Genomic DNA, 144179 nt, shown 5'->3' with positions numbered 1-144179 from the left:
TTGTTACAATAGCAATGAAACATCATAAGATTTGTTACAATAATAACGTTATTAAAAGGTATAGCGTAATAACGTAATTTAAAGAAATAGCTTTAAAAAAAAATTATTACGATAGCAATGAAACATAAGATTTGTTACAATAATAACGTAATTAAAAGGTATTTAAAGATTGTGATTAATTTAACAAGTTATAACAACAAACTATTGATTTCATTGGGCTTACATGAATTAATATAGAGTTATATCAAATACCTTGCTGAAATAATACAGAAATCTTGGATACTAATACTGAAATAGCATAAATTTAGTACTGGATTAGCATAAATACAGTACTGAAATGACATCAAAAGTGAAAATTACTAGGATAGCATCTAATCAGTCAATTTTAAAATATAATTAAAAAGGTAGTCTACACATCAAATATAAAAATAACATGATTTTAATATTGTTCTAATTCTTATTAATTTGATTCAGGCCCAGCAGTGAAATTTCCAACATTTAAACAATATTTTCAATTAAATTGTTAATGTTAATTATTACAATACTTGTTGTCACATATTTTTAATGTTATTTTATTGAATTATTTTAAAGCAAAAAGTTTATTTCAATAATGATAATATTGAAATATTTATTATAGTGTGGTATTTTTTAGTTTGTAAAAACTTTTTCATTCCAATCTAAATATTTTGTTATTTTTTAGCTAAAATTTTAGCAAAAGCCAAAGGTTTTTTAAATAAAACCTTACAAAATTATCTTAGATAAGTATTTTATATAAAACATTGAAAGATAAAAAGATTTTTAATATCTTAAGCTTTTGTAATAAAAATTTTTTACTTTTATGATTCCACATTTAACTTTTATGTAATTTGGGCAGTTTTCCAAAGTGCCATTTTTCCTATTTAAATTGATATTATGAGAAAGGTTAAAGTAAATATTTACTACCAAATGCCCTTCCTGACCTTGTAGATCAGTATTTTTATTTTGATACTATCACTAGAAAGATTATTTTCAACGATTATCATCAATTGATGCATTATCTAACATTAAAGCATTTTTGTTTCCTAAAAGCAAATTTTGATTAATGCTTTTTTCTCTGCTAACCCTAAAGAAAAAAAGAGATTAATAACATACTGTTTGGTGGTGCAGTTTTATATATATATATATATATATATATATATATATATATATATATATATATATATACATATATATATATATATATATATACACAAAGCTTTATTGTCCACCCCAATCCATGATTTGTTGCTACAGTCTTGTATGATAATGTAATTTGAAAACATGGATTGGGAAGGCATAAAACATAAATGAGATTCTGTGGTGAAAAATTTTAACATAAAAGTTGTGCTAGAAATGCAACCAGACAAGCTTAAGGTGTCTCATTCCCGCAAAATTTAAGAATAATGACGCCAACTTTAAAATTGAGCTTTAGACTAAGAAAAAAAAAATATGTAACAAGTATATTTTAATAATATAAAAATTCTAGGGTCGACCACCACCATCACCACCACTTAAAAAAAAAAGTTTAAAAAAAGTTTTATTAATATATTCTGTAAATATATTCAGTAACAACTTCAACTTTTCACACAGTATTATTTACTATCTTATTTATATTGTATAAAAAATTCGACTTAATTTAACAAAAAATTAATGGGGATCATTGAATTAGTTTATTAAAAAATTATTTTAATGGTCAACCTAAATTAAATAGTCAAGTGGTTTTGTAATTTGGCAACAAGAGTAAAGTGCCAGGTTTCGTTAAAATTTATCACTAGCTATTATTAACTGTAACTACTTAAATTTGGGACAATATAAAAATGTATTCATAAAAGATTTCAAGGTTTTTGTAATTACTAAGCTTAAAAAAGTTTTTTCTTTCAACAGCAGTGAAGTAATTTGTGTCAGAATTCATTAAACTGTATCTCAATTATATAGTAACTCAGTCATGTGATTCTGCAGCTGCGTGTACTTTGTTTTTTCTGTGGTCAACACAAAAATGGATCTACATTAGGGTGTTTCATATTTTATCAATTTTTGAAATTGAACTCGCGAATCGATTTATAAATTGACCATTTATATGAAAATAAGTTTGAGCAAAAAAAATATATAATTTTTAGGGTCCCCGCCAGTTCAATTTTGGGCAAAAAAATGTTGGGTATTTTAAACGCCTGGCAAGGACCTTAAGATTTATCCTATAAAATTTTTATTTTAAATAATATATGATGAGTTGAATATTAATTGCATAAAAGAAGCATGTTGAAAAAATTAAGAAATTATTCTACAGAATCTTCTGAAATTTCTTTAAAAAATTTTTTTTTCTTTACAATGATCTACTTTTTAACTTGGTGACGTATTTTATAACTTGAAGGCGTATCTTAATTTTTTTCCGGAACAGTTTTATTTATGGCTACGACTAAATGAAGGTCTTTGACATGATGGCAGGAGGTTAACAAGAATCGGCCATGAAGCAAAAGTTGTCAAAGTTGGTTGTGTGTCGTTACATCATTTTCCAAACTCACGATCATCAGTTCACCGTAGCCATAAGTAAAACAAAACAAAAACGAGGTGCTCAACGAAAGGAAAAATTTCAGGAGAAGCATCCATTTCATCCATCTGGTGACTGGGATTTGAAACTTGTTTTGTCACTTACTGGTAAATGAATGATCAATTTATTACTAGCTCACTGTTTTAATTGTTTGAAAATGCAAGTATCAAAAATACTAAAATATTTAGAAATAAACATTTTTTGTATGTAAGAAAGAAAGTAAAGCATGTTGCTATTCTGGCAAGTGGTTGGGATAGGTCATCAAATGATGCAAACAAAAAAGTTCTAGGTATCCCTGTAATTATCAACTCTACTGGTCATGTCTAGAAAGATGCCTTCATCTTTCTAGACATGTGTTCTTTTAAGCGGAAACTATTAGACACTTTGATTGCCCTCATTTTTGACACCACTTCTTGTAACACAAGGCAGAAAACTGTATGTGCAGCACCTGTTGAAATAGGAGTCGGTCATTAGCTGTTGTGGACTTTTTGTAGCCATTATGTTTACAAACTGCGTCTGGGATGCAGTTAGTGCAAATTATAACAAAACTGTCGAGCTTATTTAAAAAAAGGCTACTCAACACTTTGGATTGTATTTCTCACGAGCCTACAGACATAATAAAATTTGGGTAGCTGGAAGAGAATCATCCTATTTTTTGCCAGGCAACACTTGTCTTAAACTAGGCTGGTAGGTACCTTGAGGAGAATATCTTTCTAAGGGCCAATTATTGAGAATTGATTGAACTGACAGTTAATTATCTTGGAGGTGATTTGCCAAATAGTAAGATATGCAAGATTTATGCACGATGAGCTTTACATCTTGAAACTTGTTGTGTTGTATCAACGGATTGCATTCCTCAACCCGGATCAGCGTCATAAATTGAAAAGAATGACGGATTTTATTGTGCTGTTCCATGCAAAGGCTTTTTTACAGTTTCACATCTCAGTTATCGCACAAAAAGTTGATAGTTAGTACATCTCTAATATGCAGTGATATCATGATACAAACAAAAGTGCTTCTGATGCAGCCATTCAGTCTTGCAACAGACGCCTTTGGTATTTTACTGAAAAGTTAACTGTTTTTGCAATGTTGTTCTGAATGGTATTGAAGGTGTATGACATCCAAAGAAGAGAAGAAATGAAGCTTAGTAAACCATCTTTCTCAAAAGTCGGTTTATTGCTTCAATGTGTAAATATTGAATACTGCATATCTTTGGGTTAGGCATCCAACTTAAGTCCCAATGAATAGTGTTTTCATTAAACAAATATCATTAAACTTCAGTTACAAAGTCTAACAAATATTCTCTATTCAAATTTCTTTAACTTTGATTGGCAAAGTTAAATAAACTTAGCGGGTGCTTAACTGAAGGGCACAATTATTACCAATTGTTGACATTTACGCCATTGTTTTCATGAGAACTATGGTATGAGTTCTAATTATTTCAAAAGGAAAAAAAGTAATAATTTTTTTAAGTTAATGGTTTGAAGGTACAAGTCTTTCTTAACACCTAGTCTTTCTTTAATTTACATGAACTCCCTGGTTAAAAGGTTTGTTTTTTGATTTTTTAATATATATTTGAAATATATGGTTTATAGGAATTTAGTAGAAACTTAGTAGTGTTTCTATAGAAACACCTCCAAGTTTCATAGAAATAGCATTTTTAAGTCCCTTTAAGAATCCAAGAAATAAACAAAATGTTCCTTTTCTATTCAAAGTATAAAATTTTTATAGAAAGTTTTTTGTTTTTTTTAATGTTTTTTTAATTTTACAACTCATTTTCTGTAAATGCAGACTTGCAGCTGGTAATCCGCCACTAACTCCAATATATCTCTCTTGGACTGATTGCTGGATTGATTTGGGTAAAAAGGTTAGTCCTATTAATTCATTACTGTTTATATATATACACATACACACACAGATATATATATATATATATATATATATATATATATATATATATATATATATATATATATATATATATATATATATATATATATACACACACACACAAATAAATAAATATATATACAAATATATATACAAATAAATAAATATATATATACACATAAACACACACACTACTGTGAGTTAATTTTAATTGCAAAATAATTAAAAGGTTTTATTTTTATGAATCTTATATGTACCACAAATGCTTATTATATATATAATAGTTATTATTTATATGCATATATTTATTACTTCTTGCCTTAAATCTTTAAAGTAAAATTTCTTTTTGGCTGGTCACATATATAGTTATTTTTACTTTAGGTTTTTTAAAATTCCTTTTTCCAGTAGGTTGACATAAAAAAGAAGCCTTTAAAAATGAATTAAACCTGAATCTTTTTTATTTTTTGACCCTTTGCATTCAAAAAATGAGGGGGTTCTAAACTTTATAAGGTCATATCTTTTGAACTCCAAAGTACATTTTAATGAAATCTGAAATCTATTTATGAATGATCTTATGGTGAAGAAATTTTTTTTTCCTCAAGAGGATTATTAGGGAGGTTTTTATGAGTATTAACACGAAAAATAATCCAATTTTTGTCATGCTTGACAGAATGTTTCGGCTCCTATGATACATTGTGTGTGACACACACAAAACATGCATAAGTTTCAATTTATAATTCCCTGCAAATGAAACGCCACAAAAATTTTTAATTGTTATTTTTTATAAAAAATGTCTCCCTCATATATCTATAATATCTGATACCAAACAATATAAAACAAATTGTACTCCAATTTTGAATCTTTGTCCACATCGTGAACCACTATTCAAAACAATATCTAAAATTTCATTGTTTTTTTTTTTATAATTTTTTTTTTTTCTCTTGTAACCACTAGCACTAAACATTTTTTGAAACTTTCTAAAATGCTAAAGACATACAGGGTTTTTTTCTGAATGGACAAGAACTGTGCTTTATAGGCCAAGTGCAAAGTATTGAATTACTTAAGTGTACTACAGTGCTAGTCACCAGAAAATGTTTAAAATTTTTATGTACCATAGTGCGTTTCATTGAGACTGAAAAGGTTAAACCTTTTTTGTTCTCAATAACTATGGTTTTTAATTTTTTTTTACCATGATTAAAAGTTTTTTTAAACGCAAACCTTTTTGTGTGCTTTGATTAAGTTTTTATTTCCAGGTTGAGGTTTTGTTCCAAGCAGAATCTTTATATTGAGGTACTGTTTGAGATTGATTATTTACAATTTTCATTTAAATCTTTTTTGCACATCATTGTCATATGGTTTCGGATTTATCTGCTAGTGATTCAAAAGCTCTTGGACCAAATTTGCAGTCACAATAGCAACAGCAGTATTTAAAAAAAAGTCACAATAGCAGCAACAATATTTTAAACAAAGCCTTTAAGTTATTGCTCATTTAAAATTTACTTTGCATCTTTATCACAGTGTTTATATTTTTCTGGATTTTTTCGGAATTCCAAATGTTTTTTAAAACTTTTTTTTTTTATCCAGATATCCAAATAGTTTTCTGGAAATACAAGTTTAAAATATTTTTTTTTGTAATCAAATAATTAAAACAGTAAAGGTATCATTCATCGATTACTCTACGCTATATTTAGTTAAATTAGACATGATTTGTACATGTGTACAACAAATTTTTCCTTATTTGTATGCATATATTTATTATTTATATGCATATATTTATTATTAATTACTTTGACTGTTTAACCTAAAAATCTAGTTTAATTTAATTTATCTTTTTATATAAGTTATATTAATTTATAAACTCTATTCAAATAAGTATTGAAATTATAGAAGAGAATGCCTGCTAAAACCTGAACTCTCAGTCAATGTATGCACATTCCACTGCGCCTATCCTTATTTAAGTCAATCAATGTATGTACATTCAGCTGTGACTTCAACTATAACAGTCAATTTATTTATGTACTGATGCACATATTCTTTGAAAAAAGTGATAAACAATAATTAAAAAACATAAAACTACTTAAAGAAATTTTCAATTAATTTATAATAACACATTAAATAATAACATTAAATAATTTTTATAACAATTTGTGCATACAACTAAAATATAGCAATTTGTGCATACAAATAATGAATTTTATTTTCTATATTCTTAATTATACAAAATGCATTTTTTTTTTTTCCCCTGATTTTTCTGTATACAGTGGTGTGACCTAACAAAGTCCTATGCTGTAAGAAAGTCCTAATGTAGCAAATGATTAATTTTGTATATTATAAAATAAATATTTTAAGAATATACTTTTTGTTATTTTAACTAAATGCTTTTGAAGAAACTTTCGGCCAATCAGAGTATTTGTTTTACTGAGATGTAAATAGTCAATATAAGCTGGTGCCATATTGAACATTGCATCAAAGATTGTATGTTGAAGAATTAGTTCTTTTATGGTAAAAATCTTGTTGTTAAAAAACTATTTTGATCAATAATGGCACATGAACGTGGTAAGTTTAGAATTTGCATGTTAAAATAATCGATTTACACGTAAAAACTAATATTTTTGTGAAAAATTTGACGTGACTTTCTTTTTTTCTCTTTTTTACCGTATACAAAAGAAAGTCCTAGCCTTACAAAAATAATTTAATTTTTTGTTTTAGGCCCAAAAAGATCTTACAAGCCATATTCACAACAGGACATGGATGAAGAATTGGATAAAATAAAAAAGAAGACTATGACAATATATGCAGCATCAAAACTTTATAAAATAACTTTATAAAAGACAACCCTTGCTCAACAAACACAAGGTCGAGCAAAATGTCAAATAGGGCGTCCAACAATTTTTGATAAAACCGTAGAGGTTAAAATTAAAAATTGGCTAATTGATATGGTGAATGTTGGTATGCCAGTCACAAAGAAACTTCTTCTTAAGGGTGCATCTATTTTAGCACATAAAATGAATCTTGCAATTTTTTTAAGAAACATTTAACACTTTCGATTCGAAAGGCTCAGACACTTCCAAAACATAGAAAACTTGTTTCCAAACAAGATGTTAAAATGTGGTTCCAAAAAATAACAGAATATATGGATAAAAATGATTTATTGTCTGTGTTGGAGGATCCTAATCGAGTTTGGAACCTTGATGAGTCATCTTTTGATCTGTATCCATCTATTAAAAATGCAATTAGATAAAAAAACGATTGTATAACATCACTGCAAATAGTGATAATGAAAGTTTCTCAGTTATGATAACAGTAAATGCAAGTAATTTATTTGCACCACTTTTGGTTTTGTATCCATATGAATGGCGAATTCCACCAGAAATTGCAACTGACTTTCCTAAAGATTGGGTTATGAGTAAATTAGCCAAAGGTTACCATATGTCCCAAACATTTTACGATTTTTTAGATGGCCACAAATCATTTGACCTTAGATTTGGGACAATTTTGCAGAGAAAATGGTATTGTCATCATTTGTTTGCCACCTAATTGCACCCATTTTGCACAACGATTGGACCGAGTTTACTTTCATGGTGCAAAAGATATTTGGACCGACATAGTTATAGAATGGAGAATGCAAAACCTTGGAGTTGCTCTAACAAAAAGGACATTTGCGCCCCTGCTCCAGACTGCAATTGCTAAAACACAGGAAAATCCAACTTTAATACCAAATGGATTTAAATGCTGCGGTTTGTGTCCTTTTTTACAGGAAAATTTGGATCTTACAAAAGTCCTGTTAAGTGTACAAGAAAACAAAATTCAAAGGGATCTCATAGAATCCACTGAAACTCCAGTTATAGCGGAACTGTTAAGTCCAATCGATAAAGCTAAAAATGATTTAGAAACTGATATGACACATGGCCAATTAAAATCTTTTAGAGCCCATCATAATCTTATGTATTGGACAGGTGCAATAGAATAAGAAGCCTTATTTTATTACTGACAGAAGAAAATGGACAAAATAGAGGGTGTTGATCCCACAACTCGAGAAAAGAACATGGTTCTAGAAATGCCATTAGAGGAAATCCTAGTAAGTAATGAGAACTTAACACAACTAGAATCACCAATTGAATATAATGAGACAGCTTTAGCACCAGTTCAAGGACCTTTTCAAGTAAATGACAATGTTTTCGAGTCAATATTTGTTAGTCCAGAAGAATTTCAGAGTAAAAAAGTACCAAATCAAGCAAAAAAAGTTTCATCAGTCATTACATCTGACGAATATATTGTTTAGAGGAGAAAAAGAGGAGCTAAAGAAGTAAAAAAAACAGAGAATTGATAAAAAGCAAGAAAGAAAGAGAAAAAAAGCTGAAAAAGAGTCTGAGAAACAGAAAGAAAGCGAATTCGGCTAGAAAATTTGAAAGAAAAACAAGAAAAAGCAGCTAAAAAGTCTAAAACTAAGTAAATTATACATAGAATAATGGAAAGGAATTTTAAATGTTATATTACGTGTAGAATTAATAAATCTCTGTCAGAAAAATGTCTTTAGTGTATTAGTTATTTTAATATTCAAGAAATATATAATACTAAATATTAGGACTTTCTTTTTTACTTATTAGGACTTTCTTTTATTCCAATCAAAATTATAGTACTTTCTTTTTGTCATCACCTACATTACAGCATAAGTTAAGACTTTTTTGAATGTATTTTCGCCTAAAATAGGTTAAAACTGAAAATTTATTTATTGTTCTACAATATTATCAAAAAGCAAGAAATCAAATTTATTATTTATTAGTATTAATTTGCTCTTATAAATTGAGATTACGGTATTTCTTTCAAATATTTTTCGGATATTTTTAGGAAAAACTTTTCCGGATTTAAAAATATGACCAGAATAATTACTATTATCAAGCCTTTAAATCAAAGCCAAGATATAGAAATTAGGTGCTTCATAGATAGATACATTCAGATAATTCATAGATGATAATGATGAGTTTGATATCAAACAATAGCCTTTGAAGGTAAACTTTAATTAAATGAGTTAAAGGAGTTGGAAAAGTCTTTTTAAATTATGACAATTCTCCTCTTCAATGATTTGTATTGTTGTATTGTTTATGCCGATATACTTCTGGTTCTTTGGTTGAAAATTTGATGTTGATGATTTTGCACAATCTGGTAAATAATAAAGCAATATATTTTTTAGTATATTTATTTTAGATTATTTGAATTTTATAAATTAATATTCTAATAAATTATCTTGGTTTCAACAAATTAACAGACAATTGTCTTGATGAAAAAGTATGCTCAACCATAAATAGGGTAATAGTTTATTAATAGATTTCAAATATTATCAAAATATATTTTGGAGTTAGAAAAATACTAAGTTTAGAACCCCCTTTTTTTTTGAACATTTCTGCAGTTTTAAAAAAAGGTTATGAAATTAAAAAAAAAATGGATTATAAAATAAAAAAAGGTTTTGATTTTTAATTTGTTTCTGTCTTATGTCAACCTACTGAAAAAAATAATAATAACTTTTGGTAATTTTTTAAAATAAGAAGTTAGTTGACTAATTCAGTTAAACTAAAAGTTTAACTGATATTACCTAATATTAGCTAACTAGAAAGTCAGCCCATTGGTTTTGTTTTAAAGTTAATCAACTAATATAAACAAACTAGAAAGTTAACCAATTAGTTTTGCTTTAAAGTTAATCAACTAATATAAACAAACTAGAAAGTTAACCAATTAGTTTTGCTTTAAAGTTAATCAACTAATATTAGCAAACAAAAGTTAATTTCTGTTAATGATTTTTTAGTTGTTTAGTTACAGATTTTCTTTTTAGTCACAACACTAATAAATTTTAAGATGACCATTTCTTTATATAAAAAAAAACTTATCAAATTAATTACTTTATTTGAAAAAGTTTTAATGGTCATTTTCTTAATAAGGACTTTATTTATATAGAGGGTGTATCCTTAAATTTGTCAGGGGTTGTTTTTTTAGACCTTTAATAATAAAAGGAGGAAAGAGGTATTTGTTTTAGGTTTATCAGCAGAATAAGGAGTTTTTGTTAAATGGAACAAGAGATGACAAGTTGACATCTTGTTACATCAATCAAAATCTGATCTCTTGTGACATGCCATTTGACAAACTTGCATCCTTTTACTGTATCTGTCTCTTCATGCTCTAAAAACTTTTACTTTTCTAGTGTTTTTTTTATTAATGCGTTTCCTGACTCTCAAAGTTTTTCAGTTTTTTTAAGTTTTCTGTCAACTATTTTCTTGCTCTTTAACAGTGTTCTTTGTTTTCTAATAACTCCTAACTAAAACAGTGGTTGCTTGCTGCTTTGTTTAGAGTAAATTAAAATGAAATTAAAAATAATAATACTATGATGGTTTAAAAAAAAATTTATAGAGTCTAAAAGTTTATGTAGAAAATGAAGTTTAAGTGTTCTAATTTGTGCTAAGTTTTAGCACCTTCTGCTTTGTTCTTTTATATCAATCAGAAAGTGCTAAAACTTTGCACAAATTAAAATTAAAAAAAGCAGAAGAAAATCTTTAAAAAGAGTATTTGTTAATGAACAAACTGTTAATGACTTTTCCATGACTAGTGATTAATATTCTGACATCATTAGGTTACCATAGTATCATATGGCAGTTGTAATTTCATAATTAGACGAAAATAATGAAGTGATAAATGGCTTATTTGTAAACTATGTCACCTGGAATTGTTAAAAACTCATTTGTATCTTTTAAGATAACAAATTTTTCACATTACGAAGTGCCATCTGGATTTATCATCTTAATTAACTATGTACCCAGCAATCAATAAGGCATTTTAAAGCCAACAATCAATAAATTTTCTTGAGTTCTTTTTTGGTAAATTAATAAAAAAATGTCCTATTCTTTCTTTGTTTATCTATAAAATAATGTTTGTGTTTATAAAATTGTTATATAGCTTTTGTTTGTTGTGAAATATTTTGTTTACTCTGTTACCAACTCTTAAACTTTTTTAAAAGATACATCTGTAGGAACCACTTACTAATTTTCTTAGTAAGCAATTTCTAAACAAGTTGAAGTCTGAATTTTTGAAGTAATATTTACAAGAGATTTTTTTTTTTATAAGATAAACCAGGGCATGTTGATCAACTTGTTTATAAAAATCTTCACTTAGTGGTTTTTAGCTTTTCATGTTTTATTTTTTCATGGGAAAAGGTTAATGAGACACTAGATCCTAAAAAATGAAGATTAAAAAAATATCAAATTTGTAATTAGTTTTAACTGTTTTTGTTATAAAAATGTTAAAAGTTGTATGCAAAAATTCAGATATAAGTTATAGGTGGACTAACATGCCCCAATAATGGGGTACATGTAATATTTTCTTATTATCTATGTACCCTCATAAAACTAACAAAGCAAATACCAAAATGTTTATGAGGCTTAATTGTGCGCTATTATGTTTTATAGCTTTTAATATTTTTATAACAAAAACAGTTTTCTGTCGCTAATGGCTGCATTATGACGGCCAAATGACATGCATGGATTATCTTCCGGATATTTTTCTTAACTTTTAGTTTTTCCGGATATCTAAAACATTTTTCATACATACAAGTTTATGTACATATTGTTGTAATATACTTGTTTTTTGCGCTTGCTCACTCATTACTCATACAAAAATTAAAAAAAGTTAAAAAAAAATTGAAAACGACTCCAGGTAAAAGCAAAATTAAGAGGATAATAAGGGAAAAATATATTTCGGATTTTTTCCGGATATTTTACCAAAAAAATTTCAGGATTTTTAAAATATGATCTGGATAATCTATGGACTGGAAAAAACGTGTTTTTTTTTTCTTGTTGGTTGGTTGGTTTTTTCGAGTTGGAGATTGTAGCAGTCAAGGTTCTCTAGAAGTTTGGAGTAAAAAATTATACATACATACATACATACATACAAACATACATACATACAAACATACATACATACAAATATACATGACAAAATTTCTGTTTTGATCTTTTACTAACTTTTACTATTGAACTCAAATAATCGATGTTTTGGATGGTCTTTAACTGAAACTAATTTTGAACTTTCAAAAATCGTAAATTATGATGATTTGGTTTTCAATTGATAACCTTTGCAGTTTCATTTACATTGAATTATAACACGAACTACTGATTTTTCGACGTACTGGGAATTTGATCGACTGAATTTTCAACCCACAACAAATTTTCTGTACTTTTTATCGAGTGATTTTTTGATAGACTTAATGACTAAGTTTATTCCAGTATATATTTTGTATTTTTTTTTTGTGATTCAAATTTCATTTTTTTGAAAAGGTTTTCTCATAATTTAAAGAGTGCCGGTGCACCTATGGAGCGAAGTATTTAAAAAAAAATAATTAAAATACAGACTAATCAGTTGAAAATCATCTATAACTGATTGAAAATTAAATTATCTGTTATCAGTTGAAAAAAAAATCTCTTAAAATCGATTCAAAAAAAATTGGTTGGAAATGAAAACTTTATAAATTGGTCAAAATTGAAAAAGACGGTTAAAAACATTTTTGGCCTCAGTAGAACATCTATGCTATAAAAGGTTCAGATTTTTATAGATCCAACTACGTCACACGATGTTTTAGTGTTGTTTAACATCTAATTCTTATATTTTTCCCTGGTTTACTTTTATTTTTTCTGATTAAGAGTAATACACTCGTAAGGTAAAAACAATTAATTTAAAGGAAAAGCTGTATTTAATTTTTTTAAAGTTTAAAATTGAAAGCATGTTTTTAGATTCATGGCTGGCGTCAGTAACTCCTTTTGTTCTAAGCGCCAACCGTTGACTTTTTTGATAAATACAAAATTTTAACAAGATTGTTCCATTCTTAAACTTCTTTTAATCGATTGATACATTTTTATCATTTAAATATATATTCAGCATAAATTTTTTAATGTTTTCATTTATTGTGCATTTAATTTTTGTGTGTATTTTTTTGTGTTCTGCTATTTTAACTCTGACATCCGGTTATAGACTCAAATAAAATCTCTGCGGCTAGGTTGAGTGTGTGGTTAAAAAAAAGGCATCTAGTATATTGATGGACTCTTTTTTGACAAGTAATTAAATCGTTACTACATCTAGAAAATTGTTAAGCCAAGCTACTTCAGTTTCGGTGCAAAAATTTAAATCTTTTTTTTTTTTAAGTTTGCCGCTTCGATTGTTCTCATTTACCATAACAAAAGAATGTTTTAATTTTATACCACGGAATATTTGTCAAGTTCTGCTTTGAAGTTTTGGTTTAGTGGATCAAGTTATTGACAACTATATACTTAGATCAAATCAGACAAATAAAATATTATAAGTATTAAATTCTGGCTAAGAATAAATGCACGAATAGATGATTCTATTACGCTATGAATAAAATACACAAATAAATGAATCAAATACGCTATAAATAAATACACAAATGATTCTTTTGTTTTAATAGAATTTGCTATTATTATGAGAACGATAGTTTTATGCGCTTATTTCTTTGATCTTTTTGTTTTATTACATGAAATAATTTTTCTTTGAAATAAGTTTTAAGTGAGATATACGAAAAGTTAAATACGAATGTATTTAACTTTTCGTATATCTCACAAAAACTTATTTCAAAGGGATCCGTTTAACCTATGTTTGTTATTTGCTTGTTTTTTTACATTTTTTGATGTACTTCCCAACTGCTTGAAAAATTTTATCTGAGCTTTTTTTTTCTTTTTTTTATTTAGCTGAATAACGCAATAATTCGCTTTTTCTTTTATTTAAGGGCTTACGCAGTCGTGGTTCGACGTTGTTCAGAAGAAATGTCTCTATCTAGGAATGTGCATGACGATTTTTCATAATTATATTTTATGCAAAACTGGGTGATTTAAATTCAAAATTATTATCCCGCTTATTTTATCCAAAACTATTTATGAGTTTGAGATTTTTACGTATTCAGTATAAATATTCTAATCCTATTTTTTTTAATTACTTTTATTTTCAAGGACGTAGTATTTCTTAAGTTGTCTTGTTTTGAGATCAAAAATCCCGGTTTTTATTGCGTTTATTTTATTGCATTTTATATGTTTTTTGAACAAAAACCTTGTAATTTATAATTTAATTACGGATTATTTTTATGTTCTTTTGATTTTTGTTTTTAAGCGGTTTGAATTAAAATGACTTTAAATTAGCCATACCTTAACCACGTGTTACCAGGTTTGCCACGTTACTTGTGGGATTTTAATATAATTTTATTACAAAATATATCAACATTTTGAATTGGCTGTTCCATTTTATTTTGTTTTTGATATTTCACTTATTCTTATTGTAGGTATAAATATAAGTTTTACACAATTAAAGATGAATTTTCTTGCTTGTATCTAAAATAAGCGCATATACATAAAATACGTTTAACCTTTGTCTATCGCTGATTTTAGTCCCGTGTCAATCTTGTGACGTTTGTACCTGTACAGAGATCGTGTTGTATGTTTAAAGTGTGTTCTTTAAGATTTTCAATTATCGTTACTATCCCCCGCTATTTATAATGTAGGACTTCACATGATATTACTTAGGAGGTTGTCCTATGTACAGATTTTAAAAAATTTCTTTGCAAGTAATAATGGTGTTGCGACAGTTAGTAGTAAATTAAAGTATTAGCACTCCAGGGTTCAGGCGGGTTTAATTTTTTTAATAAGAAAGCTAAAGTCCTATATATAAATAGAAAATAAAGTTATAAAAACGTCAACAAAATAAAGTTTCGTATTTATATACAATTTCAGATGTTTTTCACATTCGATTTTGTTTTAAAAATGTGAGTGTTTGTCGTTGGCGCTAATGAAGAAATAAATTTTTCTTTATTTAATAGGATATAAAATAAAAAAGATTTGACTTTTTTTCAAATTTATTAATTGATATGTAATTGCTTATGAAAAACAATTTTAACATAAAATTTAAGTTTAACATAGCTTTGTAAACGCGCAAATATGTGAACTTAGTCTAAACAATATTCCTATCGTAAATAAATTTTTTTATTAGATTTAAAGGATTTATTGTATTCATAGTTTTGAATTTAATTTTGTCTTAAATTATTGTCACAAATGATTACTTCTAATGTTTCAGCATGTTGGTGAAAAAAACTTTAGAATATAAAATAACCGGTATTGACGTGAGCAGGAATGCCTAAGCATTTTTTTTAATGAAATGTCTAACTTTCCGTACTTATGAAATGGTTTTTTGTAAGTTCCTCGATGGGAAGCAAATTACAATAGAAAAAGTACACATTTACATTTGTGAAAAGCACACATTTACATTTGAGGAGTCGTTTAACTTTTATAAGTTTTACTTTTTGTAAATATTTTGAGTTGCGTTGGCTTTTCCAATAAAAAATAAATAATTTTTAGAGATAAACGCGAATAACGTTTTAATGAAGTCAACACTCTGAAACGCGCATCGTGATTCTAACCTTAAAAAAAGGTAGTATTTATTTTCTTAAGTCTAAACTATAGATATAATTTATTTTCTGAAACAAATAGAGTTCTCTCCCATATTCTGATATGTTTAAACTGTTATACAGGTAAAAATAAATGAGGTTTTTCAATTTTTTTTTTTTTTTTTAAATAGTTTTTATAGCCAATTACTTAGCCAAATTTAAAAAAGACTAAATTTTTTTTCTTATTATTATATACAATTAAATTTTTTTTTTCTTCAAATGGCAGTAAAAATTATTCTACTAGTATCGTAACAATAGGTCAAGTAGTCCATTTATTTAGTAATCCTATTAAAGTATTGCATTCGTCATAACCTTAATATCAGCATTGTGAGTATAAATGATCCAGGATAAAAATATTAAAGTGCCAAATTATTTTTAAACGTTAGAACAAAAGGTAATAAGAAAAAATTGCTACATCATAGAGATGTTGCTCTCAGAAGCTTAACGTATCACTTTAATTAGCTCTATTAGAAAAATAATTTGTTACATACTTTTAACTAATGCTACATTCAAAAAAGCAATTTTTTTTTTTTTTTTTAAATGTAGCATTTGTTTGACCGCGTTTACTTTTTAAAATGTCACACCACTTTCAATTGGGTATTTCCGTCAAATAGAAGTGCTTTAGTCTATAAATTAAAATTGTTAGTAACTAAGATTTATAAATAAGCTCTTTAAATACCGTCGTTTTGTTCTTCAATTGTTAGATCCACTTTTACAAATAAAGATAGATGGAACTATTTGATAAAAAATAACAGAAAAATTGAAATTTGATACAGTTTAAATTTAAAATAAAAGTTCTAAACTTAAAAAAGTTGGAAAAATGTTGTTGTCACATTAAGATAACTTTTTAATGTTTGTTTATTTTAACTGCGACATTTTTTAGCATTATTTCGAATATGACAGCATTGATGGACTAATAGATTTATTATATTTGAGTTATGCGTTACATTATTTAAAATAAAGATATTTGCCCATCTGTATATTATTTTATTAGGATGAAAAATAGAACAAATGATCGTTATCACTATTAAGTTTTAATTTCGATGCACAACTAGCTCCAAAGCAAATTTGTTATTATGTCCAGTCTGGTCATCAAGTTGGCGATTGTTGGAGGCAAGAACTCTGGGAAGTCAGGTTTAAAGTTTTAAAATTTAGAGTTACACATATATTATAATCAATTCATATATATATATATATATATATATATATATATATATATATATATATATATATATATATATATATATATATATATATATATATATATATATATATATATATATATATATATATATATATTATATATATATATATTATATATTAGCACTTGCTGTTCGATTTCTTACTCGAAGGTTTATCGGGGAATATGATTCTAATTCAGGTAATACATTATCTATTTATTATAAATAAAACTCTCCATCAAAATAACTTAAAGTACAAAATTTTTTAATTTAAAGATAAAACTCTATGTAAGACATTTTTTCTAGACGTTTGCATCAAACGCAATATACAATTGGCTGGCAAATCTGTAGAGTTGCATATCAAAGACACAGCGGGTTCTGTAAGTAATTTTGGAACTTCTTTAAATTTTTTAAAAAGTGTTGATTTATTTATCTATTTTTTATAAACACTTTAAAAATAATTGATTTAGTTATTAGGACAAATAATTTATGTATTAGCACATTTAAGTATTAAAAAAAAAACCACTGCCAAAACAATACGCGTTTTTAACTTTAGGTAACGCCAATAAGCAAGTTTTTGGTTGCTATATTTCATTTTTAAAAAGATGCGTTACCTAAATAAAATCGAAAGAAGTTAAGTATATTGTGTAAAACTACGTAACAAGAATTCCTATCAAGTGAACTTGATATTGAACATAATTTGCACATTCTAACATCAAGTACGATATCTGTCCGCTGTCTCTATGCCATCTTTCTAACTCAACTTCTTTTGACTTTCTCTTTAATATCCTTCGTTCTTCTAAAAATCACTTACTCTTGGACTGCAAAGCGAGTTATGATGCTTTTTAGTGAGCTTAACCTGTCTTTGTAGGCCTTGGTATGTGGTCTCTATATAACAATTAGCCGGAGGAGGATAAATCACAATACCAAATAAAAATAAGCTGCGTTACCTAGTTACGGCTTTAGTGAATAATTAACTTTGAAATTGTGATAAAAATTTATATTATATTTATTCTTTGAAATTTTTTTAAGTATTTTTTACAATATAAGTATTATAAATTCCCAGTGTTCCATAAAAACTTTCCATAAACAATGTTACGTTCCTAGTGTAGTATGAGGGTGTAGACATTTATATCTATCTGTGACCTGCCTGTAGGCTAAGAACTAAGGAACAACAGCTTTTAATACTTAAACTGGTGAGAATACTGGATACTATGCATGGATTAGCAGTTCATTGGAGCACAAAACAATAACTATGCTAAACATAACAATGGATTTTTTTTCTACTGCGATAATAATGCAAAAAACAAAGTTCATAATCATTGCTAGTCAAGTATAGATTCAGGCTACGTGACTATGATTAGGCTGTAGTCGCAAGACACAAAATAATTCAGTAGGTGTGTGCTAGAACCCCAAAAAAAACCTAATGATCTTGGAAATCGAGAAGCGGTTTCTTTGGACCAACATTTATAGCAATTAAATTAGGAAAAAATACGTCGTTGATAGCATTCAATAATAGGCTTAATTTCTAGAAATGCTTTACATTCAAGGAGTTTTATATCATTACTTAAAATAATAAATCGATTTTTTTAAACCAATAATAGCGTATTAATTTTTTGTAAAATAAAGTTCATTATTTTTTCTGGTATTAACCTCCAAAATCTTTTTTTTTCAAAAAACTTTTATCTCTAAGAAGTACAATATATAACTTTTAGCTTACAGATACTTTTATTATTGCAACTTTTACAGATTTTAGCTTACAGATAATTTTATTATTTAACTTCAATATATTGTCCTTTTAGATCAGAACTAGTTTATACGTTAAAGCATTCGTGGCGCAGTGCTTAGAGTTCTGGCTCAGAACCAAAAGCTTTGAGGTTTAAAGCTGGCTCTTGCTCAATAAGAGACATTGATAAGGAAGGAGGCGTGAACTTCTTGGTTAAATGCTCTTCCGCGGTGCTCTGTGCTGCAAACCTTAATAACTATAAAAAAAAATAGTTATTATATATAATCATTATTTATTGTGTAATAACAATAACTATTACAATGTAATGACAACAACTGCTGTTCAAAAAACAAGAAGTTCCTATTTCAGTGTGATATTAGACAGATTTTCTTTATTCTCCGCTGCTAGCTGTTCAAATAAATAACGGTCTTAAAATTCCAGAACGGATAACAAACCTAGAATTTTATCAATTCTTAACTTAAAAGGTTATTATATCGGTTAAATCTATTTGCCTTGCGCTAGAATGACTTATATAGATATATCATGCTGCGAATGCACTTTACAACATAGAATCAACCATTCAACTCGTACGATACAAGTCCGGTTTTTTTTTTGTTTTTTGGTTTTTTGTTTACATTTGTTGTAAACAATGATATATATATATATATATATATATATATATATATATATATATATATATATATATATATATATATATATATATACACACACACATATATATGTGTATATATATATATATATATATATATATATATATATATATATATATATATATATATATATATATATATATATATATATATATATATATATATATATATAAATAATATATATAAATAATACTATAAAACTGGAAATGCAAATCTAATAAAAAACCATAATAATAAATATCAGATAGAAAGACGTGATAAAAACTTAAAGAAAGACGCAATAAAATCAATTTCATAAATTTTATAAATCAAAGAAAAAAAATCTGTTTTAAATCAAAGTTTATTTTATATTAATAGTAACTTATGGACTTATCAAAAGTATTATAGACGTTGTAGTTTACCTTTTTTCCGTATTACCCCAGGCATAAGCAGAATTCACTTAATTTTATAAACGAGTAATAGCGAGTTATCGAGTTACGAGTTAGCGAGTTAGCGAGTTACGAGTAACGAGTTAGCGAGTTAAAAACGAGTTATTTTTTTGTTTAAATAAGCTTTATATTAAATGCCAATATTTTTTGAGACTTAGGTGCTTACATGATCAATATGGTTTTTCCAAGTAATGTTCTCATCAAGATAAACACCTAGGAATATTTTAACAGAATCTCTTTTCATCACAGTTTTAGACATTTGAGGCATGATATTTTGTAAAAAACGTTTTTCAAAGAGGGAATGGAAAAGTTAGCATTTAATGTTAATTTATTACATATGAGTCATTTAGTGTTAGTTCATTTTTTGTTGTTGAAAAAAGTTTGTAAATATCAGTATGAGATTAGAACAGTTTGGTGTCATTATACTATTATTATGCAAACATTATACTCATCAGGTTGGAGGCTTCATTTAAATTGTATCCAAGAAAAGAAATTGAATACCATAAGTTGAATATCATAGGTTATATTTAAAGATTCATTTTGATGACCATCATTACTATACACTATTTGTTTACGATTTCTTAAATAGCTTTTAAACACTATGTAATGACTTTATTGTTGAAACCGTAAAGTTAATTTTTTTGCATAAAATTGTTATGGTCAACCATATCAAAAGATTTATTCCATGAAAGAACATTTTTATTTGGCACGGAAAAACAAAGAACAGTTATTTTTGAAGTTTTTTTAATTTTATTAACATTTTAAGTTTCATTTGATTTTTAAGACTATATTAAAAAAAAAGCAAAGCTGAGTAGTTACAGAGAAAACATTTGAATCACATCTGAATTAAAATGAGCTTAAACAGATTATGCGAGTATTACGATTAAAAAATATGGTATTAATATATATATATATATATATATATATATATATATATATATATATATATATATATATATATATATATATATATATATATATATATATATATATATATATATATATATATATATATATATATATATATATATATATATATATATATATATATATATATATACAGTGGCGTAGAAAGGTTTTTAAATGTTTGAAATAACCAACTTTTAAACAAAAAGAATATTCCAAATTTTTTTACGTTCAAGTGTATGACGAAAAGATTCTTCACAAAAGCAAATTATTGTGATAGGAGAATGGGAACAAAAAACCCTAAAATTTTAGCCCCTTCCCTACTCTAAACGCGAAGGCAATTATTTATTTTTTCATAAATATAAACTAATTATGTATTCATCAACAGATTACAATTTTATGTTTAAGTTATTCAGTGTTCAGTTTTTATGACCATGTAAAGAATACCCCCCCCCCCCTCAATTTAAAGGGGATGGGGGCCACAAACTTTGAAATTTTGAAAGATTTTATTCTCTCAGCAACCGGAGTCAATGATGGTGCATGCGTTAAAGTTCTTTTGTAAATTTCTTATGATTTAACACGAAATGATGTCATAACTACCATTGTATATAGCTTCCAACAAACCTCGTATATAGCTACCATCTTCATACAATCTAATACGACTTTTTTTTAAATGGTACGCTTGTTGGTTTTATCCAGTCATAAATCGATAATCAAAAGAAATTTCTACAAAAAAAATTCACAACTTATCATCTGCCAGAGTTGTATCTTGCGCGCAAAAAATAATTGATAATCATTTTAAAATTCTCACTATACAATATCAACTTCCTGGTAGTCATATCTGTAATTACGATAAGACTGTTTTCTGTGGTGATCAAGGTAAAGAAACTGTTAATAGTGTAAATAGTGTTTCAAAAAGGTGCAAGAAGTGTTTTAAAGCTAATATATAATAATAAAACAATTCATTATACAATGAAAAATTGCTGCAATGCTGATTGGTATTTCACACCTCATCTTCAGGTAAAAAAGCCAAACAAAACTTTATCGCTGAGCAAGCTTTAGGTGGTCCAACTAGCATCAATTTGACAGAAAAAGAAGTATATCAGGAAGAAGAACCGATTGTATTACCTTCAACTAAAAGAAGAAAAGTTAATAAGTGCAGAAATTATAGAAAAGAGTTATATTCAGTCATGTTATGCGAAAACCCATGTTTAATCTGATTTTATATTTTCTATCATATGTAAACAAAAATAATACAAATTTCTAGAAATAATAATATATATGAAATAATAATGATATATATATATATATATATATAAATATATATATAAATATATATATATAAATATATATATATACATATATATATATATATATATATATATATATATATATATATATATATATATATATATTATATATATATATATATATATATATATATATATATATATATATATATATATATATATATATATATATATATATATATATAGATAGATAGATAGATAGATAGATAGATAGATTATAATTTATTTTATATTCTGCAGAAAATAAAAATCGATTTCAGACTATATCTTAAAAACATTTATAAATTATTTTTTTCTTAAAAACACAAAAACTGTAAAACAAAAAGAAGTAGGTTTTTTATGCCATTTTTAACAACTGTGTGTATTTGTGTATTATTGGTATTTTTATTTTTTAAACGGTCATTGCAAAATTACTGTCTTAATAATGCAATATGTTGCTTTGAAAATTCAAAACAATGTATCCTCTTTATTATTTTTTTTTTACCATTTTTACTTTTTTTTAGATTTGGCTCAAAGGCCCTGCTGCTTTGGTTGGATGGTCTTCAGCCATAGTTATTGTTTACTCAGTTACTGATCCCCGTAGTTTTAGTTTGGCAAAATACATTCTTGAAGAAATGAATATTTGCAAAAAAGTTGATCAGTCATTTATTTTGTTGCTAGGTAATAAAAAAGATTTAAATCACTTAAGAGAAGTAACTCACAGCCAAGGGAAAAAATTAGCAAAAAAACATGGAATTCATTTTGAAGAAACTTCCGCAGCAAACGATTTTGAAAGTGTAGACAATGCTTTTAAAAAGCTTTTGTTTGTAAAAATACTTGCTTTTTCAAAAATACCCATTTCAATAGAACCTAACCAAACAAAAGCGTTTACACGCAAGCTTTCGTTAAATAATCATGAACTATCTCAACGAAAAATAAATCGTATTCGAAGAACTTCGACAGGTTCTTTTGATTCGGCACAAGAATCAATTTCATCTGTATCAGATGATGAAGGTACAGAGATTTATAATAGACTCATTGAGGCTCCAAAAAAGTACGAGGATGTCACTTGCAAATTGCAAGTTGGTCCAAATATAAAAAATAGAAAAATATCTTTACCTCATTTGTTCGGCAGAACGCAAAAGTTACTAAAGGCTAAATAAACATTTTGCACAAACAAGTTTTGTGAGCTTGTATATATTATTAATGTATGTATGTATGTTTGTATGTATGTATGTATGTATATATGTATGTATGTATGTATGTATGTATGTATGTATGTATGTATGTATGTATGTATGTATGTATGTATGTATGTATGTATGTATGTATGTATGTATGTATGTATGTATGTATGTATGTATGTATGTATGTATGTATGTATGTATGTATGTATGTATGTATGTATGTATAAAGAAACTTAGAACACGTCTGCAATCATCATTTTTTGTTTCTATTTATTTAGCTATAAGTTATTATAAATATTATTAGTAATATTGTTTATCTATAAATTCACGTTTATTTATTTCATTTATGTTTTATATATTCTAATTCAAATTTTATTTTGGTTTGCAATATATTTTATACCCATTTAAGTCTGATCGACTGTCTGGAACTTATATCAGGACTTTTATTATAATATTTCATCTAGTTTCGGAATTAAGTCCCGTTTACGCACGTGATTATCACGATCCAAGCGTAAACCAAAAACACTTTAATTTAATGGAGTTTAATACTTGTTTTATAAAGTTTTAAAGTGAACTTTAAAATTTTGCGTGCTTTTATTTCTGCATTCTGATTCGTTACGCAAACTTAGTATAATATTATACTGCGTTTCCGTAACGAATGAAACTAATAATAAAAGCTTATTATTCTAATTGATGATTTGGTAAGTAGTAGCTAATTTCATGGAGTTAAAACCCTATTCTGGATGCGTACTATTCTTTTTATTTTCGGGAGTTTTGAACACGCGATAGAGAGTGCCGGATAAGAAACTTTAAGGGTAAAAAAAGTCTCTTTAAATGTTTTTATTTTTAACATTTAAGCGACATCAACAATTAAGCGACATTTTAATGTTGTTTTAAAATTAAAATAATGCGGAAGTACATTAACTCTTTGAGTGCGGCGAGCGAAGATCGTAGCTTTTCCGTTAATGTGCGGCGTGGCTTTTATAGTGATCTTCAAAGCTTTTGCGCTAAAATATTGGTTTTAGTAATTTATAAACAATACTAGTGAATAGTGCATACTTTTTCTTTCTTATAGTTTATATATTTTTTACTTTCGATTTAAAACTACATTTTTTGAAAAAAACTTTTAGACTAGCATACAGGACTTTATATAGTTAGTTAGTGGTAAACTGTGTGAATCCACAAACTGAGACGTAGCAACGTCCAAGCCCAGTAATTATAGCAGCCCGGTAATTATTTTTTTTTAAACCAAATTTTTTAAATTTTTTATCAACCATTTGTCCAGACTCGCTTTGAACTTGTTCAAATGCTTAGAGTTCACAGCAATACCAGGAAGTATGTTCCAAATTTGAGACACTCTGTTCGAGAAGAAACGGATCCTTTAACCGATGCACAAAAGTCATTTGTTTTGCGAGGGGTGAAATACTTCCTCCTGATTTTATGTTTGTGACCTCTAGTTGAAGAGTATGGGCCATCTAATTCAACACTTGACTTAAAGACTGGTTTGACATTAAGATTGAGGAACTCTAAATGGTTCAATACCTTGTATAAATGAATCAAGTCTCCTTGTTTTCTTCTTAGATTTAAAGTTGTTAAACCCATTTTAACTAGCCGCTTTTCATAACGAAGCAGTTGATTTGAGTATTGTATTTTTGTGGTCTTGTGTTGAACTCTATTATTATTATTATTATTATTATTATTATTATTATTGTTATTATTATTATTATTATTATTATTACTATTATTAGTTAGTTTTATATTATTCTATTAACTGTTATTATAGTTTTACAAATAATCCCTTTACCATTTTTATAACTTTACAAATAATCCACCCTTTACCATTTTTTTAACGCAAATAACTAAATTTTAATTGAAAGCAAATAAAACCAAAAAAATAATTTAAACAGTTTTAGAAAAAAATTGTGCAAAATTAAAATCGTTTTTAAAAGGATCTTGATAAAATCATATTATCGTTATCTTCATCATCAATATCAAATTCATCTGTACCTTTATTGCCTTCTGTGATCAGACTCATTTTGATTTGATGCACGTTTTCCACCATCCAATCAATATGGTGCAAACTTCAAACAGTCTAAAGTATATCTTTGTGCATTGTGTTTTTTAATTTTTGAACATTGGGAACTGCATCTAAATAAAAACATCTTTAAAGTAAGGTATTCGTACATTTTGCAAGTATTAATATACTTCACATTGTTCACAAGCGAATGTGAACATTACGTGATCAATAGTGGGAAAAAAAACAACTTATTACTGATCCATGCCTAATTTTCTCCATTATTGACCAAGATATCAACCCTTTTGGATAAAGAAACATCACACATATATACACCTAACACAAATTATATATATATATATATATATATATATATATATATATATATATATATATATATATATATATATATATATATATATATATATATATATATGTAAAATAGTAAAAACAATTATCTAGATATTTCTTCAACAAATTATTTCTCCATCAGTAGGTTCATCAGGCTTTCTGATGAATCTACTGATGGAGAAACAACTTGGAGAGACAACATGGCCCACCATTGGAATATGAACAGCACCACTCAAAAGTTTTTCTAATACTTTCTTATTTGCAAATATTTAATTTAAGTAAATTTGTTTAAGTATTAGTTATTTAAATTAATTTTTTATATATTTTCAGAAAAATGCTACGCAATTACATTTAAAAAACAACGGGATGCATGTTATCAGTTGAGTATATACTATTTCCTCTAGTAACAACACATAAGTATGTGTTGAATTAAATTGCTACACATACGTATGTGTTGCAATTAATAAGGTAATAAAAAATAATGTTAACGTATACATTATTATTGAATATCAATATATACATATACATAAGAAATTATAAGGAATCTATTAGAGATAGTGTTAAAATCAAAAACCTTATGACCTTATATGACAGACATAAAAGGTATAAAGATTTCCCTAAATTAGAAGAGGTAAAGAAGAACGAGTACCCATTTAGTTCTAAATATACAAACCGACAAATATTTACAATTCATCAAGAAATACTTTTTGTTAAATATTTAATTAAAAGTAGGAAGATCTATTATGGTCGTACTTATAAACAAGTGCGAAAATTATCCTACGAACATAGATTGAATCTTGGCATTACAACTGATAAACCTTTGTCAGATAATCAACATGTTTGAGTAGACTGGATGAACGAATTTATGAGAAGGCATCTTTTACTTAGTTTACGCAAACCTAAAAGTACCAGCCTTTCACGAGCAACTAGCTTCAATCAAATCAATATATCCAAATTTTTTATAAATTATGAAAAAGCGTTGCGTAAATATGAAATTCCACCCAACCGTATTTAAATCTAAATGAAACAGGAGTATCAACTGTAATGCAAACTCCTCGTACAGTTGCTCCTACGGGAATAAAGCAAGTAGGAAAAGCTGTATCTGCAGAACGAGGACAAATGTTCCATAGTTGGAGCAACACAATCCCACCAGTTTTTATTTTTCCTGGAGTTCGCTTTAAAAGATTTTTTTTTAATGATGCACCAGAAGTTAGATTAGTATTAGCAAACCCTTCTGGTTGGATGAATAGAGCTTGTTTCATTGATTTTATGCAATTATGTTTTGCAGAGAAAATGGAATTGTATTTGTAACATACCCACCGCATTGTACACATTGACAACATCCTCATGATGTAGGACTAAATGGGCCATTTAAAGGTTAATTAAAATTTGTTTTTAATGATCGGATGCTAAGTAATCCTGGTAAAAACATAACCAATTACAACTTGCCTGCTTTAATCAACGTATCATATTTAGTTACATTTTGATTGAAAAATGTCATATCAGCATTTGTCAACACTAGTACCTGTCTTTTTTGTAGATCAATTTTTTTCTAAAAATATCTTTGAGTCTGCATGTGTAACAGATTGTCCTGATTCAAAAATAATAATTAGAGAAAAATCTTTTGTTAATGCTGCTACAATCGATAAAGTAGAATAATTTCAACCAAGTGTACACAACATTCTAGAAACATCTAAAAAATCATAAACTCCGGAAATGATTCGCCCGTAACCTAAATCTCCAGTTGGAGTAACAGGGTACGGACGGATCATTTCTGTAGAAAAAGAAAAATGTATTAAAATCATAAAAAAAAAGTTCGCATAATTTTTCTGTCGTAGGTTGTTTGTTCTATTGAAACAATACAACATTGATTATTTAATGTATAATTTAAAATAAATACTTGCATGTTTTACTCAGTTGCCACTGACAACCGGTATATTGCCAGGCTAACTAAAACAATCCGAAAGCCAGAAGAAAAAGACAGGTGTGTTGTTATGACAGCAAAAGACATAACAAAATCACGGAACGATGACACCGTAACAAAAGATGCCAAGCCCCGTCCAGGCTCTCTACTCAACCACAGCAGGCATAATTAATATTATTAAAAAGAGAGCAATCAATAAAATTTTTAGGTGTGGTTCTGGATGAAAATTTAACCTGGAGGGACCACATAGGTCTAATTGAAAATAAAATATCAAAAAATATAGGTGTTTTGTATAAAGCCAAGCAGTTTTTAAATCTATCTTGTTTAAAAAACTTATATTTTTCTTTAATTCATTGCTACTTAAATTATGCAAACGTTGCTTGGTGCAGCACAAACGCAACAAAAGTAAAAAAACTGTTTAGTAAACAAAAACAGGCTATAAGGATAATTACAAACGTAGACCGTTTCTCTCACACTCAAACATTATTTAATAAACTTAATATTCTAAATGTATATAAACTAAACCTTTACCATATTCTTATCTTCATGTTTAAACTTGATAAAAAAATATCACCAATGTTATTTAATTCACTTTTTGAAAAAATAAACCACATATACCCTACCAGATTTTCAAAAAACAATTACATTCAATCCAAAACACATTATTCAGCAACCAAATTCTCAATTGCTAACCGAGGTCCTAAGCTGTGGAATACAATATTAAATAATGAGCTGAAATCTAATTATTCTTTAAACCAGTTTAAAACAAAACTTAAGCAATTACTGATGATACATGAAAATGAATTAAAGTTCTTCTAAAAAGCTTTTTAAACTAGCAAACAAAAACAAAAATTAACCTACTAATTACTCTTTAATATTATATTTAATATTCTAAACAATAGTCTGCTATTGTAAATGTATTTCTTATCTTATAAGTTTTGAATTTACAAACGATTTTTTTAAGTTTTATTATTTGAAATACTAATTACTAAAAATATTGTAAAATTTTATAATTTTCAATTTTTATTAAAAAAAGTTATTGTAAATTCTTTTTGTAATATTAATACTTATATATCATCTTATTTTACTAATCAGTTCTTAAATATAAATACTCTTTGAATTACTAAATATTTTAAACGTTATATATTTTATTTTTTGCATTTTGTTAAAACATTTTATTTGATGAATATGCATTTTTTTTTGGGGGGGGGGGGGGCTTAATGATAAGATGAATTTTGTCTTCTTAAAGCCCCAGTCATGTAAATAATTGTTTTTATAAATTACGAGTGTAAATTATTTTCAATCGGCAAATACAATACTAAAAAAAAAAAAAAAAAAAAAAAAAAAAAAGGCCGAAAAAAGCCATTCTGAAACAAGCCGTTCGATGCTTACATCCCTGATCTATATGGTATTAGCGATAACCAAATAGATCAGGCGTTACATAACTAGGAACCCAATCTAAAAAGGCCATCTCAAGAGACAAACCTTACACATAATCTTAGCCATTAGGCTGAGAAGCAATACAGGAAAAAATACATGGGGGCAATATATTTAATAGAAATCCACCAGGAAATCTAAAGAGTTTCAAAATCTGTTTTTTTCGTAGTCGTATTAACACAAAGAGAACTAAAAGTTTTTTGTGTTTTTTTTCCGTTACATTTAAATACATTTAAATTACATTTAAATATATGCAAAGAAGGCAACTTTTAAGAATATGAAACGGTATCACACTAATATAATTTAGGAATTTCATTGTAAAAAAAATTTATTTTTAAATCTAAAAAATAATTTTATGAACAGTTTTGCAAGTGGCTTTATAAAAACTCAAAAAACGATAATTTTTTTATTGTTAAAAATATTTTCTTTATCACTACAGGGGATTAGTCATTTATTTATTACAAAAGATGAATATTTTATATTTAATTAAAACAGCACAATAAAATCTACTTACGTAAAATTTAATATTACTCATTTGTATCATTATAATATTATGGAAATATGACGATTTTAGCTGTAATAATTGTTTTAAAACGTTTTTCCATTTAAATTTTTTAATTTAAATGCTTGTGCTGTAAGTTACAAAACACTTTTCCTGTATTTTAGGATGTTAAAATAGTCATAAGGCGAAAAATAAATGTAAACAACTTTGTAATTTTAAACTAAGGGCAAGTCTATTTAATTTATTGCGCAAGCTCTTATTTTATTATGGTGTTTAATAAAATTATATATTTATTAACTTGACTAGTTAATAAATACACACATAATTTTTATTATGTTTAAAAATACTAAACTCATTTTGCTGTATTAACGTTAAAGTAAAATACAGTACGCATATACGATATACCACTAGAAATATAATCTGATGATTTATAAAACATCAGATTCCAGTTCACGTCTATAAAACAATAAACAACTATATTGTTATAAGTATATTTAACATATTTTAAAAGTCTAAAAATTTGCTTAATTCGAGAATTTTTTAAAGACGTAAAATAATAGATGCATTTTATAAAGACACATTTTAAAAGACAATTTAAAATATGTCTTCATTTAAGACGTATGTATTTTCTTGTATAGAAGACGTCTAAAGGCATCTAGAATGAGTCTTGTTTTTACTGAGATATATGGTGTGAGAATGTTATTGTATAAGCTATAGAGCAGCTAGTACAATTAGTGGCAAATTTAAAAATTGGCAAACCTTTACATAACCAAATTATAGGGATTGTAGAACTCAAATCAAGACACAAATCTAGTTGATCGCTTAAGAAAGAAACCCACAATAAAACCGTTCGTGTTTAAATAGATAATAAGATTTGATTTCTAACATATTAAAAATGCTTTTCATTTTAATGGGGGAGGATTTTGTAAACTAAGAATAATTGCGTGAAAGAACGTAGTAGAACCTAATTACGATAAACATACCGTAAACAAAAATTTTACCATGATTTTAACGGTTATCAACCTTAAGAAAAATTTATAACTAGTGTGAGAAAAAAAAAGCTTGTTACGGTATACTTGTTACGGTTTAAGAATTTTTAGAGAAAACATTAAACAAAATTTTGAAAAAAATCTGGAGTTAAGGATAAATACTTCGTGAATCTTAGAATGCAGTTCGAGAAGGCAACTTGAGTAAAGTTCTACTTGAACTTTTAATTGACAAAGTCAATTTAAAAGTTTAAGTCAACATGAAAAAAGCGTTCATTATTTTTTGGAAAACTTTCTCAGCCACCCTAAGCTAATTAAGACCCCTCCCCCCTCCCCCGTTTAATAAATTTTATTTTTAAGAATTGTCTGACTTTGTCAAGTTAGACTTTAAAATAAAGCTTTAGCAAATGCATAAACGAAACTTTAAAATTTCAAGATCGTGCTTGAGAAAGTCAAACTTGAAAAACTTAAAAGTCGTTGATTTGAAGGCGGAATCGGAAAAAATAACTTTTCAACCCAGAGCTACAGAGTATTTGTGAAGGGATAACCTATTATTATTACCAGGGGTGTGGAGTCGTAAAAAAAAAGTACCAACTCCGACTCCATTCGTTGAAATTTTCAGAGTACGACTCCGACTCCGACTTCAACTCCGACCCCAAAGCAAAATTTTTGAAAAATTCCTTGAATTTTTTAAAAACGTTAATTAAACGTGTTAGCTTCTATTTAGGTTAAGGCTCTAACTACGACGAAACAGCTACTAAACATTTAAATGGCATATAGGTAGAGACGTACCAAGGGCGGGGCCGGCCGGGCCGCGGCCTGAGACGCCAAAATTGGGAGGGCGCAAACTTTAATAAATTAAAAAAACAATAATCAGTTTATGAAACTAATTTTTACGGCGTCGCTGTTGTTGATAAAAAAATTAATTAAAATTCCGCCTCTTGACACAAACTCTTAAATATTAAAGCTTATATACTGAATAAAAAAGCGCCCTATAACACTAATATACCTTTGATAACTTTTAAGCATTATAATTCTATTATGAGTTGAACCTAAAAGTTATCTGGTGCTGAATTTAAGAAGAAAAGAAAACAGCGCCAAGAAAGTGACGAGAAACTGCAAAACTGTTTCAAAAAGTGGTTGGTAACAAACTCAGTGGAGAAACAAATTATTTCAGAGGATATTTGTATTGAAATTAATGACAATTCAACAGATCCTATAATTGACTTTAATTGAGTTCAGATCATCATTTCGAATTAATTGAAGAGAAGATTTTCATCTGCCAAAGTCAAGAAGAATTTTGCACAACTGATTCAGAACCAACCAGGGAAGATGAAAATGTCTAGGCCCAGCTGAAATGGACGAGGATGAACTTCATTCAGAAATCTCAGAAATTCCAGTGGCCTCGGAAGAAAATTTTCAACATAGGGATTCAGCAACATGGCCTAAAATAACGGACAAAACAAGATGCTTTTTGATTGAGCATAGGCCAGAGCAAGACAGAAGAGAACTTTTCCCAAACACGCTGTGTAATTTTGACAACAGAAAGCGACACTTCAGCTCAAAATGGTATGAAAAAATTCATCCCAATGGTAAAAAATTTGTTCGCACTTGGCTGCAGTACAGCAATAAAAAAGATTCTTTATTTTGTTTTTGCTGTTTGTTATTTTTAACAACAAAAGCCAACAATTTCTCAGAAATTTCTAAAGGGTTTTGTGACTGGAAAAAACTAAACCCAAGAATTCCTGAGCATGAAAACAACAATGAACACCAAAGATGCTATTCTGATCGGAAAACTCTTGAAAAAAACCTCAAGGAAGGAAAGACCCTGAATTCTGATCTGTAGAGAGTTATTAGTGGAGAGATGAAAAAGCGGAGAGATATCTTAAAAGTGATTGTTGATGAAATTTTGTTCTGTGCCAAGAACAATCTTGCCCTTCGGGGAACAACAGAAGACATCGGTCAACAAAACAGTGGTATTTTTCTGAGCTTAATTGAGTTGATTAGCCATTATTATCCTTTAGTGGCTGAACACATTGCGTCCGTTAAAGCAAAAAAAACCACAACATCCTACTTTTCTCCTTGAATTCAAAATGATTGAGTTACTTGGGTAGAAAGTCAGGAAAGAAATTTTGTCAAACATCAAAGAAGCTAAATACTACTCTGTTCTGTTTGACTGCACTCCAGATACCTCCCACAAAAAGCAGATGACTCAGATCATCAGGTATGTCCACATCAGTGATGAAACCTGCACAATTAAGGAAAGCTTTGTGGACTTCATTGAATCTCACCAAAAAACCGGAAAAGGTCTTGCAACAGAAATAAGTGAAAAATTGGAGAAGGATGGTCTAAGCATTTCCAATTGCCGGGGCCAAGGCTATGACAATGGAGCCAATATGTCTGGAAAATACAATGGCGTCAAAGCTCACATCCATTCTCTTAATGAGTCAGCAAGATTTGTTCCATGCGCAGCTCACACTTTAAATCTTGTTGGTGTTCATGCTGCTGAGGTTTCCCCACTCATGATTACGTTTTTTGGAAAGGTTCAAGCCATCTTTAACTTTTTTTCAAGCTTCACGCCAAGATGGGAAAAACTGATGAAAACGTTGACCATCTCATTAAAGGGAAATAGTGACACAAGATGGTCTACCAAAAAAGAAGCACCATTGCACAGACAAATCAAAGATGTTCTTCAAGTTTTGGAATCCATTATCCACAATCCCATGACATATACTGTCACAGTTAGCAGTGCAAAAGAACTTCTCATTCATATTGATTTCAGTTTTTTGTGTTTGTTGGATTTCTGGTGTCAAATTCTTTCTCTAATTGACCGGGAAAACAAACTGCTTCAGTCAAAAACCATTTCAATTGACATTGCCGTAAAAAAAATGAAATGGTTGAAGGCTTTCATTCAGAATTTTTGAGATGTTGGGGTGGACAATATTATCCACAGAAAAAGCTAACCAGAGCGGAATTGATGGTGGCTTTCCAATTAAGAGGAAGTGCAAAGTGAAGCGAATAGCACTTTATGAAGCTGAAGATGACTCTCACCTTCTCACAGCAGAAACAGAATTCGGATCTCAGTGCAACCTTGTGTTTGACAGCATTGTTACACAAATAGAGTGGCGGTTTGAGGCTGATGTCTGCTGTATCCTCTGATTTTGGCTACCTCAGTGGGCATTCACTCTCTAAAAGTTCAGTGGATGAACTCAAGAAAAAAGCTGCAAATTTATCTCAAATTGACAAGGCAGATTTAGATTCTTCCGATTTCCAGTCAGAAATGGCAAGCTTTAAATATCAAGCTGCCGCAATGATGGACAACTTTTAAAAAATCTAGCCCGATCGACATTTTGCAGCTCATTCATAAATATTCTTTGACCGATGCTTATCCCAACACAACAATTGCTATTCGCTTCTTCCTCACCATACCAGTCACAGTTGCTAAGAGAAGTTTCAGTAAACTTAAGCTCATAAAACACTATATGAGGTCAACAATTGGCCAAGAAAGTTTGTCTAGCTTGGCTATAATTTCAATTGAAAATGAAGTGGCAAACAACATTGATTTTGATGATGTCATTAGTGAATTTGCCTCAAGAAAAGCCAGAAAAGTGGCATTGAACTAAAGTTTGTGCAACCTTAATGACAAATTTTACTTATAACTTGATGTGATAAATTTTGTGATCAATAAATCATTTTTTTCGTTTAATTTTCTTCTTTTTTTTTTTTTTAAGGTGGGGGTGGGGGAAGGGAGGGGAAGAGGGGGCGCAATTTTCTTTTCTTGCCCGAAGCGCAAAATTGGCTCGGTACGGCCCTGCATATAGGCTATGTTTAACGCAAGGATGTAATATGTTTTTCTTTTTAATATTTATATTTAAAAAAATTTAACTCCAACCAGGCTGCAAGCAAACACAAATTACGTTATATATATATATACATATATATATATATTTCGAACATCGCATTAGCAATAAATTTGTAAAAATTTTAATGAAAGTCACAATATTTTTTATTCTTGACATGTTTCGTAGTCATACTACATTTTCAAAAGATTTAATTTACAATTAAAACTCTGGTAAATAAATTTAAAAACTGAAGACAATACAGAGAAAAATTAACGGACAAACAAACTTGTTACAAACCAATTAAAAATTATATTACAAATTATGACAAAATAAACTTCATAATATTAAAATATTAATAATAATAATAATAATATAGTAAGTTAGATAGATAAATTTATAATATAATGAGATGTTTGTTTATCTAAAGAAGGATTTTCCCATTTAATATGAAGTGCTTCTTTTATTTTTAATTTGTTAATAGTAGAGGCAGTATCTAAAATCTGAAAGCAATCATAATTAGTTAGTATTTTACAATTAATAGATGAATTTAAATGTTTAAAAATATGCAATTGCTTGTCACTCGTAAGGTGCTCATTTATCCGTGTTGTCAAATGTCTGGAGGTATTTTTTTCTCCGTATTGTCTTCAGTTTTTAAATCTATTTACCAGAGTTTTAATTGTAAGTTAAATCTTTTGAAAATGTAGTAAGACTACGAAACATGTCAAGAATAAAAAATATTGTGATTTTTATTAAAATTTTTACAAATATATATATATATATATATATATATATATATATATATATATATATATATATATACTTACTTGGTACTTGGTCAGCTATTGTTTATTATATACATCAATGATTTGGTTGTAAATTTATAAAATCAATGTAAATTTTATGCTGACGATACAAAAATAATTTCAATATTGCAAAGTGAGTCTGAGCAGAGTAATTTACGAAGTGATTTAGATAAACTGTTGGATTGGTCAAGCAAATGGTTAATCAAACTTAATGTAGATAAATGCAAAGTTATGCATATTGGACCAAATAATCCTCAATGTATCTATAAAATGGTTGACGGCAGTAATAATGATGAGACAAACTTAACAACAACCACTCTAGAAAGAGATTTAGGCATTTATATCTCAAATGATTTGAAATGGGAAGAACATATCAATATTGCAGTTGGTAAAGCAAACAAGAAGTTAGGATTGATAAAGAGGTGTTTCAGTTATTTGGATGAAGAAAGCACAAAACTATTATTTACATCGTTAGTTCGTCCTCATTTAGAATATGGTGCTTCAATATGGAATCCTTATCTTAAAAAAGACATTGAGAAAATAGAAAAAATACAACAAAGAGCAACAATTCATCAATTAAAAGGTTTAAGTTATCATGAAAGATTGGATAAATTAAAATGACAATGTTAAGAGAAAGAAGAATCAAAGGTGACATGATTCAAATGTTTAAAATTATTATTGGTTATGACAATGTAATTTGGCATCATCCACCATATTTTCTAACAAACTCAATCACTCGTGGTCACAACATACGTATTAGAAGACAGTTAATCAAACAATTAACAGTAAGACCTGAATTTTTTACAAATAGGATTTCAGAAAATGGTACAAATTAAATGAAGAAACTATAGATGCAAAATCGATTAACATTTTCAAAAACTCTTATGACAGATTAAAAACAAATTAACTATATTTTAACCTTAAGTAAAAGCTGTTATAGTCTAACAACTACTGTTGTTAAACTCCATACTCAACTCGCTGCGTTAAGTATTACAGCAAACATTTATTATTATAATATATACATATATATATATATATATATATATATATATATATATATATATATATATATATATATATATATATATATATATATATATATATATATATATATATATATATTATTGGTAAAATAATTTTATGTTTTCGCTTATTGCGCTTAAAATGATAATATGTTTGTTTACAACAAGCTTAAAATGATAATATGTTTTGTTTACAACAGCAAATTGACAAACATATTTCCAAAATTATTTTGAAAATAGATAATTCTATATAACTTTTCTCGACAAACTTGACATATTAACGAAAGTATAATGGCAATTTGTTTTTTTATTTTTTGAAGTTTGCTTTCTGCATCAAACTTCAAAAAACGACTTGAAATCCAATTTTTTAATAACGAGTTCATTTCAAGTTCGTTTCTTGCATTACATATTCTTCAGACTTCAGAATTAAAGTATAACTTGAAATTTAAAGTTCGCTTCTTGCATTTTTTTTTTGGTTTCTTGAGTAGGCTTTTCAAGTCTAACTTGAAGTCTAACTTCGCTCATTCCATTTGCTAAAGGTAAATTTCAGATTTGAAGTATGACTTCATATTTCAAGTTCGCTTTTTGCATTTCGCCCGGAGTCTCTTCTTTTGTTAGCCGTCGTCAAATCTCAACTCGTCCCAAATCGATATTAAGTATCTTTTTTAATGCAGTTAAGTTGTTTTGAAAATCTAAAGGAGAAATAAAGAAGATAAATCTGGTAATTTTTGTAGGAGCCTCTATTTGATGAAAGAATACCTATTTATACATTTACAAAACATTCAAAGTTTGATAAGTATAACTTGAACCAAAATATTGATATATTAAAAAAAAAAGGTTTCACATAAATTGAATCCTATTTCAATATATATGCTTTTATTATAGCTTTGTTGTAACACTTGTTTGTTAGTTTTGTAACCTAGCCTTGATAGTTATAAACCTAGAATAGTTTAACATATTGTGGTCTGCGCTATTAATATAAATTTTATTTTCTTTGTACTGTAAAGATTTTTAAATGGTTTAAGTATTGCTAATCCAAAGTTTGTAGCCATTTGCTGGTATAAGCTGGCAATTTAACTATTTTAATTTGATTCGTTTATCTGTGTTTATCAATTTTAAAATGATGTGAGAGCCACAGTTATTCAAAATAACTTTGAGACCACAAGTATTATTTTATTTAGTTTAAAAAATTTCAAAGCAAAGTTTACAAAAATAGCTGCTAGAAAGGTAAAAAAACAATTGAGAGCTGAGAGAATTGAGAAGATTCTTAAAAGTGGCGAACTTTAAAATGTTCAAAACAAACCAGTCTTTATTGAATTTAATTTTAACTGCTGCAGACGACTTCTCAACTACCTCTAAAGTTAGTCTATTGATATCCTCATAAAGAATAGACAATTTTGGAACAAGCATTAGTAACTCATCTTTAGAGGCTAAAGTAAGATTCTTGAATTGAATCAAACATGTTTGTTTCTTAACTGATGAATTTAAATATGTTAAGAATTAAGGTGGTCGATACACTCGTGCTTAACTCTATTTTCCTTGCAAAGTAAGTTTAGCCTCTTTTGCTTGGTCTGCTGCCATCCTTATTTTGAACCTGTTTTTTTTTGGCTAATAAAGTTCCATGCTAGTTTAATTTCTTTGCAAATTAATACTTAAATTTACAAAAACCTTTTCAGTTGCACGTTCTACTGTGGAAAAGTCTTACCATTTCTAGTTTTAATCTGCAAAATTGTCAAGGGTTAAATATTTATTATGCAAGTACTTATATGTAAATTAACCTTTTTAACAATACCAAAAGTAATGGTTGCCTGAACTATCCCATTCGTGAGAATGAAAACGTTCGTCCAAGAGTTCAAAGACACCTTGAGTGCAATACATCATGTTAAGCCCATTACTTCTCAGATTTTTAAATGTTAGACTCAAAACCTTTTTTCCAGTTTAAAGATAAATATACAAAAAAAATTTCTTACTCTTCACTTTTCCCAGAGTGGATTTTCTGATGCAAACAGTGGCAGTAAAAGTTGTATATTTCTTGCTGACAAGGCAGTAAACCATCCACGACAACAGCATTTTATTTCCATTAAGCACTGTGTTACAAAACCAATTTTTTTGATATCATTGCCGGAGGAAAGTTGGTGGCCGATGCTAGAGTCGACTTCAATTTTAATATAGAACCAATTCATTAGGATTCTGATTTCAACCGATTATTTCGTGTGAATAATTTAGAGCCAACTTCTGTAGCATTGACTGTTAGTTAAGACAAAAGATAGGACCAACTCTTGCACAACCGAATATTTTAAAAGACTTCATTTACAGCTAATCAATCAATTGTACACCTAAATTAAATACTTAATTAATATTTTTTTGCAACCTATTAACTTTTTTTGTCCGCGGGACAATAAGTCATTTTTAAACGATTCAAACCAGAGATACAATGACTTTGAATGACAAAGAAGTTCGAATATCTTCTTTGCATTTGACTATTTTTGTTGTTGTTATGCAAGATACTATTATTCTTTATAAAAAAAAAAAAAAATCAAACAACAAAAATCGAACACATTACAACGTACTTTTAAATTACACGTGCAATAGCAATGGCGTTTTAAAAGTATTCTTTTAAAAATAAATTTATAAAACAAAAATCATAACAAAAATTTTTTTCTTTGAAACATTTCCCAGCAAAAAAAGAATGGAGTTTGAAAAAGTTGAAGGTGATCGTCAAAACACTATTGTGTACTGATCAGGTGATTAAGCCTGTATCAAGAACAAAGCAAAAACCAATGGAAAAGTTTACTTGAAATGAAAGTATCATAATGTCTGTAAAGGTAGTGCAAAAATAGATCAGCAACCTGTATCATCACAACTCATTCATATTATATATATATATATATATATATATATATATATATATATATATATATATATATTTATATATTATATTAGGAATGTGACATTTTGGTATCTTCAGTTTCCAATATAAAAAACAGATGAACTTTGGTTTGAAAGTAACTGAAAAGTCATTGGTTTTATTTAATTTTTGAAAGAGGTCACCCACAATGACCCTTGATTACACACTGGCTCCCATATATTAGCGAATTTCTTTTTCTTCAAAAGTTTATCAACCTGGGTCTCAAAAGAACCAGAATTTTATAGTAATTTCAAAACTCATAATCTTTTCTACTGAAAATTTTTTTAAAAAATGTCATAAAAAACGACCTTTTCAATTTGTAGTTAAAAATTCTTGTTTTTTGTATGTAAAATTTAAGCAATTCATTTTTATTTAAAACCATTATTTCTGAAATCTCTATGAAATTCAGGTTCTTTTGAGACCTAAGTTGATATACTTTTGAAAAAAAAAAAATTCACTGATATATGGAAGCCAGTGTGTAATCAAGGATCATAGTGTGTGACCTTTTTCAAAAATTAAATAAAGCCAATAACTTTTCAATTATTTTCAAATCAAAGTTTATCTGTTTTTTATATTGGAAAATGGAGGTACCAAAAAGTCACATCCCTAATATATATATATATATATATATATATATATATATATATATATATATATATATATATATATATATATATATATATATATATATATATATATATATATATATATATTTTATATATATATATATATATATATATATATATATATATATATATATATATATATGTATATATATATATATATAAATACTAGGGTTACCAGGCGTCCTCTTTTTACAAAGGAGCGCGCGCTGAAATATGTTTTTTCTCCTATTTGTCAATTACATTTAGTTCTTAATTTTTACGTTTACCACCGTGATTAAATTCTAGTATGATTGACTGTCATGGAGTTAAGCAAATTCTCCTATTGAAAAAGAGGACGTATGGTAACCCATATATATATATATATATATACATATATATATATAATTACATTTAGTTCTTAATTTTTACGTTTACCACCGTGATTAAATTCTAGTATGATTGACTGTCATGGAGTTGAGCAAATTCTCCTATGGAAAAAGAGGACGTATGGTAACCCATATATATATATATATATATATATATATATATATATATATATATATATATATATATATATATATATATATATATATATATATATATATATATATATATATATATATATATATATATATATATATATATATATATATATATATATATATATATATATATATATAAATATATATATATATATATATATATATATATATATATATATATATATATATATATATATATATATATATATAAATAAAGTAGCACAACGGTAATATCTACCCATTTTATGTCAATAACTTTGAGCGAAAGTGTGGATTTATAGAGATAGAAAGAGTTTTTTAAATTTTTCCCTTAGATGCTTCAAGGAGCACGACAAAGTCAATTGATCCAGAGGAAAAAATCCTGAAGTTATCAGCAGTCAATCCATTTCAAGACTACTTCAGAGAATTCATTCAGTTTGAGGACCATATCGGCCTTCTTTTTGCATCGTCTTCACTCTTGACTTTTTTTCAATGTAAGAAAGTTCAATCAACGAATTATTTTAAAAACTTTTTTCGACTCATTACATTATTCCTATGGCAAGACAAATATTGTTTGAAAAATTGAATTTTTAAAATTAAATACACATTTTAACATATTTAATATAATTTCAGGGGGTAAATTTGTCAATTTGTAATATTCTCATGTCTTGCAAAAAGCATGGATTTGTATATTGCTTCACTTAAAAAGTTAATAGAACTTGTACCCGATTTTGTACCTAAAATTAAAATGTCTGATTTTGAACAAGCAATTAGAAAAGCATTATCATTTAGTTTTCCTGAAATCAGGTTAACTGGCTGCCGATTTCATCTTGGACAAGCTTTCCAAGATGAAATCGGCAGTTGTCCAAGATGAAATTTTTTTTTTTCAACTGTCCAGTTGAAAAAAATAAATTAAGGCTGTAGGTTCGCAGACAGAGTTCATTCATGATGTGGTTGTAAAAAAACGAGGAAAGAAATTTCTTGCTCTTTGCATATTACCCTCAAATCTTGTTCAAAGTGAGTTAAAAACACCTAAACTGGAAGCTAAAAGGTTCCCCTGGTTAGAGACAAAAACAAAAATGCAGCAATTTGTGAACTATTTTGAAAGATATTAGATTCAATTAAAGAGTTCTGACTTGTTTTCAGTTTTTGGTCTTTCTAGCACAGAACCAACAACACCCCGGAATCACTTCACTCAAAAATGAGCAAAAATATGACAGCTCATGCAGGTTTTTGGAGTTTTCTTGATGAGCTTATCCAGGAAATAGTTTTGTCAACTGAGCTTAAAGTTAGACAACTCCAAAATGGTGAAAACCCTCGTAGAGCAGAAAGAAGGGATAGGCAAAAACTTGCAGAGAAGCAGGCCCTCTATGAAAGTAGATTAAGCTCTGGGGAATATAATCCAGCAAAGTTTCTGGATACATCAGCATATTTGTTTTCCAATTCAAAGATACCCACAGTTAAGGAAGTCAATGAATTTGTTCAGAATGAGCTTACTACCCTTGAGCCCATAGCACAAAATCCAACTCAAGAACTACTAATTGAACTTTGTTGAGTTTGTTGTGTCCAAACACTTGAAGTTTTAATTTTACCATGCAGACATATTGTATTGTACTCACAATGCAAAGAGATTCTTTCTATGGGTACAGAAAAAAGGTGTCCAATTTGTAGAACTGAAATGATTGACTTTATTAGTGTTTTTTAGTAAGAATTTTTCCCTAATCGAAAAATGCTCATCACAAAATCCTTATTTCTTTTAAACATTGTAACATACTTCTTCTACTTGTCCGTAGTAACTCATTATTACTGAAAATAAATAATTTATTTCCAATTCTGTTGTTTTTTTTCATACAAAAAATAATACTCTAGTTTATATATATTTTTGCCTGTTGGTTCTTAATTAATTAATTAAATAATTTTTTAATAGTCGGTTGTAAATTGGTTTTTTACTAGTCGGTTCCTAATGGATATTTATTTAGTCGATTGTATCTAAAATTTTAATTAATCTATCCTGAACAAAGTTAGTTCTATTTAGGTCGGTGTATCATTTATTCTGTCATAACACGGCAAAGTTTAAAGCAAAGAGAGTTTGAAAATCTTTGCTTCAAACTCATACTTTTACAATTTTGTTCCTTGTTATTCTGTGTTTATGTCTTCCAGTTAAGACATTTCCGTTACTTGTTCTTTTTCAGAATGCATGGAAGCATCAGAAGAACAAGCTTTGTCAATTAGAGATTGAGTTACATTGTCTTCTGTTAATTGATACGCGTACCGTAATGAAGAGAAGCCTCTTCATTACGGTACGCGTATCAAACCTCTTTCTAATAAAATACTAAGAATAAGTTCATGTTTCATGGATACTACAGGTGTCATGGATACTACGTTTTATATCTTCATTAGTCCGAATAAAATTATCTTGTCTTATTTCATATTTAGACTCAATTTCTTTTTCAAATGGTCTTGTAATGATGACTGTTCTTTCTGAAAGGCTACGTGTTCTTGTTTTACAGATGGTTGTACTTTTAATAAAGGTTTTAAATACTCATCATTTTTGCGGTTTGCTTTTGTTTTTTAATCTTTTCAAAATTATATAAAAAAGGAAGTTGAAATTGACAAGTTTAATTGTTTTTATGGCTGAATTTTGTTTTTAGCTTTTAAAACTTAAATGACTTACTCTTATGATCGACATCAGATTTGTTTTGCACTTAAAAAAGCACTTTTAAAAAATATTTAGACTTTATTAGGTTTTATGGTTTGCTGTGAATATTTTTATTCAATTTATCATACAAAAAACAAGTAGCGCGTTTTTTAAAAATTATACTAAAGCTTGGTTTCCACTAGTAGTAAAAATGTCCTATTGCACTTGTACGATTTTGTTTTACAATAACACAAGCCAACTTAACTTTGTAACAAGAAATATGCTTACTAATTTTAAATTATCTTTATTTCATCACCATATTTATTTTGATTTCATCAGGTCTTGTTTTTGTGTTACTGCTGTTAGCCTTAAAATTGAAAAAATACCGTTTTGTTTCATTTTTGCATTAAGTGAATTTGTTTATTTGAAGAACGTAGTGCTTTCTCCTGTTTTCTGAATTAAGTGGTTTTTAAATAATGTCAAGAAAATGTAAAAACAATCCTGACACGTTTTCTTGTGGCGACACAGCATTTAACTCAGCGAAGGAATTTGGCACCGTTGATAACTAAGTTAAAAGAAAAGTTTACTTTAGTTTTTTCAAACAACGGGCAGAACTTTTGGGCTTTCAAGTAAAGGGATTAAAATTATTAAAACCAAAAACAAAAGAATTTTAATTTTGAAATCAAGATAAAAAGCTGAAAATATTTAAAAAAAAAAAAAAAAAAAGATGATCAGCTGGTATCAGAGGTGACGTTAAAATGTGCGAGGCCCTAGTCAAACACTGAAATGTGAGGTCCCTCTTATATACTTTTATATTATATCTACGTCAAAACAGCACATAATACTCTATACAAAAACAATATTTTTTATTAGAATAAAATACAGTGTTTTAAGATATAATACAGGTAGGGGAGACCGGGGGTATTTGTCACTGTTTTTACTCTTTGAGCTCTGTAGCCCTAACGGCAAAATTTTTTGTAAATGTTAAAATGCAGTCTTAAAGAGTATGAATTTAGGTAACATTTTTAACTTGCACTCATTATATGGGCCCTTCTGGGGGCTTAAAAAAAACAACTGTTTCCAACTTACCCAGAAAGCCTTTTTTTCAATAAACAGTCTATAGATCCTGAAAAGCGGTAACTGTTGAAAAAAGTCTGACTGGACTGTGAATAGTAAACCAATTGTGACTGAAATTTTTACAACAATTTTTTTTTCTTTTTAAGTGAGATAGCAAAGACCAAAAAATGTTAAGAAAGACAGTCTTAAAAAGTAATCTCTTCTCAGCTAACACAAAACGTTCAAGAACGTTCAACGAACGTGTCGAACGTTCAAGAACGTTCATAGAACGTGGTCGAACGTTCGTAACGTTCGTCAAACGTACTTGAACGTTTTGTGTTAGCTGGGTTACTCGAAGACAAAAAAAATTTAAAACCCTCCATCGGTGCACTTTATGATAAACTTTTACCAGCTTCACACATAAATTCTGGGTTCATGAAAAAAGTTTGTGAAAACTATGGATTGAAATAATAACGGCTTTTTATATTTGAAAGAAAAGTTTCCTTAACGAGAAGATGAAAACAAAAATTAAAAAATTCAATTGATGAAAGGTGATATATTTAAATTAAAGTTTATTGATTTGGAAAAATCAGCTGTGAAACCTTTCATGAAAGTAACTTACCCATAAATTACCCATAAAGTGACTGTAAAAGTATTGTCGCATTGTTATCAACTTATAAGGCTTTTGGGATATAAGATGATTGATAAAAAAACATTTTCTTTTTCAAAATATAAACGAAAATCATAAAACTACATCTGTAATAATGTTGCAATATTACGGAATAACTTCTTTTTGTTGATAAATAGCTGAAATTTCTAAAACTAATAAAATCTCAGCATAAAAACTACTATTCAAACTAATTGTTCAATAAAATTAGAAAAACAAACACTTATTCGTATTTCAATCATTCCTTATCCTAATGTTCTAAACAAAACTAGTATAGTTTAGACAAAATTTCATGTTATATGAAAAAAGTTTTTATTTTTGCTGACTAGTGTAATTGTTGTAGAAATTGATTTCTTGCTATTTCTTCGATAATTGTTTTACAGCATAAGTTTACTTATGCAATCGACGTTAAGTTGTGCAACTAATACTATAAAAATTATAGTTTTTATTAAGTTTATGTTAATCTTAGTGTATTAGCAACATCAAACATGAAGAACGTGCTTACGAGTTTATTGAGGCTTTTTGTCGAACTTTCTCTTTGAAATTCTTGACTTGCTGGTTCAACTTATTTTTATAAGTTTAAGCAAACTTACTATAATTAATAAATGACGTAAGTTGTTAGTTACCTTATTTTTCTGGTTAAAACTAACAACATGGATTTTTTTAAATGAAGTTTGCCTCGAGGCTAAAAAACTGGAAAACATTCACACAGACTCATGAAAATAGCCACCGAACCACGTTTTGTATTTCAGTTGTTACATATCTGGTTCAATCTGTACCTCACGCACTCCTTTTGATGCTACAGGTATATGTGTCAAAAGTATTGCATTTGGTCGATATGGAACTAATAATTTTAAATTGAAATTTTATTAAGTTTTTAGTATTTTCTTTGCTGTGTAGAGAAAAGAACCAATCGAACACGGAATGTAATATACATTAAATATTAACATGTGAATAATGCATATGAAAAAAGATGGTAGCTTTTCTTTGTTTATAGACTCTCTTTATAAACTTTTATATTATTTTAATAAAGATACTCTTTTATTAACATCAAATTAAAATAATTCAAAATATTATTAATTGATCAACTAAACAACATTTTTAAATGAAAAAAGTTTAAATTTTGCTTTTAATGATACATGAAAATACATTCATAGTAATTTTTTGTAACTGAAATATTTCCAAATATTGGTGCAATTCCTTCTTCAAACAACTAATTTTGGAAATTTCAAAAAACATTATTTTTGTTACAGTTCAAACAATCACGAGTTAATATACAACATTTTGTCTTTTTGCAACTTTTGGCTGTTTTTGTTTTTTTATATTCACGTCTGCGGTTTATATAAAAAAAATGCAAACTCTTTCAATAGGGCATTTCCGTAAATTAAAGTGTCCTTAATATTATTTTTAACATTAACAATTCAATCTTTATATGACAGATGCACTCTTATAAACAAGATCTGAAGGTAAAAAGGTTTGTATAGATTAGTTTTTTTTAAATATTTTTTTTTAATATTTTTTTTTAATTCTGCAAATTAATTGTATCTTATTCCATAGCAGAAATTTGTGAAAACATCTTTACGATTGTATAGTTTGTTATAAAACAACAATACCGCCTAATAACAATAATATACTTACATAAAACAAGTTATTAGGTATTACCCACACTGCATTTCAATAACAATTATTATCACCGCATGTTAACAAAACATTTTTCTCTTTTTCAGCTGTGTAATTAATTTCAAAACATATTTTAAAGTATGTCTGGTCTTGTAATCAAGTTAGCAATTATCGGAGGAAAGAATTCTGGAAAGTCAGGTTCCAAATTTTTCATAATTTAAAACTTTTAAAAAAATTTTTCATAAATTGATTTAAAACCTACTTTAAAAGAAATAAAAAAACTCCTTTTAAAGACTTTAAACAGAGTTTTGGAGAAAAAAATTGAAAAATTGTTAGATAATGTAAAAAAAGTATATTAGTAAAAATATTATATTATAGATTTATTAGATATTATAGATAGGTGGAAAATATTATAGATTTTAATTTAGCGCTTGCTGTAAGATTTCTGACACGCAGATTTATTGGAGAATACGATTCCAACTCAGGTAACTTTTTATTTTATTTTTTATTTACAGCACTTGTTTAAAGTAATTCACTTGTAACGCTAAAACTGTTTACACACTTGTTTAAGACAATGTTTTTATTTCTTACATATAGTTAAGTATTTATTTTCAAATGAGTATTTAAATATAAATAATTATTGTTTACTTGTGTTACTTGCAAATTTATATTAGTCAATTTTTTTTAAATACATTAAGAAAAATACCAAAACTTGGCGAAAAAAATTTTTTTTTCCAAGTTTTATAAAACAATAAAACACAAAAACTTAAAAAACTTATAAAATAACTTTTTTAGACGTTTGCATCAAACGCAACATAAAATTGGCAGGCGAATCAGTTGAACTGCATATAAAGGATACCGCGGGTTCTGTAAGTAATTTCTATACTTCCGTTTTTAATTTGTTTCCTTTTAGACAGGAAATGTTTATCGACAGTTCAATTGTTAACATTTTTGGTAGTTTTTTCAAAGATTTTGCAACTCTAAAGAGTGATACATTCTGTTTTATTGTTTAATATCGTTGAGGTGTTGGGTGCCTAACTATCCCCATTAAGGCGGTATTATAATAAAATTTAAAAGGTAAGAGATTTTTCAAATATGTTAAAAACCTGTGCCCAGACAGACTCCGGTTAGAAGCAAAATCTTGCCAATATTTAACAGCACTAAAATACAAAATTAAACTATAATGTATGACTACGTTAAATTATACTATATATGTGTATATGCACTTTAATACAAAATTAAACTAAAATATGGTACTACAAGCAAATACTCATGTATATACAAATATACAAATGTTATATATACAAAGAGAATTCTTTTTATCCAATAAAATTATCACGATCACCCTGCTACTAGTAACATGTAGTCCAGTACAACCTGCTGCTAATCCAGTTGCTTTTTAAGATTTATTTTTTTTAGACAAAAGAAAGGAGAAAATAACTCTGACTTAAAAATATCCTCATGTCTTGAGACGATTAGTTGAGTAAAGGTTAGTGTCTTAACAAAAATCCTCTTTAAGGGCAGATGTTAAACTTCATCCAGCTACTGCCTTGTAAAAAACCTTCTTGACAAAAACTTGACCAGTAAGTTTCTGTTGATTAGCCTTCCAATCTTTCTTCATAATAAGCTGGCGTAGATATAAACCTGTGTTCCATTCTTTTCTGTCTAGAATAATGAATGCTAAATCTTTTTTACTCTACTTATTGGTTTTTGCATCTCCTTGGTACCCAATCTCCTTGGTAGTGGCTATACAACTCTTTTTCTTATATCCTAATAAGTTTACAGCTCTAAAACTTAGTTAAATGATTTTTATGTTGGTTGGTAGTTTGGTTTCCCAACCTCTGTGGTTGATTCCATAATCAATTGTAAAATATCAAAGTGTTAATAGTGCCATGAAATGCATGAATACCGTCTATGTTAGTGATTTCGTGTGCACTTACGAGGCCACATACAGAGCTCTTTGATACAAGTTTGGGTTGATTAGCAGGGGTAAGGCAACTTCATATCTATTGCTTAGAGTATCAAACAATATCTTTGATTCAGTAAAAATACATGAAAATTTTAGACTACCCTTTATCACTTACTTTCATTCTTTAATTCAAGTTTTTTTTCTAACTCTAGCTTCTGCTTAGTTCTTCTCTTTTTCTCTTATATGTTGTTTATAACGTACTATAGTTTTCTCTTATATGTTGTTTATAACGTACTATAGTTTTCTCTTATATGTTGTTTATAACGTACTATAGTTTTCTCTTATATGTTGTTTATAACGTACTATAGTTTTCTCTTATATGTTGTTTATAACGTACTATAGTTTTCTCTTATATGTTGTTTATAACGTACTATAGTTTTCTCTTATATGTTGTTTATAACGTACTATAGTTTTCTCTTATATGTTGTTTATAACGTACTATAGTTTTCTCTTATATGTTGTTTATAACGTACTATAGTTTTCTCTTATATATTGTTTATAACGTACTATAGTTTTCTCTTATATGTTGTTTATAACGTACTATAGTTTTCTCTTATATGTTGTTTATAACGTACTATAGTTTTCTCTTATATGTTGTTTATAACGTACTATAGTTTTCTCTTATATGTTGTTTATAACGTACTATAGTTTTCTCTTATATGTTGTTTATAACGTACTATAGTTTCACTGAAACTTTTATTCTGTACTTCTTCTACATCAGATTCACCTTATTATCTTACTTCTTAGTTCAACATTATGAATAGGATAATCAGTGCAGTATTGGTGTAGTGATAGAGCGCTTGCCTCATAAGCGAGAAGCTCCGAGTTTGATCCCCACCACCTACCTGGTAGTACCGCGCTCAACTTGTTTCTCCGCACAGCGGCCTTGTTCGTTAAGGTTCGTGTTTCAGAGTTATAGAGTTGAGAGTGAGTTGTAACCACAACTAAAGTAGCCTCCTCAACTGTAGGAGGAGGCTACTTTAGTCATGGCCTTAGGTAGGTGAATTCAAATAATAAGAAGAAAAAATCACGATGTTAGGCCGGGCGAATAAAAATAAGCAATTGCTTTCACTTAGTAATTGGTCAGCTTTACGTGAATAAAAACTTTAGCAACTTTGCTTAATTTTTAATTCAAGTAAAGCTGAGCAATTACTGAGTAAATTGATTAACTTTGCGTGAATAAAAATTTGATCAAAAACTGCTAAAGTTTTTTTCACGTAAAGCTGACCAACTACTGAGTAAAAGCAATTGCTCATTTTTATTCACACGGCCTGTTGTTTGTCTCTCTTCTGAAATTTGCATCTCCTTTTTAATCTCCTAAATTCAGCAAAGAGATTAAAAGGATATTATTTCTTCTCGCTCTTTCTTGCTATTTCTTCCTGTTTTGCGTACCAATTTTTTAAATAAATAACACTTTTAATGTGGATTTGAGTTGGTTTTATAAAGTTGGAGGTTCATTGCCCACATTAGGAATAAAAGAGAAAACAAGAAAAAAAGCAAAACTTCCTCATTAATTGCTCTGTGATAAAATTAGGTCTAGGTTACGAACACAAGTAAAAATAAGTTATTAAAACAAAGATTAAAGAAACAACTCGACGAGTGATAACTTTTAGCACCCTTTGTATACATTTTTCGTTTCCTTTTAATCAAAAATGTACAATTTTTCGAAAAAAAATAAAAATATAGACTTTCCTTGGGAATTTTCTTTTATGAAAAAACAAAAGAAAAGAATATTACAGGTTTCGTATTGAATAGTGAGTTTAATAAATTGCTCTTAACGGTTAAAGTCGGTTTAGTCCAATGAATTGATTTGTGGAAGCTATTTTTCGCCGCCTTACTGAAGGATCACCAGAATTATTTTTAAAAACAAAGTTTAGAAGTTGTTTCCACAAGAAAGTTCACAATTTCAAACTAAGTAAAAAAAAACGTTTTGAATAAGATTTTGAAACAAAGAACTTTTTCTGATAGTTGACAAAAGTATTTACTAGGGATATACCAAAGCTTCGGCTTTTTAAGGCAATTTTAGGGGGTCCATTTTGGGGCCCTAATAGCAGGTTTTGGGGGCCTCCAACTCCAATAAACAGCGCTGCACGGATAGATTTATGCATTGCTAACTAGTAATGTAGCCAATGTTATAACTGCAAATAAAGTCACATTTGGCGGATAAACCTCTGCCATACGTCATACATTATTTACAACGTCATATTCAGAAGAAGATCTTTAGAAAACAAAGAGCTGCAAGCAATGACGTATAAATATAACTAGATGCGTGACTTGAGTTAGAAAGTGAAGCCAGCCTCCGCCATCTTGCGGTACCACAAAAATCTCAAATTCTGAGAGCGTTACAAAGGGGTATATGACTAATTTAAACTGGATATAAGTTTTCAAAGAGGTTTTAACTGTTAAACTTTTAAGAGTAACTACTTCTTTGTGAAAAATTGCAGAGTTATAGCTATTTCGTGCTGTACATATGGGTGCACAATCGCAAAAAAAAAAAAAAAAATAAGGCGTATTGTTCCACAGGTATGACGAAACGCTTATAATAAGTGTAAGTGTTTTATCATACCTGTGAAACAGTATCATACCAGTGAAACAATATCGTACCTGTGAAACAAAATCATACTAGTGAAACAATATCATACCTGTGAAACAATATCATACTAGTGAAACAATATCATACCTGTGAAACAATATCATACCTGTGAAACAATATCAAACCTGTGAAACAATATCATACTAGTGAAACAATATCAAACTTGTGAAACGACATCATACCTGTGAAACGACACGTGATGTTTTTGTATTAGTATAAAACTAATACAAAGTAGTATTATACTAATACTAACAATACTAATAATACACTTATAATTAAAGTGTAATACTATTATTAGTTGTATAAGTTATTACAAGGCATATTAAAAATTGTATATTATCTATTATATTATTTTACTTTGTGAATTGTGCATTCATATTAGGAAGTCATTATTTGTACGTGCATACAAATAGTTTACATTATAAAAATCTCATTTGTACGCAAAAAAATATTAAAATACTTTTTAACGATATAAAATTTGCGTACTTCATTGAATGTAAAAATTGTTACTTTTTGAGGCGCGGCCGACAGGGTTGAGGGTTCGAATCTTCATTTGGGGTTTTTTCTGTTTAATTTTATTGTCTAAGTAGTTTTATTTAGTTTTATTTTGTAAGTAGTTTTATGTTTTTTAAATATAATTGTTGTTTATATATAGTTATGTTCATTATTTATTTTTATTTCTCGAAGTCTCATTGAATATGTGCAAAATCCGTATATAAATCGACTGATTTAGATGGATTCGCCTCATTTTTATGAGGACCTACATGTTGTTCAATTGATAAAAAAAATTGCTGCTACATTTTTAACCATTAGATTAAAAACGTCAAAAATATTTCGAACTTATTTAAGGAATAAAAGCAGGTCTTTGACTCGGTTAAATAAGAGCCTTTTTGTTCAAAGACTTTAAAAATTTACAGAGTTTGATTCATGCCTACTTTTAATTGAATATTTTTAAATCTGCCTTTTATTACTATACTAATACTTCTACTGTTTTATTCTAGGTTTTCTACTGTTAAAATATGATTTTAATTAAATTTTATTAACCATTATAGGTGCCTCAATAATCCAAAACATTTAACGGATCCCCAACATCATCAGTATTTCAAATATAAATTATGTTTGGTCTCAAATAAAATTGAATTATACAAAAATTTGAAATATATTAGTCATTTATATATATATATATATATATATATATATATATATATATATATATATATATATATATATATATATATATGTATATATATATATATGTTAATGCCGGATTAACCCGGGTTCCTGGGAGCCTAGGCGCCTAGCCCCCAAAAATTAGGGTACCAGCAGGGCCCCCGATTTTAAACTTAGATAATATTTTCTATATTATATATTAGGGTGTACCAAAAAACAACTTTTTTTGAATTTGAAATTGTAATAGAGCGATAAAGTTGCGAAATGCTATAAAAAGTAATTGTGCCAAATTTTTTTGTATATTTTTTATGTCTTCAGTTCGCGCTAGAGTTTAATTTTTCTTACAAAAACACGTTTTCTGACCTTTTTTACAAAATAAAAATAACAAATTCTATGTGTATACTAAAGTTGTATGAGAGTTTAAACATTACACAATGATCAGGTTAGAAATGGTTACAATTTTTAAGAAAATATTTTAATGTCTTCAGTTGCCGCTAGAGATCTGAGTTTTTACTAAAAAACACTGTTTCATGAGTTTCTGGCAAACAAGCTCTGCAGTCCATAATGTGCAATTAAAGTTATGTGGAAAATGTTTTTGAAAAATGTCTAAAGCTTAGCTGTAATAAACTTTCTGATCCATTTGGATATATCTCAAACTGTCTTTTTGTGTTGAATAAATGCATTCTTTTTTGTGATGCAAGTCTTGCGCGAATGAAGCCGTCTATTAGCCAATCCGCAAACTTGATCTGAAGCTTCGGTTACAAGTTTGATGCATCTCTCTACTCCTTGATTATGGCATGGTAAATGCTGCACATCTGGAAGATAAACATTTGTTAACATTTCAATAAGATTTTCATCTGAAACGTGAGTGGTAATTGGAGGTTCATTTAGTTCACATTTTTCCATTCAATTAGACCAATGTAGTCTTTTGCTTCAAAATTGATTTCTGGTATAGAGAACTTTCGAACTTTGTTCTTTTTCATCGATCTTGCTTTCATTATTTGTTGTGATGCCAATTTCCTCACATTTGGGCGAGTATTCGATATCATAGCAAGAAGCATGTTTTCTGGATGCGCAAAATAATTGTATAACTGGATCGATGATCCAGTTTATTTCACTACTGGCATAACTGGATATATTGATTTTTTGCCATAAATGTCTAGCACCTTCCGTGCATGAGGGATTATATCTTATATTGAAACAAATTTGGTAGTAAACTTTAATAACAAACTCAACCATTTCTCTTAGCCTGTGTGGCGGTTCGCTATATCCAACATAATACCTCAATATTCTGTTTGCAGCGGTCACCCACCTGACATGGTTAAGTTTTCCAGGATTTCGGTTAGCCAAAGCGTTTGGACAATAACATGTAGATATTGCTTTGCAAATATTAAGTAAGCATTTTTGGTCAGAACTTAGAGATTTTTTGTCTATTTTTGGTAATGTGACATTAACAGGAATGTAGTTGACTATTGCCAAGGTATCACACAATTTAATTTCTCTTCCAATTGGCCCAGACTATCCATTAGGTCCTAATGTAGGTCTATCTAGTTTTTGAATTATATGCCCTAGAGGCAGTTCATTAGCATGTATTTGACAGATAAACCAGTGGACAGGTCTTTTTAGTTTTAACTCGAACAAAGCAATAACACCATTAAGAAATTCGGTATTGACAGCTGTTCCATCACAGCCTATGGCAACTAATTTATATGTATCAATGTTGTTTAAAGTTTAAAATATTTTTATACTTGTCTTAATGCTGTATCCATGCCCTGATACAGTCTCTACATGCCCTATACTTTGAATCTGGTTCTTGTACTAAAACTACATGTTCTTCTTTGATAGTTTTACGTATATTTTTCTCCATGTTTGTATCAATAACTGATGTTGTATCTTTTCTTCCATCAAAATACAAACCTTTTAACATTTGAATATTTCATGGTCTAAATGTTGCATTTTAAGTCTGTTTTTTTTTCGTTCTTTTTGAATCTTGTTTTTATCAATTACTTTAGATTGGTCTCCTTTTGAAATTATGTTCATATCTTCCTGCACAGCACATACTATTAATGCAGCACCTCTGCTTGAAACACCTACTCTATCGCAGGTTTGTGCTAAGGATAGTAACGGTGATCTCATTTGTTCAGTTTTATTTTTTCTGTTCCATTTTTGCTTGCGGCTTTCAGCTGTGTCTAAACAATCGGCATCTGATTCTAAGTCAGTATTCCAAATCACAGTGTCATCAGAGTCAGGATCTTGAGATATAGAAAAAAAAATTGAATTTTGAATGCGGCTTGATGATATTGCTTGAGCTTCAACACCTGTTATAGCTCAAGACTGTGTTGATGGGTTAGACAGTAAGGGACTATTTACTCTATTTTTTCTTGCTTCTTTTCACCGTAATCTTATAGTGCTTTGAATATTGAGTCCCTCTATATACATAATTCTCATAAATCTCTAATCGCTGAGAAAATTATGTTTTTTCTCTGGTACCTTCTTTACTTTTTAACACAGATACATTTAGAAAAATCAAGGCATTTGCATGCTGCAACGTCGAATAAAGTATTTTCTGCATGCTTTTGAAAAGTTATTATTTTGGATTTAAACTTGTCTGTATGTTTTGTTTTGTTAACGGACTTCATAATATTTCTATATTTTTGATTGTAATCAAAAAACATCTTTACAATACGTTTATGAGACACAGTATCGGTGCTTTCCTCCACATATTTTCTATTTTGTGCGCCAATTTTTCCGATATTTCTTTCAAATTACGTTGTTTTCCACCACTTTCCTCTCTCATTTTTTGCATTAAGAAAAGATAACTTAGCATGACATATTTGTATGTTGGCAAGACATTTTCGCGTAAGTCTGCTGGTGAACCGAAGATAGGACAAGTAGACTTTTTCCTTGTTGTCACTTCAGCAGAAGCATTTTTGCCATTAAAATTTTCTTTGATTTCAATTTATTTTAATAATAAACAGATGTAAATTAGAACTAATGAATTAAAACCTGTGCTTTTTGCTATCTGAGTATTTATTAAATGTTTTGATTATAGGCATAATTTGAGGTAAATAATACTGATGGTGATGGTAATAAATGACGTAATTAATGACATTTTACATACTTTAATGTCATTTAAAAATCATCGGTGTAACTGTTGGCATAGAATGTTTAGTTAATTAGATTTTAATTACTTTTATTCCATTATCGTGACAGCGACGACAAGTGAAAGCATCAACAACATAATTAAAATTACTTTGTTTTAAATAAAAATTGTGTTTTTTCTTAAAAACTCAGCCTTCCAGCGGCAACTAAAGAAATTAAAATATTTTCTTAAAAATTGTAACCATTTCTAACTTAGTCATTGTGTAATGTTTAAACTCTATTACAACTCTAGTATATGCATAGAATTAGTTATTTTTATTTGGTAAAAAAAGTCAAAAAACGTGTTTTTGTAAGAAAAATAAAACCCTAACGCGAACTGAAGACATAAAAAGTATACAAAAAAGTTTGGCACAATTACTTTTTATAGCATTATGCAACTTTTCCGCTCTATTACAATTTCAAATTCAAAAAAAGTTGTATTTCGATACACCCTATTATATATGACTAGACATTCTAAATTATTTTCATTAATTTTTAATGAAATTAATTTTGATAATTTCTAATCAAATTAATTTCATGAATTTCTCATGTAAATAAAAACTCAAAACTTTTTTAAAAAAAGTTTGAACTTGAACTATATTGGAAATGTTTGAACTATATTGGATAAAAGATCGAACAATTTTTTTCTTTTTTTACTTACTTGAAAAAGTGAAACAGATACAAGTTAAATACAAAACTGTTTAACTATTTAATAGGAAATGCAAATTGACTACATTTTGATTTGAATTTTTTATTTATTTGAGAACCAATAATATCACTTAAATTGATAGTTGTTGTTTTGTTTTTTTTTTTACTTATGTTTTTTGGTAAATATGTATTGAAATATTTTATATATTTTTTGAAATTTTGGTTTTTTTATTTCTTTTTTTTTTTAAAGAAAAATTATTATTTTTAAAGAAAAATTATTATAAGAACTGTTGTTCGAGGAAAAAAACTAGACGAATAAGCGTTTTTGGAGCACTTAGGAACAGTCACAGAAAAAGGATGACACTTAATTGAATGACGAGTAACACGAGAATGAATTTTAGTAGATGGCACAAGAGACGCTAGCTCTTTAGAGCAGTGCCCATTATAGTATTTGTAGAAAAGAGAAAGAGAAAAAAATATTATTTTTTTAAAAATATTATAAATTAAGATAAAAATATTATTTTTGCAATAATTCAGACTTAGAATCACAATTCCCTGATGAAATTATCCAGAATTCCAAGTTCATGGCAAATGAGAAGAATATATCAGCACTTGAATGTTTACAAGCAATTCGTAGGAATAAGTTAGAATCAGTTTTTCCCAATGTTGACATCGCTTATCGCATTTTCCCATAACTAATTGTAATGCAGAGAGAGTATTTTCGAAAATGGCAGTAGTTAAATCTCCGTTGAGGATCTCCGTTCTTCAATGTTAAATGATCGTTTTAATCCTCTTTGTTTAATGACAATTGAAAGAACACTGTTGAAAAATATAAACTTTCAAGATGTCGTAATTGATTTTGCAAATGTAAAAGCAAGAAAATTTTCTCTGTAAACAAAAAAGTAAACTTATGTTTTTTGCATTCATTTTTAAATACATTTTTTTAGGAATGGAGCCCCAAATATTTATTTGCTCCCGGCCCCCAAGACCCTTAATCTGGCATCGATATATATATATATATATATATATATATATATATATATATATATATATATATATATATATATATATATATATATATATATATATATATATATATATATATATATATATATATATATATATATTGAAAATATAGTAAAAGTTAATTTTCTATAGATGCATAATTAATCAAATCAAGTTTAATTTATCAAAATAATAAAAAATTAATCAAAATTTCACGACAAATTATTATTTAAATAAACATTTTCTATGTTTTTATAGTCGCGTCTTATGTTTTTGCCGTACCACAAAATGGCGGACGCTGGCTTCACTAAGTTATATGCAAAAAGCGAGTCACGAATCTAGTTATATTTATACGTCATTGGCAGCAAGTGACACAGTTGCTGTTTTCCAAACATTAGCAAGGTATCATCGCTCACAAGGTTCCATCACTCGTCAAGTGCTGTAATAAAACTGAAGAAAACTCAACTAAAATTACCAGAGTGTAAAATTATTCAAGATGTCTCTACCAGATGGAGCTCAACATACAAATTGCTTGAGAGGTTCTGAGAGTAGAAAAAGGCTATTGCATTATATGACATTACCAAAACTCAAACAGATGCAAAGAATTTTTAGGAAAATTAATGAAATTTTGATCAAATGCAGATATGCATACTGAAATGTTTTGAAAAAAACATGAGTGCAAATACTGTATGCACATCAGAGATTATATCATTTATTTATGCAATTCAAAGGTTTCTTGACTATGCTTGCAATTTCAGCAACTGGAATCAAAGCTGTTTATGATAAACATAAAAAAAATTTTAACAGCCGTTTTTAAAAATATAAGGATAATGTTTATATGAAAATTGCAATGATGATTGATCCACGTTTTATATTAAAAGTGGTGGAAAAAACGAGTCATAATATGTTTAAAGAAATTTTTTATTTAAAATGCTATCGTTTTCAATATGATTCTCATTTGCAATAAGCAAGAGAAGTTGATAGCGCTGATGCAGGAGGTAGTGAATTAGACTCCGAAGGATCGTGTTATACACTTCTAGATTTTCAACTTCAAGCGCCCACGTCTGGTCGTGATAATTATAGTTTTCTTTTTTAAAAATGAAGCTAAGAAGCATAGACATAACCAAATCTTTTCACTAATTTGATACAAATGAGAATGCCTCACGAAATTCTGAAAACACTGACGGAGGGAGAAAACACTGACGGAGAGAGAAAAAAGAAAAAAAGTACAAATACAATCTTAGATTTCTCTTATAAGATTCTATTAAAAGAAAAAACTGCCAAATGAAAATGGTATTAACAAAATATATTTTTTTTATCTGAAAGATTTTATTTTATTTATAAACTATAAATCAAATTGATAATTAATAGATAGATTACTTACTATATTTTTAATACTTGACACATAAAAATTACATTTTAAAAAAACTTCTGTCATTTTCTTTCTCGTTCTTTAGCTCACTTCTTAATTTTTTGTTCACTTTCAAATTAATTAGTAAATATAAAAGCTTCAGCAAAATCTTGATTTCCGTTTATTCCTAGTATTTATGGTTTCTTTTTTTATTTTTTGTTACTCAAAGATAAAACTAAAAACTAACTGATGGATATTAGTAACAAGATTTTCATATTAATGTATATACAAATATTTGTATACATATAAATCATCAAAAAAAAGAAATAAACATGCAACCCTGTTTTTGAGGCCCTCCTCAAGTAAATTTTAAAATTTTTACGACATGTTGCAACATGGATAAAATAAAATTTTCACGTGTGAACTAATCTTTTGGTAAAAAAAAGTTTTGTTGTAGATTTAAACAGGGGGAAGTTTATTAAATTTGATGTTGTGAATTATAAACATACAAATACTTTGTTATCAGTTTAAAATTTACTTTTTTTACGGTTTAAAATTTACTTTTCTTTTTTACATAGCTACCTTATGTATGCTAAATATTGGCAACGATTCTAGCTTTACTTTGTGAGTACAGCTCCATGCTATATTCAATATAGAATGCAGCTATATTCAACATAGAATGCAGCTATATTCAACATAGAATGCAGCAGTACTCATAAAGCAAAGCTGGAATCGTTATATTTAAGTCAAAAACATCCTTCAAGGCTAGTGTACAACAAAGACAAGCTTACTTATGCTCAACCTTATAAGAACAAATAGAAGCACTAAATATCTTTCAAATAAATATTTACCAAAATAAACTTTTCTTGTTTAAAGACAAACCTGGTGCTAATCTAATAAATAAGTTAAACAATTGAAAGAATTAAAAAAAAATTTTACTACTTTTATTCAAAAAAAAAAATCGAAATCAAAACCAAAATTTAATCCACCATTTAAAAAAAAAAAAGAATAACAACAACTTTTATAAAAAAATGTTAACATATTTACATCATATTTAAAATATTTGAAAACAGCTCTATAAACTAATACTTATTGATATATATCACAAGATTTACAAGGTATGTAAATATAAATATATATTTATCGGATCTTTATATATTTATATTATGCTATTGCCGTATCATCTTACTATATTTAGACTTAGGCTTACGATATCTATTTTTTATATATATACCATCAATTGGTTATTTTGGAATGGTTACTTGTTCCATTGTAGTTGTAAAACATATTTGAACTAAAAGATAAGAAAAAAGCAACATTTGGATTGCTTTTATAATAGTAATATTATTTAAATAAAAAAATTATATGTCTTCAAAAAAAAAGGATTATATTTTCTATAAATACATTAAAAAAGAGTTTTGTAGGGAATATTCTTTATATTTAAACTAACCATCCCAATGGTCATTCACTTACCATCTTTGGTAAAATTTGGTGGAGATTTGTATGGGCGGATCCAGACCATCCCATAAAAGGAGAGGGGGGGATTGAGTAAGGGGGGAAGGCAATTTTAAATTTTTTTGATTTAGGGGATCTTGACCATTTAGAAATTGCCTTACCCCTTCTTCCCTCCTCTCCTCCCATCCTCCCCTCTCCATCCCTTACGGGATGGTCTGGATCCGCCCCTGTTAACACGTAAATTAATATTTAATCATATATATTTACTTTTTTAGGTTTGGCTTAAAGGCCCTGCTGCTTTGATAGGATGGTCTTCAGTCATAGTTATTGTTTACTCAGTAACTGATACCCGTAGTTTTAGTTTGGCAAAGTACATTCTAAATAAAATTAATATATGCAAAAAAATAGACAAATCTTCAATTTTATTGCTTGGTAACAAAAATGATTTGGCTCATCTAAGAGAGATATCGCTCAATCAAGGAATCAAGTTAGCTCAAAAACACGGAACTCATTTTGCAGAAACGTCTGCTGCAAATGATTACGAAAGTGTAGACAAAGCTTTTAAAAAGCTTTTGTTCATGAAGATATTTGCAGTTTCAAAAATACAGACTATAGAGCCCATATCATTTACACGGAAATTTTCGTTAAATACTAGCGATTTATCTAAAAAAAAAAAATCAAAATGTCTTCGAAGAATTTCAGTAAGCTCTAATTGCCCGTCACAAGAATCAATATCATCTTCATCGAACAATGAAGATGTAAAGACGCTAAATAAAACTTCGTTGTGCAAGCAAAATAAATTGATTAGCGTAAAAAGCAAAAAAGTAAAATCGTTCCATTAATGAGAATGGGAAAATTGATTTCTCATAAATTGTAAATATATAATTGTAAATATGCATAAAAATTAAGTTGTTTATACCTATTTAAAAATTTTTGCCGAAAATTTCAGTGATTAGAGTCTTAAGATAAAATTCCCCAAAATGTTTGCTACCTTTAATCAAAATGTTTGCTACCTTTAGCCAAAATGTTTGCTACCTTTAGCCAAAATAAGAGGTAATGAAAAGAGAAGAAATCTTTAATAAGTTAGTATATTTCCGTTTTCACTTTTGTGGTTGATGAATTGAATGCTCAAAAAAGAATGCAAAATTTATATAGTTCTACTTATTCTAGTTCTAGACTTCTTTGAATAATTTTCTTCAGCTTCTTTTTGCTTAAAAGTTTTGATAAAAAAGTTCTACTTTCGACTTAATCAACTTTAAGATAAAGATTTTTTTTTAATAACTTCAAACATTTTATCCAAAAGTAAAATGAAAAATGATAAGAGGTAAAAGACACAAAAACACAGCCTTTTATAGACAGGTTTAGATCTAATCAGTTAAATTCATCGTTGGTTTTACTGAACATACATTACAGCTTTGAAAAGAAGCATTACTTGTTAGTACATTAATAACCTTTCCATCAATTATAAACAACCATTTATTTTATACTTATTTTTTAATTAGATTACTCTTAGATGACTTCCCGATGGGCATGCGTTGTCCGGGGATGTCCGTTGGACGTCTTCCTGACAACGCGAACCTACTGGGTTAGTCATTTCTAAGCATACTTTAGCATTATTTATTATTCATTATTCATTATTTATTATTCGTACTTTAGTATTATTAAAATAACCTTTAATACGCACGATTCAATAAAGATTAGTATCTTTAACTTATAATTCAGAAAATATTTGATCGCAACTCTTTACACATTTTCGAAAAAATGCATTTTTAAAAGAAATGTTATTTTATCTAAGGTGACTATGGTGACGCATACAAAGAAATATATAGAATTTGAGTGGTGTGTTTTTCAATTTTTAAGTTGGGCTTTACCTTTTGTAAATAGCAAGCATGATGCGGATTTCACCAATTTTAACAAATCGTTTAAATTGTAATACAAATTAGTTTTCCTAATGTGGTAAATTACAATTCATTATTATTGAATGCAAATTTAACTAACTTTTTCAGAAATAGTTTTGATGATAATAGTCCATTTGAGGTGCGTTATCCAAAAAAGTAACAAACCTTCAAAAACTAATTAAAGAGATAATGATCAACCTTATAGGATCTACAATTACTTTATAAATAAGAGTTGCAACTGTTTTGTTTGTTTTGTGTTAGAGTTTATGTGTAATAAAAGATATTTTTCTAAAAATTCGGAAAGGTAGCAAATCTTTATACTAAATAAAATTTCTTATTTGCAATTTTCGTACCTCCTATGTTAAAAAATTGTTGTTTTTCAATTTTTTAGACTTTTGTTTATAAAATATTTGCTAAAATTTGATAAAATATGCATAATTTGCAGAAAAAATGCAGAAATAACACTTAGGGGGCGTCAATAAATTACGCATCATCAAATTAACCTATAAACAAAACGGAAAATATGAAAAGTTTTCTTTCGCAGAGTATTTAATTAACCAAAAATTCAATAACGCTTTAAGTTCAATGAATAAAGAAAGAGATTTTTTGCGCTAAAGTGCAAAAAATCTCTTTCTTTGATTTAAAATAATCTCTTAATTCAATTTATTAAAATCAATAAACTTTAGCGTTTGATTTGACAAGACATAAGTCTCTATAGCATTTAATTTGCATTTTAATATTAGCATATGAGAGGTGACTATGGATTACACTTTAAATAAAGTTTTTTTGTGAACTAAAATCAAGAAGTGATTAAGATTTGTATAAAGAATGATCTAAAAAGATTTTTTTTTTTAAATTTCTAAATTCTAGTTTTATATTCAAAGATAAATTAAAAGGAAAAAATAATAATAATAAATAAATAATAATAATAGATTCTTATTAAACTCGTACTTACTTTTTTTTTTTTTTTTAAATTTTTATTTTAAATTTTTTAAATAATCGCTATGATTCAAAACTTGATAACTTAGGAAAACTTTAGCATTTAATTTGGCAAGACATAAGTCTCTGATTAGATCGTTGACTTCTTTCTGGTAAAAGAAGTATGGCCTTCTCTTCTCAACAGTACCTCCGAAGCAGTAATAAGCATCTCCAATATCTTTCTTGCTGTTGAACTATATATTTCTCCTCAAAATGGCTCATTCCTCTTAGGGCGAGTGGGCTTTGGGTATTGCGGTGCGGGAGAAATTGACGAAGGTATTTCTAGATAAACAAATTGAGAAGCATTTGAGCAGTCGGTTGTTGCAGAATTTGTGGGATAACAAAGTTTATAATTCGCTTTTCTCCCAGGCGCAACATAGCACATATAAATATTAATATATATTGAAGGAAATTTTACGTTTCACAAAACAGGAGGGATGACTACTTTTGGAAAGTTCAAGAACATTCTAGAAAGTACTGGAAGTTTCTGAAAACCCTAGAATATTCTGGAAAGTTTTTGGATTTTTAGATTTATCCTAGCAATTTACGAAAATTCTAAAAAAAAAACCTCAGTATTTAATAAGAATAGAGAAATTTCAAAATATCATTTTCCCAGATTCAGAAAAAAATATTTTATATTTTATTTTTTGTTTTATAAATGCGGGAGATAGTTGTTGCACTTTTAGAAAAAAAAAGGCAATACTCAATCATCGTTCTCAGTTGAATCAGCAATTTCGCGTAATTTGCTTTTCTGTCCGTTTTAGTTTTTGTAAAAACCTCATTTTAATTTATTATTTTTATTAATGCAAATATCTTCTGAGGGATCGTCCATAAATTACGCCACGCTAAATTTATTTGAAAAACAAATCGAGAGGCCTTGAGTTTTTTTACGCAGCGATTTTCATTAAATTTAATGCATTATTTTTATTTTTCATTTAACTTCAGGCTCTGCGAGAAAACATTAAATCTTTTTTGTTTTGCTTATTATTGAAATTTAGCGTTGCATAATTTATGGACGACCCCTTATGTAAATAGATATTAAAAAGTATTAAGTCAAATATCTTCTTATGTAAATAGAAATTATAAAAATGGTGTATTACGACTAAGGGATCGTCCATAAATTACACAACGCTTAATTTATTTAAAAACAGAAGGAGGAGGTCTTAAGCTCTTTTACGCGGCAATTTTCAATAAACTTAATGGGTTATTTTTATTTTTCATTTAACTTTAGGCTCTGCGAGAAAACTTTTTACCTTTTTTGTTTTGTTTATCAGTGAAATTAGGCGTTGCGTAATTTATAGAAAACCCCAAATATTTGTAAATAGAAACCTAAAAGTTGGTTTAAAAAAATTAGCATAAAATGATTTAATTTTGTTTCTTTATAGATACCCATTCTTTTTTAAACCAACCAGTTATTTTTTCTATTGTGTTATACACACACACACACACACACACACACACACACACACACACACACACACACACACACACACACACACACACACACACACACACACACACACACACACACAAACACATATATATATATAAAACTCGTACTTTTTCCAAAGAAGATTTAGCGTTTTTTTGGTAACTCCAAAAAAAAAATTATTTTTTAAAACTTTTTTTTCAGGAATTAAGAATTTTGTTTGCTTTATAAATGACGATAGTCCGTTTAAGTCTTTTAAAGTTTGTTTTAGCTTTTCCATTACTTGGGGTCTTCTGACAACTGAAAACTCTGAATATTGGTTTTTAGGATAATCCTTATAGAAACTATTTGAATGCAAGTTATTTAGTAGTAATTTTGCGAAAATGTTGTCGAACTTATATCTAAAAAAGAATTTAGTCGCACGTTATTTTTATATCTGAACATAAAAATTAGAACCTGATACAATTTAAGTTTAAGACTATTAAATATTTCATTTTCTATATAGATTGGATGATTTTAAATTAGTAGAACTATCTACTTAGATAATTAATTGCTTTACATGCATCGTTTTGCAAACTTTGTAATTTAAATAATTTTGTTTTACGTGTATCAACCCATACTTTATTAACATATGAGAGGTGACTATGGATTACGCTAAAATAAAGTTTTTTTGTGAACTGAAATCAAGAAGTGATTAAGATTTGTATTAAAAATGTTCTATAAAAATTTTTTTTTTTTAATTTCTAAATTCTAGTTTAAATTCAAAGATAACTTAAAAGAAAAAAAATTAGTAGATTCTTATCAAACTCGTACATACTTTTTATTTTTTAATTTTTATTTTTTAAATAATTGCTAAAATTCAAAATTTGATAACTTTAGACTTGAGCAAGTTGTGTTTATATTGATCTTACACTTTGGATGATCAATAGATTTACATAAAGTACTGAATATCTGATGAAAAACTAAATGAAGTGGTTGAAAATCTAAATAAAAATTATAGTTGGAGTGGTTTAAAATTTAGTTGAAGTGATTGGTCCTGAGTATTATAAATGCAACAAAATTAAAAATATTAAAAAACGCTTCAAACGTTATTTAAAAAAAAAGATTTATGTCTTGGCAGTAAAAAATAAGTTATTTATTTTTTCTAGAAAGTTGTAAAAAATAAACTAATGTTGTTGTTATTCTATGGCGTTGCACAGTGCAGCACAGTGCAGCACAGTGCAGCACAGTGCAGCACAGTGCAGCACAGTGCAGCACAGTGCAGCACAGTGCAGCACAGTGCAGCACAATGTAGTACAGAATTGTCAAAAAGTGACCAAAAATAAATTAAATAAATAAAAAGTAACTTTTCAGTATAAAAATATTAAATTCTATTTCAAATTAGAGTTATTGAATTTTTTTTTTCACCTATTTACAGCGATAAATATACTTTTTAAACTAGGAATGAATATCTTTTTTCATAGAAAAGTTTGACTTGAATAGTTAACATGATTTTTTAGAATAATCAAAGCGTATTTAAGGTTACTTAAACATTTTATCTCTTAAAAGATGGGAAATGCTTTTTAATTTTTTTAATTTAGTTTTAAACAAAATCAAATATTTTTTAACTGAAAACGTCTAAATCTTATGTTGTGTTTGTTGGACAGTTAAACTATCGAATTAATTATATTTAATCAAAAGTATTTTTTCATATATAAATATTTACATTCCATATCCTATTAAATATAATTCCAGAACTAGAAACATAAAGTAAACAAAAGTAAAGTTAACAAAGTTGTTCGCTGTCTATAAATTTTATGTTCAAGATATAAATCCTTTTATATGTGTGAAGACACTGGAACAAAATGGTAATCAATTTTGTTTATTTTATTAACGCACTAATGCGTAAATACACTGACACAATTTTTCTTTCCCATACAACAATAAGTGTATTTATATAAGTTTTTTACGTTGATTTTAAATCTGAAAACTGTTTTGTTCTATCACATCGTGTTTCAAAAAAAAACCCGGCTCTTTAACATTTTTTTCAAAATAAGCCTTTATTTGTTGTATATTCTATGCCATAATTTTATTGATCTTTGTTTTCATACTTTGTTTTCATAATAAATATTATTGACATGGCTATTCAAAAATATTTGAAATGTTCTGATTTATTTTGCTACGTTTGTGGATTTTTTTTACCGATATTAACCACTGGAAAACGATGACCCCGAAAACTTGTAAATCAGAATTATATTCCAATATTGAATCTGTGTCCAAGCCAGTGCTTCTCAACCCCGTTGTAAATATGTAAGTTTCGCTTCAGACACATGGAGCGTATGCAGTACTTTACATCAGATGATAATATCTGCTACTGTAGTGATATTGACAATCTCATGGCACGTCTTGGTCATGAGCATGAAGTCAAAAACTGGTGTCTCTTCATCGATTCATCAAAAGCTAGCCTAAAGTTTGTGCTGCTACATTACGGCAATTTGTTGCCATCCATTCCAGTTGCATACTCCACACAGTTGAACGAGACTTATGACAACAACAATAATATTTTAATTAAAAAATATATATAATGACTACAAATGGAGAGTGTGTGGAGATTTAATCATCATTGTAATCCTCATGGGTCTACAACTTGGGTACACAAAGTTCTGGTGCTTCCTCTGTGAATGGAATAGCCGAGGTAGAGATGCACACTATAAAAAAAAGATTTGGCCTATTAGATTGTATGGAACCTGGTCAAAAAAAATGTTTTGCATGAACCACCGGTTTTAAAAAAAGACATCGTATTGCCTACTTTACACATCAAGTTGGGTCTGATGAAAAATTTTGTAAAAGCTTTGGATAAGATGAGTGATGTCTTCACATATCTTCGTTCCATGTTTCCACGAATAAATGATGCTAATATAAAGGAAGGAATTTTTGTGGGCCCTCAGATCAGAAAAGTAATAGGTGATCAACATTTTCAAGATCTACTAAGTGGAAAAGATCGTGAGGCATGGCTAGCTTTTAAATCCGTTGTTGCCAACTTTTTGGGAAATAATTAATCTAGCTATTACATAGTTGTGTTAGAAAATACAAGTGGTTTAACAGTGCATAGATGCCTTCCAGGACATGGGATGTAAGATGTCTCTTAAAATTCATCTTCTTGATTCCCGTCTCGACTTTTTTCCAGAATATCTTGGCGAGGTCAGTGATGAGCATGGAGAGCGTCTCCATTAAGAAATTGCTTTGATGGAATCACAAATCCAAAGACGATGGAGTAGTGCCATACTAGCAGACTACTGCTGGTTGCTCAATCAGTATATAAATTTATTAAAGTCGTCAATGTTTCAATTCAAGTTTTATTAAAATTTTTATGTGCTACAAGCAAATAGCTTATTTGAAATTGGCATAAGTTGGTTAAAACTAACAAGAAAAACATCCATTCACTAAAGAAAGTAAAAAAAAAATTTTTTTGTTTTTATGTCAGTGATATTAGTGGAAAAACATAAGATCTACTATACATTCCATACAAATGCTCAGAATACGTGAGTGTATGCATAACTTCGCGGTACTGTTTTCTTTTCATTTTATTTATAAAATAAAGAGATCTAGTGACTAAAATCCAAAACTTAGGGTTTTTTACTAAAGATGTGCAGCTAGATTTTTTTAATAATGCTCTTGAAAATATTATATTGGAGGTAGAAAATCTTGATATAACTAATTTATAAGATATTATAAGCCAGTAATTTAAAAATACAATAAGCCAGAAATTTAAAAATACAGTTACATTCCCAGTGACAATGGATCTAAAAATGACGCCTTTTAAACGTTCAAAAGACGTACAAAACTTTGAAAGACGTTTAAAAGACGTCATTTTTACGTATTTATATATTTGGCGCCCTGGGACACTAATCCTTTAAGCGCCCACTTTTACAAATAACTTTATACTTTGATATGGAGTGATTATTAAAAAACCAAAAACATTTTCAATGCAAACATATACATTAAGTTAAACTCACTTAACATTAAAAAATATATAATTTTTTACGTTTTGTTTTGCAAATGAATTTATAATTTCATTAAAACTCATATCTATGGTAAATGCAGATTCAATAGATAAAATTGATAACCTATAATGACAATCACTAGTCATTCCCGACCTCAAATAAGACTTAACCCTCTTTATTGCTGAAAATGTTCTCTCGGCTGAACATTTGGAAGTTGAGCAGTATGGATATATATCTTTAATGCTATATCAACTTATAGTAGATATCGCATTAGGAATAGTTATATAGTTCTTCAGGTTTATCAGTTCTGATCATTTTAGAAATATCTATTATAATATTAGATCTTATGTTTTCAATTAAACTCATTGAATAACTCACTGAATTGTATACACTCGTTAGCAAATGAAGTTGAAAAATCATTTTTAAATATACTTTGAAGTATTTCTGCTTTTTTGTAAACTTCTAATGTAGTTTTATTATTTGAAACAAAAATTTTTTACTAGTTTTATCATAGCACAGTTTTTTTTGATATGCTTTATGCACCGATTTATTATTTGCTCTCTCTCTTCAAAGATATCAAACATACTACTTAGATCTAACACTAATCTACAACGTTTCTAAACCAACCTAAACTGGATGCAATTGTTTACTAGATTTGTTAAATCTTTCGAGTATGTCACCCCATAATGTGGTCATTATCACCGTTTCAAGTCTAATTTTAAATAAAGGTTATTAGCTTCTGATCTTATGGTTGAATTTTGTGATTTATCATCTTTGATAAATAGCAGTGCATTAATTATTTCATTCCAATTTTTGTTTTAAGCTAATACTTGCATCAGATCTTGCCGACCACCCGGTATCTGGTAGTTTTTTAAGTGATACGTTTTCTGTTTTAATTAAATTGTTCTGAAGTATTTTCCATCTATATGTTGAAGCACTGAAATATTTCTAGATAATTTGAAGCAGAACAAAAAATTCCGAAGCATTTCTACAACAGTCCACAGCGCATTCACCAACAAGATTTTAAGAGTGCGTCAAACGGTACATGATTCATGGTATAAATGTGGCTAAAGAGTAAACTTCTTTAATGCGAACTTGAAGTCGTGTATATCTACGAGACATGTTAGACGCGTTGTCGTAACTTTGACTACGATAATTGTTTATATCTAATCCATGTGATTTTAAAACTAAAAATATAGCATCAGCTAATTCTTTAGATTTATGACCAGAGTTGGGTAAAAACTCTAAAAATCTTTCTACCGGGCAGCGATTCTTTTGAACATAACGAAAAATGAATACAGTTAATCTACATGGCTATCAGGAGTAGAATCAATACTGATGGAAAAATATTTAGCTTTCTTCATTTCTTTTACTGTTTGTAGTATAAAATTATTTGCCATTATACCTATGAACTGCTCGTATATATTAAAAGATTGGTACGATCCTCCAAAAATATTAGGATTCTCTAAAAAAAGATCAAACTGAGCAACGCAATTTTTTTACCAAACCAACGTTTTCGTATGAACAGCTCGTGCATAATTATGCATGATTTGCAAGTGGACTTTGATCGCTTTTTGAGTGATACTTTCTTCTGCAATTCACACACACAAAGTACATTTATAATTTTTATAAAGATGAATTTCCAATGGTAACATTCTCGTTTAAAAAAAAAAAATATGCGCGCGTATACTTCTAGGCAGAAAAGCAAATAATTGGAAGTTTTGCTGCAAAAAGCTTGGAGAAATATAGTACTTCTATGAGTCGATCTATGATTTGGACATGGTAATAATATAAAATAATAAAATAGTACAATTTTTGTGATAATTTTATAAAAAAGTTATTTTACGATTTTCTAAGATTCTACAATTCTGACGGCTGTCGCCCGGCTGTCCCCTCCCCTCCCCCACCTTAAACACGTCTCTGTCCTTAAACACGACCTCTGTACCCCCTTAAACACGTCTCTGATAGGGTTGAGCTTTTACCGACTTTTAAATTTACCGGTAAAACGGTAAAAAAATCAAAATTTACCGGTAAAATCGGTAAAAGATAAAAAGGCATAAACAGAAGACCATAAAATGCAGTAATAAGTAAATAAAACACATTAATGTTAGTTTTGAGATTTATTTTTGGATAAAAAATGAGCTTTGAGAAAACAAAGTGTATCAAGTAAGTCGTCACTCATTCTGGATCGAATTTTTGTCACAAATAGAAAAAAAAGGCTTGCTCAGATTCGATACTTGTTGGTGGGATGGTTTCTAGTGCATTGAACAAAAGTTCAAGGTTTGCAGTTCTCTTTCCGGTCGCTTCATAGACCAACATTTCTTTTGAAATGGTCTTGAATTCGTCTTTTGAATTGTGTCGCTGTTTTTTGGCCGAATGCTGAATTGCTTCCTCGAGTTCCTCTTCAAGAGAAAGTGGATTTTCGTCAAGAGTTTCTGAGCCATGCACTTCTTGAATAAACTCCAGGTCATCTGGATTTGTTGGAAAAAGCCTAGACAGCAAGTTTTTGGCGATCTTTTGAAGTACAGACTTCGGAGGCATACTGAAAACTTTATGCTCTTCAATGTCGGACAAGCATTCTGGATTGGAAAAATATCTGTACAAGCTTACAAGATTGCTCTGCCTTCTCTCTTTAAAACGTCTCAAAATTGCACTCTTCATTGCAATGCAAAGAGGTGAATCTTGTTGTTTCAGCCTGTTCACAAGAAACTTGAAAATTCCTTCAGCAGTAAGAAGAGTTGCATTTTGTCGGCAAAGTGCTTCTGCTGCTAATTTGACTGGTTTAATTTAATTTATTTAATTTAAAAACTTTATTTTTTGTTGATGGTTACAATAGTTTTAACAAGAATAAACTAATTAAAACACATTTAACAATTATTAAAAAAACAACAATAGAATTTCTATTTATTTCGTCATTTTACACATTTTACAATGTTATCTATAAATTTAAACAAATATATATAATTACAAGCTGACTGGGGCAAGTAGAAGTCAAAATGACTTATCACCAAGCCCTTTTGTGAAATACAAAAAAAAAATACAATTAAATTTTACATCTTCCAATATTACATAAAAGAGTGAAATTAATAAGTTTAAAAAATAAAAAAAAAATTTGGTTAGAAATTTTAGAAGGTTAAAAAAGAACTTAAAGTTAAAAAAAGAACTTAAAGTTAAAAAAAGAAGAAATTTAAGATAAAGTTAAAATATAAAATAACAAATAAAAAATTACAAATCTGTACATATTCGTATACATATTAAAGACAATAAACAAAACAAAAAAAAAAATTTAATTCGCTTCATATGCATATACATATTCCATACAATATTAAAATTAAATAAAGTACATAAAAAATTAAAAATACAAAATTTTTTCGATTTTTTTTAAAAAAATGAGATAATGTACGTAATGTTTAAATTTAGTAAGTGTTTTTTTATAGTTCTTTTAAATGTAGCAACAGATTTTATTTTTTTCATATTTTCGTCAAGAACCGAATTCCACGAGCGTGGTCCCCGGCATATAGTCGAGAAGTCAGAGTGATCTTAGTGGGATGTAGTAATTTCTCATTGAATGTCTTGTTTCATATTTATGATTAATTCGAGTGAAACTTTTAAAAAAATATTTTGGAATCATTTCATTTTGAAGTTTAAACATAAATAACAAGTTATGGTATATATTTAGTTTGTATACATTTAGAGCATTTATTTCCTTGAGTAACGGCTCGGAACTTTCGTATCTACTTGCGCCCAAAACTAATCTACTTGCTTGCTTTTGTTTTGTATAAATAATTTTTAGGAAAGATAAATGATTGTTTGCCCAGGCAATATTACAATAGTTAATATGACTATGTATAAATGAAAAGTATAAATTTTTTAAACATAAATTATTTAAAAGATGTTTTGTCTTGTACATAATCCACAGGGTCTTTGAAACTTTGTTCTCGACTAGCTTTATTTGGCTTTTCCAATTTAAATTCTCATCGAAAATTATTCCGAGTATTTTCATTGAAAAAACTCTTTTTATTTTAATATTGTTAATTGTTAGTTCAGGTAATTTGAGTGGAAGGTTCTCGGATTTAGATGACTTAGCAAACAAAATATATTTCGTTTTTTCAATATTTAATGAAAGTTTATTTGCTTCAAACCACTCATTAAGATATATTAATTCTGTGTTTACAATATAAAAAATATTTTTTAAATTTGAGTCAGAAAAGAAAACATCTGTGTCATCAGCAAAAATAATATAATTAAGTATTTTTGAAGACAAATAAATATCATTAATATAAATTAAAAACAGCAGGGGTCCAAGTATTGATCCTTGGGGAACTCCGCAATTTATTGATTCAAATGGGGAACATGTTAAGTCATATGGTACTCCTTGTTTACGATTTTGTAAATAACATTGCAGCCACTTTAAATTGGAGTGAACTACTCCATAATTGTGTAGTTTATAAATTAGAATCTTGTGGTTGACAGTATCAAATGCTTTTGATAGATCTAGAAAAATTATAGACAATACACACTCACATAAAAATCGTTAAAAACAATAAATAATAAATAAACAAAAAAAAATCAAATAAATAAATTACAATTTACAAAATTATAATATAAATTACAAATAACATTAAAAATATTCAAATTCAAATTCAAATTATAACCGTTTCATTACAGAAAATGAGTAAATATTGTATTATAATGTCAGGATAAATAAAAATAGTAATTAAAAACGACAGATTTTACAATAACAATTTTTTGCATACCAATTTTTAATATGTTTTTTGAACACCTCAGAACTTTTAGAGGACATGGTCTTGTTATCTAGAGTGTTCCATAACAAAATGGCTCTAAATATAGTACAACATGTATCCTTATATTTGGAGCAATTTGAAGGTAGAATCATCTTTTTGCTACAACGAAGTTTAAAAGGAAGTTTTTTTGTATTGAATAAATCCTTCATAAATTGTGGATTTATGAAGGATTTATTCAATACAAAAAAACCACACAAAAGTTTGTCAAATTTTGGCTCCATAAATAACAAAATCTGTTCATAAACGATTATTTCAAAAACTTTGGAGAGAGCGGGTAGGATACTTATAGGGCGATAGTTAGCCTTATCTGTTGGGTCATTTTTTTTAAGACACGGTAAAACATCCGCCATTTTTAGAAATGACGGGAATGTTCCATTTAAGATGCTATTATTGATACAATCTGTAAGACTATCCCTAAAGTATATTAAGTAAGATTTTAACATAAAAATTGGTATTTCACCGCTTGTTTTTTTTTTTCATTCATAGACCCTATAATTTTTGTAATATCATCAGGTGTAATACAATGAAACTTGAAATTATGTGCATTCATTTTGAATTTTTTTTTAATGTTTCTTATACTAGGATGGTCAACATACTTTTTTATAGTTGACTCAACTGGGTCTGAAGTGCAAGGAGAAAAAGACCATTTAATATGGTCGGCCATACTTGATGGCAATGCAACATTTATGAAATATTTATTAAAAATATTATTCAACAAAGAACTGTCTGAGATAATGTTGCCATTTTCAGTCAAAGTGATACACTCATTAGAATTTGTAGATTTGTCCGAAAAGAAAGGCTTAGTTAGCTTCCAGAGAGATGTATTTAAAGTCGAATGTGAATTGATTTGCTCAAAGTACTTCTTCTTATTTTTTCGGTTAAGCTTAACCACCAAATTCCTTTGTTTTTTGTACATTAGAGCTGAAAAATCTAATTTATCAACTAAAAATTTTTTATATAATGAAGAGCGGAGCATAATTGCTTTTCGTAAGTCTTTAGTTATAAAAGGTTTATTGTTACCTCTTAGGATTTTTGATTTAAGAGGGGCATGAATATTAAGCAAATTGCTGAATATCTCATTAAAAGTACTAATATCATAACAAGATTTTAAGTTGAAACGGAGTATTTTTGCAAAAATCTCACTTGAGAAATTTTTGAACGATCTATAAATAAGTTTTTTAGGTGGTAACTTACAAAAAGTGGATCTTAGCATGGTGTATATTAAATGGTGATGATCACTCACACCCGTACCAAAGGTATTTGAATGTTGGAAGCTCAGCTTTCTGTTAGTAAGGATAAGGTCTATACAGAAAGGGTTATTGACCGATTTAAAGTTGGTTGTTTAATTAAATTAATACATTGATAAAGTTGAAGGAATTCCTTCATTTTTTTTTCTGAAGGTTGTATATTAAAGTCTCCTATTAGAATAAAATCAAGATATGATTGCAAATAAAATTCAAGCACTCCTTTAAGGTGATTGAAGAAATAGTCACAATTCTGATTTGGGGGTTTATAAGTGGCTATTATGAGCCATTTCCGCCTTCTTAATTTAATTTCAAAAGTGATAATTTGAATGTCTCTGGGGAAATCCTTTTTAGCTAATCTTTTAGAAATGATATTTTCATTTATGTATACAAGAAGACCTCCACTATGTTGAGAGATATCAAGCCGATAAGGCGTATTATAACCTGGATATAAAAATTGATTTATTGGAAAGGAGTCATCTAACTTGGTTTCACCTAATATAAGTATATCAACAGTTTTATTTATATAGGTAATAAAATCTGAAAATTTATTATGAATTGAATTAGTATTTAAAAATGCTAAACTGATATTTTTGGGATATTTGGCCCTTAGTTTATCCAAATCAGAATTTAGACTAATTTCTTCAATAGTACTTGGTAAGGTAGATTGGTGATAGAATCTATAGGGGAATGTCTATCAAATAGACTTTAGATATGCAATAAAGTTCATGGCAAGTCTACCTGATCCTCGTGTGTTTAGGTGAAGACCACGTAGCCCAAGGTGTTCATTAGACAAATTAGAGTTATCAATAATATTAAATTTAGTTAGTTTTATTTTTTGGCTAAGTGTAGCGACGTTAATTGAGCTTTAGCATTATTGAAACGACGAATTGGTGTAGATAAAACTATTGAACATGAAAGGTTAGATTTTGAAATGAAGGAAACAAGATCTTTTAATTTTGCCAAAGCAGATTCAGACGAATCATTTGTACAATTATTAGTTCCAACATGCAGGATAATATTTGAAGGTTCTTTTTTCAAAAGTGGAACTAGGTTATAATGCATATCTTCAATGGTAGCACCACTAAATACTCTTACTTTTACTTTTCCAAGCTTATTCATTTTTTTTTCGTTAATCCCCATCAAAATAGAGTCTCCACATATTAGCGTCGTTCTTACTGGCCATTTATATTCATCTGTTCGGTTATTACGAGGATTGATTATTTTAGTGACATTGTTTACTTTTTTTATTTGATTTTTTGTATTTTTTACATTTCCAACCGCTTTTGTACTAAGGGAACTTGAAGTCGAAACAACACCATTTGATAAAAGATTTTTATACTTTAAAAAGTCTGACTGATAATCTTTTCTGACTGAGACGAGTTGATTTGTTACATTTTCAAAATTATTTATTGAATTAGGCATTGTTTTATTATTGTTTGAATTTGAGGATACAGCTGATTCAGGAATATTATATTTTTTTAAATTTAAATATTTAATGTTTAATTGACGGCGAACATCTGCTAAGTCATTATTTAAACGGTCTTTATTCTCTTTACTTTTACTATCAATAATTTTAATACTACATTCTTGTTGCCGAAAAGCATTAATGGTTTCAGCTTTTGGTGAATTAATTGAGTTTTGGTTTAATGGACTATTAAAATCAAAATCGTTTAAAAAGTTTAAGTTTTGAGTTGATTTTAAATCAGTCACGGTTGATTTGACTTCTAGCTTATCGATAAAAACGGCAATAATTTTCCTGAACTTTGATAACTCCTCTTTTAGAAATAAATTTTCATCTTTTAAAATTGAAAGACTAATTTCACTGCTTTTTAAGTTTTTTAATTCGTAATTCAAAATTTTGAGAACTAGCCTGATTCATGCTACTGATTATTAGATTTATATATATATATATATATATATATATATATATATATATATATATATATATATATATATATATATATATATATATATATATATAACTAAAAATAACTAAAATTCTGGAGTTATCTTATTATATTTGTAGTTAAATATTTCCAAAATTTTGTGTTTGTTTAACATTTAAAAATTATTATACATCAGTCACACTTATGAATGTATATTAGAAAATGCATAACATAAGTTTAACTTTGTTATTTAAATGTGTCAAAATAAATTCATCTTTTTTGGGGGTGGTTAGCACAGCAAATGAATGGTCATAGACTGTTCTTTAACATATTAGGAAGACAAAATACTTGGTTTTATAGACCTATACAGACCTCTTCAAGCTACACATTAATTTGACACATTAATTGCAATTTGACGTGTTTTGCTCGGCTGTGGTCAGGGTAATAAAGGAGAAAGGGGAATTCTAAAGCTCAAGAGTAACTTTTAATTTAAGTTTCAAACTAAAAGTGGATATGCTTTGTATCAGCTGTGAAAAATTAAATTAATTCACTAAGAGTTATGAAAATCGATGGAGGACTGTATATAGTACTTACACAGTATTTTAAAAAAGTCTATGGATTAGTTAAATAAAAATTAAATTGCTGTAAACAAAGAAGTGCTACTACCGCTACAACTGCCCCCAATTACTTCTATTTCCATGGAAGGCCAAAAGTACAATTTGAAAATGCCAGCAAAAAAATCAAGCATAGAATGAGTCTGGAACTGAAAACCAGCCAAGAATATCAAAAGAGCTAATCTTATCTGCTATCTTTTAAAACAAGAAGCCAAAAAGTGGCAACACCTTATTCTCCCACAAATTTTTGCAATTATTTACTGGATTGTGGGTTAACTAAGTTGGACTACCAAACACTGAAAAAATGAAGCCATGACTATTGAGTGAAACATTTATCCAACTTACAATTCTATAAGAGATGAAAAAAACTGCATGCCACCAGAAACGGAAACTTTTGTGTCAGACTTTTTAGCCAAAGTAAGTCTCTAATGGCTTTTAGGTCATAGTGCTTCTTCTTGTAAACAAGAAGCTCTATGGCCTGAAATAAAGAAGAAGACTACAATTTATTGTGAAAGACACCTTGAAAGTAAACAAAGTCAATTTCTTACATGCCTTGTTCCACTGGAACTATCTTGCTTTAATGATGGCTGTAAAAAAATAACTTGGTACAATCATAAGTCATCTTCAACCGTGAACTGTCGTCGATTTTAAATTTATTATCCAAATTACAGCTATTTCAATAGAAGAAGAAAACAAACTCATTGAGATAACATCAGCAGATTGAAAAAATAAGTAACAACAGCCTTATCAGCCGATACTAATTTATTACTGTCCTGCTGTGTGCGGCAGTAAAACCAAAAGAGATAAATACTATTTTTAAAAATGGTCGCAAAAAATGAAAATGCAAACAACTCTGATCTGCAGTACAACTTGCCATTGTTATATGCATGGATTGGAACAAGCAAATGTTGCCTACACATTTCTTACATTTTGGATAAATAGAAGTGACAGGCGCGACCAAATAAAAAAAGGTATTAGTGAAAACAAACAAAAAAAGAAATCAAGAAGCCCTTCAAAATTGTCTTGGATTAATTATTGATATGCCCAGATCTGGTGGTTCATGGACATTCTATGTTGGGAATACAGTTCGTTGTTTTTTTTCAATATGTAAAGGGTTGTGAATGAAATTTTAAAGTTGGATGTACTACTATTAAAAAAGTTGCATGTCGTCTTGGCCACATTGTCATCAACGCGGCCAAGAAATGCATCTGTCAAAAAATTCAAATTTTTAGTTACATGATTGATTGTCTATTTTAGGTTGCTATTTGGGTTGTGTAGAGCCACCCATGATATTACATTCCACAAGGTTTGAGATATTACTTCATGAACATGAGGTTGTGATGAGAATGATTTTGCTTATTGACATGCTCTCTAAGGAGGCACAGCATGCAAAAAACAAGGATTTTATATGTCCGTGAAAACTACAAACGAAAATGTATTCGTTTGAACACAAACTATGATGTGTTACGCTAACTTTTGTGTTCATTAAATCTAATAATCAGTAGCATGATTCAGGCTAGTTCTCAAAATTTAAAACCTTACTTCCAGAAGGAGTTAATGATTTTCTTCAAGCTCCAACTGATTCAAAATATGACTTCTTATTTTGAAAGATAATTTGTCATTCTACTTCAGCCGTGTGTATATGTGCATATTGTATATTGTGTATATTGCACCGTGTATATATACATTGTGTATATTGCACCGTGTATATTGAGCAGTAATTGTAAGTAATTGAACCGTAATATACATTGTGTATATTGAGCAGCCGTGACGCAGTAGTAGCGCACTTGCCTTAGAAACAAAGGATCCCTGGTTCAAACCCACCTCTGGGCAAGTTTTGCGACATCAGTTAGGAAGGAGGCGTGAACTTCAAATTAAATGCTCACCGGCGGTGTTCTGTGATAAGACCGTAAAAACTTCTTGGGGCACCTAAAAAAAAAAAATGTGTACATATGTGGTCTACTAATTTTTAATGTTTGTTATGCAAATATAAAAATCTACAATGAAACACACAAAAAAGTACATTCAAATAAGACTGATCTAATTAGTAATGAAAGTGACTAGTTGGTCCAAACTTGCATTGACCAACTAGTGATACGACGATCAGTGTGATTAAATTTAATTTTTAACCTAAACTGAATTTCCTGAAAACTTTAAATCTAAAATTATGTTAAATATGCTGTTTTGTAATGAATAAATGCTTTTGGTCATTTTATATCCTTTTTGAAGAACTGTGGGTTATGATAAAATATATAAATGTTTAGGTTTTTTATATTTTATTAACATAAATTATTTTTTTTTAACTAATTTATGCTTTTTTTTTAAATTAAAAATACGAATTACTAATGAAATAGTGAAGATTCAAACTCACAATATTTTGAAAAACAAACACAAAATATTTTGTAACACTTCAAGAGTGAATTTAAACAAAAAATTTAACTGAAAATTTCCTATAAAACTTTGGGCCTTATGATTCCAACAGTTTTAAACTGTATATAACATAAAAGAGTACAACTTTTCACAAGATATTTGTTTCAACTACAAATACTGCTTATGAAGTTGCAAAAATGCTGATTGGATATTATTAAAGTTTTAATACTAAGTAATTTTAATAATAAGTTTTTACTTTTTTATTATATTTACTACTTTATAGCTTTATTTATACGTAAATTTTACGAAACTGTGTAGATGATATTATTTGCTTTTTTGCTTTTTTAATTAGTTCTAATTTATTCAGTTTTTAGTTAATCAGTTTTTAGTTTATGCTATTATACCATAAATAATGCTCCATTCTTACAAAAAATCTTTCATTATGCTACTGCATAAAACTTTGTTACACTATGCAGTTGCGTAATTGGAGTTGGCATCACCCAGTGCCGTAGACTTTGCCTAATCATTTTAGACCTTTTCCGAGTGTTCCTTTACTATAGATAATATACAATCGTTTATAAAATGTTTGCAAAATAATTATTGTTTAAACAACTTAATTTGACTTAATCGAATAAAAGTTGACTTGAAAAATCAAATAACCGATTTAATCGACTATGGATATCCAACTAATCAACTAAAAGTCGATTTAGTCAATAAAATGGTTCACGACTAATACCAATCCTAATAATATACTGCGATAAGTACATGTTATAGATGTCAACACAATACATGTTTTTGAGGTACACATTCATCCAACTAATTACACAAACAAGTTAATAACTACTTATATAAAGAATAACTCTAGTAAAAATTGTATAATTATTATAATATAAATATATAATATAATAACTACTTATTAAAAAAATCCTACCTCACTTCTGATTATTTTTATACATCCTAGAGAATCAGAACTTACGTACTAACTCTCTATAGAACGAATAACTTCACTCCACCTCGGGTACTGTTTATAACATCACAGTCACATGACATATATAGTCAAGTTACATATCTTTACCTATTAGAATACAAATCTCTATAAAATTTAAAATTTTTTAAGCCACCTGTCGTAAAGTGTATATACAAGATATTTTTGCTAAAATGTTATCATTCTATTTAAATAATCTAGATTTTTTTAATAGTAACTGTATATATATTTTTTTGATAATTACTAGAATACACATTTAGCTCACATTATACCAATTTAAATGACTTTTAACTACTAGAATACACGTTTAACTCGCACTATACCAGTTTAAATGACTTTTAACTAGTTTTATACTAAATACTCATACTAGTAACACATGCCACTACAGTATGCATACACACATACGCTAGATTGACTATTTACATCACATGTACAGCTATAAGAAATTATTACAGTTTAAAAATCTCACCAACCTTCGTCATACAGCAAAAAATCACAACATTTACAGTCACTAATGTCAAAAAATCACTTGCGATTTTATGCAAGTTGTACTGAACTCCACTAGGTGTTCTCTGGTCTCAGTGTTAATGAAGAGATCTGTGACAACTGTCCTGATGGGATACCCTTAAAAAAGTTCTTTTGGGATAACACAAAAGGATACTCTAACAAAAAGATACCCTGGTGTACACCCAGAGTGGATCCTCTTGTGAAGTACCAGTCTCGAATAAGAGCTGGAGGTCTTCTTATGTTCCTACTGTACCATAGGGCACAAATCCATACAATCTGTGAGACATTCACATAACACATATATCTATAATGTATGTTTCTCTCGCTAATAATACAGACCACATGGTAACTACTTCACTGACACTTTCTCTGCATCTCATTTACTCTCAACACTAATAACATTTCATTAGCACAACAATTTTTTTGTAATTTATTTATTTAACCAAATTTTTAAAATTACAAATTTAATAATAATTTTACAAATCAGGTTAGGTGTTACTCATATTGTTAAAAACTAGTCAAAGGAGTGACACCTGAATAAAACAAACAAAATAAAATCAACAACAACAATATTTTATAAAATTATACAAAATATAAATTAACATAATTAAAAAAAAGAAACGAAGAAAATATAAAATATACCTAATAACCTTATTAATATAGTTAAAATAATATTTGATTATAATATATAACAACACAATATATAATAACAATGATAGAGTTTACGTAACAATAACAGTAATATATTAGAAAATAATATTAATAATAATAGTAATAAAAATAACAAAAAACAATAATAATAATAATAATAACGATTAAAATCAAGCAATAATAATATGACCGTTATAAGACTTCAGCATCAGATACGAAAAAACACGTAAAAAACGAAAACACAACACAAAAAAAACAATTATAAGTATAAAGTGTTTATAATGAATGAATGAAGTAATAATGAATGAACAATGTTGAAATAAAGAAAGTGTGCGAAAGAGAGAAAAAAATGAAAATTGAAAACATATCACGTGATAAAATAGTGTAAAATAAGTATCATTTTGTATAATAAATACGATATATATACACAAACTAAAAAAAAAAGTTACAATATTACGACATAGCAAAACGCAAAAAAAAAGAAAAAAAGAGACAAGAAAGGAATAATAAAAACAAACAATAACACAATACAACAAAGAATCTTCCTTACTTTTCCAATATAGTTTTATTATTTTAATAGGATATATTAGTTTGTTTTTTTTTGTTTTCTTTTATTTACATACTTGTATTTTTTTTCTTTTTTATTCGATTTTTAGTTTTTTTTTCTTATTTCCTTTAAACCTTTTTCTTTTACTTTCTTTTCTTTCAAATTTTTTTCATTTCCTTGTTATTCTTTACCTCTTTTTTTCTTGTTTTAATATTTACTTAATTCAATCATTCAATTTCTTTCATATTATCATATTATTTTTCCTTTTTAAAAACTTTATTTGAACCGTTGAAATAAGCGCCCGCCATTTGCGATTTCATTGCAAAGACAATTAATGTGTGTTTAATTGTGTGGGGATTAATATTTGTCTTCTGGGTCTTCTCAGCTTTCATGTATCTTTGTGCTGCCTTAACGTGTCTTCTTATTGATATTTGATATTTTATTTAAAAGCTCAACTTCGGATGATTTGACGTAAAAAATGGTCAATTTTTGAACTAACACGACTAGAAACTCTTTTTTGGCTGCTGATAGAAGACTCTTAGTTTAAACAGCTTTAAAAAAATTTACTACTTCCTTAATTGCTTCTAGGTTGGTAACCACTTTATCAAGAGCCAAATCTAAAGATACTGCTGTACAAGATCAACTTCCTCAAGTACAGCTGCCTAAAAGTACAGGTAGCTTAAAAATGTAATATCACAGACAGCAAGTAAAAGACCTTAAGCTGAACCTCTAGTTTCCGTAATTTTAAGAGGATCATATTGAGCTTCAATTGCCGCCACACATTCATCAAACTTATGTTTCACCGGTTTAAAAGCAGCAAGATGTGCACCCCAGCATGTTATTGATAACTTTTGACCAAGATTGCTGTGCATTCAATTTAAATATCCTATCGATGGGTAAAAGTAGCAAAGAAAAAATATATTCTTTCAAAAGTTTAAAAAATTTTACATACTAAACATTTTCAGCAAAAGAGTGCTGATAACACAAGTTAAGCGAATAGTCTACACATCCATTAAAAATAACTTTTTTTTCTTTTTAGAGTGGCCTGAACACTTCTATGGATTCAAGATATTGTGGCAGCATTATCATAACCTCCAGGTATGCACATCATTATGTCAAGTCTATCACTTTCTATATTTTTTAAATGGGAGAAGCTTATCAACTTTTTTCCCCTTTAAAAGGCAAAGAATCACCTTCTTATGGGAGTGTCGGGGTTATTCCACCCCCTCCCCTAAGAAGGTGATTTTCAAGTAATAGTCTGTTTTTTTTGACGAATATAGTCGGGTATTTGACACAATTCAGTCGGTTTAATTTTAGTTTTGGGGACCTTATTTATTATCTAGGAAACAGTCGGTACTTTTTAGAATCCCCCCCCCCCTCATTTTATTCGTAGAATCGTCTCTGTTCATCATCACATTTACATTGTTATGGCAATAACTATTTTACCATCAACTTCTGTTTCAAATTTATCCACTGCTATTTCATGTGTTTCTGTAACACTTACGGACTTATTTGCTCTATTGAAAAATTCTCACAGCTAGCATTGAATCACTGCTAGAATCAGTATCAATTGTAGCTTGAGGAACAACGTTCTTTGAAGGGCCTTGGTCATCACTTGGTCTCGTAACATATTGAAGAAAGGATCTAGATAGTGATTTTAGTGGTTCACGTATTATCTTTTTTACTTTTCACTCTTCACATCCACTAGGCATGATAGAATATTCTTAAATAATAAATTATCATAAGCAAAATTTCCAAAGCATAGCATAGCTCCTTCATTTCAATTTCATAATTCGAATTATACTATCAAAAGTGTGACTAAACTAATTTAAAACGAAATCGTGTTTCGGTCATTGAATTCAATGTCCAAATCTAGGAGGAAAGTTCAAACAGAAGTTTAAACATTTTTTTCAAAGTTAAATATATGATTTAAAATTTTTAAATGTTTCATCTATCGTTTAAAAATTTTATCGTTGAAATTTTAAATGTTTTATCTAATAGTTTGAAAACAATTTTTTTAATTAAATTTTATTGTAAGCACGAGTTAACTACAATTTAGACAAATAGAATTTACAATTCATAATCCGTAGTTTCATAACTGTACGCGTGCTTACACCAAAATTTAATGTTAAAGTCCTTTTTAATAGATAAAACTTTGAAATATGAATATATTCTTAATATTCTTATATATTCAAAAAGCATCCTACTTCTAACGGACGTCTGTGCAATTTTTATAAACTGCGATATAAATAAGTAAATAATACCTATTCAATTCACATCAAAAGCAGATTTAATAGAAGTCGTTAAATTTAGAATTTTCTCAGAGGCACCTCCTAAAAGAAAAATTTTTTTTTGGGCGATTAACTTTTGTATCTAATGAAAACTTATTTTCATTATTTAAAAAGATAAGGAAATAAAAAGGATTTATTTTTACCTGTATTAAAAAAATCAAAGCTGTTGCTATTGTAAAGTCTTTTGCTTGTTTTAGTTAAAGAAAATAAAAAGTGTATGTATTTTATTTAGACGTCCACACCATATGTGACATCTATTTTGTATATACAAACATTTGTCTACAGTTTATTTAAGTTTACTAAGCTTCGTAATTATTAAATTATACCTAAATAAGTATTCAATTAATACATAGTGTAGAATCTAAAAAAAAATGACTGAGAGAAAACCAAGGTATATTTGCTTGCTTTTTTTTGTAATTATGTATTAGTGAATTTTTTTTTAGTTTAAAGTTCGTAAAAAAATTTTTTTGAGTTTTTTTATTATCATTTTTAAGCTTTCCTGCAAAGTTAGTAAATGGAGCGATCGCTGGAATGATTGGCACATGTTGTGTTTTCCCACTTGATCTTGCAAAAACAAGACTTCAAAATCAACGAACAGTATCAAAAGTAGGAGAGAGAGTTGTAAAACAATATAACAATGTGTATGGATAAAAATATACTTTTTAAAATCTAATTCTAGCATTATATTTTAAAAAGTATATTTCATATTGTCTTTTATAAATTTTATAAAAAATTATAAACAAAAATTGCAAAAAAATGTTGGTGTCAATGAAAATATTTTTGTATCTTTTAGTTTTCATTGTATGTATAAAGTTGCACAAGTTGAAGGGTTTAGAGGCTTGTACAAAGGTATTGTAAATTTTTACAAATGTTCTATTTTATCATAATGTGAAATGCTTTAAATTATTACATTTAATATATTATTATAATATATTATTATACATTTTACATAATTTAATTTATAATTTTAACATATTGCACATACATTCATTTAAAAAAAAATAGTTTAATGTTTTCGAAAATATGTAACTTGAATATAAAATGTTTGTTTTTCTAAAATTTATTAACTATTTTTTGTATTAAACAAACAAATCTTTTCTGCAAATTCTAATCTTTTTAATTTTATTTTTATAATTTTGTTTAAAAAATTTGTATAGGGCTTCTTGTAAATTTGTTGCTTGTTAATCCTGAAAAAGCTATCAAACTTGCTGTTAATGATCAAGCCAGACAGTATTTGGGATCAAGTCATGGGTAATTTTTTTTTTAAACTTTTATAAATGTATTTGATTATTTTGTTTCTTCCAAAACTTTTTAGTTTATATAGAATTTTTTTTTTAAGAAAAAGGATTGTTTTAATTGCAGTTCTTTTTTAATACAGAGGATTTTTGCCATTGCATTATGAAATGTTGGCTGGAGGGTTTGCAGGCTTTTGTCAAGTATTTATTATATTTTATAAATTGCTTTAAATATTTTTACTATGTATTTTAGCAAAATATAAATAGTTTTAGATTTAACTGAAAATAGATTGGTTTTAGGTTGTCATAACTACACCAATGGAGTTCCTTAAAATTCAAATGCAAATTGCAGGGGGAAGTAAGTTTACTTTTATTTTTTATAATATTTTAACAAAACTTTTTATTGCTCATTATATAAAAAAAAAAATACCAATGCACAAAATGCCAATAGATGAACAAAACAAAAAAAATCCATGTCTGTTAAATCACAATATATCAAATTATATTTTAAACAGTTAAAATATAATTTGATATATTGTGGACCTCAAAAATATTTGAATTTAATTTAAATAAAATCTCAATAAAAAATCCTTTCAAAAAAAGTTTTGCAACAAAAAAAAAAAAAAAAAAAGAAAGAAAATGAGAAAATGTAATTTTTTACCAAGCAAAAGTGTAGAATAAATTTTGGGGATATTGATTATATGTTTTTATTAACTTATCAACTTATCAAATAGTTGTGAATATGTAAAATTTATAAAGAAAAAAAATTTAAACCAGTTTTGAATATAATTTTTGGTAGCAAGTGTACTTTTTTAGAAACTTTGTTTGAAAGGACAACAAGGAAAAGTTGGTGCTCTATTTTGCCCTTTTCTCTTACGCATATTTTGAAGGCTATATATTTTTTTATACTTATAATAATTTTAAATTATTTATTTCAGTGATGAAACTAGGGGGGATGGAGGATGTATCCTCCCCACCAGAATATCTGAAAGTCCTAAAATATCTTAGAAATTGAGGATTTTTTTTTTTTAATTTTAGGAGACAATTGTAGTACAAAATACAAAAATATTTCATCATCTTATATATATATATATATATATATATATATATATATATATATATATATATATATATATATATATATATATATATATATACATATATATATATATTTTTTTATTTATTTAATCGGCAAACTGATATATGCAAGTAGTTGCAATCTTTTTAAATATGGCAGAAGAAGAATTGCTGTGTGATCAACTTTCAAGCATTAGTTGATCATACAGCAATATGCCTAATACAGTTGCAAAAACAAGTTATTTGTTTCATAAATGATCTTAAAAGACTAACATTAAATTCTAAAGATGAGTTCGATGGATCAACTAATCAAAGCATTTATACTCAGGTAACAGTTCAGAAAGAAAGCAAAAATCTTTTAAAAGAAGCTAGTTTATTTATTTCTTGTTTTGTTCCACTTTAGTTGTCTGGATACATTAACGACAAAAAAAAATTATAGAGTCTACTCCATATTTATCATCAACTCAATATTGCGGATCAATAAGATTCTCATTTTAAAAAGATGAAGTTTTGGAACAAGAGAATCAATTCGATTAAAAATTTGTGAAAACTTAACGAAACTTCATATATACTGAAACAAAAAATGGTGGATTGCAAAGTTGCTTCAGCATTATCTACAGCAACTAGATCTTGTTAGTGTTGTTCAGTTTGTGGATGCAATTTAACAAAAATGAATGATCTTAATGCAGCTGAAAATGTGCCATTGATAGAGATGAGTCTCCTTTAGCATTTTAACTCTCCATGCTTGGACTAAAAACATGTATTTTCTTCTTAAAATTAAATTGATGTTCAAAAAGTGGGCTACTAGGACACCATCTGAAAAGAAAATTATTAAAACAATGAAAACAGAAAATTCAAATAAGGTTTCAAATAAGTTAAGCTGGTACGTCTGGTGGCTCTTGTTCATTAAATAATGGAAACACTGCTAGAAGATTTTTTTAGAATACATAAATGTTTGTAAATTGCAGTTGCATAGTTTTGATTTTAGTTGGTATTCAAGATATTGTTTACTTTATTACTATTTATTATTCACGTAATTAGATAAAGCATGTTATACAAATAAATGTTTTTTGTGAATATACAAACTTATTTGCATTCCTACATACACTTTATAAAGTATTCTTTAGCTCTAATTGTATGAAATCTTGTTAATTTTATTTGGTTGCTAAGGACAATCGAATTACATCAATATAATTAATTAAAATTAAATCCTATAAATCCTTAGAGTAAAGATTTTGTTCAAAGTTTTTTATTTCATTTTTTAAAAAAAATTTGAATTAAGTAAAAGTTTCAAAAAAAATTTGTTTATTTGCTCTGGAATAAAGGTATCCATAGCAACCAAATAAACAATCTAATGGTACCATTATATTTGTAGTAGGAAATATACTAAATCTGGTAATTATAGGGAAAATCTGATAAATGTTTTAAAAGTTTTTTTTTATCCAGATTTGGGTCCTCTGCAATGTATACAATTATTACAAATGTGAATAAAAAATGTACTAGCATGGAATTTTTTTCCCATTGTACTCTTTTCAAAAATTATTTAGCAATAATGTTTTTGTTGTTATTTAGTGAAGTTCACATTACTTTATGCATTGACTATTATTATTTTATTTCAATTTTAATGCCCATGTCCACATTTGAGCAGTTTGGTTTCTATAATGCCATTTTCTTATTTAGTATGACATTCTAAAAAAGTTAATATTTTATAACCAGATGCCCTTCTAGTGTTAACCTGTTTTGTAGATCAGAACTTTTATTGTGATACTATCACTAGTAGGATTATCATCTAAGTTTATGAGCTTCTTCTAACTTTATAAATTGAAATTTTTATATAAAGTTGCTTTTAATACAGCTAATGAGCTACACCTACCCCATTGAAACATAATAGTGATGCAAATAATGTAGCAGTTGTTTTTAATTAACTTAACTACAGTTTGACAGGTGAATTATATTTTCAAATTTGTATTTGAGTAGTTTTTAATTGATTAAAATATGATTTAGCATCTTGTTTTACCACAAATTTAATTTGTTATATTTATGATATTTTTTTACAATCAAGTGGTAAATTATAAATTTACTACTTTGAATTAACTGAAATAGAAAATTATTTTTTGCAAAAAATTTGTCAATTATTTTGGAATATCAATAGATAAACAACCCATTTTGGAAGTCTCACATTACCAACTCATTTGAAAAAAGGTGGTTGTCATAGTTTGCAGTGATTACACCCCAAATTATAATCGTTGGACATTGCTTCTGGACAGAAGGTGCTATGTATCAGGGATTGAATCATGAGCTTCGTGACTGGTGAAGATCACCTTTGTGTGCTGCAAATTGCTTGACTTGTGCTTGGTCTGAGAAGATGACATGTTGCCACATTTTAACAGTCAATTCCCTGTGTTCTTTACAAAATATCATTCAATCTTGAATTCTTTGTTGAGACAGATGTGGCTGTAATGCAGCAAGGTACAATCAAAGATTAAAATCCTTGGTAAGGCTGCTTTGAACTTGTATGGACACATTTATCTAAGAGGCAGTTGAGTAAGAATTTGTATCATGCCACTTTTTAAAGTTGTAATTCTTCTACAAAATTTGCTGAGAAAAAAAAATCTTTTATACTGTGTATGCCTCAACTGTATCTGCTGAAATCAATGTATCTGCTGAAAGCCCTAGAGATCGTTAATTTAGTATGACATTTTCAGTGGTGTTTTATTCGCAACTAAATATGTTTTTTGTTTTATATACAGCAGTGCAGCATTACAATTCTCCAGCGGTTTAGGGCTAGTTCACTCGACTACTGAAAATACTGACTCAGCCACTGAAATTACTAAAAAAAATTTCAGTCTATTGCTTTGTAGTGTGATCAAACACTAGTTATAACTCAAACTAGACAAATAAACTTTTTGCTTTAAAAGCTTTTATATAAAGTAAATATTTTACTGAACCCAATAAAAAGAAAGGCTGCATTAAACGTTTAATGATCTCAAACTTTTGAGATCATTAAACAATTTAAAGCAAAGTTAAATAGTTGTTTGGCTTAAATTCTTATTATATCAAGCAATGTTTTTCCCGCCTATCAGGAGCTCGTTTAAAAAACTTTCACTTTGTTTATATAAAATTATTAACAATGAATTAACTTTAAAACTAAAGTTAGAAAAAATCTAATTTTTTCAAACTGCGTTTATTCCACCTATTCCTCTTGTGAAGCCATGATTGTTTTTTACGGCTCTGGCTTGGCTCCTAGTTATTGTGTACAATTTATGCAACTAAAATTACATTAGGGCTAGGAGAAAACTAGAGAATTTCAAAAACCGGTTTTCGGTTTTTTTAAGTTGTAAAACCGGTTAACTGGTTTTACACTGGTTTTTGTATTACAAAAACGAACTTTTATTATTGATCTAAAAATCCAACGTAACCTACTGAAATTTTTAACTGGAATTGGATTTGTTACCTGAAGAGAACAAAAAAAAAGTCTAAGAAAACAAAATTTAGCAAGATCATTTTTTTAACAATAAGAATAGTTTAAAGTGCAGTGCAAAAAGCGCACATAATAAAGCAACTGTCACTTAAAAATCATTTTTTTTAATAAAGTAATATTTTAGGAAGACTAGTGCATCCAACAGATCAAATTTCATTGAAGAATGTAATTTTGTACAGAAATTTCCTGGCGATTGAAAAAACTCTCTCGATTTCTGTTGATGTAGGTTGTATCTATTCCAGAGCATTTAATAAGTTTTGGACAGTTGTCAATTTTATCTTAGTGACACTTAACATTTTTCGTTCATTTTGAAAGGATGAAACAAAACTGTCTTTATTTGCCTTTCCACATGCTTTTGGAACCTGCAACACTTCAGATATTGATTTCTGCAATGCTGCACTAAAGATGGCGATCCTGATGCTGTTGTTATCAGCTCAACTTGATTTTTGTTCATATCCTCATTTATAGTTGGTTGTAAATCTGGATCATTAAATAATCTTTCAGCTAATATTGTTGCCAAGGACAATGCAGCCACCTTAGGCGAGTATGGAAATTCCGCCTACTCTGTTTTTGGAAAATTTCCACTTTGTAGGAATTTATGCAATGTAATTAATTCTTTATTTTGCCTTTCTGAATTTCTTATTTTCAAATAATTATAAAATTTATTTCCCAAACTTGTACAGTTTTGTCTCATTTGAGTAAATAAAAATGTCAGTACTCCTTCTGCAGCGAGTAAAGTTGATCTGGTTTTGCTCAGTTCTTTTACTGCCAATTCTGTTGGCTTTAATATTTGAATCAAATTTAACAAGATAGAAAAATCCTTTTCATTGTATAAATCTTCATGCCCTATTTCTTCCAGTGCGTTTTTTATGCAACCTTTAATTTGCACAAATCTTTCCATCATAGGTTTAAGTGAGTTCATCTGGTAAGTGAAAGTTTTTTGCCATTTATCTCTTCAACATATCGTTGCAATAGGTCGTTTCTTACTGGGGATCTTCTGAAAAATCTGATAATCTTTATTGAGTTTTGTAATACATCATTAATGTTTGCATCTTCTAAATTGTATTCAATTTCATTATTACTGACAATATCTATATCTAAATTATGATCTCCAGAAAAAGAGTAAAACTGATTTTCAGTTTCCTCATCAGAATCTGAACTGTCAGAATCTGATATTTTATCAACTGGCTTATCAACTACAGATACTATTTTGTAAAAAGTGTCTAAAACAGCTTTGTAATAAATTCTGCAATAGCACTTAAATATATCATGGCATGAATAGAAAAGCCATCATACGTTGCACATTTGGCCAATAATTCTTCCATTGACGTTCTATGTATGAATTTTAACATACTTGTTTTTGCTTTTTTCTGTGTGGCTGAGTTGAATTAGGCTCTTCATTTTTATTAATTTCAATCTTATGTTTTGCTCGAAGATGGTTTGCCAAATTTTATGTACTCCCACCTGCACATTTTAAAACTGAATGGTATATTGTACATTTTGCCATATTTGGTGTTTCTTTTTGAAATGTTTGCCATACTACAGATCTTTTGCTGTTCATAGTTTGGCTAAAATAAAAAACTTAATTTTTGTCATTAATCATTAAACATGAAATTTATCAATGTACAATAATATTTTATTACTTTTGTAAAATCAAGACGACTATATTTCTATTACAGTTATATATTTCTCTCTGTCTCTCTCTGTTTTGTACAATTCATATAGGTTTTCCAAATTCTCTATGGCATAATTTCTTTTGCAATTGTCGTGACATAAGTACAATGAATTATACAATAAATTATAAACAATAGCTTATTTTAACTAATTTAAAGATTCTCAACTGAAAATTTTTTATCTATTATTTTTATTATATTGCAGCTTATGAATGTGGTCTGTTTACAATAGAATATTGTACAAACATGCTACAATTTATAATATTTAAAGTAATACAAAAGTCAGCATTTCTTAACATTACAAAAACAAATTTGTTAACAACAAATTTGCTTTTCTTATTTCATTATTTTTAATTTGAGATTGTTATCACAATTTACATAAGAAAAATTGTCAAAAAGAAAAGTAGACAAAATACTTCAAGTAAGTAGTGCTGATATTTGTTGGGTTGTTTTGTTTTGAATATTATAAATATTATAAAATTTAAACATTTTTAAAATATTTTGTATATCTGTAATATATTGATAATTGGTAAAAAAAAAAAAAAAATAGAAGTAAATAAAAGTAAATGCGTTATCGAAGTACTTTTTAAAATTCAATATACTCACAATATTTGTATTTTCAATATTAATTCAATATACTCACAATATTTGTATTTTCAATATTAATTGATAACTTCTCAATAAAAGAAATTTGTGGTAAATCTGTTAATAACTTAATACCAGTAGAAAATTGAAAGTATTTATCAAAATGTTTAATTAACAATCAGTTTTGCTGTTTTTTTCTTCTAAAAAAAACGGTTTCCGTTTCTGGAAAATTGAATAAAAAAACCGGTTTACCGGTTATGGTTTCCACCGGTTTCCAAGCCTTAAAATAATTTAAAAAGATAAATATTTTTTTAAGACTGAAGGAGAAGACAATTAGTGTACTACTATTTAAATTTTCTGGTTTTAACAAGACTATTTTATTTCTAGCCTAAAACAAAAGCTTAAAAAAAATGCATATTTGTAAAAGAAACATCAATTCATCAATAAAATCTAAAGTCATATGGTTCCTTTTGGTGTGATGTAAGAAGTTTTAATACAATAAACACCTGTTCAATGCTAAGTTGAGCAATCAAGTTTGATGCCGGTTCTTGTCGACAGTTTGATGCTGAGATTGTTAAGAAAGGAAGCGTGAACTTTCTAATTAAATGCTCTTACGCGGTGCTCTGTGATAAGACTGTTAAAAAATTTACTTTAATAACCAAAAAAATTTGAGTCATTGGAAGTGTTGTAGTTTCCATGCTGCTTGGAGAAAAGAAAAGTTTTATTTCCTTTAAAGTTGTTTTGAAAGTTGTTGCATTTTCTCACCAGATTTTGCCAAAATTTGGCAAACTTCAAACTATATTTTTGAATTCTTTTTGTTCTATTCCCATATTTTGGATAGCCGCCTGAATATTTTTTTGAGGTTTTTACCTCATTCGTACTGAAGATAAAAAAAAAATCCTTAATGTTACATAAGTTATGTTGCAGTTTCCAATATTTTAAAAGTAAAAGTAAAAAAATTAATTATAAAACAATAATGATTAAAAATTTTTTTAAGAGCTGAGAGCCGCAAGATTTTGCGGCTCCAGCTCTGGCTTTGGCCCCAACAAAAAATAGCAGCTCTGCAACTCTAGCTCAGCTTCACAACCTTGATTTTACCAAAAAACATAATGTATTTTTTGTCATTATGTATTTTTGTTTATTCAATAAAATTTTCGCGCTTTTTCATACTGTAAACTCTTTTATAGCGTATTTACATTAGCGTTTGTTCACTATTTTTGATTATCTTTATAGCATACTGGGTTTTAAAAAAAAGAAAAAAACAAAGAGTAATGAAAGAAAATTGCTACCCCATACCAAACCCTCAGTCGATGTAGTAGCACTCCATTGCGGGTCAGGCTATTCGAGAGTCAATGTATATACTGAAGTCTCAAGCAGCAGGCTATTTCAGTGTGACGTCAGAGTGCACATCTAAACAAGCAAATTAAGTTTGTGTTTTTGCACCTTGTCTCAAAAAAAGAGTATCATTCAAAGATCCACTCCAGATATGGCAACAGTATACAACACAAGGACGAATTAGAGATTTAAATAGAATTAGAAATAAAGAATAGAATCCAGAGTAAGAAAGTGACAAGCATGATGAAGAGATGCAACCTTAGCAGATGCTAATTTTGCAATAGATTTTTATAGCTTTCTATTCACTCACTGACGAGTCCGCATTTTTTGATTTTTTGATTTTTTTTTTGTGGAGGCCAAAACTTCACAGCTCCTTCCTGAAGCAATTCTTTTGATCGTACAGCCCTGAAATTTTACAAATAATCTTTTGCCGACTAACAATAGCTATATTTGTTAGATTTGATTCAATAAGTATTTTAGATGTACGATGCCCCACCTCCCCGTTGCTTAGATCTGGAACTCCGAAAAAAAATATCGGAAACCGAGAGGGCATCAAAAAGTGTTAAGTATCAATATAAATTTAATTAAAAATATTCCACTTGTTAATTTCAGACAAATAAAAATGCGTCCAAAAAAGAACAAATACATTAACCGAGAAGAAGACCCAACCAACATTTAAATTAATAAAAAAAAATATGCTCCAAATATTTTTGTTAATTATTTATTATATGGTTTCTAAGAAAGATCGGTAGTAAGAGTCAATCCTAAAATACGAAGGGTAGATGACTCATCAAGTACATTACCGTTTATTAATATAGGAAGATCTAGATTATTGCGATAATGATTAGCTAAAAAAAATTGAGTTTTATCTGAGTTAAAGTTCACCAGCCACTGAGAAACCTATGCTGTAGCAGAAGTGAGATCCTTTTCAAGCTCAAATGTCTCCTCCAAGCAATCAGAGAGTGTTGGCTTCTTATCAAGACAAAAATAAAAGGTTGTATCATCAGCGAACAATGCCACCTTAGAGGTGAGAATTTTTGGGAAATGGTTATTGTAAATTAAAAAAAAGTATAGAGCTAAAGATACAACTTTGAGGTACCCCTGAAGTTACAGAAAATAAAGGTTGCTGTCCATCAAGAACAACTTTTATACGATTACTAAGGTATATTTAACTATAGATAACTACAATTGGTAAGGAAAGATTCAATAATCTTAAAGATGTTACTTTATATATTGTAAGAAGAGAGCTTATGAAAAAAATTTTAGTTCAAAGTTACCAAATATGCGTATTGAAAAAATTTCAGATAACAATTTTATGATTGATTTTTTTTATTCTAATTTTTTAAAGTGGACAGTTATGTAGTTTTTAAACATTTAACAGTTTATTGTTATATCATAACACTCTAAATTACAAATACAGGCCTTGTTTTGAAGCGTAAACTGGCGCGTTATTAAGGTACATGCTAAGCCATTTCACATAAGCCATTTTTAATCATTTTTTATTATTTAAACAAGTCTATTGTTTAAATATATTGATATTATAAGATTTGTTTAAGCGGTAAGATAAAAGAAGTAATTAAAAATACCACTTACAAAGTTTGAATGGCGATTACATAAAAAAGTTTGCGTAAAAATTACATTTGATATTATCGCTATTTACAAATGTAATAAGTTAAAAAAAAAAAAAATTTAATTTTTATTATTGTAACTTTTCCATCAAAAATGTTCAAAGAAGTAAAAAAAAAGATGTTATATGATGCCTAAAAAAAAAAATTATAAAAGAAACATTTAAAAAACTTTTATTTATCATCTTGCAATAGCAAGTATATTTAAAAACAATAACCAAAATAATTACCAAATTTAAAAAAAAAATTAAAAAACAAAACAAAAAATTATTAGCTAAAAGAATTTTATCTTATATTACACTTTAGCGTCACTTTTGATATTTTAATTTTTTGTTTGTTTGTTTTGTTATAATTATTGATTTTATAAAAAAAAACAAAAAAAAAACATTATTACAAACTTTAAACAACATCTTATTAAGAGTTTATTTTTTTATAATTAGAAAAAATGGATATAACTCTATTATTAATTTTTTTGCTTGAATTACGCAGCAATATAACTCTTGCAATGTCTTCGTTTATATTTATGAGTTTTAATTTGCGAAAAAGTTTAGAAAAATAATATCTTATAAAAGTTACATCAGCTTTATATAATTAACAGCTTGTGCGATATCAAAAAAGTAAAAACAGACATTTCCTTATAATTTAGAAAGAATTTTGAATAAAAAAAGTCAATAAAAGAAAAAAAAAATTAGATTTTTTTTTCTCAATTTTTCTCCTATTTTTCCATTTTTTACAAAATGATAAATTCCTTGTAACCATGTTATAACTTATAACACTACATCTAAAATATACATAAATTGTATGTTTAACTTTCTTGCCTTAAGACAAGTGAAAGCACAATGGTATTTTTTATGGTACTTGAATCTTTGTTTGTCACAAAAAAAAGCGCTGGTAAAGTAAAAAACTTGAATTTTTTTCTTTGCAACAAGTATTATTTTTTATTTGTTAATAACTTTTTAAAAGTAAAAAATCATTATTTTCCAAGTTGCAATTTTAGGAAATAATGAAAAAAAAAAATTAAGATATTTTAATTCATTTATACAAATATCGAGACGAGAAAGAAATGATTTTATGTAAATTGATAATAAAAAATGTAATATTAAATTTAATTACTTTATTTTAAAAAACAAAAACAAAAATTTAAACAAAATAGACATTCCACAATATGTACATTTAGAAAATAACACTTCTATATTTGTTGTTCTTAATTAGTAAAATAAACTTGTTTTGTTTTATTTTACTAATTAAGAACAACAAATATAAAACCAATTTTTATTTAAAACAAGGCCTGCAAATAAATATTCAATAATCATCTGTATTATTCATTTGGTCAGTAAACCAATCGTCCGCCCATCTGTAAGAGATGATTCTACAAATGTCGAGTAGTGAGTCTCTTATCTCAGGTAGAAAAGTAAAATGCCAAAAGACCTAGTATTGCTCAGGAATTCCATCTTGCATTATTTAATTTATGTATTTTCTGAAACTTCACTCTAGGAAATACTCAAGATTCTTAAAAAAAGTGAAATACCTGAGTTAAATGAAACAGAAATTTCATATCATCACATCCTTTTTCTGTTTCAATCACTTCTTTACCATTTTTGAAATTCTTCCTTAGCTGTTTGTAGTTATTTACAAGTTCTGGGATAAACAGTTTTTCGATATTGGGTAATATGTTGTTTCCAGATTCTTCATCCACTACTACGTGAGGACTCAGTTAAAAACATGATATTGACAACCAACAAATTGTGGTTCTTCCTGTTTCTTTAAAGTAAAATATCTTTGTAACTGACTGACGATCTGATTCCTTCTTCCTGTGTTTACATTTGTTGTGTCTGCTACAATCATCTTTATACTCTTCTATAAATTGTATTCATTTAAAATAGCTGTTATACCTCTAACAACAGTATCTGCTTTTCGGTCTGGTAGATCTAGCACTTAACTACCGTCTGGTAGATCTATACTTTACTTTTCTTTGTTTATTCTTCAACACTAACACTGAATGTTATAAATGACTAATATGTAAACTATAAAAGGGCAGTGACTAACTTTTTAAATGTAGTGTTTTCTTCATTTCTTCTTTAAGTTTAACAGTTTTATTAATAGTTGATCTGAATATACCAGGTGTGTATGTATGTATATATATATATATATATATATATATATATATATATATATATATATATATATATATATATATATATATATATATATATATATATATATTTATATATATATACTAGCAATTATCTTAGAGATTAGGAATAGTGAGTGTATCTGATAGGAGTGCCAGAAAAGATGGTTTGGACAAGTAGAGCTTAACACGTTCGCTGCCAATTACGAGTATACTCGTAGTACTTATTTTTTGTCAGTTATATTCAGAATAAAAAATACTATAGAATTATTTTCGATTAAAAATATTTTATTAATTGAAATTTTGATATCTAGCCTTGGCAATGAGAATGAAAGCCTTGGCAAAAATTAATCATTGCAGACTTTATGGCTCGGCAAAGAAATAAAGCATAATTTAAAGAATCTCGCAGTGAACGTGTTAAAGATGCAGATGAGTGTTATAATCATATATTTTTGCTAAATAAAAATGCAATGTTATTGCATTTTTAAATGTTTGCATTGATGAATTTGAAATATTTTAATTTTGTGAAAAAAATATTTTAATTTAGGAAATATAACTTGCTGAAGAGGGAACAAAATTAATTTAGTCCCTCATGCTGCTCTTTTATCGAACTTTATAGGAAATATATTGTCACCTCAAAGCAAGAACGCACCATCTAGGTTTTTTTTGTCAGTTTTTATGTTAGAGCATAAAAGAGTTTAATTATAATATAATTGAGTGTTTTGTGCTCTAACATGAAAATTGATGATCATGAAAATAATTCATCACCTCAAAGAAAGGACGCACCATCTAGGTTTTTTGCTTAGTGGAGAAAATTTTTCTCCGCTAAGCAAAAAACTTAGATGGCGCCTTCTTGCTTTGAGGTGACAATAAAAAATAGCAAGATATTTTTTACATACTGTGTTTATCTTTTAAAATCTACACAATAAATTTATATTAAATTTATAAGAACAGGATGTTTGAACAATAATGTAGTTCAAAGATTCTGCTATTAAAAACTTAATATAAATAGTATACATAATAATAGTATAACTATATATATAGTTTATTTGTGAACTATATTCCTTTATATATATAGTTATACTAAAAAACGTCTTGAGATCCCTCAATAATAATATCAAATATAAGTATATATTACATTAATGTGTGTATATTATAAATTATTATTATATATTATATATGAATATAGATGTATATTTTTATACTCAAAGTAAGTCTTCTATAACCTTTATATAAGTCTTTCAATATACAAGCATACAAGAGTTATATATTGAGTTAGTTCATAACATTTTAATAAAATTATTGATTGCATTGCACAGTATTTGAAAAAATGTTTTTATTTAGGTAGAATCTTATTTAGTTCAACTAAAATTAAGATATATTTAAGAATTGTTTATGAATTTCAAATGCCTAAAAAAAACTTAATAAACTATGGAGTGCAAAATATAACCTGAAATTAAATTATAAAATGTGAATATCTGTGTAATATATATGGAAATTTTTAACTAGATTTGTTTATTTGATTTTTCTGCTTCACTTCTACATCATCACTGCAAAATAGCCTGGCTTTAATTATTTCTGCCTACACCATATCCAGTGCATTTTTGACTCTAATTGCCTGTCAATATAACAAAGTTGCATTATCTTCAGCATGTCAATATAATAAAGTTGAATTACCTTCAGTTCTAATTGCATATCAATATAATAAAATTGCATTATCTATGCAAGTAAAGCCGAAAATGTTAGCATAAAAAATTTAGTGAAAATTCTTAATGTGTCATTTATGTGTGTGACTTTTTATAAATTAATGATAAAAAGTTAAAGAAAAAGATAAGTTTACTAATACATTATTGCTCAATATATTTTAAAAACATTCAAACTTTTTATTCTTTAAATTTTTTAAGTAGGAACTTTTAAAATCAGAAACTTTTTTTTTACAAATGTGGAAAAGCAAAAAACATGTTTCATGAGTGTTTCATAAGTTTTTCAAACATAACATCAATTAGTAAACAAATTGCTACTAATTTTTTTACTTTTAACATGCGTAATAATTTTTATGTTTCAAGGTTCAGCATCATCTTTACATCGAATAAGTGCGACTCAAGTTGCAACAAAAATGATTAAAGAAAAAGGAATTCGTGGTGTATATAAAGGATATGGTGCAACTCTCATGAGGTTAGAAAATGTGGTTAAGTTATTTAGTGTAACTTTTCAAAGATTACTAGAATTTTTCACTTTTAATTAAAACATTGATAATTATATAGACATTTTAATTATGGTTTTTCATTTTTTTAAAGTTGCATTATGCAGTTTATGAATGATTTTTAAAAAGATAATCTTGCATTTAAAAAGTATATCTTAAATTCATTTTTATAAATTACATAATTGTTTATTTTTAGTTAATTTTTAAGCTAGGATATACTTGGTGTTTTTTTTTATACTTGATTTTATGCTTGGTGTTTTTTTCTAATATCTTATACAAAGCATAGTTTATAGTGTAGATGAAGTGATATCAACCTAAATTTTAGAGGAAAAAAGTTCATGAACTTTTTAAGGCACAAATGTGCCTTGTGTTAGATCTTTTGGAACACCTTAATAACTTTAAAAAAAAAGAGTCAAAAAGAGTCGAAAACATTTCAAAGAAAAATGCAAATTATAGTGATCCATAAATTCTTAGTAGGGTGCAACATTTTCTTCGCATGGAAATATAACACCTAAGTTTCCATTGTAGCATTGATTTGGGTGTCATCACACCCAATAAACTTTCTTTTTGATTTCAGAACTCAATTTGATTATTCTTGTTATGATGTTGAGTTATGTTGTCACTTGTGCAGCCTTTTTTTTTATGCAATAAAACCTTTAGGTATCTATTTTTGATAAAGCCAAACTGTATTTTGAATTTTTACACTGATAACATTTACTATTTTGACTTGTCATTTACTACTTTGACTATGACTTTTTACCATAGACTTGGTTTGCTGATGTTGTTGTTGGAATTGCTGTTTTTACTTGATTTATTTGCTGATTATCATCAAAGTTAAGCTTACTTTGTCTTCTAGCTTGCTTGCTGTTTTTTACCTGTATGCATCCTTTAATTTCTTTAAGTTCATTGAGATAATCCTTTTGAATCTTGCTACATTATTAGATTCACAACTTAATTGTTTTCAATATTGTTTTGCTGCTTTTTTGTTGTTGTTGACATGTCTACAACTTTTCTTTTTTTTTTTTTAACACATGTTAAAAACATTTGTTTCAAATTTTTGATATCAACGTGCTAGATACAAAACATTTGTTTCAAATTTTTGATATGGCAATACTTATCTAGATAGTTTTTCATAAGTTAATAAAAAATCTTTCCACAAGTAAGTATTGTAAACATAGAGTTCTCATATAGGTAATTTCAAGTGCAAATAATATTAAAATGAATTTACGGATAGTTCAAATAGATGAGCAAACTTATCTTAAGATTATCTTACAAGCTAACCGCCAAACTTCTGGAGCATTTCAACTATTCAAATGTTGAATAATGAAAATATTCAAATACTCAAGTAGTTTATCAAAAGTAAAATGGCATATTAACAAAAATGAAGAATAATATTAATTAAGTTAAAAAATGCTTAATAATTGATTTTGAATGATTCTATTTTTTTTTAAATATTTTTTTTCTAGAAACGTATATTTTAAAAACAAAAGTGAATTGAATGTTTCAAAATTTAAACGTGTTCTTCCTTTTTGTTTTATTTGGACCTGCTGTTGAGAATACTCTTTCAGAAGCTGGATTACATCGACTTTGCTGGCATAGAAAGTAGCATAAACAGTTGAAATAAATTATGAAACTTTTTTGTGTTGAGGTTCTATATATAGACAATCACCATAAAAAATTTAAAGACCTATACTCTATCTTATGACATGATTGTAGCCTTTTGAAAGTGATGATATTTTCAAAAGGAGAACAAAAAATACCACTTACCACAAATTTTATACAAACTATACTGTAAAAAAGTGCATTCAAAGAGTAAGATATCAGTTAAAAGAAAAAGTATGTATACATGAAACTAATTAGCTTATCTCTGATTTATATAACTCATAATACTGTCATAGTCATTACTAGCAGAAATATAGTCACGAGCACTTATACTTTTAATCAATGGAACACTTATTTGACATATTATCTTGTCAAATGAAACCCAACACTGACTTGATCATGCATCGATTGCCCATTTTAAATTTAATTTGTTTCTTTGCATAAACTTCACATTAACGTCTTGGTTTTCATTACAAATATCAACCACAAGCCCTATATACCATTCTTCATTGTAAAAGCATGCAATAAATTTACCGGTTAAAATTTGAACGATTTTTTAAAATCAAATTAACATCATTTAACACATGAGTATCATAGACAGTATCACTAGAGATTCTTCGTAAAAACAATTTCTCTCCATCTGGTACAAAACAGTGATAGCTTCTTGTTCCTGGAACTGTGCGCATCCCTTCATATTGATTCCGAAGGTTAAAAGTTGTTTCATGGTTATTGATCTCATCACTTGAAAGATAAAATATGTTAACACCTTTGATGTTTTTTTGAGCCCATGTAAACCAATCTTGTGGTGTGAGAATCTGATTGGTAATTGCTGCTCGTAGACTAGCTTTTGCTGCTTCTCTTTTTATAGTACCTCCTATTCCATCACATAGACTTTTGCCATGTGACGTAGAAAAAGAAGTGATGCTCAGCATTTATTTGGTGATCTACTATGTGATAAATTAAGATTATTAGACATTTATAGTTTTTATACTGTGACGCAGCACCATCCCTGAAGTATTTAACTTTATTCACTGTGGGTAGTTTGATTTTGACCATATGGAGCAACTTTGTGAGAAAACAATGGACTGCTGATTGGTCATGAAAAAGATGGTCAGAAATTAAACAATAGCATTTACATTTTAGGTGATCTTTTTCATCTTTGCAATAAACAGTAAATGGGTGTAAGTTAGCTTGATCGGCTTGCCAGTAAAACCCTTGTATAGCATCTTGTACAAGAAAACTATAGTTTTCTGCAAAATCCATTAGAATAATGCAGGTATATTGGTCTAATGTTTGTTTTGCCTCTGATAAGTAGGAAGACTGTGCTTCTTTGATAAAGTGGTGGTGACAAAGGTCATACAAAGTTTCACTTATGCTTGTTTGGACAGATAAGTGCTGTTCAGTCAGTTGACACCCATTGTTTATATGTTATCTGATCATCAAAATCAAAATCATTCTTTTCAAAGACATTTTTTAAATAAGTCTTCAAATTTATTTTACCAGGGCAGATGAAACATAGATGAAACATGCAGTTTCGACTATCTTTATTACAAACACATACTTTCATTAAATCTTTGTAATATATTAAATGGCTGTTAGGAAGAGCAGAGCACATCAACTTAGCATTTTGATGGTAAGAACATACACAAACTGAGTGGCTTCCACTACTATTAACAGTAAGGCACCACTTTGGCTAAAGTTCACAGAACTTGCTGAATCCAACTTTGTGTTCAGGGCATAACTTCTTAAATTCCAGATGAAGTTCTTTTAAACGAACTAATATTATGCGTTTTTATTTATGAACTTTAACATTATTTATACGCACAGAAACAAAGTCTTTTCATGTATTTCAATGACTCTCTGCTTAATAATATTCTCCAAAGGATGTCCTTTTTTAGCCTCAGGTTTAGCAAGTATTTCTTTTTCATTTTTCAGCTTTCTGGCTTTCTTAACAAGATGGTCTGAAACTGAAAATGCATTGCAAGTTTTTTTAATTGTCCAACTATCAGGAGTTAATGTTAGTAACTGAATTTTTTCTTCATTCAAACTGATTTTTACTTTTTCCTTTATTACATCTAAAAGTTTGTCTAAATCATTACAGTTAATGCACTTTTGCTTTTTCTCAGATATTATTTCTTTTGGGTCTATATCCAATGCGGATGCTACTAGGTTTGTCATACTTGTTTCCAGTTTTTTAACTTTTTGCTTTCCATATTCTAATTTGTCACATTTACTTACATTTTTTAGAGGAGATATTTCCAGTAAAGAAGCACTCTTATTTAAAACTGTCTTATTTAGGTCTGAAGAACTAAACTCCTCATCATCAACATCTTTGTCTTCACCTTCTTGACTAAACATTTCTGTAATTTGTTCAAGTTTGAATTCATTCAAACAGTTAGTGCAAAGTTTTTGACCAGGTTTGATCTTAAGTTGACTTGCTGTTAAAATATCAACTTTACACAATCCCTTAATAATTTTTTTCTTGTGGACTTTAAATGGATCACAGCAGTATTTCTGAAGCGCTTCATATCTAGAAATATAGGCTTTTTCATAGTGAAAACATATCTCCTCATTTAGTTTAAAAGTATGTCCAATTCTTTGAATTAAAATTTCAACATCTGTGTTCACAATATCTTTTAGTTTTATCCTTCCAATCATTCTACAATAATACGTTTTGTCGCAACCTTCATTTAAAACTTTCCCCACACAACATTTCTCTGTCATTTTTTATTATTTTTTTATTTTTATTACTGATCTAAAAAGTTTAAAAAAGACATAAACATATTAAATCTCAAAAAAACTAACAAATATCAGACACTGATTATGACACTGATTATGTCATTATTAGTAGTACAAATTAAGACATTATGTCATTAAAAAGAAAACTGAATATATTCATTCACAGATAAATAAAAAATATACTACTGTCATCCCTATGACTAATTATTAGACTACGACCTAAGACTAGCTCATAGTCTAATAACATTCTCCTTTTGAAAATATCATCACTCTCAAAAGGCTACAATCATGTCATAAGATAGAGTATAGGTCTTTAAATTTTTTTGGTGATTTTCTATATATAGAACCTCAACATTAAAAAGTTTCATCATTTATTTCAACGCTACTTTCTATGCCAGCAAAGTCGATGTAATTTATCATAATTTAAAAAAAAGCGATTTTTTAATAGGCTGCTGCATGTGCTAAATTAATTTTTAATGCATAATTTTGATTATTCTAACAAGTGGTGACCCTAAGTACACAAAGGTAACAAAAAAATCCACTTTCTGTAAGTAAGTATTAAACTGTAACACGTTAAAGTTCGAAAAAATATTTATAGTGTTGCAATATTTAGCAACTTTAAGGTACAATAACTGTATAAACTGTAAAAAATCAGTCAAAAACAACTGCAATAATGGATTATTTGGGTGAAAAACTATTACCCTACAAAATTTTAGGTGATCACCATCTTTATTTAAAAAGTTATGGTTTGTCAAAAATCGAATAAAACTTCTGTAAGCTCCTAATACACAAATTTTTCGGATTTTGGTCATTTTTAATTCCATCATAACTTTTGAACAAATTGGTCAATCAAGCTGTGTGTGGTCAAAATTTAAAGCAAATCTGAGGTGGTACCCTGGGAGCCTTTAGGTGATTTGATATGGAATAACCCAGCTGTTGAAGTTGGGCAAGTTGTTATTTAAGTGTGATACAAAACGTACAGGGTTGTCGATCTTTTTTTGAAAGAATCATGTTGACCAAATTCTTTCTTCACTTCAATATATATATATATATATATATATATATATATATATATATATATATATATATATATATATATATATATATATATATATATATATACATCAATTTGGCTAAGGATTTTGAGTGTTTTGTGGATCTGAAATAAAACTTATTGCATTTTGGAGTTCTTTTTGCGATCCAACTTGTTATGTTACTTCTATTAAATCATCTGCATTAGATGAAGAAGAGTTAGCATCTTTATTAATGACATGCTCATCTATAAACATTTGAGGATAAATTTGTTTCATAATTTTAACAGCAAATAAAATTGCTGCATTTTTTAATATTTAAAATGATCGTTAGAACTTAGTATATTTCCACTCTGTAGATAAATTATCAGAGTCATTAAAACTAGATCTCTTCTTTTGTCCATCCTTTTTCTGATTTGTGTGTAACAGTTTTTTGGCTAGACTAGTTTGCATTGGTTGCAACTTTTCAAACAAAAATTTTCAAATTCCTTCAGTTATTATGAAATTTGCATCATTTTTACTCAATTCAGTAATGGTAGTTTCAACTGGTGTGAGAACACCAACAAGGTTTTGTAGCGTTAAAATATGATTTTCTGAAATGGGATCAAAATTCAATTTGATCAAGGACTTGTTAATACATTCGGATAGAATTAAAAATCGTTGGATCTCTACATTCAAGGAGTGTTATGTTGTAGCTTCAAATGGTTAATCGTAGCAGTGGTTAAACTTTTCCATTTTATGTCACGAACTATTAATTACCACATGTGACTTCAAAATATAAAATTAAAAATTTTTTTCAATTACAAAAACAGGGTTCTTAGGGTTTGACTTTTAAAATAGAAATTCAGAATTGTAGAGATTAAGTCATGTCTTTTTAAAATATTCACTAGTAAACTTGTAAAAAATGAGTTGTCACTCAACATTATCTTTTGTATTAACTGATAGAATTGGTAGATATAAAGTTTCATATTATTTAAAATAAAAAGTTTAACAAAAAACTAAAACTGTTCATCTTTGAAGGACTTTTTTTATTTAAATCTGCAAATAAGAATAATAAAAATGATAATACTTAGTTTGACGAAAAAATGTTTTTTTATTTTGATTGTACATAAGCTAACATTAGACTGTAAATAAGTTAACATTAAGCTGTACATAAGCTAACATTAAGCTGTACATAAGCTAACATTAAGCTGTAAGCTACAAGCATGGAATAGTAGTGTAGCGACAAAAAATAGGCCTCCTCGCAAAATTTTAATCCAGGCCCTAAATTACTTCTCTGCTTGCCCATCCCCCCTTCCCCTTTTCTTGACAAAAGTTTAACATGAAAACAATAACCTTATTTTTAAATTCAATTTAGATTTAGTTTAATAGAAACCAGAATGTTATACTCTGCAAGTCTAGTAAGTGAAAATCTAATGAAAGTTTTTTTATTGTTTTTATAGCTGCAAATTGGTGTATAATACCTTTTAAATTTAATTAAGCTGCTATTTCTGATTCAGTAGCTATTAGGTCTACTGCACACAAAATGATTTGCGCCATTGTTGTCCGTAAATGTGTATTAATGTGCTTAAAGATCTTTTTGCAGTTGCTATGCTAATGGGTAATGTCTAATATAACATCAATACTGCTATTATATTTTTAAATTAGAAACTTATATCATAATATGTTTTTGTGGATACAGGTAAAATGCAAAAATGCGGAAATTTTCAATGTGTAAAATGTAGAAAAAAAGTGCAGAAAATTTCTCCTAACCCTAAGCTTATTGCTGCCCCAACCAAAACACTTAGTCAACGATGGTAGATTCAATCTTCTTAGTCTTTCGCAGTATGACAGATGTCTCAAGCTGGAAGTCCATTTTGTTGCTTTGTGTTAAATGGATTCAACTAAGGCTTTATCAGTTTTTAAATAAGATGCCTTAATAGACACTGTATATTTATGGTGTGGTCTAATAAACACTTTATATAACTGAGAACCATATTTTTATCAATGAAAGTGAATGTCTCTTTGCATACCAAGAATTCGTAAGGACTTTGAGACAACTGTTCAAAAATTTGTGCTCCACTTAACGTTACATTAAATAATAACTTCTTAATTATACACTTTAGTAGAACTTTTTAGGGATTGATTTATTATACCTTTTTATTGTTTCCCATTTATTCTGCAATACCTTAATTTTAACATAACTCTATTTTGAGTTAGAGAATCAGCGCTTCGGCAAAATCAAGATTACATCAATAAATTTGGTGAAGTGCTATAGAAGATGAAATAATATCAAAAGTCTCTATTAGATTAATCACGCATAATTTATGGTGAACAAAACCATGTTGTTTTGCAGAGAGCATTTTATTATTGTTCATGTGCCTAAAGATTTTGTTCTTAACAAGTATTTTGACTCTTTTGCAGGCAACAGAGTTAAGTGAAATAGATCGATAGTTTCCAGCAAGTAATTTATCTCCCATTTTTATAGATCGAACTAAAGTTTACTAATTTCTAGGGAGTGAGTAGTATTCCAGAATTAAAGAACTTATAAAAGATTTTTGTAAATGGAAAAAATATTTATAGGGTTTATATTGGTAATTTAATAATGTCTGAAATAGAAAAAACCCAGTTGTCATTGTAAGTTCATTCAGGTTAATAACACTTTTTAACGATGGAAATTATACGGAGGGATTTTAATATTATTTCTTTTTTATGTGCTCTTTTTGCATTAAATATTCATTTTACGGAATTGTTTAGAAGATGGCAATTTATTTTAAGTTTTTTATTTTTCCATTTAGTTGAGCAGTTGATTAACATGATATACCAAGCGGATTTTGCTTGGAATAAGTTTTTAATATGTAACTCAAGGATCATACTTTTTTTTATTATTAACCTTGGTAATAAAATATTCGCTAACAGTAAAGTTGTTAGAAATTAATAAATTAAACATTTGATCCATAGTTTTATGCAGAAATAAAATATTCCAGTTGGTTGATGCAATAAAGTTTGATATTGAATATTAATCACCTCTGCTGTAACTAAACAACTGAGATTCACTTTCGGGAAACAGTTTTGAAACTATTATTCCTCAAGTGATACTAAAGCGGCCCTTAGTATTATTACCTAATATAGAATTATGAAACAATTTTGAAATAGAATTACTGCTGTAAGTAAATAACAAGTTCAACATATGGTTTGAGCAACCGTAGGGTGTTAGGATCTAGAAAATGTGGTATGTTAAAATTACAGACAATGAAGCAGCCATCATAGGCCTTTCTAATTAAGCTATGAGCTAATTTGAAAGATTCAGCGATTTATTATATTAAATTAGCATCATTTGGTCTATGTATAACCTAGATAAGTATGTGTTCATTGTAAACTTTGACAGATATCAAAACTTGTTTGAGAAAAGTTTTATAGATCTAATTAACTTCATTAGAGATAAATATATCAGTAATGAAGGCTACACTGCCACCGCGACATCTGTCTTAGTAATTTTTTTTTTAATCAAGTTATTGTTTTGATACAAAAGCTTCACTATTGTACTTTGCTTTAAAACTTTACTACATCATACTTACCGCTTAACTAAATTGTATATTTATGAGTTGATACAGTTTGTTTTAACTTTTTAGATATAAATAAATAAAAAGCATTTTGAAATTTTAGTCAAGATTATTATTAAAGCTAAAAAAAATTTGGCATGTGCCCCTAATCTCTATGCCCTCCTGCAACTGCGGGCGGGCCCATAATAATAGGGGCCAAAAACTTTTGAATCTTCCCCTTAAAAGGCTTGTCCCATGTAACATTTAGCACTGAATGTAGAATTCTAAACTAACTAGCAATTAGTTTAAAAAATTCTCTAAAATGCTTAGGTTTCAAGATAAAATGCAAGCAGCAAATCTATTACTGTTGCCTTATAAAAAACAACTTTTTTGAATTCCACACTATAAGGGTGTTGTTTTTTTCCTTCAACAAAAGCTAAATAACTGTCATCTAAAAAATGGCTTTTTATTGCTTTGTTTTGTTCATTGTTTTATTTGTTATTGTTTTTGTTGTTGTTTACTTTTGTTTTGATTTTTTATTGAGTATTTACTGCAGTATTGCAAGAACACAATAACTATTGCAAGAACACAATAACTATTGCAAGAACACAATAACAGTTTGTTTTGAAGGAGACATTAGTTTGAATGTGGGATTTTGTAGTGATTTTTTTAAGTTTAACATGGTTTGACACTTTTATTGTTAGGGTTTTCTTAGTATCATTTTCTTATTTAAAAATGACATAGTGAAATAGTTTAAGTAGTTTGTGCCAACGGAATGTTGATATATTAATTTTTTTTGAACCGAAAAAACTCAATTTTTGATAGATGAACTCCTTGCTTCTGAACCTTACCTTCTCAATATAGGATGAGTTTAACATCTTGGTTTAGTTAAACATTATTAAGTTGTTTACTTGATCTACTATGGTATTACAGAAACTAAAATAAAACTGATAAAACAATCAAATGTCTGTTCAAATCAATCATTTATTGATTTAAAGTAATGAAAAAAATTGGTTTGAATTTAGATTTTTTTTTTTTTTTTTTCTTAAGCCATTTTATTCACAATTATTTAAATAATTTATTTGTTCTCCATTATTCAAAAAAAATTTATTTTGAAAGTTGTTATTACAATTAATTATTATTAACAAGTTATTAAATCAATTAGGAACCATTTAATGTCATTTCAGGGACGTTCCATTCTCTTGCATATATTTCCCATTGTTTGCATACTTAAATTCAAAGGTAATTTTATTAATTTTATTTCTTTAAATTTATTTTATTAGTTTTAATTTTGTTAAATTCAAAATTGATTAAATTATAATCTTTAATTGTTTTGCTAATTATATTATTATAATTAGTACTTTCTATATTATTAATAATAATATAGTATACAATACTGTTTATTGCCTTGTTTTATCTGTAAAAGATTTAATGCCATGTTAAATATTTTACAGACAAAGCGAAGTTAAATATATTTAAGTCTAGTTTAGATTTTTGAGATTTTTTACTTTCACTGTTTCAATCGGTAATTTGTTCCAGAATTTGACTGCGATTTGTAAAAAAACCCTCACGATTTCAATTTTTTAAAATATTTTAATATTTTAATTAATATTATTTATATTGGTGAATAAACGATGCTTGTTACCTATAATGTTTAAAGACGGACCTGAAAAATTTAAAGAGCACAAATGTTGAGGGGGTATTTTCCAAGTTATTTTTTCAATATCATAATACCAATGGTACATTTGTACAAGATTTCCTCATATTCTTTGTTGTTTTAAAGATCTCCATTTCATTTTTTTTAGTCTATCATTATATGATAGATGACGTTGCTTAGGTACAGATTTCGTTACTCGTTTTTGAATTTTTTCTATTATGTTTATATCTTTTTCAAGATAAGGACTCCATACCTGTATTGCAAATTCTAAATGTGGCTGTATATAACTACACTACACACAGCCGCATATAAATACACTACACACAGCCATATATAACTACACTACACACAGTTGTATATAACTACAATACAGCAGTTTTATTAGTTCCTTTTTCTTTATACTTAAATGATTTGCATATTTTACCAAATTTATAGTTTGCAATAGATGATGCAATTTTGATTTGTGATTCCCATTTTAAGTCATTTGAAATTAATGCGCCTAGATCCTTTTCTAATTTAGTTGTAATTAATTCTTGCTTTATATTATTGTTGGTTATGAAATTTTATTTTCATGAATATGCATGATTTTACATTTTTTTAAATTGAATTGCATTTTCAAGTTTATAACCAATTTTTCTAACTTACCAATGTCATTTTGTAAAGCATGTGCATCCATTTCATTATTAACTTCAACTATTACTTTACAATCATCTGCATACAACAACAATTGGTTTGTAAGTTGACTTGGAAGATCATTGATGTATATTAAAAATAAAGTTGGAAAAAGCACAAAATCTTGTGGTGCACCACTAGGGTTGAGAATACCGAACCAAAAATCAAATACCAGTATTTCGGTATTGAAAATTTATAATCCCGGGATTCCGGTATTAAACCGGTATAATTAGATTTCCTTTAATAATACAAATGAATGAATAATATAATTAAAAAATGGTTTGGCAATTAAAAAAAGCTATATTAACTTATTTAAAGAATAAAAAATAAATAAAAAAAATTCAGTAAAATGTTAGTTATATATTTATCATAAGAAAAGGAAGAAAACATAAATTTTTAAGGTTCTACTTTTTTCTGCAGTTGGTTGTTGATATAAGATTTCAGAAAACATAGGTTGTTAAGCGAATTACTCCCATCCTTGACCGATTTCTGGTGTAGATTAAGCCAGCTACCGAAAAAGATCTCTCTGATTCTACACTGGTTGGTTGAAAACTTAGCAAATAATTATATATTAAAGTTAAGTATTTTCCCCTTATGCCATTTGTCTCAAAAAATGACATTTCTTTTTTTATTGAGCGTGTGAGATCTTTTTTATTTCGGTTGATTTCACTCTCAGGTAATCTGGTGCAAATTTTTTTTGATATTGCTATCTCCAACTTTTCTTTAAAGTCAGAGAAATTTCATTTCTTTGATCAACTTCATCATCATCGACGTCGAATATTATATTTGTGTCTATTATATTGTTCGCTGAAGTAGATGTTGTTGCTAAAGGTGCAGCTTCATAATGCAAGTTCGCCACACCCAGACGTTGTATCTGTGAAACGATAACTTTTGCAATTGCAGCTTTGGTAATGATTGGGAATAATTCATAATCTCTATCAATTTCATCATCGCTCGGATTTTCATTGGAGTCTGCATTGTGTAAATATTGCAAAACACTTGAAATTTCTGTTTGTCTTTCAAGAATACGTACTTTTAAAGCTGCTTTCATTTCATAACTTAATGAGCATGGATGGCCAGTTATTGATTTCATCATAAATTGAATAGCAGCATCTGCAGATAATAAAGTTGCATCTTGGCAGATTGCTCCAACTGTAAGCTTAATAGGAAGTAAAACTGAAAGGATATTTGACAACATTTCAACATTTCAAACTCTGCATCTGAAAAAAAAATAGGTGATTTTAAATCTATTAGACTCTTTTTGATGCAATTTTTTAATTTGACAAACGTTCCATCATAGACACCAAACTATTCCATCGTGTTTTTGAGTCAGAGACAATTCTTTCCAGAACTTTTCTTTTACATATTTTTGTAAGATTTTGTCATTTTTTGTAAGCAAAGAACGAAATATTTTGACCACTTTTCGAACTTTTTGAATTAATGGTAACGTTTGCTGATGTACCAGAAAAGAAGAATTATCATCATCGTTTTCGGTGGAGATTATAAGTAAACCATTTTCATTTTCATAATCTTCATCAATTAATTCATCGTCATCTGTAGAATTCTGCTCTTTTTCAAATCTGGGTGTAGGAACTGATGTAATGTTGGGATCTTCATTATACAGACTATCCTCATTATTAGGTTTTTTATAGAGAACGCCAATAACAGCCAACTGAATTTCATGTGCTAAACATAGTTGCAGATGTGCTTCGATTAACCTGCCTACCTTTGTCATAACTGCAGCGCCATCAGTGGTAATACCTACAATATTCTTGATCGAAAGCTTAAAATCACTTAACCTATCGTTGACAAGCTCAACACATTTTTCTGCAGGAATTGTTCCAAAAGCACGAATTAATCCTAGATTCTAAAATTCTTTGTCAGAGTGGACATTAATATTTATGTAACGTCTATTTTTTTATCGATATCCATTCATCGAAAGTTAGAAAAAATCTGTTTCCATTAGCAATTCTGCTCGATAATTCTTTAATTACTTCTCGTATATTTTTACTGTAATTCAATACCATTTTGTGAATTGTTTTGTGATCCTTTGGTATGTTAGAAAAGCCTCTGGCTGTTAAGCCTTTTCTGATATCATATGATGTGCAAATAATGTTGAATGATAAACCATCACACGCAGTCATCCTAGCTAAAATAGCTGGCAATGAATCATCCATTTTATCACTTTTAAAAAAGTTGTTTATAGTTACTGAAGGTTTTGATGTCTGTAAAAATTCTGAAGAATCTAAAACAGTGGGGCTACCTACATCTCTTTTTAACAAATTGACTTTATGAATTGTTTTTAAATGGGTATGAAGACCGCTTGTAGAACCTCCATGTGTTTTTATTACTTTCTTACACAATTTTCATTTAGCACACTGTCCTGCTTTTTCTCTTACAAAATGAAACCATCGTGAATTTTTATCATTTGCTCCTCAAAATCTTGAATATTTATATCGGTATTAAATACAAATTTTCTAAAAGGTAGAAAATGTATAATTTAACTTACCATTTGGAATTTTATATAATATTTTAATTTAACTAAAAATAACCAATATCATATATGATATTGGTATATATATATCCACATTTAATTTTGTACGATGAATTTTGTTTCCATTTATAAGATCAATTAAAATTTTAAACTTTTTGAGCTTTCGAGTGGTGAAATTATTTCGAATACCGAAATAGCGGTATTCGACTATAAATTGTTCCAAATACCGGGATCCCGGTATTTGGAACAATTTATAGTCGAATACCGCTATGCACCACTTACTATGTCCACCCATGATGATACACTTTCTCCTAGTACAACTCTTTGCCTCCTATCAGTTAAAAAAGAAATTATCCACTTCAATGGCATATATGTAATCCTATATGTTTAAATTTTAGTGCTAATCTCCTATGTGAAACTTTGTCAAAAGCTTTTTCAAAATCAGTATAAAGGATGTCAAATGATTTACCATTTGCAAAACCTGTCATTACTATATCCATGTACTCTAGGAGATTAGTTGTGCAACTTTTACCTTTTGTAAAACCATGCTGATTAGAAAGTAATAAATTGTTAGTCTTTAAATTATGTAAGAGTTGGTTAGATATTAAATGTTCTAAAGTTTTGCAAAGATTGAAGTCAATGAAACTGGCCTATAATTTGATACTTTATTTCTACTGCCATTTTTAAACAACAGAGTTATGTTTACTGTCTTCCATGAAATAGGTACTACACCTTCTTAAATTGATTTGTTAAATAATAAAGTTAATGGATTAGAAAAAGCATTTACACATTCTTTTAATACAAAAGGATGAATTCAATCTGGTCCAGCCGATTTTCTTGGGTTAACAGCATTTGTCATATTAATAACTTCAGTTGAGGTAATACTAATAAACTGTAGTGAATTTAAACACTTTTTTTCAAACTTTAGTAAAACATCGTTGTTATCTTCTATAAATACTGATTGAAAATATTCATTCAAAAGTATCAGCAATCTGCTTTTGGTCCGTAATAATACGCGCATTAGAATCTTCAATTGATGTTAAATAATTTAAAAATTTTTGTTTTCTGTTGATATAATTATGGAGCATTTTTGGGTCTGATTTTGCTTTTTTAACTATGTTTTTTTCGTACTCTTTAATAACTTTTTTATATACCATATATTGGGAGTTTTTTTAAACTATCTGTCCATAAAGAGAATCTATTGATAGACCTGAGTTTTTTTGTTTTTTTTTATATCATTTATAATCTCTTTATTAAGAAATATTTATCTGTTATTACAATTAATTTTTACTAATGGAATAAATTTTATACAAGCTGTTTGGTAATTATAATTAAAAAGCTCACAACAATCATTCATATTTTTGTTCAAGAAAAGAATATTCCAATTTGTCAAGTGTATATAGTTTATATCTCAAGATAATTTCCCAATTTAAAATTTTTTTTAAAGGTGTTTTTTTAAGTCTTGCTTACATATTTTTCACTTATAATGTATTGTCATATTATTACATTATGTCCTTGATTTCTGTTACCTAAAGGAGCTCTTTTTTGAATCCATTTGACTCTATTGGCATTATTTACTATTATTAAGTCTAGTATGTTTGTTTCATGACAAGTGACTTTTTGAAATGTTGGATTCAAAATGCATTGATTTAAAAAACATTCATCAAGACAATTTACACATTTTTCAGCTTAAATACCAACTGGTAATACTTTGTTTAAAAAATCATCTAGTTGTGTTATAATTAAAATCACCTGTAATTATGAGATCCGTAAAGAACTTTTTTTCAATCAATTTTTTGGCATTTTTTATAATATTTATAATTTTCTCATTAGTAAGTTCATTTGAATTTGGCGACTTGTAAATGCAACCTACTAAAATCTTGTCTTAATTTTGATTCCAAAATTAAGACAAGCCCAAACTTGTTCTGTATCTATACAGTTTATAGTTTGCAGTGTGACCTCATATGAGTTTATTTGATTTTTTACATAAATTGCAACCCCACTTCTGATTTTTCCAAATTTATGTTTATCAGAAAGTTTGTTAAACCAAGTTTCAGCAATGCAGATTAAATATATCTTTATACACCGTCAAGGCATATTTATCAGCATATATAAATATGCCTTGACAATGTAATGCAATTCATCTATTTTATTATTTAAAGAAGTGGCATTAGTATAACAACAATTTAAGTCATATTTTAAGTTTGGTTTAAATTTATTTTTTTGTTTATGCCGCACTTATTAAGTTTTTAATAAAAAGCGCTTCTTCTTTCATGAATTTTCATGCTTGTACTGATTTGGAAATATGCTTGAGAACCTTCTAGACTTTCTTGAATGTCGAGAAAATTGATTGTCCAGAATGTCCAGAATAATTGATTCGAATGTCTCAAGAATATGATTGTAATTTGAATGTAAAACTAGTAGAAATGGCTCTTGCTGATCATCTTATCCCATTCAGGTTTTTAATGGTAACTTTCCTGTCCTTTCCAGCATGACTAACAAGTCCAGAACAAACTATCTGCCATCTGTGAGTTGAAAAAGCACAGAGATTATACAGGCATTGGAGAAACCTAAAGAAATCGGATGCAGTCTCACAGTTGTCTACAGCATTTACGCCAAACTAAGATTAGAGAATGCCCTGCACAAGGAATAAGTTCAATGTTTGGGTTCTCCTTTTCAGTAGTGCTTGCAAGCCTTTGCATTTTTCTGACATGTTAAATGCATTGTTGTATGACTGACCACAAGTATTTTTAATGTTTAAGCCAAGCTCATCTAATTTTTTTCTTTACAGCATCTGCCATAGCCTTTCCGCTATGTCCACATGAAGATTTAAACCCAATAAATCTTTCTTCCACAACAGTTTCCTTGCTCACATATCGAATAATTATTGCAAGTTGGTCAAGTGTGCAGTGTCAATTGATGAGTCAACAATCAGTGAAAAGTACATAGCACTGGCAATTTCGCTACCAATGGAAGCCAGAACTTTTTTTTGCCATTAAAAAGAGTATTTCCTCATAACTTGTTGATGAAATGTATGAAACAAATCCTCTGCCCTGATTTCCTTGGTTTTCTAAGTGTTTAGCTAGGAATGGGTCAAATTTTGCTAAGAACTCCAAGGCTCAAGAAAATTTCCATTACTGAAGTCACCTATTTCTTCTGAATCACCTCTAAGAGCTAGACCTCGACTGCACTAAAACTTCAAGCATTCAACAACTCTTCGTAGAACTTCCCTTGGAATTGATATTCATTTAAAACTGCTGTTTTAAATGAATATCAATTTTTCCTTTTATTGTGACTTTTCCAAAATAGCACTGGACGCATCAGAATGCTCCTTGCTATGTTCGTGTCTATGTATAGAACGCAGTCCATGTGCCCAGTCGTTGAATCCAGTTCTGAAATTGTTGTCTGAATCTTGAAAAAGCAAGCAGAAGAAACAAAATATTTATCCTGTGGATGGCAAATAATGAAGCCTTTCGAATTTCACCATTTTTAAACTTAAAAATAAATAAAAGAGCAGCACCAAATTTTTGTGTTTGAAACTTTTTGGGATTTTCAACATTTTTGTCTTCAACATTTTGATTAGGAATTTCTTTTATAGAAATCTAACAGCGTTGTGTTTCTTTCAAATCTGTCCACAATGCTGGGTCAGATTGACATATTGACAAACTGGACTAAAACACAAAAGAACGGCGCAGCTTAAGTATACAATTAAAAATAATAATACGTTTAACAATATTACTCATAACAATAATAATAATAATAACAATAATAATGATAATAATATAATAATAACAGGAATAGTGATAATGATAATAACAATAAATTTAAATATTTATTCCTTCCTCTAAATTTCACAGTATTCTTACATTGCCATATGACACATTTTCTTGCTGCTCTGTTGAATTGGATAACGCCGATACATTGTTCATTGAAGAATTATCTGATACGATCTGCAACTGTGGAATTTCTGGAGTTGGGTTTGATTCCCATTCTGCAGTTGGGTTTGATTGATTGACATATTGACAAACATTTATTCTTCTCCTATGCTTTATCAGGAGATCGGGTAAAAGTAGTCAATTTTGGGAATTTTTTTAATGTTGCTTGCTGTCTGTTTTTTTTTTGTTTTTTTTGCAGTTTGCGTTTTAAATTTCTGCTTAGATATTTTCTGTCCATTATTGTCTAATTATTGCAAAAATAATATTGCAATCTTAATATATAATTCATTAGTGGTAAAAAAAAAAAAAAAAAGAAGTAAAAAAATCTAATATTTCAAAAAAATATATTTAAATATTTCAATGCATATTTACCAATAAATATAAGTAAATAAAAAAAAAAAACTATTAATTTAAAGGATATTGTTTGTTCTCAAATAAAAAAAAATTAAAATCCATATATAGTCAATTCGCATTTCTTAATAAATGATTAAACAGTTTTGTATTTAACTTGTATCTGTTTATTTCACTTTTTCGAGTAAGTAAAAAAAGATAAAAATTGTTCGAACTTTTTTCCAATATAGTTCGAACGTGTTCAAGTTCGAACTTTTTTTTTTAAAGTTTTGAGTTTTTATTTTTAATTACATGAGAAAATAATAAAATTAATTTGATTAGAAATTATCGAAATTAATTTCATTAAAAATTAATGAAAATAATTTAGATTACTAGGATTTTAATACATTGTGAGGTGTTTGCTAAAATAACTAATTAATGTTATGGTATATTAATATAACTGCTATTTTAAAGTTAAACATAGTAAACATAAAAAATTTTAAATTATTAAATTTTTTCAAAGCTGTTGATTAATTAAATCCTTGTAATTCTGATGATTAAATTCCTTGTAATTCTGATGATTAAATTCCTTGTAATTCTGATGTAACGATTAAGCAACAAAGTTAAAACCCAGTTGAAATGGTTATGGTCAGAGTCCTTTTAATTATCCTCATGATAGTAATTAAAAAAACAATCAATATGATAATAGCTGTACCTGTAATGCACCATTACAATGGAACATTACAAGTCATACAAATTTTCAACCATTTTTGTTTATTATATTTTGTCTTATTTAACTTTTATTTAAAGGGATTTGCTTCAGATGGAAGTCGACCTCCTCTAGTCCACACTCTTATCTGTGGATTATTTGCTGGTATGGTTAGTGCAGGAACCGTGACTCCTCTTGATGTTATCAAAACACGACTCCAAGTGTTAAAAAGAGCCGAGGGAGAAGCAACTTATAATGGATTTCTTGATACCGCCACTAAGATATACAAAAACGAGGGCATTCCAGCTTTCTTTAAAGGAGCTGTACCACGTATGGTCGTCGTGGCCCCTTTATTTGGAATTGCCCAGATGATTTATTTTATTGGTATTGCTGAGAAGATGTTTGATATTTTTAGTTAAATTTTTAAATAAGAATTTTTTTAGTCCGTGGAAATATTTTACTCTATTAATTATATCAATATGATTTCAATATTTATAAGACTTATTTATAAGGCTTATTTATAAAACTTTCATATTTCATTATTGTAACTAATAATTTTATATTTGTTTTGTTGATTTTCAATATTATCATTAAAAACTAGTAATAACTTAATGCTATAAAATTATTAAAAGTTTTTAATGATAATAATTTTTTTTGTATTTATAATAAATATATTTGCACATTTTGGTATGTCGTTTTTCTACACTTAACTTATTCGGTACCCATACTCTGTGTAGCCGGTAATAAAATATGTCGTTGAAATACTAGTATCCCGCATAGCAGTGAATGAAGAGTTTTCGATTTTTTAGAACCCTGGGTATTTTAAGTGACGTAAATATTAAGAAAAATAATTTTTCGAAATCGCGTGAAAAAGATTGCTCTGATTCTTAATGTACTTAAGGGCAGATTTGTTCTATATAAATATAGATCTATATAAAACTCCTAAAATATATTTTGATGTTAAAAGTTTAAATAAATTCAAATATTTGAAGCTGTACGAGATGTTGTTAAAAACGTTCATATTTATTATGCTCAACGAAAAGTTTTAACTTGCCATACTTTCCAATGATCATGTTTGTAACTTATATAAAACATTAGAAACGAGAGACAAAAAAGTTATTTATGAAAATATCTTGTTTTGTTGTTGTTGTTTTTTCATTTTTTATGTGAATAATTTGGTCATAAATTGACTTGAGACAGTTTATTTGGAAGTTTGAAAATCTCACCCATTGCAAATCGAAAGTATTATCCTAATTTTTTATTAAAAATAGAGGTTGCGAAAAGAAATCTAAGAATAGAACTTTTCAAAACAATATTTGATTCAAGTCTTCAAAATAAAACAGTATTACTCCAAATTCTTACTTTTTCTCGGTTGCCTTTTTTAATTACTATCCAATATGTTTTTTCGAATGGCAACATTTTTATATATAATAAATACAAAAATAAGTGGAGATTTAAAAGTAAGAACTTTTTTTGAAAAATATTTCACAAAAAAAAAGAATGTCAAAAAACGCCAGCCTAAATAATAAAAAAAAAGATAACTGCAATAAAATTGAAAATTTTCACTAAATTTAAAAGGATTATTATTTATTTTAAATGCCTTTTTTTTAAATGAGTTTTTTCACATAAGTGTTATTTAAAAGGGTCACCTTGCTCAAGACGTTTTGAGCAAATTCGCCTATTTAAAAAACATTGATTCAAATAAGTTCGTTATTTTCATAATCATATCGGCTATTGTTTTTTTTTAAATAAATATAAAATGCGGACTGCGTAAATCGAATAAATAATTTTTTTTATTGCAATGGCGAGTAAAATTTTTTAATCTACAAGAAAAGATAAAAAAAAAACGTCCTTAATTGCATCGTATTTGGAGATATTCAATTTTGAAAAATGGTTTTTCGTCTTTATGTAAAAAAGATAGCAATAAAGATCTAGGTCTTAGTAATAATTCGACATTTACTATTAGTTAAAAAAAAACTTACCAATTGTTAGTTATATAAATAAGAACTCAATTAAAAATAATATTGATCGATTTTGATTGAAAACAATTTTTCTTTTACTTTTACTACTTTGATACCATTTAAAGATGCTAACCGACAAATTGTGTCCAGTTCTAGTAATAGTGAGGCTGAAGCTGTCAAAATTTCTTAAAAAGGGGCCGCATACATAAAGGTGGAGATAAAGGCTCTAGCGGTCGTGGCGCAGTGGCTAGAACGCTTGCTTTAGAAGTAAGAGATCTCGAGTTCGAAGAAAACTGTGGGCATATTTTGCACCATTGGAAAGGAAGGAGGTATGAACTTCCTATTTAAATGCTCTTCCACGGTGCTCTGTGACAAGACCGTTAAGTTTTTATGGGGCACAAAAAAATAAAAAAAATAATACATGGTGTTGTTTGTACGTGTGTACGCGTTCAAGAGAAATCGAGAAACCTCGACGGAACTTCGACGAGGTTTTTAGAAAATATCAATTTTAACTTGTAAAATAATTAAGTTCTTATTATGCTGCTTTTACAATAGTTCATGTTGTTTTCAAAATATAAGTGTTCTCTTTGTTCAATACCAACACTAATTTACATCACAAAGCAATTAGTAATACACAATGGGCCTAGTGGTGGTGGTTAAAAAAACCTCCCAAAAAAAGTTTATTCTATTCAAAACCATATAATAAAACATTCTCGTACTTTCCATTGTACTATTTCAAAAACTCTTTTGAGTATAATAGTATCTTTTTAATAATAGAAGTTTTTAAATCCACAAAAATCAGTTGTGGTATAATAAAATGTAATGCATAATAAAATATCTTTTTTTATCAAAAAAGTAAGAATTTTTTAATTTTTAAGCAAAGATTGTAAACAGTAACTTTTAAAATATTATGCGTGTGTGATATAAGTTAATGTATTTTAACTATATAATAGTTTACCTTAACAAAAAAAAAATTTAAGTCAAGATAATTATTTATAATATATACAAAAACTGGTCGAGGTAACAACGAGGTAAGTTTTAAACATTTAATACATTTTTTTTACAATAATGTCGTATATCGTATGATCAAAATAACTTTGTCCACCATAAGTCTAATATTCGCCCCACTGTGCATTGTGGTGAAATTATGTAATAAAATGTTATCACTGATAACAAATAATAATAATTAATGTTTTATTATACTTACCTATTAGAATAAATAACTTAATTAATAACTTAAAACGTGATAACTTATCACAATTAAAAAAAAATTAAGAACAAATATCTATCACAGTCAAATTGATAATTTTTCTTTTATAGAGAAAAATGGTTTCGGAAGCTTGGAAATACTTTGATAAAGTTGTGGTAAATGATAAGAAATACGGAGATTGCAAAAATGCCATAAAAGAATCGCTTGTCCAGGAAGCAGCACAAACGACCTAATTGGTCACGTCAAAAGTTCCGAGAAAATAGATTTAAAACCATCCAGTTCCAGACCAGTTTTGACTAAGATGTCGTTAAACTATCTTCTTGCAAAGTTGACAGCTCTTGATGGATATTCGATTAGGTTCATAACTCAATCTGAAACACTTAGAATGCTTTTTGAAAATTATGGGCATAGTTTGCCCAAGTCAGCGTTCACAGTTTTAGAAATGCTGAAGCCAAATGTTTAATGATAGCTGGATTGGCTACATTGAAAGCAAAAGGAGAAAAATTTGGACTAACAGGTGACGAATAGTGTAGCAATAGAGGTAGAAGATACTACAATTTAAATGTTCATCACGAACGAACATATTGTTTAGGAATGGTAAGATTGCCAGCACCTTGTTCTGCCGAAACATTAAACATTTTGATAATGCAAAAATTAAAAGAATTCGGTATAGATGATGAAGATGTTGTAGGTAAAACTACGGATGGCTGAAGCTGGATGGTGAAATTGGGTACCATATTTAAGTTTCCACATCAAATCTGCCAGAATCATTCAATTCATTTGAGTGTTTGTGATTTGATATACGCTAAAAAAGATTGTCGCGAAACTGTGAACAAAGAAACTGAATCGTATATTGAAACAGAAACGGAAACTGATGGAGAGACTGAAGGAGAGTTTTTTATTGAATATTTAGAGAATGAGGTTGAATATGAAGAAAATATCGAAAAAAATCTACAGAAACTTCGAATACTAATTAAGTTTTTAAAATATTCATCGTTTCGATATGAAGTTCTTAAAATAATAATACACAAAATTTACGGATCTTTGCATGACAAAGGACTGTTGCTCGACAACCGCACTAGATGGAACAGTGTTTTTCAGATGATTAAAAGATTTTTGGATTGCTTAGAAGCTGTAAAAAAAACACTCGAAGAACTAAACTGCTTATACATGTTAGATGAAATTTTGAACTACGAAACTTTGTGACAAATCTGAAAGATTTGTCACAAAGTTTCGTAGTTCGCTTTCTGATGAAATAATAGATGTTTTCATCTTTTTAAAATATTATTTTAAAAGATCTTCAGAATAAATACTGTTTTAAAATTTTTTTAGTTTTTACTACAGGTACCCCAAGAAGTCTTTATTACAGAGCACCGCGGAAGGGCATTTAACTGAAAGTTCACGCCTTCTTCCTAACCAATGCCGGTTAGAAAGCCATTTATTAGATATAACTTGTTCGTTAAAAGATTATGATAAGAAAAATATCTAAGTACTAAGAAATATATAAACATACAATTTTTAAAATTTTATTATTAATTATAAATCGAAATATATAAAATTAAAAAAAATAAATATAAGAACAATGTTTAATTATCAACTAGATAGTTTAACTTTTTAATTTATAACAAAGTTTTATCGAGACTCAGATTTTTTCTCGACTCCGACGGAGTTTTTTCTCGATTTTGGATCCTTTGCTGCCAATCCCTCCCACTCCTTTTAGGAGAAAAAACTAATGCTCCAGAAATAAAAACTTTGTGCCTGTCAATCTTCTAACGGGAGTTATTTACAAGCCCAAACTCAAGATGTAAACTATTCCATATTCCCACATTCTCTATTTTATTTTTTTACTTTTTTTATTTTAACCGTTTATATAATACTTAAATGTTACGCGTATTAAAATGTATAAAGTTGGCAAGGACAAGAAGAAGACGCGATTCAAATGATACAACATATTTTTATTCAATTTTTTTTTAATTCTTCTCGCTTTCATTAGTTTAATTTTTTGTTTGTTTTTTACACAACAATAAAAAAGTACTTTGTAATAATTTTTGTTTGGTTTTTTTGTTTTTATTTTACTAACGGTATTTAGCAGTTACGGATCCAGGGAAGGGATGGAGGGTATGTATCCCCCCACCCATACCAGAATCTGAAAATCCTGAAACATCTTAGAAATCGAGGACCTTTTTTTTTTAAGAGACGCAAATGTGGTATAAAATACAAGGATATTACGACATCAACGCCCGCCCCCAATAAAAGCTCCAACATCCATCACTGGTATTTAGTAAGAGTATTCTTTTTTGTTGCTTTGAAAATAATAATAATAATAATCTAAGTGATAAGACTACTCGGTGTAGTTAAGGCGATTTATAAATTATTCGAATTCTTTTATTCGGAATAATCATGATTTTGTCATCGTATTATGTCCAAACATAAGCTTTAGATGCTATAATTTTTTTTTTTTTTAATTCAGGCTTTTATAACTTTTAAAGAAACTTTTTTCTATTTTATATAACTTTCAAAACTTTTTTATTACCCCTAATTGTGAATCTAAAGAATACCATTTTTGAGTGTCTAGATTAGTTCTGCTCAACAGCATTAATTAGTTATTATAACAATTTTTGAAAAAGTGCTTTAATCTATTATAGATCTTAACTCTAATCTGTTCTAGCCATGGTCTACTATAGTTACAGGGCTGGGTTTGTTGGTTTTTAGGGCAAAAAAATAGGAGGCCAGTTTTATTTGTTGTAATGATATTTTTAACTAGATTTTAGCTCAAGAATATTTATTTTTAAATGCTAATAATATCAGATATGCTGCAAGAAAGCTCCTAAATCTTAGAGGAGAAGCGATCTTCGTGCGATCTCCTCAGTATTTTTATAATGCTTTAATATTTATTAACAATATAATTATAACATATACTTTAACAACAAGCAAATGATTATTAATGGTGGAAAAAGAAAAGACGAGATAGCTGCTTTTAAATCCAAAAGAACGCATAATGATCAATCTATTTGTTCTTGTTAATTTCATAGTATTTTAAAATTTTATTGTGATTTTATGAATGTTTATATTACTTTAAATAAAAAAAGAATTTTAAACAATTGTTTATTTATTTTATTAATTTCTATTTTTATTATTCCAGCGTTTTCTATGAAAATTCAATGATTTAAATAAAAAAACTGGCCTCCTAATTTTTTGCCGTAAAAACCTACAAACCCAAACGTGTAATTATATTATCCATGGTTCTACCACATTAATTGAATATAATTGCCAAAACACAACGTTTCTACCATAAGTTATAAAACATCAAAATCAGTAACTTTTCTTTTTTGTGATATTTCGGTCTAATTTGTATAGACCATCATTAGACGTAAAATGCCAATTTAAAAACCGTTACAATATAAAATTTTAAAAATCATTAAGAAGCCATTACAAAGACGACGTCAATAAAAATTCTTTTGCTTTTTTATGATTTTTTTAAATAGTGGTCTCCAACTATTTGAAGCAACTTTTACCTCGTTATCTCTGTTAAGCAGTACCGGGTATTGTTTAACCTCCTGAGATGATTGCGCATAGTTGATTTCAACATTTCTATCAGTTTTTACAGAAAATATTAGAATTCCAACAAAGAAAGACCTTATAATTAAGAAAAATTTCAAATAATCGATTAAAATAGATCATATTATTAAACTATGAGATTCATTTCACCTAAAAAACGTTTTTATTTAAAATTTTATTCAAATTTGGACGAGCAATCGTAATTTTAAGATTTTCTTTTAAGTTTTTCTTTAAAAAAAGAAATCTTCGGTCCGGATATTTTCGCTTCAAATATTTCTATTTTATGTCAGAGCAAAGGGGTAGTAGTTTTGTTACAACTCATACGGGACATGTTACTAAACTGTTACAACGTTGTGACGAGGATGGGGAGGGGGTCTAAAACGGTCAAAAGTTGCGTGACGTAATTTATGGACAACCCCAAAATTTATCATTTAAATTTTTTCGTCTTTTCATAATTCAAAGACCTGATCATTTAACGGAAATATGTCGTAGTAAGCAAAGTATCATAAAGACGCTATAATATTTTAAAATCACCGTCATATCTATATATCATATAAATCATACTAAACCGAGTATTACCTATAAATCATACTAAACCGAGTATTATCTTTTTTTGCCCCGGCCATTTCAATATTTATTTATACATTTTGGTATTGTAGCAATATTTAAACGGCAAAACGTATATACAAATTAAAAAAAAAAATTAGAAAATAACAATAACATTAATAATAATAACAATAGCATGCTTTAAAATAAGTTTTAAAAATAAAAAGAACATACAAATCTTCTTTTTGAAACTTTGAATATTTTTACGTTATACGAGCTAAACATGAATATTTTTACGTTATACGAGCTAAACACGAATTCTTTTACATTTTTATATAAGTTTGTATGTTTCACGTACAAAAGATGTTTTTGACAATGTCCCTCAGTTAAGACTTTCTGAAACAAAAACTAACTTTAAGCACTCATTGCGCACAACAGTATCAGAAACAATCTAAAATACACTTTGTGCTCTTCTTATATGGAATAAAATCTCAGCAATAGTAATGACTGTGTAAAAAAAATATGATTGTTTTCAAAACCTTATCAAAAAATATTCGATTTATTTAATACTGCGTTCGTTTAAATTTTTGTTTTTGATATTATTATAAAAGTTTAGTTTTGTAAAAACTTGAATGCTGCACAGAGGTTCTTAATAAATTTCTCTCTAACACATTTTATGAAAGTTTGTTTAATTAACTTTTATACGTTATTGAAGATTTTTGTTCACTCGTTAGGAGATTTACAACCTATAACTAGGGATCTACAGGAGTTCCGGCGGGAATTTGTATCTTTTAGATCAATTTGCTTCTGGCTGAAATTAAAAAAAATTTTTTACTTTTTTTTTATGACATGTGACACAGGCTGTGTTAACAAATCAAAAAATCATTATCCTACAGAGCAATGAAGAACTATAGGTAAACCTAGATAAAAAGTACAAATGTAATTTTATTTGCAGAAATGGTAGTACCGCAATTAGATTTGTATTTTTTACCTAGGTTTTCCTTTAGTTCTTCATTGCCCTGTAGGATAGTGATTTTTTGATTTATTTACACAGCCTGTGTCACATGTCATAAAAAAAAAGTAAAAAAAAATTTTAATTCCAGCCAGAAGCGAATTGATCTAAAAGACACAAATTCCGGTCGGAATTCCTGTACATTCTCAAAAAAAAAAAAATTAAAATATAATTATAAGTTACATAGTTATAAGTTATAACTATTTATTTTTTTATAATTATTATTATTTTTTTTGTGTGTGAAATTTTAACCATTAAAATCTCTATGGATCAGAAATCCTGCTGTCATGCCTGGTAAAATATCGTAAGCTATTTTTAACATTTATAAGAACGGCACTTAATTTTAGGAAATTGTTGCATAATTTTTGTTTACTTTTAGAACATTTCATGAGTTTATCTATCCAAGGATTATTAAAAGTTTTTGTTTTAATTTTTTTTTCTTCATATAGAAGAGCTTAATTAAAGATCGCTATAAGTTTAGTTTAAAAAAAATACAAAAAGATCATTTCATTATTAAATTTGAGCGAAATATTTGCGAGGGAAGGGTAAGTATTCAATAGTTATATTTAATAAGCAAATCACTGGGGAGTTATAAAAAAAGTTTCTTTTATGTCAGTTGAACTTTTCTTTATACCCATGGATCTAAAGAATTTCTCAATACAAAGTTTTGATATTTTGTAATTTTATTGAAATAACTTGGAATCTTTATAATATAATTTGGTTAACAGAAACCCGACGTGGTTTCGATGACGTAAACTCTCTTAACAATTTCAAACTGGTGGGTTTCAATATAATTTCATTAGAACGAAAAACAAATACGTATTTGGTGTACTGAATCATTGTATGTACTGAAAGTCAAAAAATTTTCTTTATATTTAAAAAGTCTCCACTTTGTCAAGCCACCACACGAGAGCGCAACAAGCGAAAAAACAAAATTATTTTAGACCACGTAACTGTAGCTTTATCTATCATGTGTATAAACAGTAAGTCATATACACATATTTTTTCTAGCTGTTGTATGTGTATATGTATGTTTTTAAATATATATACATATATATATATATATATATATATATATATATATATATATATATATATATATATATATATATATATATATATATATACATATATATATATATATATATATATATATATATATATATATATATATATATATATATATATATATATATATATATAATATATATATATACATATATATATATATATATGTATATATATACATATATATATACATATATATATATATATATATATATATATATATATATATATATATATATATATATATATATATATATATATATATATAAATGGAAAACCCATAGTTTTTATAAATATGCAAAAATTAGCAATTGTGCAATATGTTGTGACGTCAGTCATGTTTAGTGCCTCTGGTCAAATCGTCTCTGGTTATGTGTATAAAGCTGACCATTTATGGATAACAAAAAACGAAAGTTGATCACTTAATCTACATTACAATCCAAATCAGAACGGTTTGATTTTATTCGTTTTCTTGACTTGTTTTTTATTGCTTTTTTCATTGCAGGAACTAAAGTACCTATTAGTTATAATTTAAGCAATCTTTTCAGTGAAAAGTTATTTGAATTAACTAAAGAAAATAGCATCTTGATGCTAAGAAAACAGTATCTTGTTATATAACTGGTCACTCTACCCATTTATTGCAACCTCTTGATGTTGGATTTTATAGACCTTTTATAAAATGTTGGAAGATAATACTTGATCAATCGTAAACCTCTTGTTCAAAAAAAGCACAGAAAATTACAAAAATATATTTCCTTTGTTCTAAAGTTAGAAATTATTTAGATCAAAAGGTAATCAATAACTTAGTAGCTTAGTGGTTTTGAAAAATATATGGATTTACCTATTAGATGTAAGTATTATCTTCAATCGTTTGCCAGATGGTGATAAAGACATTAAAACAGTAGTCGCCAAGCAAGAGGAAAAAGGGGAAAAAAAAATACTTTTGACCTTGGAAAAAAGTATTTCTTTTGAGGATTTTTTAACAAAATGTAAAGATGTTCCCCCTACATTGTCTGTAAGTGAAACTGATGTAAGTGTGATTCATTTTATTTTAGTCCTTCTTAAAACAGATCTTAGAACGAAACAAAAAACCGAATGGGTGTTTGTTATGAAATAATGTTAAATTATTTTATCAATAATAAATTTATGTAAAACTACACTGTTGTTTTTATCGAATTTTAAAGCAAAACAATTTGTTTTGAATAGGTTTTGCTTTTACAGAAAACGTATTCAAAGTTCAAATTCAAAGGGGTGGCTTTGAATGACTATTTAAGTTTGAATGGCTATTTAAGTTAATATTAAACAAAATCCTTTTACTTAAATAATATTTTGAATTTGAATTATGTAAAAGTCAACCTCAGCCCCTATATTCAATTTGTTAAATTATAAATAGCCAATAGTGAAGGAGGAGCAAGTAAAAACATCTCAAAAACGTTCAAAGTTACGGTTCAAGGTTACGTACGTTCAAAGTTACGGCTTACGGTACATATAAAAATACTTCTCAAAAAAGCTAAAATCTTGAGTAAACAACTTAACGTAAAAACGATATTAAAAAATATTGTCAGTAATTAATGACATAATGGAAGAAAATAAAAGTGAGACTAAGTATTACCTTAAAGAATTATTATTAATAATAGTTATTATTTTAAATAATTGTTAATATCATTAATATTGCTAATAATTTTTTAAAGGTAATATGAGTCTTTTTTAATTTATTTCCACTATACTTTTAATTACTGACAGTACTTTTTAATATCATTTTTACATTTAGTAATTTGTTTACTAAACTTTTTAGAAGTATTTAATAATATTTAATAAAAGTACTAAAATATTTTTCATTTTGTGCTATATAATATCTTACATTATTTGTTATTAAACTCATCTGATATTTTATCAGGAAAAAGTATATCAAAACTATTGATATGAATTTAACAGTAAATATCACAATAAAAAAAGCGTAACCATGGGCGGGACAACAGATCTGGCGGATCCGGCAAACGCCGATTTTTCCCTGCTGTTTATTAGGTTTTTTATTTCTTTATATATTTTGTTTGATTTTAATTTAACATTTTTATAGTTGTATTGTTTAAATGTAAATCATAAAGCGCAAATAATTTTAAAAATATATTAAGTACTAAAAATATTAAAGAGTCATTTTTTAGAATTATATCTATATAATAGCTTATATACCCTAGCTCTAAAAATGAAGTATTACCATCCGAATTCCACCCGCCAAAGTCTTTTAAGTTCGACGAGCGTGAACTTGGCTTTAGTGAACTTTCGTTTTAAATTCATTAACAAAGATGTGAGTGAAATGCTAAGCTCTGAGTACCAGAAAGACAAGAAGATAAACGGAAAGATGTTCTTTAACATTTTACAAAGTATTCGCTTTCTCGTCAAAGTATAGCACTTTGTGGTCATTACAATGATGAAGACAGTAACTTTCTTAAGCTATTGAAATTGCGGTGCAACGACTGTCTAGGATTGAGCGAGCGGGAAGAAAAGAAAAAGAATAAGTATACTTCAGGCAAGATTCAAAATGAATGCATAAAAAGAATGTCATATTCTTATATATTCATATTCTCAGAGAAATCAGTAGGAATGTATCCCTTAATCGAAATTATATAACATATGTATAGACATTTCAAACCGTGAGTAATTTGCGCTGTGCATCAGGTGGGTGGATCTTGTTGGCTAAGAGAACCTCATTGACTCTACAATGTAGACAAGATAGATTCAAATACTTTGGTTTCCGCTGTCGATGATGTCCTCACAAGCATGTCCCTTAAACTAAATAATTATAGAGGGCAATGCTATGATGGCAATGCTAATATGGTTGGAAAAATTAATGACGTCGCAACACAGGTACTCCGTGGTGAATCTTGTGCGGTAGTAACCCGTTGTTACGGCCACGCTTTAAGTCTTGCAGTTAGAGATTCCATCAAAAAGTCTAAAATATGTCAAGATGTTTTAGACTCAGCATATTTTTTTAAAATTAAATTTTAAATAAAGTTTCAAAATCAATCCGGAATAGTTCTAAACGCAATGATGCTTTGGATCGAATTAAAGTTGAATTGAAATTAAATAAATCCTTCAACATTCGTTTATTCTGTCCGACAAGATCGGTTGTTAAAGGCAAACCATTTTCAAGCATCATCAACCATCAGTCTCTAAACATATCATAAAAAGATTGTTTAAGCCGCACTTTAGATCCTATAACCAAGAATAGAATAGTTGGTGTTAAAACACAGATGTCGAAATTCAAGGTGTTTTTTGGGCTCCAACTTAGTAAATTAAGTAAGGTTTTAAAGATGGCTGATAATTTTTACAAAACGCTCCAAAATAAGTCTCTTTCAGTTGCTGAAGCTCAGAAGATTGCTGAGCTTACAGTAAATACAATGAGCAGACAGTGAAATCAATGCTCAATGACGAATCATATTTGTCATTTTTGATGTTACCACCTCCTTAGCTAAGCAGTTGAATGATGATAATCTTAAATTACCTCGAAAGCAAAAAATGCTTCAACAATATGAGATTGGAGAAGGCGAAGCATTTCGCAGAGTTGATGTTAAACAAAAATCTTGCTGTTTGTGGTATCAGAGATCGTTTCGATCAGCCAGGGTACGTGGTCCACAAAAATCTTGAATGTCATCTTCGAAAAGCTGCAAATGGACATACCTATAAAGAACATCTGAATGAGGTATGTGCCTGTATAATAATATTTCAAACTTATTATTATTTGTGACATTAATCAATCAATATATCTTTAATTGTATGATCAATCGTTATCTATATAGTACATTTATTTATGATGCTTTAGATCACACTTTCTAGGGCCATGATTTGAACAAGGATCAACTAGACGCTCAACTTGTAACCTTTCATTCGGTCTTGGTCAATAATGATACAACATTTCTTGATAATTGTTTGAATTACATTAGAAGCCTATTGGAAGCATAACTGTCCTTTTTTAGCGAAGTATGCACTATTGTGCAATTAATTCTTGTGATGCTGGCTACAAACGCATTGAGTAAACACAGTTTTTTATCAATGCAACAGATTTTCTATGAAATTTTTGTCTTTTTCTTAGCAGGGGAAGATCGAGTAACTTATAAATATGATCAAATAAAACAAACTTTTAACACTGAAAATTTATTTCGCTTCTCTACAATTTAGAGAATTTAGAATGGGGCCTGCAATACATTGTTTTCCAGGCTATTTTTAAAAACTCTAATAAACTGGGTATTATTATTATTTACTTCTTTATTATCATGCCTATTAAGAGTCTATGAAATCTCTTATAACAATTTTGAATAGTTAAAAACATGTAATCATGGAAAAATTATCTTATTTAAGTCTTATTTAATTCGACTAAACTAAAGCAGTAAGTTCAAAAAATTTAATAAAAAAAAAAAAAAACTTTTTTTTTTAAAAATACATAATTAATCACACAATTCACAATGAATCGCACGATTATTGTAATATAATTATGTTTTCATTATACTTAAGGTTTCAGACCGAGAGATTATAATGTCAGCTGTCAATAACTCGCTGTTACTTAAGAATCATGATATGTCGCTGTCAACAAATTCTTTCCGAAAGAGTTTAAAAAAGAACTCAATAAAAATTATAAATATGACATAAACTTGGTTTGTTAAAAATGCAGCTATAAATACAAAAACGGAATGTGACTTTTTAAGCATCATCTTTCTTTGAACCCCGGTTCACCGGCTTTCTTCTGTCAATTAATTGACGGGTGTGGTTTTTTACTGTTATGTCTGTTTTTTCATGTTATGTCTTAATTTCTTTATGAAAACATACATTAATCAGATTCCCAAAGAAAAAAAGTCCTCATTCTGAACAAGTTTTCAGAATTAATTTTAAAATGTACTTAACTGAAAAATTTTATATCAGCGCCCCTAAACAAGATGGGGCCTTGCCTATCCAAGGCTCTGTTGAAATTACATATTTTAGGCTTACTTTAAGCTTTAATTTTCTGTAAAAATAAACATTTTTCTACTTTGTTTTTTATCACAATTTTTCGTTATGGGGTACGGATTTTCCACATTTTCTATACATTCCTTTTTTTGTGCGTTTATTTTAGCGATTTTAATTTTAATGACCTATTTTAAAAAATGATTTATTTATATGTAAAAAAAAAAAATATCATTTTATGATTTTTTTTGTCTCCGCGTCAGCAATTTTAATTCGATGGCTTTTTGTTTTTAAAAGCATAAAATATTGATACACAAACGTGCAAGGTTTAATAAAATGATAAATTTAATAAAAACTTAAAGCTTAAACTGGGTTAACTCCTGAGCACTTGAGAACCCTTTATTGCCCGCGCTCCAATCATGTTAAATATGCTCTTGAAATTCTTGAACTAAAGTATACGTAGATTGTAGATTTATGAACTTAAATTACACAGCTTCTGATTAAAGGTTTTAATTAAAAATAGCAAATAACTTCCGGTGTTTTACGATTTTAAACTGACAGTTTTAAGCAAGAACCTTTGTTAGGTACCAAACGTATTCTCTTTTTTTTTTTTTTTTTGGTTATATATATATATAGATATATATATTTTTTTCTTTCCGATTGATATGGTCTAAAATGCAAACGCATTTTTTTTTTTTTTATTAAACCAAAAAAAGTTCGCAATCGCATGTTTTTAATAAACATCAAAAATTATGTAGGATCAGTTGTATATATTATTTGTTTTCTTATCAGTTTACAATGTGAGTTTATATAAGGATTCACATTTTTTTTAAATATTTTTTAACTGTGAGTAAAATGTTGAATTTAGAATTTTTACACATTTTTGATACTAAATAGTCTAACTTGAAAAAAAATCAAAGTAAGTAACTTTTCTACTATTAAAACTATTTTTTACTACTTTTCTATTTCAGTCTTTTTATAAACGGCTATTGTAGGAAACAATCAAGAACTTTTTTATGTACGCCGGCAAAGTGTTATGTCTACGTGCAGCTGTTAAATGTTACAATAAATAACGTTTTAATGTACACCATTGCAGAAGCTAGAGTAGACCATAATTTATTTTTTACTTACTAGGCCAAAATTACAATGTATTCCGAGTACATGTTCAATAACATAACGTAACAAGCGTCTGCGGCCATAAACGCAAAAATACGTTTTTTATTGGAAATATATTGCGAAAAAAATACCTACTAGGTTACCATTAATTAGATCTGAATTTTAAAAACTGGCGCTAAAAAAATGTTTGTTTTTTTACTATTATTGTAAAAGGGATGTTAAAGATATTTTTAACATCGTTGTTAAAATAATAAAAAGCTAAAAAAAAACTGTAAAAGAACTTCAAATTTACTGATGCAAATGTTATTAATTAAATTTCTTTTTTTTTCATATGTGATATAATTTTCTCATACAATAATAACTTCATCACAATTCATGGTATATTGCATTCTCACAGTATACCAAATTACAATGTATACAATATATATGCGTGTGTGTGTATGGTTGCGTGTATTTAATAAATAAAATAAAACTAAATATATATATATATATATATATATATATATATATATATATATATATATATATATATATATATATATATATATATATATATATATATATATATATATATATATATATATATATATATATATATATGTATATATATATATATAAACTATTACGAGTTACTGGTATGGTAAGATTTTTAATAGATTTAATATTATGAATTATTTACTAAATAAGTTTACGATAAAGATAGGTTATGTGGAAAAGACGATAACATGGATAGAATAAAGTAAACAATATTAGCCTTATGTACTTAAAGTAAACAATATTTGCCCTATATTTTTCTTATGCTTTGAAAACATTTTTTTAAATTGAGAAGTTGTTGTAAAAAAAAGATTGAAAGAAATTTGAAAGTGTTGTTGTTTTTTTTAATTTTTTTTTCAAATCTTATCTTTCTTTTCAAAACTCATCCTTTGCATTTAAACGAAAAGCGACATTTACATTAATAAATAATTTGTTTAGCATTTGAATTTACTTTTATTGTATTATTTGAGTTTATATTTCCTTAAGAAAGTCAACATTAGAGTGCTTGTTTATTTGTTACTATAGAAACACCAACCTCTTTTACGTTTTCTTGCAGGAAATTTCAAAAATACAAGACTCTTAAAATATTTCAAAAACCATGAGAGATGAGCCAGTTGTAATTCGATTAGCAATTTGTGGAGCAAAAAATAGTGGAAAATCAGGTTTGAACCTGATTTATTTGGTTTTTAATTGATATTTTGCTTGCTCTATTTGTTATACGTTAAAACCGTTACTACGGTTTAACTAATTTTATTTACTTTAATTTAAACTTCAAAGATCTTTTAAATGTTTATTACATTCAAGCACTCTCGGTGAGATTTCTAACACGAAGATTTATTGGGGAATATGATTCTAACCAAGGTACAAAAGTTATTCTATCAAAACTATTTTATATTTAAAAAAAAAAAAAACGTTTGCGTCAACATATTATTATTTATAGTAAAAATTACATAGGTTTATTCCATTTGATTTTATTTGTCCTTTTTTTGTGATAATTTATCATGCTATACATTAAAATTTTATTGTGATTTTTTATTAAAATATGCATTAACTTTCTAAACATAGTTTATAGGACAATTATGTATTGTTTTATAAATTCTAAATGTTTGAAATTTTTTTAGATGTTATTTTTGAGAGATCAATTGTATTAGCAGATAAAAAAGTTGAACTGCAAGTAAACGATACTACTGAAAAGGTATCATCTACTTAACAGCAATTAGAATTTTTATAAAACTCAAAAAGCATATCTGTTCATTTTAAAATAATAAAATTTATATTTTAGCCAAAATGAAACTTTGTTATGTGTTAAGCTTCATAATCTCTTTTGAGGTTTGCTGTAACTATGTTGCTGTAACTATGATATAATAAATGTCATGTGTAACCAAATATAAAAAGTGTATTCATACAATATTCTAAAAAAAAGTGAAGATGTGTTTAGTGTTGTTTTGTAGAAATTAAAAAAGCATAATAATTTGTTAAATATAAATATGACATTATGCAAATATTACATCATGCAAATATGACATCATACAAATATGACATCATGCACGTTTGTGTATAAAGCAATGTTTACATACTTTATACATATTCGCAAATTTTTTTAATAATAATTTGCTTTATAAATTATACATATTTGCAAATATCTTCTCAGAATGTTTCCACTTATGCTCTCATAATTTGATGATTATTTATTGATTTACTTATTTATTTATTAAACTGATATTTATACAGGATAAACATTTTCAGTTATACAACCTGTTATCAAAATGTGTCGTGTTAAAAAATAACATTTTTATCTACAAAAATTTAAAAAAGTTATAAAAACTAATAAAATGTACATTAATGCTGCTTCAAAAAAAGTGATTATATAAGTTATATTTAAAAAATGTGAGTTCATGAGTATTTTGGTAACTCGCTAAAATGTTTTTTTTTTCTCTGCAAAGAAAGAAGAGCATTTTGTAATTCCGATTTTTATTTTCGGAATTCTTGACAATAAGCATTGTCTGGTATATTTCTTATATTAAATGGTCTCGAAGTAATTTCGTATGTTGAATGGTTACGAAGTAATTTCTAAATTTGCTTGAAAATTTAATGCATAGTCAAGGTTTTTAAAATCAAAAACTGTTTGAACCACTTTCGTAATCTAGATCATTACAAACAAAATCTTCAAAAAAGACTTCAGCACGTTCTGAATATATAAAATTAAAAAATGTTAACAACATTAAAAAAATGCTCAAAACACTTTTAAAACCTTGATAAGAACGTTAAATGTAATGTTTTATTTAGAATATTTCGAGTCAGATAGGAGATACCGTGTTTGGTAGGAGATGCTGGGTTAAATAACCTTTATTGAAAAAATTATTGGTTTATATTAATATAATGCTTATAAAATCATATTAATGAAACTCTGCATAAAAGATTGCTTCAATAAGCTAATTTCCTGGTTTCAAAACATAAAAGTTTTATTATAAAAGATTATAATTAAAGGCTTATTTTTTCGCATAACAATTTTTTAGTATATATTCATTTGAAGATATATATTTATTCATTTATTAATTGTATATTTGAAAAGCAATGATAATGATAACAATGAATTTATTTTCAGGTAGAAAAATTTAAACAGCTTCTTAGTCACTACAAAATAAATTCATTATTATGGTAATCGAGATTTAATAACTATAAGCAACCCTGGGTATAAACCTGTACATGCGTTATGCAACGGATATAAAATTCAACTTAAAACTGTTAGATATAAAACTTCCTAAAACTTTTATTTATAAACAATTGTTATATTATTTGAAAAAGCCAAATGGTAATTGAAGTATTTTTTCTTAGAATTACTTTTGATATTATTTTTAAAAAACCTAATAATGAACATATTTATGAGACTGACCAATGACCTGTTTACTGAAAATGACCATAGAACTATTTATAAGACTGACCAATGACCTGTTTACTGAGAATGACCATGGACTAATTTATGAGACTGACCATGGATCTGTTTTTGAGATTGTACGTATTACAGTGAGGGGCCTCCAGTAATAATTGTTTTTTTTAGTTAAAGAATTGTTTTCATATAATGAAAGCTAAAAATGTTTTAACTTTCATGAAATGAAAATAAAACTCTTTTAAAAAATGCAAAACATCAAATAAATTGAAATTAATTTAATAATGTCCTAAAATATAATGTAAAAAAATTGTAAACAATAACTGTAACGACAAAAAAAAACTTATTAAAAAAAACTGTTCATAACACAAAGTAAAAACTTTTAAAAATATAAAAAACAAAAATCTTTTTAGTTTAAGATACCGTAGAGAAAACATAAAGATGAAATACAGATGAAATAAAAATGAAAAGATAAAATTTTGTAACAAAAACAGTAGTGATGTACTAAGATTGAAAAAAATTTTAATGTTTAACTAGATTAGGATGATTTTAAATTCATATAAATAATATTTTGAAATATTTTACAAAAACAAAAGCTTTTTTGCATAAACTTTGTCTGCCTACCATTTTATTTGAAACATATGTTGTAAACAAGATGTTGAAAAATAGGCAATCAGCAATATCTGTCATAAATCAGAACAAATATTTACTATTTAAACTCTAACTATAAGCTGCTTAAAGTTTCACTCCACTATCAAACAAATATGAAAAATTTAGACAATTAAATCCAAATTACTTCCAAAATGGCTTCCAAATTAGGATTTAATAAAATGATAAAAAAGATTAAAAGATGCTTTATATAAATTTATAAAAACTTTATGTAAATTTATAAAAAAACTTATCAAAAACTGTGATTTAAAATGTTTCTCCAAATCTTTGACAAAAATTCGAAATACCTTTTTTAATCAAGTTAAAAAATATTTGTCTTAAATCTCACACTGATGAGAATTTTGAAAGAATAGGCGGAAAATGGCTGCAGCACAGCAACAGTGTGACGTAGTATAACAGATCGGCCAGGAAAGGATATGAATACGACTATTATGCAATTTAATTTACCTTTTTTATTAGCCAAATATTTTTATTACCAAAACAAAAAACTATTTTGGCAGAATTGCAAATATTTAGTAAAAAATTAGGAGTATTTATAGCGGAATTACAAATATTGATTAGAAATATAAAGTATTTTATTTTACAGGAATTAAAAATATTTATGCAGAAATTATAAATGTTTCACAGGAATTTAAAATATTTACACAGACACTGTATCAAGAATTGTGTTTAATATCTTTCTAAAAAATTTTGATTATAATTTACGATAGGAACTAGGGAAACCTTATTAAAACTCAATATAATAAGCCGTATGTATTAAATTCAGGTCGCATGGTAACATAACTACAATCGACTTGAAAGTTTAATAGAAAAGTATTTTTTTTAATTTTTATTTTTAAGAATAGACTAAAGTAGAATCAAAAATAGTTTTACAACCATTTCAACATTTTGTAACATATCCAATAAATTACTGCAACCCGAAAATTAGGATTTGGTGGCAATTGTTTTGTTTATTAAAAAAAATCGATTTTATATAATGGAATTTAGACAAAAACTTTGTGATGTTTTATACTAAATGTTTAAGCATTAAAACTAAGAATGAAATTTATAAAATTATAAATTTAAAATTAAAATTAAATGTCTCATTATTTTATACATTTACATATATATATACATTATACATACATATATATGAACGTTTTACCCATGCAAAACCTCTTTAGTAAGTTTTGCCTTGCTTTTCGCGGACCATTTTTATGGAACAAAATAGTTTTAAAAAATTTTTCTCAAGTTTTTATTGAACAATGTAACTACAACTCATTTAAACGAAAACTTAAAGAATTAATTTTTACAGTTGATGATTTGGTAATATACTTTTAATATATATATATATTTTTGTATATCTCCTTTTTACCTTTAAAAATTTATATATAAACTAATATATATATATACTAAGACAAAATTTATATATATACTAAAATTTTAAAAATTTATATATATACTAAGACTTTTATGCATTTTATTTTGGATATATAGTATATACATCAGATTTAAATAATCCAACGGACTTTTCCGTAAAGAAAAAATTTGTAATTACCTTGTTCATCTTTTATCAATATTACGAGAAATTATCACGTTTATGTTAGCGGTTCTCGACGACAAGACCTAACGGTCTTCTACGAGTCCCCGCGAGCTTGTATTTTTTATCGATCTAATTTTGTAAATTTTTTATTGTCATTTGCTTTTTTATTCTTATCTTGTAATCATGTAAACTTTATATTTTATAACGACATGTTGCTTAAAATGTAATAAAGAACAAAATAAATAAATAAAATAAAAAAATACCCAACTTTAAAATTAATTGAATAAATCATTGAAAATTAGGAGGTTCAAGTTTCAAGGCTTGGTCTTGTCACATATGCAACATTGGTATATATATATATATATATATATATATATATATATATATATATATATATATATATATATATATATATATATATATATATATATATATATATATATATATATATATATATATATATATATACAATGTTACATATGTGACAAGACCAAGCCTTGAAACTTGTTTATCTTTTGATATTATCTAGTATCCTTTATATATATATATATATATATATATATATATATATATATATATATATATATATATATATATATATATATATATATATATATATATATATATATATATATAATATATAAGGCTGGAACTTCCTAATAAAATGCACTTTCGCAACAAGACCATTAAATTTTCTTAGAGAAGCTTAAAAATCATTAGAAAAAAATTTCAAATTCCATTAAAAAACTTTTTGGCATTTAAAAGAAACGATCTTGTAAGGTTAAGAAGCATCTTGTTCGGCATAGGCTTAGAGCATGATGCGAGTTGTTGAGCATAGAGTAGAATGCAATACAAAAAAATGCTTATCTGAACAGAAGGTTGATTGATTTTAAGTTTATAATAGCATTGTACACTACAACATTTTTTTTAGTTTTTAGTTATCAAGACCAGATTTTTCTACACTAATTTCAAATTTTTGATAATTATATTTCAAGATTAGAGAGTACCAATGATATTCACTCATTTAAATTGATTTAATTAAAAATATAGAAAATATAACGCAAATGATGAAATATAGAAATAGATTAAAATTAAACACCATAGACAACACATACAGTTTGCATAGCTATATTTAAAATGAATTTTTTTTAATTAGAAAATTTAGTAGTTATTTTTATATCATTAAAAGAACTCTTTAAAATATACCTGATGTAAAAGAAAACTCTAGAAATTTTTGTTAAAAGGATACTAGATGATATCAAAAGATAAACAAAAAAGTTAGTAAAAAGTTTTTTAAATGTTAAAGTGTTCTTCAACCAAATGTCAAAAATGCTTTGATTTTTTTCTCACTCTTTTATTTTTATTTACTTCATGTTAATTGCAAAGTAGCATATTACTTTATTTAAAAAATAAATTATTTTGTTAATGAAAAATAAGACGGGGTTTTATAAATACACATTTTACATAAAATATAAATACTTCTTTTCAATATATTTTTAGTTTTTATTAAGCATATAACAACGTGTAACAAAACTATTTTTTAATAAAAAAAACTCACTAGATTTTTGAGGTTTCACTAGATTCTAGAATTTTTACTAGATTCTGATAACTTCTGCGTTGACAAATTTTAAAAACATTTAGATTCTTAAAAAAACAATTATCTTTCTAGCACAGTCCATTGTTTTCAGTCTTATCTTGTCCATCTTGTAACATAAAGTTAATCAAGAATAGTTAAAATTTCTTTAAGTGCAAATCCACTTTGCTTTTTAAACTTCGATTTTAAATTTTGAATTTTTTGCGAGAAAGTTTGTTTCTATATTTTTCATGAAATACTTTCATGTTTTTTTAAATATTTTACTTGGTATACAAATAAAAACAAAATTAATATCATTTTTATTATCAAATATAAAGATGAGAGGGCAGAGCAAGGGGAGCCGCGAATAGAGTGAAAGAGAGAGAAAGAGAGAGAGAGAGTAAGAGAGAGATTATATAAAATATTTATAGTTTTTTTATTTTATTTATAGGAATGGATAAAAAATCCTCAAAAGCTTATAAATTGGGCAACAGTAATTGTCGTTGTGTATTCAATAACAGATTATGGAAGCTTTTTAGTGGCACGTAATATATTAAATGCATTGCATAACATAAAACCACTTTGCTCCGAACTAACTTTGCTTGTAGGAAACAAAAAAGACTTGCAGCACTTTAGAACTGTCAAGAAGAGCGAAGCAAAAAGTTTAGCAATGACCTTTGGTATTAAGTTTATTGAATGTTCTGCAGCCGAAGATTTTGATGAAATTCATGGTTCTTTTACACGACTCTTTTTCTCGCATTTGTTACTTTTAAAAAATAGTTCGGATGAATTGGAAGAAGAAACTCATCCGGGAAGAAGAAAATCATTTCTTTCAACCCTAATGCCAAAGCCTAATTTTGATCAAAATATAACAAATAACTTGGAACAAAATATAAAAGGTTTGAACAGCGCAAAACAACCGGAAGTTAAAAATGCAAGTAATAAATTATCATTGAGAAGAAAGATTTCTGGAATAGGTTCTCGTTTAGTCGGGACGCAAGTTACAAAGTAGTTGTTTGTATTTTTCTGTTTAAAAATTTGAAATAAAGTACGCATTTAACTATATTTATAAAAATAAAAGTATGGAAGGTTGTAAATATGTCAAACAATATCTGCCAAAGATTACGTGTTTCATAAAACTTGTAAAATATTTAGTATCTTAGTTACGAGTATTTATAATATGTTAATAAATCGTTTTTTCTAAATGTTTTATCTGTGATTTAGTCTGTTTTTATATTTTATATGCATAAAATTTATAAAGTTTTAGTTAAAAAAGAACAGAAAAGAACTTAGTTAAAAAAGAACATTTATATTGTTTGGGTAATTACCCAAATTAAACAAACAATATTAATTTTTTTTTAGAACATACTTCAGCGTACACTCTACGTACACTTCATGGAACACAAGTTTATTTAGCTCTAAACTATTTTCTGTTCCGTAGATTTTGTATTTCTATTTCACAAAAATGTTTAGCTCTACATTTTTATTGATTCGCATCTGTTTTCATTATAACGGAAACCACTAACTGCTCCATTATAATGGAAACCGTTAAATGGTCCATTATAATGAAAACCGCTAAAACTGTAATGGAAAAGTTAGTCCGAAGCGAGGAAAAAGACTTTTTTTTTCTTTCTTTTTCTTTTTCTTTTTTTCGTTTGCTTGTTAGTTTTTTTATTTATCTAATTTCTTTATGGTATTATCTTTTAATTGCGACATTCTTATTTTCATGTAAACATTTTTGTAAACATCTACCTTATTTCTTAGTTTATACTTTATACTCTTGGAAAAAATTTTGTAAAAAATATAAATTGTAACACGGTGCTCGGTGATAAGACAAAAATAATGCCTTCTTCTTGCGCTTGCCATTAATTTTTTATGAAGTTATAAATATATGAAGGTTGTATTATTTATTCAACCGCAAAAAATAGTGTTCAAAAAAAAATTATTTCAAGATGACATCAATCAATAAATAGTATTATAAATAAATCTAAAAACATAATTGAAAATGTGATTTGTGATCATGATTATTATTATTATTTAAACTTTAAATAGCCGACGACGCTGGACCAGGGTACCAGGGGGTTTATGCCGCCCCCTTCCCTCCCCCTCCTCCCCCACTTTTTGTAAGGATCTTTTTTTTTGTGTAGAAATTTCAAGATATAAAATCTTTTTTAGGAATATGATGGTTGTGCTCTCCCAACTTTAAAAACTTTTCGTCGGCCCTTTTTATTTTCAAATAATTGTAAAGTAAATTAAAATAACTGCATAGTTTTTTAATTTTTAATTGATTTTATCTATTTTAAAAGAAATCTTTAATAGCAAAATAAATCAAAACATAAGGGTGTAGCGTTTTGATTTAGTTTTAAACTGTTTAAAATAACAAACCTAGTATCCATGAAAAAAAGTTTTAAGAAAATGTTTTATTACTTTTTTCAAATATTTATATCTCACAAAAAACTCTTTAAAAAGCTTATCTACATTCAATTTTAATTTGCTTTCTTTTTTTCTCAATAGCGAAACCTATAAAAAATAGATGGAATTTCCTTTTTAAATATATCTGTGTTTATTGGTATGCATTTATTATGAAAAAGTTTACATTTATTTAAAATCTTTGCATTGATTCTTTTAAGATATAATGTGAAGCTTGCCACAACATTTCAAATATTTATTTATTTCCTTCGGCTGTTGTTTCTTAAACAAATTGTAATGTAGGCAAAGTTTAAGATTATTAGGCGCATTGTAATTATTTAATAATTTTATGTTTTGCACGAGATTATATGGAATACTTTTAATATTTAAACATACATGAAGGGTAGATTAGGGTATTATGAGCATCTTAAGCGAAAACTGGAATATTTTCAAAAATAATTATGCTTGATCCAAAATTTTTGTGAATAAACAATTTTTAAGGATCACTACTCATGATTCACTTAGATGTTAGGGCACCTGAAATTTTTTCTTAAAAACACAGAGTTTTTAAAGAATTAGCAAAAGTGCTTGTATTACCCAGACCACTTGGGAATATGAGCGCTTTAAATTAGCTCAAAAAAATAACATTAAGTAAAAAAACAATTCAAACCTGACAATTACAACTAATTTGTGGAATATAATGGTTCGTTATTAAAAGAACTTATCATTAAAAGATCAAATCTTAAGCCACTTTTTACTGAAACAATACTACTACGTTTTACGCATAAAAAAAAAATTAGTTCGTTATTTTTGCAATTTTTATTACTCAAACCATTATACAATAAAATTAAAATTTTTTTGTATTTAAATTACAGAAAGATATTTAGCATTGTTAAAATATTGAAAATTTTTACTAAATTTTGTTATTCAAAAATGAATTAAAACTACTGCAATTTTAGGACTCAAAACTAGGTAAATTCAATGAAAAACGCTAGGTAATTTGAGCTTGCTCATTTTACACAAAAATGGTATCTTTAAATAAAGTCAAAACTAAATATTTCTAGGAACTTTTTTCCAAATAAAAATGGAACGGATTTCTAGCTAATATATTTTTCTTTATGAAAACCCAACAAACGTGCCATAGCGGGTTTTCCGTGAAACTATATAAGCATTTTGAGCGAACCGCTGTAATTTTGCTTATCGGTTACTTAATGGAGTTTAGATTAGTGGCTGCCGCCAAAAGTGGCTAGCCGATAGTTAGCCATTATTAAAATATCAGAAAATTATTGGCTTGCCATTTATAGCGGCTGCCACAAATGGTCCATTAAGAAACCGATGAGCAAAACTCTAATGAACCGCTATAAAATGCCTATATAGGTCCACTGCAAATACACTAAAA

General features: G+C 27.6%; 6 protein-coding genes across 10 annotated transcripts in view; all 6 read left to right on the top strand.

Moving 5' to 3' along the window:
• LOC101235331 (mitochondrial carrier homolog 2) overlaps positions 1 to 14590 on the top strand; it is an 80627-nt gene extending 66037 nt beyond the window's left edge. Inside the window, exons 13-14 of the mRNA XM_065812808.1 lie at positions 4355 to 4430; positions 14235 to 14590. Coding sequence (XP_065668880.1) covers positions 4355 to 4430; positions 14235 to 14285 — 127 coding nt within the window. The 3' untranslated portion in view covers positions 14286 to 14590. The remainder of the gene's footprint in view (positions 1 to 4354; positions 4431 to 14234) is intronic.
• A 1199-nt stretch (positions 14591 to 15789) lies between these two features.
• LOC105843278 (ras-related and estrogen-regulated growth inhibitor-like protein) lies at positions 15790 to 23734 on the top strand. Of its 2 annotated transcripts, XM_065812806.1 has the most exons (5): positions 15790 to 15922; positions 16933 to 17072; positions 17263 to 17319; positions 17426 to 17499; positions 22664 to 23734. In XM_065812806.1, exons 2-5 carry the CDS (start codon positions 17015 to 17017, stop codon positions 23300 to 23302), a joined length of 828 nt encoding a protein of 275 aa, XP_065668878.1. In that variant the 5' UTR covers positions 15790 to 15922; positions 16933 to 17014; the 3' UTR covers positions 23303 to 23734. The 2 variants fall into 2 exon arrangements, with proteins under 2 accessions (XP_065668878.1, XP_065668879.1); XM_065812807.1 differs by lacking the exon at positions 15790 to 15922 and having other exon boundaries at positions 16889 to 17072.
• An 8163-nt stretch (positions 23735 to 31897) lies between these two features.
• Positions 31898 to 32386, top strand: LOC136088042 (zinc finger MYM-type protein 5-like). Its single transcript, XM_065811687.1, has one exon. It carries the CDS (start codon positions 31898 to 31900, stop codon positions 32384 to 32386), a length of 489 nt encoding a protein of 162 aa, XP_065667759.1.
• Positions 32387 to 46024: 13638 nt separating this feature from the next.
• Positions 46025 to 60470, top strand: LOC105843279 (ras-related and estrogen-regulated growth inhibitor-like protein). The gene is made up of 5 exons (XM_065812805.1): positions 46025 to 46076; positions 46330 to 46420; positions 46651 to 46707; positions 47018 to 47091; positions 59830 to 60470. Exons 2-5 carry the CDS (start codon positions 46363 to 46365, stop codon positions 60394 to 60396), a joined length of 756 nt encoding a protein of 251 aa, XP_065668877.1. The 5' UTR covers positions 46025 to 46076; positions 46330 to 46362; the 3' UTR covers positions 60397 to 60470.
• A 5145-nt stretch (positions 60471 to 65615) lies between these two features.
• Positions 65616 to 118462, top strand: LOC100201695 (mitochondrial glutamate carrier 1). Of its 2 annotated transcripts, XM_065812803.1 has the most exons (10): positions 65616 to 65706; positions 82494 to 82552; positions 84240 to 84386; positions 84539 to 84594; positions 84903 to 84996; positions 85124 to 85181; positions 85281 to 85338; positions 98954 to 99062; positions 109171 to 109225; positions 117882 to 118462. In XM_065812803.1, the coding sequence occupies exons 1-10, from the start codon at positions 65704 to 65706 to the stop codon at positions 118197 to 118199; spliced, it is 957 nt and encodes a 318-aa protein (XP_065668875.1). In that variant the 5' UTR covers positions 65616 to 65703; the 3' UTR covers positions 118200 to 118462. The 2 variants fall into 2 exon arrangements, with proteins under 2 accessions (XP_065668875.1, XP_065668876.1); XM_065812804.1 differs by lacking the exons at positions 65616 to 65706; positions 82494 to 82552 and adding an exon at positions 83750 to 84136.
• Positions 118463 to 126854: 8392 nt separating this feature from the next.
• Positions 126855 to 141576, top strand: LOC101235147 (ras-related and estrogen-regulated growth inhibitor-like protein). 3 transcript variants are annotated; one of them, XM_065812801.1, is made up of 6 exons: positions 126855 to 127050; positions 127481 to 127587; positions 134277 to 134382; positions 134525 to 134581; positions 134842 to 134915; positions 140823 to 141576. In XM_065812801.1, exons 3-6 carry the CDS (start codon positions 134319 to 134321, stop codon positions 141381 to 141383), a joined length of 756 nt encoding a protein of 251 aa, XP_065668873.1. In that variant the 5' UTR covers positions 126855 to 127050; positions 127481 to 127587; positions 134277 to 134318; the 3' UTR covers positions 141384 to 141576. The 3 variants fall into 3 exon arrangements, with proteins under 3 accessions (XP_065668873.1, XP_065668874.1, XP_065668872.1); XM_065812802.1 differs by lacking the exon at positions 127481 to 127587 and having other exon boundaries at positions 126959 to 127050; XM_065812800.1 differs by lacking the exons at positions 126855 to 127050; positions 127481 to 127587 and adding an exon at positions 132864 to 132989.
• Positions 141577 to 144179: the final 2603 nt, after the last annotated feature.

Source organism: Hydra vulgaris, chromosome 12 (assembly GCF_038396675.1).
Source record: "Hydra vulgaris chromosome 12, alternate assembly HydraT2T_AEP".
In the NCBI taxonomy this organism is placed as follows: Eukaryota; Metazoa; Cnidaria; class Hydrozoa; order Anthoathecata; family Hydridae; genus Hydra; species Hydra vulgaris.
This window is presented reverse-complemented; position numbering and strand designations above follow the sequence as displayed.

What these genes read in the sequence shown, in the direction of transcription:
- LOC105843278 (XM_065812806.1), top strand. Translation starts at nt 17,015, where the DNA reads ATGTCCAGTCTGGTCATCAAGTTGGCGATTGTTGGAGGCAAGAACTCT. An exon ending in GGAATATGATTCTAATTCAG is followed by an intron (nt 17,320 to 17,425) that starts GTAATACATTAT and finishes CATTTTTTCTAG; the next exon opens with ACGTTTGCATCAAACGCAAT. An exon ending in TCAAAGACACAGCGGGTTCT is followed by an intron (nt 17,500 to 22,663) that starts GTAAGTAATTTT and finishes ACTTTTTTTTAG; the next exon opens with ATTTGGCTCAAAGGCCCTGC.
- LOC136088042 (XM_065811687.1), top strand. Translation starts at nt 31,898, where the DNA reads ATGGACGAGGATGAACTTCATTCAGAAATCTCAGAAATTCCAGTGGCC.
- LOC105843279 (XM_065812805.1), top strand. Translation starts at nt 46,363, where the DNA reads ATGTCTGGTCTTGTAATCAAGTTAGCAATTATCGGAGGAAAGAATTCT. An exon ending in AAAGAATTCTGGAAAGTCAG is followed by an intron (nt 46,421 to 46,650) that starts GTTCCAAATTTT and finishes ATTTTAATTTAG; the next exon opens with CGCTTGCTGTAAGATTTCTG. An exon ending in AGAATACGATTCCAACTCAG is followed by an intron (nt 46,708 to 47,017) that starts GTAACTTTTTAT and finishes TAACTTTTTTAG; the next exon opens with ACGTTTGCATCAAACGCAAC.
- LOC100201695 (XM_065812803.1), top strand. An exon ending in GTTTAGAGGCTTGTACAAAG is followed by an intron (nt 84,595 to 84,902) that starts GTATTGTAAATT and finishes AAATTTGTATAG; the next exon opens with GGCTTCTTGTAAATTTGTTG. An exon ending in GGTTTGCAGGCTTTTGTCAA is followed by an intron (nt 85,182 to 85,280) that starts GTATTTATTATA and finishes GATTGGTTTTAG; the next exon opens with GTTGTCATAACTACACCAAT.
- LOC101235147 (XM_065812801.1), top strand. Translation starts at nt 134,319, where the DNA reads ATGAGAGATGAGCCAGTTGTAATTCGATTAGCAATTTGTGGAGCAAAA. An exon ending in AAAAAATAGTGGAAAATCAG is followed by an intron (nt 134,383 to 134,524) that starts GTTTGAACCTGA and finishes ATTACATTCAAG; the next exon opens with CACTCTCGGTGAGATTTCTA. An exon ending in GGAATATGATTCTAACCAAG is followed by an intron (nt 134,582 to 134,841) that starts GTACAAAAGTTA and finishes AAATTTTTTTAG; the next exon opens with ATGTTATTTTTGAGAGATCA.